General features: G+C 41.7%; 1 protein-coding gene across 2 annotated transcripts; it reads left to right on the top strand.

Annotated features, from left to right (window-relative positions):
• Positions 1–24,171: 24,171 nt before the first annotated feature.
• Positions 24,172–81,356, top strand: Slain1 (SLAIN motif family member 1). Of its 2 annotated transcripts, XM_052732533.1 has the most exons (8): positions 24,172–24,841; positions 31,166–31,305; positions 58,522–58,671; positions 59,691–59,840; positions 61,255–61,596; positions 70,644–70,799; positions 78,936–79,218; positions 80,278–81,356. In XM_052732533.1, the coding sequence occupies exons 1-8, from the start codon at positions 24,288–24,290 to the stop codon at positions 80,351–80,353; spliced, it is 1,851 nt and encodes a 616-aa protein (XP_052588493.1). In that variant the 5' UTR covers positions 24,172–24,287; the 3' UTR covers positions 80,354–81,356. The 2 variants fall into 2 exon arrangements, with proteins under 2 accessions (XP_052588493.1, XP_052588494.1); XM_052732534.1 differs by lacking the exon at positions 58,522–58,671.
• The last annotated feature ends 43,591 nt before the right edge of the window (positions 81,357–124,947 follow it).

Raw genomic sequence — 124,947 nt, 5'->3', positions numbered from 1 at the left:
TAGGAGAAAACCCAAATACTTTTAAGCTTGACGAAGTTTTATATAGAACACTAGGAACCATTTATTTACAGAACAAAAATTAATGATCTGGGACAAATTAAAATAAAAAAAAAAACTTGCTGTGTAAAAGAAACTGCTAAGAGAATGAAAAGATAAGCCACAGACAGTGAGAAAATATTTTCAAAACACTTGTCTGTTAAGGAACTTGTGCCCAATATGTCCAAATAATTCTTAAAACACAATAAAAATTTAAAAAAAATCTTCATTAAAAATAGACAAAAGATCTGCACAGATTTTTCATAAAAGGAAAAGGTATAGGAAAGGTGCTTGGCAACGTTTGTTGTTAGGGAAGTGAACTCAAACAGCAGTGAGCTACCACCACACCCAAGAGGAGGGCTGAAGTGTGCTTGCTGTTATGGGCACATCAGCGTGATGCACTTGCAGTAACTGGTCAATCTGTGGTGAACTCAGGTCTGTATCCTTTGGATTCCTTCTGTCTTCTTTCTTCCATAGGGTCCCAACCGTGGACTACATCACTTCTCCTCATCAAGCCTCCTTTGATTCTTCTTGCTTGTGGCTTGTAATGGTTTCTTTGGCTCTTCTGGTTTTGATGACCTTGCTACTCAAAGATTTTTTTTTTCTGATCCTTTTTTTTCATGAGGTTGTGGGTACTGAAGGGGAAGACTACATAATCCCATTATGAGAATATCATATAGAGAGTAACCTTAATTATCTGGCTAAGGTGGTTTTTGTTTGCTTCTTTCTTTTCTCTCTCTCTCTCTCTCTCTCTCTCTCTCTCTCTCTCTCTCCCTCTCCCTCTCCCTCTCCCTCTCCCTCTCCCTCCTCCCTCTCCCTCCCTCTCTACAAAATTCATTTTTATTTTTAAATTTTTATTACACTTTTATTTGTGCATATGAGTGCATATACATGCGTGTACATGCGTATATTCCATGGTGCACTCGGGAAAGTCTGGAGATAACTTGCAGTACTTCGTTTTCTTCTTACACCATGTACCTCTGTGTACATCATTGTCTGTGCACACACTCCATGTGTTTGAGTATTTTTCTATTTTATGGCACTGTAAGATGCTTCCAGCTCATGTAACATACAGTTTATCACATTCTGAAAGACAAAAATAAAACATGTCTTTAAATGTTGACTTTCTGGTATATTATATTAGACTTCTAGCCTTTAATTTTTACTTCCTCATTCTGTACAAAGCACTGACTTCTAGCATCCATTTTTATATAAATTTATATAAATATAAATCTTTATTTTTATGGCATGACTAAGTGTCTCTAGCAAAGAACACCTAAATAAATGCAGTACCTCAAGCAAGGGGGTTTTTCTCACTGTTTTTCACAGTAAAACAAAAGTTGACTTTGTACACAAAACTGTCCAGAGCATACTGTTACTCTGCCATGCTCTAATGCCTTGTGATCAAAGTTGGCTTAACTGCTTCACACTGGTGTGTGACTGAGAAAGAGAAAGGATGTGAGGAGTCATCTTCCTAGCTGTCACTCACATTGACCACACCTAGCTATAAGGGAGGCTGTGAAATGTGCTTCCTACCCATTCTCCTGCTAGAACAATGGCTTTTGTTACGGTTCTACTGCTGTGAGGAACCACCATGACCAAGGCAACACTTAAAATGAAGCATTTAATTGGGACTTGCTAATTGTTCCAGAGGGTTGGTCTATGGAATATCATAGTGGGGAACAGAACATAGCAGCAGGTGGGTAGATGTGGCACTGGAGCAGTATCCGAGAGCTCACATCTGGTCTCTAAGTTGTAAGCAGTGGGAGAGGGGGAAAGAGAGGGGACCTGGGGGCAAGGAAAGGGAGAGGGGCTGGTGCTGACATGGGGTTTTGAAACCTCAAAGCATAACCCCCCAGTGACACACTTCCTCCAACAAGGCCACACTTCCTAAACCTTCCTAAACAGTCCATCAACTGGGAAGCAAGCATTCAAACAGATTAGTCTATGGGGGATGGGGGGAATTCTTATTAAAAAAAAAACTCTACCACAAATGTGTGGAGTCTTTACTGAAAGAAAGTAGGGAACAGGTTCTGGGAGCCACAGATCCCTGTTCTGTTCTGTGACTCGCCAGTGGCTGTCAGCTCATGGTCTAGCTATAGACAAACCTTGTGGTTACATTTTCCCCAGATTATCAACCGATTTTCCAGTGTTAAAGAAAATGTTTTAGATCCATGTGGTTGTTTATGATTTTGACCTGATGTCTCCAATTTTTGCCAGATTTAAAGATAAAGGGAGTTGGGGGGTCTCCGATCATGACCAATTCCTTGATACAGCTCATTTTTCACTGGTAAAGCTAAGATTGGCACTCAACAGGTTAACATCTCCTATGCTATATATGGAATTTTAATTATAACAACCCAAAAATTACCTCACTAGCATAGTGTGACAGATTAAGCCTTCCCTGCCATTCTTACATTTGGATGCTGCAGTATTTTATTAACTTTTAGAATTAGAGTAACACTCTGCTAACTCCTACTTAACTTGTGGTTTGGCTAGATGAGATTTTTTTTGTCATATATTAACAAAAAAAAAAATTAAAAGTTCTATCTACTGTGGGGCATTTACCCACCAACCCCACAGTTCCCCAGAGTTTTCTTGAGCACAAGCAGCAGGAAATATTAGATAGAAGGATTTAGATTGTGGGGTAAACAGAGAAAATAAAAGATAGCCTGGAGAGGGCCTGGAACCTATTCCAACAAGCCCTCTGTCTCTGCCCTAAGGTATTTAGAGAAACACCAAGGGGTGGAGCGAAAGATCTCCCCCGCCCCCCAGCACAGCCAAGTGCAGACCATCTCAGACACCTGCACTCAGGCCCGTGGTCCAATCATCCTCTCTATGCAGACCTGCTGGATAAAGCCACGAGGAACCTGAAAATGGGCTCCCACAATCTATCTTGCATTTATGTAGATTTCTTCTTTCATGAGCTGCTTTTGTACCCTGCCACTATTTAGTTAGTTAAAACTGGAGTCGTTTTGAGCCCATTTACCATGAAATGCTTTATAGCATCAATCCTTGGACCTGAAGTTAATATGGATAATATGCATTCTAGGCCTCCAAAACATTATGTTTATGATTACTGTTAGACTCACATTGTTAGGTTTACTCTAGTAAAAATGATTTGAGTTTGTTACCTTTATTATGTATTCTAATATTTTCTCTGAAAATACAGCATATTTATTAATATGTAATTTCATGGAGCCCAGGCTGGCCCTAAACTTGTGATCCTCCTGCCTCAGGCATACAAGTAGTTGTATTACAGACCTTAGCCACCACACTCAACTGAATTATAATTCTGTTCAAAGTATAGCTCCCCCTTTCACTTGTAATTTTCACACTTAAATGGTGTGTAAAAATATAATTCATAATGCATTTCAGCAAAAATTTGTTGGTCTTTAAAGCCATCTTCACTTTTAATAGACCCACACTGGTTTGGAGTGCTTAAATCTACCATTTACTTTTTACATAACTACAAGTCACAAAGGACCCTCAAACTGTAGGAGAAAGTGCAGTCATGACCCGCAGCCAGCCTCCCTGGCACAGTGCACTTCTAAATAAGAAACATGGTACACCGTGCCCTGCTGTGGGATGGTCTGTATGGCAAATGTGTTGCTGATTGGTCAATAAATAAAACACTGATTGGCCATTGGCTAGGCAGGAAGTATAGGCGGGACAAGGAGGAGAATAAAGCTGGGAAGTGGAAGGCTGAGTCAGAGAGACACTGCCAGCCGCCAAGATGATAAACAGCATGTGAAGATGCCGGTAAGCCACAAGCCACGTGGCAAGGTATAGATTAATGGAAATAGATTAATTTAAGCTGTAAGAACAGTTAGCAAGAAGCCTGCCACGGCCATACAGTTTGTAACCAATATAAGTCTCTGTGTTTACTTGGTTGGGTCTGAGCAGCTGTGGGACTGGCGGGTGTCAGAGATTTGTCCTGACTGTGGGCCAGTCAGGAAAACTCAAGCTACAGTGCCCCAGAAGTCAGAACACTGAATTCTGAAGTAGCCCGAGTAGCCAATAGCTGGCATGTGGACAAGTTTGCACTCTCCATGTCCCCTTCAATGAGCTTCTTCCACATAGAGACCCTGGTGATGTGAGCACTCACTGTCCAGTCTGAGGTAATGTGCCAACCAATCACAGTCCATAGGCTTCCACTCTACAAGTGGTTGCTCATGTGTAATAAAGCAGACACTGCTCCCTGAAACCGACTCCGGAGTGGTTTATCTCCCTGCCCTTTGCTGACCCACAGGCATTGCTGTCCTGTAGGGGAACGCCCCATAATGATAATTATGGCACCAAACCACTGTTAATTATAACTCAGTAAAGAAATTCACAAAACGTGGGGAACCTTTTTATATTCATAGTTACAAAGAGAGGATGCAGTGGGCAGAAGCCAAGGGAATAAGAGCACAGGACAGTGTCGAGAGATGTTCAGTGTTGAATTTCAGTCATTCTCGTCAGTACTGTGTGCACTGTACCTGTTTCCTCTACAGTGATTCGTGGACATGCATCCTGAAGAAGGACAATCAGAGTTGCTCCCCTTAGCTTTGGTGTCTAGCATTTTTATTGAAATTTAATCACGGCAGCATACTGACTTTCTACATGCCTGACTTTGGTTTTCAGGCCATCTGGGGGTAGAGTGATTTGGAGTTGCCCCAAATCCCTCCCATAAACCACTTGGTTAGCGTATAATATCCATCTAGCATGACTTGTGACCCTAGGGAAACCTAGACACACAGAATGGTGGATAATCCAAAGGTTTAGAAGTTACTTCCCAGGAGCCTATGAAAAAACTCAAACCTCTCTCTGGGCAAGGTTAACCCTTTTCTACACAGCTATGATGCCAACAAGGAAGCCTTATAAATCCATATGTGCTTTCAGTCCCATAACAGCACACTAAGGAGGAGCTCAGCTCTTGACACATAATTCAACAGGATTCTGTCTTTGTCTAGTGCCCTTCAGAGGCCTATCAAGGGGACACAAACATAGACTACAGTCCACTTTGATTTGCTTCCCCTTTCTTCCTCTTCTCTTCTTTTTGTCCCCAACACAAACTATTCCCATAGAGGTCTTAAAATCCCAGCTTTCCTTAACTTGAGCTCGTGGGAGCTCACAGGCTCTGGACCAACAGCTAGGGAGCCTGCATGGGCCTGACCTAGGCCCTCTGCGTGCAGGTGACAGTTGTGTAGCTTGGTCTGTTTGTGGAACTCCTAGCAGTGGGGTCAGGACCTGCCCCTGGTGCTTGAGCTGCCTTTTGGGAAACTGTTCCCCATGCTGAGTTGCCTTGCCCAGTCTTGATGCAGGGCGAGGAGCTTGGTCCTGCCTTAACTTGATGGGCCATGCTTTGTTGACTCCCATAGGAGGGATGCCCCTTTCTGAATGGGGAGGGGATGGATGGGAGGTGGTGGTGGTGGGAACAAAAGGAGAGGAGGGAGGGGAAACTGAGGTCGGTATATAAAGTAAATGAAAAAAATCTAATTAATAAAAAAATATTTTTAAATCCCAGGTTTCCTAATGTTACTCCCTTTTCTTCTTGCTCTCCAAACTACTCAGTAGAATAGTTTAAAATGAAATTCAAGAGAAAGTTACCCTTGTCTTTTAGGAGGTGAGAGGTAGAAAACTGGTCATGTATATTTTCTTTAACAGTTGGAAATGGCAGAGAGAATCAAAACCTCTGTCCATATTAATATTTTGACACAATAACTCCCCTCACTGAACAACAGCTGTGTTCAGGCTCTTTAAGGGAGTGTGCTTTGGGATCTAATATCTTCCCTTTTCAGAAATGCCGTAGTCTGGGATGTTTTCAGCCATGGAGTGGAGGGAATATCATTTAAGAATCACCATAGGCATACACTGTTAATGTGCTCAATTCCATACTTTGACATGGCAACATGAGGGCACACAAACATGAAAATATCCAGTCTCAAAGGTGTCTATTTCTTCCTGTTTCTCTCTTCAAGAAGTCCTCCTCCTCTTCCTCCAACTCCTCTCCTCCCTCCTTTTCCCCCTCTCCTCCCCCCCTCCTCCTGCTCCTTCTCTTCTTCCTCTTCTCCTTTTCCTATGTTTACAACTCAATCTTCAATAGTTAATCCACAGGATAAAAGAAACTATCTTAAGATTCTACCACATTTTAACAAACACACATATAGGCACATGTATTTATATTTTTTTCTTTCTTGAGATAGGGCTGTACATGGAGGTGCAGGCTGAAATGATGGCACTCTTAAAGGGGAGGCAGGAAGATCATAAGTTCTAGGTTGCTTAGCCAAACTCTATTTCAAGGAGTTAAACAAAGCAACGCTGTCAATATCAGTGACTTCTGTCCATTGTGAAATGTCAATCAACTCTCGTTAGTAGAAAGAAGCGACGTAGAAAGAAGAATTCTCCTCCACTCAAGTCCTCTAACAGTTTACCAATTCATTAAATTGCTCAAACACACGATCCTGGGGAAATTACAACCAAATCTGCAAACACTTCATAGCTTACTCTTCCGGGAAAATGAATAAAGAAACCCTTCCCTTTGTACTCTATCACCCCTACTGCATCCCGACACTTTCCCACCTCGATTCTGTTTCAGAAGAGTAACGGAATGATAGTTAATATGATACATTTACAATATTATAATTGCTGTGTTTAGATTTTTGAATATAATGCATCTAATTATGTGTATCAAATCAGGTATGCAGTTCCCCAAATATTCCATAAATGTCATTCTACTTACATTTGAATTAAGATTCAAACGATCTCTAGGCACCTCCTTTTATTAACATGTTCTTGTCTCTTTGATGTACAGCAGTAAAGTTTGGATCTAAAATGTCCCCCAGAGGATCATGTATCCATAGCTTGGTGTTTCCAGCTTGGGCCTTTGGGACTTAGTGAAACTTTGAGAGGTGGAGCTTAATGTGGGGTCACCCAGTCACTGCAAGGCATCCCCTTGAAGGGGACAGTAGGATTGCCGCCCCTTTCTTGACTTCTTATTCTCTTCCTGGCAATGAGATGAGGGATGTCCCTCTGCCATGTGTTCTCACCATGATGAACCAACACAGATACAAAAAAGACAGAGGGATGCACTGATCATGAACTGAAACTTCTAAACTGTCAAGCCAAATAAGCCTGTTCTCTTCTAGGCTGGTTGTCTCAGGTATGTGTTGTCATGACGGGAAGTTGACTAACACGTATAGGTTCTTCCCCCCATCTCTTCTCTACCCCCTCCCCTTAGCAATTCTGTTGTTGGAGAAGACCACCACCACCAGCAGCTGGGTCTTTGTTCCTACAGTTGACAATTTTATTTTCCAAGGAGGACTGCATAGGAGAATCTACAAGAATCCTTTCTCTCCTTCTAGTGTGTGGGACTCTAGGATCACATTCAGCTTGTCAGGATTGGTGACAAGCACCTTTACACACTGAGACATCTTGCTGGCTTCTGTATTTTTGATTTATTTCTGTGATGGTGGTGGTAAAGGTGGTGATGAAGTGTGTGAAAGCTCTGTCTTTCTCTCTTCCTCTCCCTCTTTGTCTGCCCCTCCCTCTCCATCTCCCCACTCCGTCCTGCATGTACATATCTGTACACGTGCGTGTCGGAGGCAGAGAACAATGTTTGGTATTAGAATTCAACAAGTAGACGAGGCTGGCTGGATAGCCATCTCCAGGGATCCACCTGTCTATGCTTCCTTATCCCTGGAATTACAAGTGCATTTCACCATTGCTGGCTCTCTCTCCTTCTCTCCTCTCCCTCCCCCAACCCCGTTTTGGGTTTTAAGCAGAGAACTCAAGTCCTCAGGCTTGCAAAGGAAGCATTTATTGACAGCTCTCTCCCACTCCCCCACTCCCCCCCTCACAATTTTCTTAGTAACTGACATTAAGTACTTCCATCAGAGACACATAATGCTATACCTCTCATTTTATGAGGTTAGGAACTTATCAGGAATTTCAAAATGTGGTTTTCCCTTTTTTCCATTTATTAACCAGTGGATACCAATGAAAAGACCCTTTGTATCATCATCAATTTGGCTATTATAAATTTGAATAGAAATTCTGTAGAGTGAGTGCTTTATGCTTCTTATTAGTTTTCTGAATCATAAGTCAAATCTAATATTCCCCAGAGGTCAAAGGGTCATTTTTGCCTAATAGATGTAGACAGTTTTGATGTATTTCAGCTGAAGGTTGTTAATATTTTGGTTCATACTGAAATGGTTCCATCTTTGGATGATTTAAGCTAATACAAATTGTCTCTCAAGTCTTTTTTTACACAGTACAACTAGTTTTTGGTAAGAATTTCCAGGGTTGTCTAGTGCATTACTTAGGTATATAATCTATCATTTCTTTTTCCAAGAATCTTTTCTCTTTTGATGTACATGGTATTTAAAGACCTCAATAAATCTATAAAGTTACCCATTCTACCCAATTGGTCTACATCCCTAGCCCATTTCAGTCTAGTATGCTTAAGGTAAGTTTTCTTTTATAAAAAGGTGGAGCAAGTCCATCCTGATATTGTAATTGATTTCGCTGAGGATCCTAAAGTTAAAACCACACACCTCAGTGGCCATCTTTCTCCTGTGCTAGTCACGGCAGCTCTCAATGGTGTAAATGCATGTACTTGCCTTTCCTATGCGTACAGTTCACAACTTCAGAGTAACCAATCCACTGCCACCATCCACAGTGTGCTTTCTTCAACTCACAAGGATCTCTAGGTAAGGGACGGGGTCTGAAATCTAGCCATGGTCTGTCGTCTGTCTGTCTGTATTGTCCTAGTTCTGATTTGTTTTTTTTCATTTGTTTTTGAGACAGAGTCTAAGGGAGCTGGGGCTAGCTTCTAACTCACTCTGTAGCTAAGGGTCAGCCTTGTACCTCTGATCCTCCTGCCTCCACCCCCCACGCTGTGAGATTAAAGTCTGTGCTAACATGCCTCACAGCTGATCATTCTTTCTTAAAGACTAATCGCATGGTTTAAACATCTTTTCTTTGTGTTATTTAAGTTCTGGGTAAATTTGTTGGAATGTTGTTTCATGTTAGAAGTCCACATCAGGAGGAAGATCGGAGGATTTTCTTCTCGGAATTAACACCTTTTAATTCAAATCGCTTACACAAATGTCTATAGCCAATTCTTATCTCTGCCATGCAATAGCTGGAATTTGAATCCATATTTTCAGAGAAACACTCTCTAAATGTGACAAGACTCACAGTGAACTGGTCTCCCTCCATGACAAAGGCACAGGAGGGGTCAAGCCATACCGAGTTATGCCATGGTGCTGTCTGGTATCCCCCGACAGTTACCATAGCCACTTTGAAGTACTGGAGTAACAGATGGTAAATTTAAAAGAACAGCTTTTAAAAATTTAAAACAAGTCCAAATGTAAACCTCCCTCATCTTCTCCATTTCTTTCTGTGCCAAAAAGAGAAAACATCACAAGTACGATTCTGAGTTGCTTATTTTAAAAATATCATTTATCCTAAGTTTTAAAATCCATTACAACTCATATTAAACAGTTTTTTAAATCAAATATATATATATATATATATGTTTGTTCCTAGCTGACTACCAGGATATAGAGACAAGAGTCACAAATCTAGGACTCCTAGGAGGCAGGGACAAAGAAACAAGCCATAACCCCTTCCTTCCCACTTTGGTCTATCACATGTAAGTCACCACATCAACACAGGTGGAAATTTTTTTAGGAGAAAACTATGACATGCAATTTGTTCATTTGTTTTTTTTTTAAGCAGGGATCACAAAGCCTTGACTGAGTTATCTCCTCAGAGAGCAGCAGGCATGCTGGCGGAGTAGCGTGCACTGGAGGCTTATTTTCAGTCATGGCTGAGAGTGAAGGAAGCAGTCAGGTGTTGACTGTGCTGGGGGTTAGGGTCCACTGTTTTTTTAAGTAAACGATACAAGAATATAGACGTATCAATGACCTTCCAAGTTCATACTGTGAAGCACTCATAAACCTTATTATGTCCAAGCACAAAACTACAGGAGAACGAAGAAATAAAACAGTAAAATGACTAGAATGATCTTTCTGGACATGAGCACGTGCAGGCATCCTGACATTGGATGTTGCAGGATGACTTGTTCAGCAACAGAAGCAGCAGAGGCCATAAGAACACCAGCTTCAGGGCCAGAGAGAAGTGGAGAGTCACGGCTCCCCGTCACTCTCCCTCCCCTTCTGTTTGCTCTGCTCCAGGAAGAAAAGCCAGAGACAGGGAGGGCTGCTGACACTTGCTGCCCAGAGTTACAGCCTAGGAGACGGAGTGTCAGAGAGAAAGACATGGGGCATAGTCACCATGACCAAGTCTGCCCAATACACCATCAAATCATCAGTGTTCCTGATGTCATAGCAGAGGGAAGTCTATCATTCTATCCGTTCTGTTCCTCTAGAGAACCCTACTAATACAGATTGGGGTACCAGGAATGGGGTTCAACCCACACAGAATGGGTCCATGGGAACAGTATTTTCTATAAATAAAGTTATTGTAACTGGAAAATAAATGACATTAAATAAAATTAAAATGTTATTTTAGAAGGCTTAAGAATAAGTCTATTCTTGATATTTAGAGATACCAAAGATACATACATATATGCATATACATATACATGTATATATAATTAGCATCATTCCAAAGAAATAGGAAATTTTGATAGAAAGCTTTTGATATTCAGCGAACTAGATAAATTCTAGCTGGTATAATTGAAGCAGTACAAATAGGTTAAATGGTCAATACTAATGAATTTATTCAGAATTAACCCAAAAGATAAAAGAAAAGGAAGTCAGAAAGATCAGTTAACAGATAAGGAAATAGAATAATATGTAGACATGTATAAGTGAATGAATGCCTACACACTCTACCGATAAGGTTTAAACCTCAAATATGTAAGTGTAAAGTACATAAAACACATATATACTATTGTAATGGATTTAGATTTTTAGCGATTGCTAAGATATTTTATGCAAGCATTTAATTTCAAACAAATATAGGTAAGTTACATATATATCTATAAATACTGAAAGCTTAGATAAATGTTCTGTATTTATGAACTGATTACATGTGCATGTACCATGTACTTAATATAGTATATACAATATTTAAGTAGACATGTGCTAAACCATAAAGGAAATCATATCAAATTTTACTGAACCAGATTTACATAGACAATGGTTTCTTATCACAGATTAAAAATTAGTAATATTAGCCAGTAAAATATATACAACTACATTTGTGAACAAAATTATATTCTGAAATGGCACATGAGTCAAGACACAAATATAAAGCATTTATAGTCAAACAATTACAAAGACAGAATGTATGGGAAGCAGTTAAAATAGTTAAGGTAAATTTTGGATGTAAGTTTACTCAGTAACGAGTGACATTCACGTACAAGACTGTTGTATAGGCAATGTTCTACACCAAATACGTCCAGCCTTCTGATCACACAGTGTGGTGGTACATCATGCCTGTTCCCCTGAGGTTGTGTACAGCTGTATGATGGTATGGCTTGTTTCAGTCAATGGACTTCATAGAGAATGAACTTTTGCTGTTTGAAGATGTGAGCTATATGGAGCCAGAATACAGTTGGCCAGGTCCTTGCGTCTTACTCTGGCAATTTTCAGTCTTAGCAGAGCAAACCTCCCTTGGCCTGCACACCTGATGTAACAGTCTGCTGTGGCCTGGATCCCTGTCATCCTCTGACTTCTGACCTGTCTCTCCGTTTGTGTTACAGTACCAAAAAACTTGATGTGACCTGAAGAGAGATGGCTCAGTGGTTAACAGCACTTGTTGCTCTTACGAAGAACCTGGGTTCGAGTCCCAGCACCCACATGGTGGCTCACAACTATCTGGAACTCCAGCTCCAGGGGATCTGATGTCCTCTTCTGGCTTCATGGGCTCAGAGGCAGGCACAGATAGACATGTAGACAAACACTCTTACACATAAGATAAAAATAAATAAATCTTAAAATCCTCCTCCCTGGTGACTTTGAAAAACAAATAATGCAAGAACTTATCACCACATCTTATTACCCAGTTAGGCTTACACAGTCATTGTCTAATTTCTGAGGAATTATTTTCAGGTTTTTGGTCATAGCTGCACTTGTCTTCTAGAAAAATCATTGAATGAGCTTTCTCTCTCTCTCTCTCTCTCTCTCTCTCTTTCTCTCTCAAGGTATCACTACAAATCTCTAGTTGGCCTTAGACTCTCAATATAGCCCAGGATGGACTTGAATTTCCAGAAATATACTGCTTATGTGTGCTTCCTAAGTTCTGGGATTAAAAGACTTGATATGAAAGGATCTTTTCTTTTTTATGTATGTATACGTACATACATACATACATACATACATACATGTCTATATATACATATACATACACATACATACATACATATGCATATATACATACATATATATATGTGTATATATATATATATATATATATATATCACTCGGTGGTCAGGCCAGAGTGGGCATTGGATTCCCTGGGACTGGAGTTAGGGATGATTGTGAGTCACAATATGGCTGAGAGGAATCAAACCCAAGTCCCCTAGAAGAGCAGCCAGTACTCTTAACTGTTGAGGTATCTCTCCAGCTCCATGCATTGATCTTTTAAAGGTATTGTACTGGTTAGTTTTATGTCAACTTGATATAAGCTAGGGTCATCAGAGAGGAGGGAGCCTAGATTAAGAAAATATTTCCATAAAATCATGCTGTGGGTAAGCCTGTAGAGCATTTTCTTAATTAGTGGTTCATGGGGGTGGGGCAGTCCATTGTGGGTGGGGCCAACCCTGGGCTGGTGGTCCTGGTTTCTATAAGAAAACAGACTGAGCAAGTTATGGGAAGCAAGCCAGTAAGCAGCACTCCTCTATGGCCTCTCCATCAGTTCCTGCCTCCAGGTTCCTGCCCTGTTTGAGTTCCTATAGTGACTTCCTTCTATTATGAACAGTGCTGTGGAAGCATTAAGCCAAACAAACCCTGTCCTCCCCAGCTTGCTTTTTGGTCATAGTGTTTCATCACAGCAATAGAAACCCCAACTAAAACGAGTTGGTATTAGGAGTAGGGTATTTCTGTGACAGACGTGACTATGTGTGGAGCAAAGATTGGGGGAGGATTTTGGAATTTTGGGTAAGAAAAGCCATTGAGTGTTGAGAGCTCAGTAGGATGATCTTGAGGAATTTGGAAGAGTGTTGAGAGCAGCACAGAAGATGGAGGCCTGACTTGTGAAGTTTCCGAGGGAAGTTTAAAGACGACCAGAGCGATTTGCTATTTTGAAATTAAATTCAGTCATTCTGGCCATCTGCGGCTGAAGTGTCCGTCATGGTTGATGAGAGACTGGCACCATTGAAGAGAAATCTTTGCATCAGTGGGACAATTGATGCTGGTTGGCAGGAGCTAAGAAACCAGCAGTGAGAAAGACCAGCATCACAGAGGCAAAACCTTCTGGGAAGTATTTCCTCAGGGTTAGCATGTAGAAGCTGTGTTCCAGAAATGGCTTTGGTTTATACCTCATGCTAGCAGCTGAACTTGATAGTATAAGAGTCAGTTACTCAGGTGGTACTGGTTTTGAAGGCATGGAAGGGTCAAGGAGAGCAGCTGAGTCCTGGCACTGGGTAGCAGGCTAGAGTCCCTGAAAAGAGCCCGAGAGAAGCTATTGGTGAAAGCTCACCCCAGTTGCAGCTAAGAGATCCCAGCAGCTTGGAGATGCCAGCACCACGGGATAACCACCAAAAACTTCAGTGTAGTTGGATTTTTCTTTGGGCTGTCAACTCACAAATAATGACACAGAGACCTCTTACTAATTATGAAACCTTGGTCTTTAGCTTAGGCTTGTCCCCCCAACTATCTCTTATAACTTAAATTAATCTGCTTTTTTAAAATCTACATTCTACCATGTGGCTTTTTTTTTTTTTTTTTTTTTTTTTTTTTTTACTTCTCATCCATTTCTGTATGTCTGACTTGTTCTGAGTCTCCTGGCATCTCCCTCATTCGAGAGCCTAGATTCCTCCTCCTCTTCCTCTCTCTCCCTGGAAATCCTGCCTATCCTCCCTGCCTAGCGATTGGCCCTTCAGCTCTTTATTACACTAATTACAGCAATACATCTTCACACAGTGTACAAATATCCCACAACACATCAGAGATGGAAGGGCGCCAGCCTAAGCCTAAGGGACATGCTTCATGGAGCTGGAGAGTGACCCAAGCCCCTTGGAGGAGCCTAGAGGTTGGTGATTGAATCCCAGATAATTGGACATTGAGTTACATGCACAGTTGTAGCTTTGTTTTGCTTTGTTCATATTGTGACTGTGTCTTGGTTCTTTCCTCTTGAAGAACGTATTTAACTTAATTTTGATTTTTACAGGAGCCCGCATCTGAAAGACTTTGGACTTTTAAAAAAGATTTTTTATTTTTTAAAAAGATTGAATGTTTTAAAGAGACTGAGCTTTTAATGTGTTTGACTTTGTAAAGAAGGTAGGACTTTCAAAGTTATTTATGTTTTATATTGTGATATTAATAGGTCACCTTGGGGATAATTGAGAAAGGAAAGATTTTGGTTGAAAAGTGATGTGTTCGTATGTCAAGTTGACAAGGGATCAGTTTTACTAGCTAAATTTATGTCAACTTGACACAAGCTAGGCTCATCAGAGAGGTGTAGCTGGAGTTTTCTCTAGTCCTGACTGGCCCATGGTCAGGACAAATCTCTCTCACCTGCCGGTCCCGCAGCCGCTCAGACCCACAAACACACAAAGACTTATATTGCTTACAAACAGTACGGCCATGGCAGCCTTCTTGTTATTTAATTCTTACATCTTAAATTAACCCATTTCTATAAATCTATACCTTGCCACATGGCTCGTGACTTACCAGTATCTTACATGTTGGTACTCATGGCGGTGGCTGGCAGCATCTCCTGACTCAGCCTTCCTGTTCCCAGAATTCTCTTCTCTGCTTATCCCGCCTATACTTCCTGCTTGGCTATTGGCCAATCAGCATTTTATTTATACAGAGCGATATCCACAGCAGAGAGGAGGGAGAATCAATTGAGAAAATATCTCCAAAAGATCACGGTGTGGGTAAGCTGGTAGGGCATTTTCTTAATTAGTGATTCATGGGGGAGGGCCCAGCCCATTGTGGATGGAGCTGATGGTCCTGGGTTCTATAAGAAAGCAGGCTGAGCAAGTCATGGAAAACAAGCCAGTAAGCAGCACCCCTCCATGGCCTCTGTGTCGTTCCCACCTCCAGATTCCTTCCCTATTTGAGTTCCTGTCCTCACTTCCTTCAGTGATGGACTACAATGTGGATGTGTAAGCCAATAAACCCTTTTCTCCCTAGCTTGCTTTTTGGTCATGATGTTTCATCATAGCAATAGAAATCCTAAGATCAGTATGTATTATTTTTGTTTGCTCTCTTTTCTGCTTTCAAGTAGCATCTGGGAACTTCCAGATATTGTTTTCCATGTGCTAGTAAAAATTCCTTTTACATTTCACCAAACTAAGTCCAGAGTCCAAAGACAGAAGCTTAAGGGTGTAAAGCTTTAAAACTCTCCTGTTATGAATTCTCTCCTATCACATCTGATTGGTTATTCTCTATTTCCCAGAGCCAATTATCTTCAAGCTTCAATTCTGTTTTGGGAAAGGCGATCATATTTTTCATAAAGCATCCTACAGCAATGAATACATATCATTCTTTCTGGTAACAAGCTATTTCCGAAGATAAAAACAAAACAAAACAAAACAAAAAAACAAGGACATACTGCCATATACTGCTTCATAATAGGGATTTGTCTTGGGAAATGTATTTTATGATGATTTCATCACTGGGAAAGTATCATATAAATGCATTTACAGAAACTAAGATGGCAGTGTCACGTAATGACATCATCTTATGGGACCACTATAGTAATACAGTTCACTGTTGAACAAAACGTCACTGTACAGTGATTGGCTGTCTGTGCTAGTTCTTTCTGTTGCTGTGATAAAACACTATGACCAAAGAAAGGCATAGAAAGAAGGGTTCATTTGGCTGTAGTTTCAGAGGGAAAGAGGCTGTCACAGTGGGGAATCATGAAAAGAAGCAGCAGACGTGGCAGTTCGAGTAGAAGGTGAAGGCTCACGAGCAGCATATGAAGACTGCCCTGAGAAGGGCGCAAGGCTTTGGAATCTCAGACCCCACCCTCAGTGACACACTTCCTCCAGCAAGGCCACACCTTCTAACCTATTCAAAGAGCACCACTAGCTGGGGACCAAGGACACAAACATCTGAGCCTATGAGGGACATTCTCACTCAAACGACATGTCCTTAGGCGTGATGGTGCAGACTTTCTGTGACAGGATTATAATACATCTCTGTGGACACCAAGGCCGCTCCCAGATGATAACTTCAATGCACATCATCTTATTATAATCTTATTATTATTGTTTTTTGAAAATAATTATGTGTACAGAGTGTGTACACTCCCTTGAACAAACACTGACTCCTGGAACACGATGACTGGGCAGCCTTTTGCTCTCTTGTCTTAAGTCATCTTTTCCTAAGATAGAGAACTAATTCTCTGAGTGAGTGAAAATTCCACTACATAGACTGTTGAGATGAGAGGAACATTTTGTGAAGACATGAAAACAGTTTGTGTTTAAGGTAATACCTTCCACACCTTAAACCCATCCCCTATGGTGGTGTAAATAGCATTTTTCTTCAGCAAGACTCAAATTATGCCAAAGTCATTCTGTCCTATATTGCTAAACTTTGAAAGAAATTAAGGTAATTTTTATTTATTTACCAGCTCACACTGATTGTAAAAACTTGGAGAGATGGCTCAGTGGTCGAGAGTACTTGCTGTTCCTGCAGAGGACCTAGGTTCAGGTCTCAGCACCTATTCCCAGCAGTTCACGACCACCAGTCACTCCAGCTCCAGGGAATCCAAAGCCCTCTTCTGGCCTACAAGGGCACCTGCATACATGTGGCACACACACACACACACACACACACACACACACAGACACACACACACACACACACACAGACACACACACACACAGACACACACACACACACACACACACACACAGACACACACACACACAGACACACACACACACACACACACACACACACACACACACACACAAAAAAAACAAAAAAAAACCCACACCCAAAACTCAACCCAGAACAACTCCCCCGAAGCTCACTAAGCTAATGAATTTCTCTGTGACGTCTTCGACTGGGCACAGTGTGCCTCTATTCCGTCGATGATGATCTCTCCCCTATCTTGTCCCCGCTCTCTCCTCCCCTCTCCACTCTCTTCTCTCTCCTCCGGGCTCCCTCCCTCTTTCACTTCCATGCTATATAGTTCTTACAGATGAGAGACAAATTCTGTGGTCCTCGTCCTTCTACGCCTATATTACTTTGCTGAACACTGTACTGGCCACTTCTATCTTTTTCCTTCAAAATTTGGGACTTTCTCTCCTTATGGATGAACAATTCCCCCTTGTGTACAAGGACCATACTTTACCCATTCCTCTGCTGACAGTGGCTGATTATGTAGCTTCGCTACTGGGAAGAGTGTTGCTTTATTTATCCTGAATCCGTTTTTAACTTAGGCTAAAGTGGTGCGTTTTATTGTGGCACTTTTATATACATCGTGTCTCATCTTACTGTGCTCTTATTCATGCCCCTCCACGCGCCCTTCCTGCCTTCCTTCCCGGCTTGCAGGTTTCCTTCTCCCCACCGAACAGTCCTCCCTTCAGCTCTCACGTGGGATGGGTTCCATTCCCTTTCTTTTACCCCTTATCCTAACATATCCTTTTCCCCCCATCCCCCCATCCCACTCCTCACTCACTCCTCAGAGAGGGTAAGGCCTCCCATGGGGAGTCAACAAAGTCTGACATCCCGAGGATAGGGAGAAACCTGGTGCCAGGGAAACTCCCAGAAATCCACAAGGATGACCCCAGCTTAGACTCCTAGCAAAGGGGAGGGTGCCTGAACCGGCCTTGCCCTGTAATCAGATTGATAACTACATTAACTGTCATCATAGAACCTTCATCCAGTGACTGATGGAAGCAGAGATCCACAGCCAAGCACCGGAGTCCAGTTGAAGAGAGGCAGGAGGGATTATATGAGCAGGGGGTCAAGATCATGACGGGGGAAACCACAAAGACCGCTGACCTGAGCTACTGGGAGCTCAAGGACTCTGGGCTGAGAAGCCTGCAGGGGACCTAACTAGGCCCTCTGAATGTGGGTGACAGTTGTGTGGCTTGGTCTATTTGTGGGGTCCCTGGCAGTGGGACCGGGACTTATCCCTGGTGCATGAACTGGATTTGGAGTCCATTCCCTATGGAGGGATACCTTGCTCAGCCTTGACGCAGCAGGGAGGGGCTGGGTCCTGCCTCAACTTGATCTGCCAGACTTTGTTGACTCCCCATGGGAGGCCTTACCCTCTCTGAGGAGTGAGTGAGAAGTGGGATGCGGGGGTGGGGGGGTGAGGAGGTGAGGGGCCGGGGGGTGGGAGGGGGGCCGGGGGAGTAGAAGAGGGGAAGGAGGGGGAACTGTGGCTGGTATGTAAAATGAAAAACAAAAAAAGACATCCTTCTCCCTCATGGCTCATGGTTCCCTATCAATTTTCGTCTCTATCTCTCTCCCTCCTTCTCTACCTCCCTCCCTCAACCCCCCACACATACAGCGGCACCCCTATTCTGCATACGAAATATGAGCACGCGGTATTTAGGTATGTGCATATTTTAAAGATGCTTTAAGTATATTGCTATTCTTCATGGTTTCTAGCAATCTTAGGTACTTATTTTCAAGAAGAGAAAACCCCAGTCCAAAAAAAAAAAAAAGCCTATTTGTTTTAGGCAAAAAACATTTCTGACTCTTTTTAAAAGTGTATGTACTTATATAGTTTTAATTTAAAACTATTTTATTATATATCTTATATATAATTATATAAATTATAAAATAATTTTAAGATAAAATATTTTAAAAATAATTTCAATAAAACATTTTCCCACCCAGTGTGACACCTCTTTGGGTGGATCATGTTTCTCTGGGGCATGTTTAAGAGAGGTATTAGCATGTAAAGAGCTCTAATGTCCAGACATGGGAAAGAGTGTAGAGATGACTTATACCATCCTTGTCATCTGCTCAGAATTGAGCACTGAGTGACAGTGAGGAGTCGTTGACTGTCTCAGCATTGTGTCTACACTGGCAACTTTGTAGATCTTAGAAGCTGGCTCTTCTCTAATCTATGCTGGTGACCTTCAAAGTTCCAGGAATACCTCCCCATCCCTTTGTTCAAGGCAGCCCTGGCCACTGAGTTTGCAGTAGTTGTTCTTTGCAGGTGATGGAGACTGTGCTGGCTAATTTTATGTCAACTTGACACTGGCTCAAGTCATCTGAGAGGAGGGAACCTCAATTAAGAAAATGCCTCCAGAAGACTGGGCTGTAGGCAAGCCTGCAGGACATTTTTCTTAATTAGTGATTGATGGGGGAGGGCTGAGCCGATTGTGGGTGGGGCCATCCCTGGGCCTGTGGTCCTGGGGTCTATTAGAAAACAGGTTGAGTAAGCCATGGGGAGCAAGCCAGTGAGTAGCACTGCTCTGTGGTCTCTGCATCAACTCCTTTCAGCTTGAGTGACTGTCCTGACTTCCTTCAGTGGTGGACTATGAATGCAGAAGCAGAAGCCAAATAACCCCCACCCCCAACTTACTTTTTGTCATGGTGTTTCATCATAGCAACAGTAACCCGAAATAAGACAGACACCAAATCAGAAAGCTCTGCCAGAGATTCCAAAGACCCAAGGAGAGATATCATGGTCTAGGAACTTGGGCTCTCAGGTAGAAGCTAGGTGAGGCTGCCTCACTATGACTCCTACTTATTCACCAAGTAAGCACTGGGCCAGTTCACCTCCCTGTGTCTCAAGTTCCTCATTTATGAGTAGAATAACGACCACTCTACGGGTTGTTTGATGATCAGATGAGTTCATACATACGTAGTTAGTAAGGACCAATACATGCTCTTAAGAAAAACTATATACAATTTCTTTCTCAGGACAATGGTAGAAATGAGAGTTTTTAAGAACAAAAGCAAAGTGAGCACCGAGGAAACAATACTGAGAATTTAGTACTGAGATCTGGGAGCTACAGCCTCACTGTTTTGTTGAATGGATGCATCCGGATCCTGACTAATGGATATCGTACTTGTCTTAACACTTTCCAGTTGGATGGAAGGGACAAGATGAAGTCATGTCTCTCACTGCATGCCACCTTACCCAAACTAAAATGGCTGTGTTTGGCCACCTCCTACACTGCTGACTTGTTTTCACTTATACTTGTCACACCGGGTCTTGAGCTATAGTTAGTCATCTGTGTCCTGATTTCCTCACTAGATAAGGTCTTAGTGGAGACACTGTCTTACTCACTTTTTAAAAATTATATACTACTGCGACTTAAACATAATAGACATATAATAAGTATTTATTGAAAGGGGCTTTTAAAAGTATAGCTTGCCAAAGAAACAGACAATTATTATCACTATTACTCTTACTGTAAGCACTACTGTATGGCTTTATAGGGTATAATTACATGACTTTTTGACATGAGTCTAAGCAGGAGTGTTGAGTGAGGTTAAGACATGCAACCCAAACACAGAGTATTATTGATGTACTCATTTCTCTCTGTATTACCCCCTTACTTTAAAACACAGCACATTCAATGTAGCAAGGGTTTTTCTAGTTCTGTCTGAGTCATATGTGATGTAATCAATTACCATGGGTCTACAAAAAGCCTTCTTATCTTCCCATGTTGCTACTACATGATAAATGGGGCATATGCAAATAACTAATTAGGTTCTGATCTCAATTCTAGATACAACTGGGGAATTTACTTATTCATCTTTTTTTTTTTTTTTTAAGTATTTCAGTGTTTCTTTGCCATGTGCTGGCCACCCCATGGCACACTGTGAGACCACATGGGCCTCGAGATGGACAGCATTCTACTCTTTCCTGTATGGATAGCAGGCATTTCCAGTACGAGGCAGACTCAATGAGGCATCGTCCTCTGTATTGTCAACTTGAAAAAAAAGGTGGAGATCCTTGATCTTCAGTTTACGCTTCAGGTGAATGTTCATTTCCATGGTCGTGAATTTATGCAGAACAAAGAGGAGAGTCACTGGGCCAGTAGGAACTGTTGAGGATGGCTGTTGTTTTCATGGCTAAACTTGGGCAAGTAACTGCACCTGGCTCTTTTGTAAAACTAGGATAACAACAGGCAGGGTGTCTCTAGATTTTTTTAAGGAATTCTACTCATATGTTCAAGAAGATACCATGCTGTATCTTATTGAGGATTACTATTGCTGTGATGAAATACCAGGACTAACAGCAACGTGGGGAGGAAAGGGTTTGTTTGGCTTGTACTTCTCCATCACTTACTGGCTTGTTCAGCCTGCTTTCTTATAGAACCCAGGACCACCAGTCCAGAGGTGGCACCCCCAACAATGAGATGGGCCCTACCGCATCAGTCACTCTACAGACTTGCCAACAGCACAGTCTTATGGAGGCATTTTCTCAACTGACCCTCCCTCTTCCTCAGTGACTCTAGCTTGTGTCAAATTGACATGAACTAGGCAGCACATGCTGTTGGTGCCAGTCTGTTGCTGGATAAGTGGCTGAACTGGTAATTGATAGTTGTAGATACCATCAGAGTTACAGGTGACTAAGTTAATTTTAGTTTTTAACTAACTTCAGGGACCTTGTGTGATCTTTAAAGCGTCATGAATAAGGACTATCGGAAAATATGCATTTCTTTATCCGGTTTTGAGTTTGTGATGTATGGATGTTTCCCATAAAGTTTTTAATGAGACATGCATTTTCATGTAGATGTCTTCTCTGTATACTCTGAAACCACCTTTTCATTTCATTTAAAATACTAAAAATAAGTTGAGCAGCTATGTATGCAATTTCTTTCAAAGGACACAGCTTGAAATTTGCATCAAAATAAAAAAAATCAAGACTGCTTAATTAAAACCTTGACACCATCAACCTCTCCAATTATGTGTTAAAGAGGTAGGCACCCTGGGGATCTCGACGTAAAATCAGTGCAGTGTGCATTTTGAGTGCCATTAGCATGTATACACGCACAGTTCTCTGATGGGGAGAAAAGAGCTTTAGCAGAAAAAAAATCTAACATTTCTCTTGAGCATGAATTATTTCACCTTTGAAAAGCAAGGAGAAACCAAGCCTGCAGAACCCCTAAGAAAATGTTCCCCCTCTTTTCCGCGCTTAAAATTTCAAGTATGCTTTCCTGCAAACAGCAAAACATTTTGACAATAATTGATACTTTAAAAAAAAAAAAAAAAAAAAAGAACAGTTCTATAGCCTGAGTTCTGTTTTCTGGGATGTGTTCTATAGACCATAAAGAGTCAGTGCAGGAGGGGAGGGCTGTTTATTTCCCTGCTTCTTTAGAGCATATGAATTTGGCAGTAAAAACGACTGCTCTTCTTTCCTTGGTAATTCTTGTTGTCTTCACTAGTATGTGCTGGCTCCCAGTTTCTTTCACGGATGTGGAAACCCAGCAGCTCTTTGTTCTCATTGTGTCTGTCCTCTCTCTTTCTTTGTGTTTCAGGGATACTGCTGCCCGCATCTGCCACTGAGCATGCGGGAAAAATCCTTCAATAGAGTCTTCACTTAGGAGTTTCGATAGTATTGCTCCACTTCTCCAGGTTTTAGTAATAACCATCACACTCAAAAAGATAGAAGGAAACTTGGAAAGGTGAGGGGAGATACAGGTGGTTCAGGGGTCTGATGGTCAGCTGGGATTCCAGGGAAGGAAACTTCAGGGTAGTTACCATACATATAACTTATGCAGCTCTTGCCAGCCAACTTAAATTCAGAACACCCACCTTGCACATACACACAAATTTAGAGATGAAGTTTGACAACTCAGAAGACACCCTGTTTCTGAGCAGTAAGGCACAGGGTCAAATTAAAAACCACTAGATGCAACATCCTAGCCATACCACAGAGATATGTGATATGTTTTCATCGACACTGTGTGTACAGTACCCGAGCGAGGCCCTTCACCAGAGAGGATACTGGCTGAGGATGAGAACCAGCGGTGTGGATTTTTCCCGAAACATAACGTCAGGCTTTCCTTTGTGTTAAACACGCAAAATGCTAAGTCAACATTAACTGAACAAAACGATTCAATTTGCCTGCTTAAAAGCATTTTTTTGTTGTTGAAAAATAAATAAAAAGCGTGGTTTCCAAGAAGTTTTTAAAAAAAAAAAAAGCAGGTGATATTAGAACCTTCCTCTTCCTGCTCAGGCACGCCTGACTTTGGTAGTGTAAATTATGTAACGGATGGAGCACTCTACAGTTTTGCTATTATTTGTCCCTGCACTGGCTTTTGTCTGTCCACTTTGCTCGAAAAGCCAGCTCTTAGAACAGAGTGGAGCACACAGGGGATGCTCAGATCTTTTGTCTAATGTGAAAGAATATGAAAACGGAACTCCCGTTTGATGGTGAAAGACTGGTCCAGGAGATAGTCCAAATATGGCTATTTTAGATAGGCTGAAGTGAACACCTGGCTTTTTTGCAGCTGCCCATTCTCCCTTTTAGTGACAGGAATGTCTTACTTTCCCTCCTCAGCCTCCCCTGTCCCACCATTTTGTTTCTGTGCTACCCAATACTGCCCCGAGCTGCATCTTTTCAAAGCCTTTCTACTCTGAGTCTGTTTAGGGAGTCTCAACGTCAGGCTCCCCAGACCTTCTGTTTTCTATAGGCTTTATATAGCTCGTGGAAGTACGGTGAAGTCTAACAGTGCTCTTGTAAGAGAGCAAGCCCTTGGCCCAGGGTACGTTTCTCTTAGCTGCAGGCACCTGCAGCGACTTCTTTAGATCCCGCCTTCAGCTGGGGGGCTCTCTGGCCTGAAGCGGGAGGAAGTGCGAGCGGCGGGAAGTTCAGGCCAGGTCCAATCAGGCACCTGGGGTTAGGTGGCGTGTGTGCATGCGGATGCCCAGGGCGGGTCCCTGCCGCAGGTCCCGCCCCCTCGACACAGCCATCCCCACAGGCTCCGCCCCTCGCGCCCCGCCCCGCCCCGGGGCCGCGGCTAAAACCCGGAGCCGCTAGAGCAGAGCCCGGTGCAGAGCTGCTCGGCTGCTGCTGCTGTTGCTGCCGCCGCCTCGGCCCGAGCCTGGGCCCTGCCTGGTGCTGATGCTGGTCGGCGGCGCGAGCTGGGCCCCCGTCGCCTCCTCGCCGCGGCGCTCGAGGCTCCCACGATGATGGCGGAGCAGGTGAAATGCGCCTCGCCCGGGGCGGGCTCCGGCGCGGGCTCCGGGCCGGTGGTGAACGCCGAGCTGGAGGTGAAGAAGCTGCAGGAGCTGGTGCGCAAGCTGGAGAAGCAGAACGAGCAGCTGCGCAGCCGGGCGGCCAGTGCGGCAGCCGCCCCGCACCTGCTGCTGCTGCCGCCGCCGCCGCCCTCCGCGCCGCCGCCAGCCGGGGCCTGCAGCCCGCTCACCCCGCACAGGGCCCCGGGCGGCACGACCTCCTCGGGCCCGGGGGCGCTGGGCCCCGCGTTCCCGGGTACCTATTGCCTGCCCAGCCCTGCGCCCTCCCTGCTCTGCAGCCTGCCGCCCGCAGACGCGCCCTTCGTCTACTCCAAGCCGGCGGCGGGCTTCTTCAGCGGGGGTGGCAGCCCGGAACCGGGGACCGCGGGGACCCCGCCGGGGGAAGCCCCCACGCCGCCGTTGCCGCCTCCAACGCTGCTGGATGAGGTGGAGCCGCTGGACCTGGAGAGCTTGGCCGCCTGGAGCGAGGAGGACGACTACACCTGGTATTGACGAGCTCCGCCGCGGTCCCCCAGACCCGGAGTTCTGAGGCCCAGGATGCGGGGCGGGGCGTGGGAGGAAGGGGACCCAGCGGCCTAGCAGGTGCCAAGCCCTGGGCTGAAGCTTTGCATGAAGGCAGAAACCTGTTTTCTGATAGCGTCAATTGGTCCAACTGGGGACTGGGGAGGAACTGATGATCCCCGCCATCTGCCTTGTGTTCTGCTCTTTGCTGATTACCGGGTCCCAAGCGCCTCGTTAGCCTTAACTGCACAACTCATGTCATCCTGTCGTTCGGTCCCGCTCTTTATCCCCGTGTGTGTGTGTGTGTGTGTGTGTGTGTGTGTGTGTGTGTGTGTGTGTGTGTGTGTGTGTGTGTGTGTGTGTGTTGTGGGAAGGTTTGGCTTCTGCCTTCCCCTGCTTACTGCTCTTTCCTTTCAAACGAATGTTGGACAGGATTGGTGTGCAGCCCTCCTTGGTAGCATCCAAAGACACCCAGTGAGGGGTCTCTTCTCAGACATCAGCTCTTGCAGTTGAGTTGTGCAGTTATGTGTGCCCTCTCTCTGTGATTTCACTGATAACCTCTCAGATACTGATTTGATTATTAAAGATGTGCTACCCTCCCATGTCAGGAATGGTGTCGGAAGCGAAGACTTGTTAGGGAATGGAGTGAGCAGATGGAGGCACTACTTACTTTAAAAAAAAAAAAAAAAATTTAACTTAGGAATTTCCTTTAATCTTAAAAATGAAACCAGATTGAAGAAAAGTACTTTTACTGGCCAGTTTTATGTCAACTTGACATAGGCTAGAGTCATTAGAGAGGAGGTACCATCAATTAATAAAATGCCTCCATAAAATCAGGCTATAGGCAAGCCTGTGGGGCATTTTCTTAGTGATTGATTGGGGGAGGGGAGCAGCCCATTGTGGGTGGTGTCATCCCTGGGCTGGTGGTCCTGGTTTCTATAAGAAAGCAGTTTGAGCAAGCCATGAGGAGCAAGCCAGTAAGCAGCACCCCTCCATGGCCTCTTCATCATCTCCTGCCTCCAGGCTCCTGCACTGTTTAAGTTCCTGTCCTGACTTCCTTTGATGATGAACAGTGATGTGGAAGTGTAAGCTAGGTAAATCCCTTTCTCCCGAAGTTGCTGTTGGTCAGTGTTTCATCACAGCAATAGCAACCCTAACTGTGTGCTGTTAGAGAAACTTTCTTACCTAATTTTAGAAACTTTCAAGGTTGATTATAAGGATGGTCTGGACCTGAAGCATTTATTCAGTGGGTATCTGGTTAGCTGTGTGTCTGTGCCCCACGAGTTGGTACTTTTTGGAGGGGACTGATCTCTAGACCCCTTGTTATGTTTTCCTGCTGCCCGGTCAAGGAACGCTTGTCCTTCGAGAGGACTTCTGCTATGGTTGCCTTGGTCGCTAGACGTGCAGCAGGAGTGGTTAGATAAAGTGGAACTTGGGTTCTGCAGGGAAACTGAGCAGTGTTCATTTCTGGATAACAGTGGCACGATGAAGAATTGCATCATTTTTTGTGTCTTTGGTGCTTTTATTTAAGAAAATCGGGTTTTCTCATTCTGTGCTCTTGTGACACAGTTGCATAGAGGGGAAATGGGAGATGGAGAATCTTACTGGTGTGGTATTAGGAACGACAATATTTCCTTTTCTTTTACACTCTACATGGCAGCTAAACTTTTTAAGTTTTAAACATGTAAACTTTAATCATCAACTACTTTGATTTGAGAATAAAAAGCCATAGATTTGTAATAAACCTTTTGTGGGTGCCTCTATCCTCTGCCTTGACTCTGCTTCTGGGAACTGTGTGGGTAGCCTGTGTCTGTCTGCTCTAACAGCTCAGCATTCCCTGGAACTTTAAGCCATTCTTTCTAAACTACTTTTTTGTTTGTATGTGTGTGTAAAGCCTAAATGTCTTTCAGCCTGAATATAGTATTGAAAAATGGTCTTGCAGTGGCTTTTATGTTTCACTGATGCCTGTAAATCCTTATGCCAATTTCAAATCATTTGAGCTTTGCTTTTTTAAAATGATGATGTACCTAACTAAACAGTGGGAAGAAATTTTACAATTTTGGTAGAAGTACAAAGGATCAATCCTTTTAAAATATGGCATAATTAAAAATCTACTATTGCCGGGCGATGGTGGCGCACGCCTTTAATCCCAGCACTCGGGAGGCAGAGGCAGGAGGATCTTTGTGAGTTCGAGGCCAGCCTGGTCTACAAAGTGAGTTCCAGGAAAGGCACAAAACTACAGAGAAACCCTGTCTCGAAAAACCAACCAAAAAAAAAAAAATCTACTATTATCATTAATATTATTTTGTCTTTCTTGAGATAAGGTCTCACACTGTAGCCCAGGCTAGCCCTGGAGTTCATACCTTGCTCCTTTTGCGTTCTAAGTGCTGGAATTATAGGCATGTGATACCATAATGGGCTCTCAAGTTTATTATAGTGTTGCTGTTTACCTGGTTACAGATAGTACCTATGTCAAATATAGTTTTTATATTTGTTTCTTTTGAATGGGCTTTTACCACAGTTATTCAATTATTAGCATATGGTTGACTAGCTTTTTACTCTGTTTTGTCAATTAAAAAATCCAAAGAGCATTGAAATAAGTTTTAAAAAGAACTATTTAGTGAGACCAGCATATTAGCCCTTACTGTGGTTTGAAGGAAATCTAAATTAAAGGAAATTTAACTTTATCCATCAAATATGTTGGCAAATAATAAGAATTAGTTCTTCATTGCTTTATAAGAGCTTCTGTGGACACTGTTTGTGGAGTCCCTTCCTTAAACATGGAAGGAGATCCCAGGTGGAAAAACAGAGAGGAATCATTAGTTGGATACACTTAAAGAGTTTGAGGTCACCTGACTTACTGAACTTTTTTTTTTTAACATTTTATACATTATTTTCGTGTTGAAACATTTTAAACATTTTTTTTTAATGAAAAAGTAGCCCATCAGGTTTACTTTAAAAATGTCAAGCCATCTGCTAATGTTCACAGGACACTGCAAATTCCTGTATCACTGTAAACTCATGTCCCCGCCCTGGAGTGCCACAGTAGTGTGCCTTTCCTTTGGATTCCGTGGTAGGTTTGCAGCATGCCTCATTTTTATTTCTTATGTACGTGAAGCAACAGCTGGAATGGGTATATATAGTCTACACCGAAGCTCTTTGTCAGGCACGTGGTTTGCAATATCTTCCCCAAACACATGGTTTGCTCCTTAGTCTTTTAGCAGTGTTTTCCAAGGGAAAAGATTTTATTTTTGGTAAGCCCCCCTGGTACCTCTCATTTTTCTGGATCATGCATGATGTCAGTCTTAGAAACTACAGGGAAGGGATGGGTGCCGACCGTGGGACGCAGACTTTCACCTACGGTTTCTAACAGAAGGTTTTTCTTTTTCCGTTTCTAGTTTCATATCTTTTTTAGTTAATTGTGGATATAGTATGAAGTCTAGAGCTCAGTTTTGCGTATGAATATCCTCATTCCTACATCATTTGTTCAGAAGACCATCCTCCATTGACCTCTTTGCATTGTTAAAATGTCCTGTTCTAGGGTTGGTTCCATTTGGGGACTTGATTTTTCCGTTGCTGTATTTACCTGTATGCCACACTAAGCTGTCTTCATTACTGTGGCTCTGTCTTGATTCACCAGGTATGACAGCAGGTGTGACAGCTCTCCAGCTTTGCTGCCTTTGAACAGTTGTTTGGCTGTCAAAGCATCTTCCCACTTCCATGTGAATTTTAGAATCATTTTCTACACACACACACACACACACACACACACACACACACACACACACCCTACTAGGATTTTTATTGGAATTTTTTTAATTATAAAGATAACTTTAAGGACCATCCACACCTTAACAGTATTTAGTCTCTGAACCAGATATATCCCTCTATTAATTTATGTCTTTAATTTCTCTCAGAATGGTTTTGTGGTCTCTGTTGTATGAATCTTGTACACATTTTTGTTAGATTTACATGTGTTTGGCAGTTTTCCAGATGCTCTTGTAGATGAAAAAGGGCAAATGTGAAAGTGTCAGTATTTTGTTGCTGGTATGTGCAGATGCACCACGAAGCCCGTTAAACCTACCATCCTACGAACATTGCTACTAGACGCCCTCGTTTTAAAGAGATGGTGTTTTCTGTGAATAAAGAGGTTTACTTCTGTTCAGTACACATATCCCTAGTTGTTCCATGATTGTAGTGGTAGAACCTCTGTGGAACGTTGACTGGACGTGATGAGCCCAGTGTCCTCATTTTGTTCTGGGGAAGTGCTCATCTTTTCCCATTAGAATGCTCGGCATCTTTAAATAGCTCTTCAGTTGGGTTGAGGGTGTTTCCTCGGCTTCCAGTTTTACTGTTTTTTGTTTTTTTTTTTCTTAATGGCTGTCAAATGCTTTTTCCTTTGTCTATTGAGATCATCACATGTTTTTTTTTTTTTTCCATTTTAGCTAAAGTAGTAAGTTACATTGATGTTTGAATGTTAAACTAAGCTTTCATTTCTGGAATAAACTTCATGTGGTGATGATGAAGTGTCTCTACGTTGAGACTCAGCTTGCTAAAATATTTAGACTCTGCATCTGTTCGTGAGTGATAGTGGTCATTAGAGACTTTCCCCCTTCTTGTAATATCTCTGTCTGGCTATAGAGTCAGGAAAGCTCTGTCCACACGAATGTATGAGGATGTCATCCATCCTGTGTGGAAGAGCTTATGAAGAATTGGTATTTTCTTTAGATATTTGGAAGAATCAAACAACCAGCCTTCCTTCCTAGCTTTAGTTTTTCTTTGTATGTAGTTTTTTTTTTTAATTTTTAAATTAAGATTTTTACTTTTTAGCTTTTCTCTACGTCTCCATTTAAGTTAATTTTCTATAAACAGCATGTACATGCCATTTGTATTCCTGGATTGGTTTAGATTGGCGTAGATTGTATCTGAGGCTTGGGTATGAACAAGGCTCTGGGCAGAGTGGGGCAGTGAAATTCCCTGATTGGTTTATCCCAGTGTCTCAAGTGTGTCCTTGACACCAGAGATACCGTCATTGCCTGGGAACTTGTTAGACCTTTAGATTCTCGGAACTTACCCTGAACCTACTGAGTCAGAAAACTGGAGCTGCTGTATGCTCCAGTAATTGTGTTTGAAAAACCAAAGAATAAGAACAAGTGACCAGACTAAACTTTATTTGGACCAGAGAGAAGTACCTGGTGCTGGACACAGCAGGAGTCTCTGGGCAAGGAATGGTAGAGGGGAATATTACCCACCTGTGTCAATGGAGGGCAGAGGTGGCGCCAGGGAATGTGATGGATGCTTAGTGGATACAGGACTGTGGGCCACACTCCAAGGAAAGTATGATGTATTGCAGTTACCGTGAAATTAATTAGATATTTTAGGTTTCGCATCTCTAACAGGAGTCACCAAAGAGAAAGTCAGCCTAGCTGCTTTCTTTGTATGACTAGAAAGATAGCTTTTTAGACTTTTAAATGATGCAATGAACTTATAAAAGAATGTGAAGATCACTGTATTAAATTTTTGTTTGCTTTTTTTCTTTTTTTTTTTGAGACAAGGTGTTACTATGTAGCTCTAGCATTCTAGAACTCACTGTAAAGATCACAGTGCCTTGAATGCACAGATCTGCCTGCCTCTGCTTCCCCAATGCTGGAATTAGAGTGTACAGGAATGAAGTCATGCTTTTTTAGTTAAATTCTGGCTGCGATGCTTGTGGGCCACAACAGCATAGTTGAGTTGTTGTAACAGAGGTTGTTACAACTCAAAACCAAGGATCATTACTAGCTAGTCCTTCAAAGGAATTGTTTGCTAGCCTCTAAACTATTAGAGTGAGTTGCCAAAGTAGAAGACAGCTTCCACCTTTGTGAGCCACTGATATCACTAACAGGTGGCCAGCTGTTAGGTGCCTGTCTAGGATAGCAGAATGGTAAATGATAAAGTTTGGTGTTTCAGGAATAGATGCTCGTTAGAATCACAGAAGCTTGGAAGGATTCTGTTGCAGACAAGAGAGATGGCATTTATTTCTAGACATGTCAAGTGAGATCATAAGATGCCAGTTGAGTAGCAGAAGCTTCTCTCAAACAGAGCTGGGAGGATTTTAGATGTGTTTTAAAGCAGTTCTCAGCAGGCTTTGGGAAAGTGACCTATTCTATTTGGGGATACTTGCCTGTTAAAAATGACTCTCGGGACTTTGAAGCAATCAAACTCGGTTCTGTCTCTATGGGAACTGTTCAGTACATGCTGTTTCCTCCAGAAGAGAGACGCTTTCTCTAATCTATATCATACCTATAATGTAGATTTCCTTTTTTAAGGTTATACATCGGCTCTTCAAAGACATTCACCTCACCAGAGAAGGCCCTGAGTCCTTTGCAGTGGTGCAGACATGTCCTGGATAACCCAACTCCTGAGATGGAAGCAGCCAGACGCTCCCTGCGCTTCAGGCTGGAGCAAGGTACTGTGAACGTGTTTGCTTTCTTTCTCCAATTCCCCTGCCCTCCTCTTGGCTTTGTTTCTGGTTTGGGAGTAGAATTCAGATGAAGAACCCTTACCCTGAAGTGTAGACTGTTGTGGCATGCAATTCCTCTGTCCTGTATTACACACAAGAATTCCTCAGTGTAGGCTCTATTGAGTTTTGGGACTACTTTTAGCCAGAGTTTTAGCTTATAATATGGAGCATGTTTTTTTTTTTTTTTTTTTTTCCCTGTTTCAGAAACATGTCAGTAAAGGAAACGGATCTGTCTTCACTCTTCTAATTGGTAATTAGGGTCTGTGGCTCAATTCTAAGTCAAAACTGGGAGTCTATTGAGACCTAAGGACTCACTCATTGAAGTCCACATCATGTTCTGCTTCCCTGTTTAGTTGGTTGTGTAACTGGAAGTCTGTCCTAACCCCCATAAACCAGGAACTAATCCTAGTAGTGTATGAAACATTAGTTAACTGGTTGATACCAGCAGATGTAGAAGTATTAGTACACACACACACACACACACACACACACACACACACACACACACACACACACAGATGGATGATGAAGACAGAGACAGCAGAGAGAGAGAGAGACAGAGTTATAGGAGAAACACTAAGGAAATGAGGTTTGTAGCCTCTTACCTTTCCTGGGTATTCAGTAACTCGAGGCTGGGATTGCTTGGATGTTTGCCCTGTTCTTTAACCTCTCATTGTCTGGTCATTCTCCAGGCATGCCCTTTCTGCCCATGCACCCACTCACCGCGTCTTAGAGCCTATTTGAACTTGAAATCCCAGGTCCTGCCCTCTCCAGGGTAAAGAATGTGCACATGTGAGGGATGGGCAGGGGTGATCTGCACTGGTAAGGTCTGGATCAGTCTTAGGTACACTGAAGTGTACACACTGCTTCTTAAGCTCATCAGGGATAATGGGTGGTTCTGAGACACTTGAATGGAAGACAAGCATAGGTAGAATGTCTTCACCTCTTAATTCTCGGTAGTCAGTACTTTATGTTGACCTGATGTAGGTCACTCACCTGGATTTTATTCACCTGTAGAGGTGAGAAGAGTGAAGCTGAGTGACTTATAGAATTGCCAGAAGGATATTAGGGGGCAGGGTCAGAGCTGGGGTCTCCCTGACATCAGAGATCCAGTCTTTAACAGTACATAGATTCTGGACTGCTGTATTGGCATGGCCATAAGTTAATATCAACAGAAGTCTAGCTTAAATGTTTGGGGAAGATAGAATCAAGGTGCATGTTTCATTACCATTTTAACTATTGATTTATTGATAACATGTTGAAGAGGGTCGTAGGAGCAAGGATATACTTGGGTAAACACTGGTCATTAGTGGTGTGGTACCCTGTGATATCCCAAGAATCTAGCATCAGTTCTGCTCCTGCTCAACAGCGTGACCCTCAAAAAAACCAGCAAGTCCCTCTGAGTCTCATCTTCTTACTCAAGTAGTCCTTGATTTATGGACATTTTGTTGTGTGAATGTGGTGGCTTAATAATTTGAAACAAAAGTCAACTGACATTCAAGAATTACAGTGCTTTAACTCAGAGGTCAATGAGGGTTTTTCTGCAAAGGGTCATGTAATGGATTTAAGTTTTTCAGACTACACACTCTGTTGTGACTATGCCATTTAATCATCACCCAGAAGCAACTGTAGATTTACAATTACGTGAACAGAGCTGTGTTCCAATGGCACATTATTTATGGATACAAGTCAGAATTTAGAGAGATTTTTTTTTAATGTCATGAGACATCCCCTTCCTCTTAAATGTAAAAACAGTTCTTAGCTGATGGATACCACAGAAACAGAAGGCAGCTGGATACCACAGAAACAGAAGGCAGTGGGATGTGGCCCACCATGGCCACAGTGTAGCAGTCCCAGCTTCAGCTGACTGTGGCGCAAGTTAGATTACAGGGTTGAGTTTTGAGAAAGAGAAGAAACATTTAGTAAATTTAATATAAATCACATTAATATTTTTGATCAGATGTCGGATTATCTAAAATTTTGCTTTTATTGGCAGATGTAAAGTCATTAGGACATGCAGTGAAATGATATTTTTTTTATTCATGCTTTGAATTTTATAGAACATTTTAGGGAGAGAGCTAATTTTTCAAAACCAAAATTGGTACCTGACTAAATTTGTCTATTAATCTGTAAACTTTTGCTGTGAGACTAAATGCTTTTGTTTCAAAGATCTGTAATTCCATTATAAGATAACTTGCTGATTTGTGCTGCAGATCTGGGGTGTGGTGGGGTGGAGGTATAAAGCTCCTTGGTAGCATTCTGCCTGGCATGCATTAGTACCTTGAATCCTACCTCTGCATTATGCAAAAGAGATAGGTTGTTTATTGGATGGTTATTTTAAAATGAGCATATTCCTTATAAAATAATCTCTTCAGCTTGAAAAATAGTAATCATATGAGTATTTTCAGAAAAATTAGCTTCAGAAAATTGCCTTATGCTTTTTCTGCTTATTTCCTAGATGCATTATTTAACAGAAGCTGTTTGTTTTTCTGTTTATGCCTTTTAAAACTCATTTGTTAGATGGCTGTTGAGTTACAGTATCATTTTAAAATTTTTAATTTTTTTGAGAATTTCACACATGAATACTCTATTTACATCATTTCCACTGTTTCCTTCCTTTCTCCCCAACTCCTTCTATGTCCCCTACTCTTTCTCAAATTCATGACCTCCTCTTCAATTATTGTTATATACACGTTCTCTCTCTCTCTCTCTCTCTCTCTCTCTCTCTCTCTCTCTCTCTCTCTCTCTCTCACACACACACACACACACACACGGGCTTTTGATTTTGAGTTGTGAGGTTTAATTTTTCAACCTCCCTCTTTGTTTTCTTAGCATAGCTTTCCAATTTGGCTTTTTATTAATTATAGGATGCATGAATATTTTTATGATAGGAATGCTTGTATCTAGGTATTGCAATATTTCATCATATTCGTATCCCACCTTGCTTTTTAGTTAGTGCTAAAGATGCTTAGCTAGTTTTCTTAGTCTCTGTCATTAGTTTGTTCCAGACTCGCTGGGTAGACCCTGAGCCCAAGGTTTTGGTTTCTTGTTCTTGGCTGTGCCCTCTTAGTACCAGGTCTCCATTGCCTTCAGCAGCCGTTGTGGTGGGGTCTCCTCTGCTTTATTCCGGACACTCTCCTGGCCTCTCCCCAGTGGCCTCGGATGTAAGGTCCCTCTTCCAGATTTCCCTCTTTTATTGGAATGCCCCTTGGAAGGAGAAAAGGCAAGAAAGTAGGCAGGAGGGACGAGAACTCACGCAAGCGACAATGGTATTGTCTGTTCACCCGCCCAGCTGCTGGGCTGCTCCTGGAGTCCGAAGTTGAGTGTTTCTTGGAGGACTTAGTAGGCTTTCCATCCAGTCCCCTTCAGGACTGCTGCTGGAGTCACTCTGACACTGGCCTGCTTTCTTTCTTTTTACTTATGTTCCTACTACTTAGAAGATCATGGGTACTTTACAGTATTATCCTGCATATGGGACATTTTGAGTTTATTCATTAATATCTTGGTTTTGCTCATTCAGTGTCACTTTAAACCTGGAAACTTTAGCTGCACAAACATTTCTTGCCTTATTTCTTTATAAGCTCCCTGTCTCACCCTCTGTTTGTTCTGGGTACTCCTGATGGCTGGGTATTCAATTCCTAGATTAGTGTCAAAAATTCCCGTGTTTCTATTTACTTTATAATATCCTTGGTTTTCTTTTTTTTTCCCTTGGGTATTTTAATAACTCATCTTGCAAACTGCTGTATGTGTTTAAGTACTTCCCATGTGTCAGGCCCCATAGTGATCGCTCCCTGTCCCGTTTGTAAGTTGTCCTCGTTTGTGTTTAGTACCTAACGAGTTTGTTTGAGTTTGCAGATGTTAAATCTGTTTTTGTTTAAATGGAGGGAGAAGGAGTTGCCTGTGCTGAGAGGGAGCCAGAGGACTTGAGGGTTTTCCTGTGTTTCAGCACAGAACTTACAAGCCACTGCGTAACTTGCACCAGCACCTACAGACCCTTCCAGGTTCTCAGTGCTCTCCCTCACTGTGGGCTCACAAAACAGAGTGCTGGTATCGAGTCTGCCAGCTAATGCTTCTCTGTCTTTAAGATGCTGGGGCCCTCCAGTCAGATGGCCTCACTCTCAGTCTTCCCTGTGGGTCCAAAGCTTTGCGTGCTGACGTGACATGGTTTTGTAAGAAAATTAGGGCTTTCTACGAAAATTAGGGTTTTCTACTTAATCTTTCCTCTTGAAAATTTACTGCCTTCCAAGGATTTTTTTTTTCTTTTTTTGTCAGTAATAGTAGAGATGAGAAATCAGGATATGGCTCTATGATCCTCACAGTGCAATCACTGGAATCATGGGAGCTCTCCATATTTGAGAAGTTTCAATAGCTTTAAAGCAGCCATTTTCTTTTTGCATGGGTTTTATTTTGAATGACAGGTATCACCGAGCACTTTCTTCAAGACTATTCTTCGAGACTAGTGTGGCTTGCAAAGGCAATTGTATCATGTCCATCACTAAACAGACAAAAGCTTGTGTTTACTTTCTTCTTCCTGTCACCCCGCACTTCCAACAAAGGGCTGCCTGTGAGAGAGCAATCATTTGAGAGCTCTGGCTTCTAGTCCTTGACCTTGATGCTCTGGAAAAGAAAAGTGCTTCAGACTTGAAGACTTAACTCCTCAGACCCTGTGGAGAGGGCATGGCCGTGAGGTGCCTGAGGGTATCCGGTATGCTTTCTCTTTTCCTCTGCAAGTCCTCCTTTGCCCTAGGCTCCTGGGCCTGACAGATTAACTGTGCTGACCAGGTAGCTCTCTTGCTAAGGAGGAAACTACCCCAGGGATGTCGCTCCAGAAGGCTTTGTCATGGTCTGTCCCCACTCACTTGGCATTTTTCTGTTTTGAGACATGTTCTTTCTGCGTGGCCCAGGTTGACCTGGAATTCACTACATACCCAAGCTGTCCTTGAACTGGCCTCCTGCTTCAGCCATCCATGCAGAGACTGCAGGCCCGGGCTGCACGCCTGTCTCCTTCCTGCATGGTTTCTGTAGGCACATTTGGCTGCTTTTTCTTTTTTTTTTCCCAGGATTCTCTTCAGGTTTACTGCTACTGTGCTCAGTCAGATTCTAGCCTCTTCGAGGGCCACTAGGCGTCTTCCTCCAGTACACCCTTGACACTGTGGCTAGAGATTACAAAACATGGCAAACTGTTTGAGAGTTTATGGAAAGTTTCCAGGCTGTGGCTCGAAGCTGTGAGAATAAACTAAAAATCTGGCACTTTTGAAGAAAATGAGAGAGAGGAAGGGTATTTCGTGAGGTATGTATTTAAGGAGATAGCAACTACACTATCACTGTCTTAAATATTTTGTTGAAATAATGTCGAAAGTAAAATAATTGCTATATTTTCCTAGTATCTCTAAATCTCTAGTCCATTAGTATAAAGCCTGGAGTGATGTTTGTTTATTTGTTCTGAGCACTAATCTCACTGTGGTCTCAGGGAAGTTCGTACTTGATTCCCTGGTTTGAAGATGGGCTGAGAAATGTTTGTTCTCTTTCCACAGGAACCCTGTTTTGTCCATTCTTAAATTTATGTCTTTTCTGAGTTGATAAAGGATTTGCACCTCAATTTTCTATTGAATTACTAATGCTTAATACAACTTTTAGCTTGTTAAAATGTTGACTCTTGGGTTTTCTAATTGACTGATTTGATGCATTTAGTTTTCTCGGACGCACAAAAGAACCAGTTTTCACTGAACATTTGGTATTGTCAGTGACATCCTACTAATGAAGACAAAAGCCCACAAGTCATATGGTGGTACTCATTAAATGTTAGCTCTGTGGATGGGGTTTAATTTAAATCTGGTTTCTTCCCTGCTGTAGCTGCCTCCCTTACTCGAGTAGCTGCAATTGCGGCGTAGGCGTTGACTGCTAATTACTGAATGGATGGCTATGGTGGAAGGAACTTTTAACTAGTGACGAGGCTCTGTCCTCAGTGCCTCAGCCTCATTCAACTCTGAGTGAGAGTTTCCAGTGTCTCACGTGGAAGGAAGGAACACTCGAAGACGTCGTGGGGCTAGTAGAAAGAGTTCAGGAATACGGAATGTGAATTAACTTTGAAAACTGTGAAGTGATAGAAACGCACAGACATTTCTCCTACGCAGGTCTTCATTTTTCAGGACCTGAACCTAGCACAGGACTCCTCTTTGTGTAGCTCCTTCTATGTCATAGATGATGTGTCATTTCCCTTCTGGGGGTGGGATCTGAATGTTTTACACATAAAGAAGCCTGTTTGAATTAGGGATCTTAACCTGAAGTGTTTTAGAAGGATAGTTTATTCAAACAAATAGAAAATTCAAAACCCTTCCTTAGTCTGTTCTTTCTCTTCTGATTCTTCTTAGAACTATAGGTACATAGGGCAACTATGGGGCATCTATAGGTACATAGGGCAACTATGGGGCATCTATAGGTACATAGGGCAACTATGGGGCATCTATAGGTACAGAGGGCAACTATGGGGCATCTATAGGTACAGAGGGCATCTATGGGGCATCTATAGGTACAGAGGGCATCTATGGGGCATCTATAGGTACAGAGGGCAACTATGGGGCATCTATAGGCACATAGGGCAACTATGGGGCATCTATAGGCACATAGGGCAACTATGGGGCATCTATAGGCACAGAAGACATCTATGGGGCATCTATAGGTACATAGGGAAACTATGGGGCATCTATAGGTACATAGGGAAACTATGGGGCATCTATAGGTACATAGGGCAACTATGGGGCATCTCTAAACTGAAAATGGTATAAAGTGCTCTGAAATTGGGGGAAGGGGAGATTTTTGAAAGCCAGCAAGATGTTACAAGCAGAAAATTTCATGCTATGAATTTTATTTCATGCACAAAATTCTTCAAAATACTGTATATGCCCACCTTTAGTCTTCTAGGCACCAAGTATTTATGAAACAAATGAATTTTGTGTTTAGACTTGGGTCCTTCCTATCACTAATATCTTCCATGAATTAAAAAAAAAAATCAGGTTCCATGCATTTCAGATAAGCCTTTCAGAAATGGCTTGAGTAGTCCTTATCTTTAGTCTCCTACCCTTTTGAAATGCAAATAGCAAATCCACATTGAACTACGTAGGGTCAACTCACTTGATAGCCTGAACTGGAATAATGATAATGTAGAGGTTTTGGTAAATTCATGTCATGAGGCTGGGATGTTGACCAAATAATGATCAAAAAGCTTATCTAGGTAATTTGAAGCACCCAATATGTGGCTCACTTAGTTTGCGTCCAGGCAATAAAAGCTTATCTGACTCAAGGTGCTCAGATGTCCAGCTGAATCAGGACAGGTCACATCTGAGGAGTGTGAGTGTCGCTTTCACAGATGGCACAGTCCTCACAGTTACTGTCCTTGGTTGTGTTTTGCTGTGGTGGCCACATCTCATTTCCTTTAGGGTCCTATGCTGAGAAATATGAATGGACACTGGCCTCTGTTGTTTTCTTCTTCTGTCTGTGGCTGATGCTTGCCTCCATCCTCTTCTCAGTTGTTATGATGCCCTGTTAATGCCCGAGTTTAGTCAGACAAGAAGAGCTGGTGATGTGACCCAGTGATCTGAAGGTGGCCTTTTCATTTGTAAAAACCACACAGATTGAACCAAGCCATTAGGAGCTTATCAAGTATCTGTCTGCTGGCACCCGCCCAGTGTCTCCTTGCATGGCCCAAGATGCTATCCTTGACAGCTCATGTTTCATCTCTTGAGGTGCTCTGTCACATTTGGAACACCAATTTAAAACTTAGCAAGTAGAGTTCATTTTAGGTAAGCTTCCCAAAAAGATTCTTTCTTGTTGGGAAAAAAAAAATAATTTGGAATCATGCTAAGTACTTTATGCAGAGAAGGGTCTCTTGGCATTTGCATATTCCTGTGTGCTGAAAATTAAAGACACATTGTCACAGCTGTGGGGTTCCATCATGTGCTTGATTTGCTGTTATGTTCAAAATAGCCTCCATGCTTGTGTGTCAGTTTGGGTGATGATTTAGGGTAGTAAGTTACAAATACCTCAGGACTGGGCCTCTATTCAATCCGCCATTATATCCAGCAACCTGGAGATGTTTGCCAAATATCCTTAGATAACCCTTTTTTCCTTTATTCTGCCAAGTATATGTGTGTTTATGTGGTATTTTGTTTTGCATTTCCATCAAGTTTAGAAAGGTATTTAGTAAAATAACCAGAAACTCATGACAGTGCAAAGTGGTTGTAGTGAATTTATTATTGATCTTCTATTTTATTACTCACAAAGAAAAAAATAGTTCCCCCAAAGCAGTGTGTGTGTGTGTGTGTGTGTGTGTGTGTGTGTGTGTGTGTGTGTGTGTATGTGTGTGTGTGTATGTGTGTGTATGTGTGTGTGTGTATGCATGTGCATGCGTGTGTGTGTGTGTGTGTGTGTGTGTGTGTGTGTGTGTGTGTGTGTATGTGTGTATTAGGGGTTGAACCTAGGCCTGGTGTGTGCTAGGCTTATGTTGCATGAATGGTTTCTGTGTCCAAGTCCCCCACATAACTTTTACTACTTTTATACTACTATGATGGTTGGTTAAATTTGATTATGTAAGGATGAAATTAATTGTGGTAGATAGTCTTGCCTGGTTCTTGGGGCTTCTGAAATGTATAGTTACCCTTAAGAATTTCTAGGTTCTCCTTTTAGGAAATGCTAGAGCTTGATTGGAGCTGGTTAGAATACTAGGTACTAGCTGTAGGCATGGTGCTGTGTGCTGATAGCCAGAGAAGCTCAGTGCCTGGCCTTTGGACTTGCCAAACTCACTCAAGGGACAGATGATGCAGGTAACAGCTCTTGCTCTAGTTCTTCTTCTTCCTTGAAACATTATGAATAGGGCCAATGGGATGGCACAGGTGGTAAGGGTACCTGATGACTGTAATCCAGTCCCTGGACTCAGGTGGTGGAAAGAGAGAACCAGTTCCTGTACATTTTCTCTTGACCTCCACATGTGCACTGTGGCCTGTGGCCTCCTCTCATACCCCGGTCAATGAAATGAATGGAATTAACCTTTAGTTTTACAAAACTAGCATGGTGAGGCTAACAGAAAATCTGAGCCTCAGGGATTGCCGAGGATGGCTTTCCTGGGGTGTGGGGGGGTGACCTGTCAGAAGAGATGTGAGAATCAGTGGGGTCTTCAGCAGCTGACTCTAGAGGCCCAGGTCAGGGTGGAAGACTGTCCTAAGTGTCTGGACAGATAGAGAAAGGTCTAGCAATGGGATCCAGATGTGCAGTGTGAGCTTAATTGGCAGGACATAGTGGTTGTGGTTAGCGTGGTGGTAGGAAATGAGAGGGAGAAATCCTGACTCAGTGGCTCTAAGTAAATTGGTGATTATCCTGGGCCTTCAGAGCAGGTAAGGATTCCTAAACCAGTTGAGAAGCCCTTTGGAGTCCAGAACAAAGGAGGGGCAGAGCTGACCAGGAAAGTACGGGGTGTTTTCTGGGTGATTTCTGGATTGTATTAGAAGGCAGACACTTTTTTCTTTTTTTTAAGGTGAACTAAAATCAAACAAGACATTGAGTGGCTGCCAGTCTGTGGATGTTCTTCATCTGGTGGTTAAGCCCCATACCCACCACTTAAACACATTCATAGGATAATTTCATCATAGCCTCCCAATTACACAAAACAGTTACGCAAAACAAAACTCATAGAAAGTGGTTGTAGGTGAGAAAGGAGAGACTTGTATTTTGACTCAGTGTATTTCACTAGTTTGCATGCAGATATTATGATAAAGCCATGAGTAGGATAGTTTAAACAGTCCTGTTAAAAGGTTTTCCCTTGATGGAAATTCTAAATTCATGTATTCACTTTCTGTCATCTCTTGGGATGAGGTTCATAGGTCACTGGGATAGAAGGCATGTATATCATATCCCTGAGTGGAAGAAGAGCACCTTGGCCCAGGAGACACTGGGAACAAAGGACTGTTAGAATTCTGATCTCTTTTTTGGGGGACCTTTCCAGTGCTTCTTATGGTTAGCTGGGCATGGCTTTCTCACTGCACCATAAACAATTATATGTGAGAGATGCTTTACAAGTGATACAAGCTGACCTTATTCTGGGGATGGAAGGACCTTCTTTTCGGTGATGAGATTATTTGCCTATTTTTCCTTGAGACAGTGGTGTACTGTCTTCATTCGTCTAGTCCTTGCTGTACGGAACTTGGAGGCTAGCTTTCTAGCTGGCTGGCATGGCTTACATTGTGGCTGTAACTAAGTGGAAAGCAGGTGTCTACTATCTGCGTGACCACATCAGATCAGTGACAAGATCCTTCTTTCCCCTTTGGTTTTGGATTAAATTGTTACTTTCACAGAGACCTAACTCATGCCCTCCCACTGTCCTTATTTTTAAACTATAGCAGACAGGTCTAAAAGATAATCAACTTCCATAAAGAGACATGCATTTGAAGAATGTTTTTAACACATGTATTTGAAGTATACTAAATTTAAGTCGGATTTCTCTCTCTCCTATCAATTTCAGAGAAGAAGGCTGATGATTTGTGAGATCATTAGGACCACTCCTGCCTTGGATAGAGCTGGATTTGTGCTGGATGTGTTTTAGTCTGGAGTCTCATCTTCAGTTTTGAACCATGATTAAGGAACAAGTTGATAATGCAGAGAAGTTCCTCTTTCTGACCCTGGTCTTAGCTTGAAGTTAGACCAGCATTCTGTCTAGTGAAGTCCTCCAGAAAGAGCCAGTAATCAACACACCAGTGAGCAAAAAGTATTGTGATGTAGCCATGAGGGATGCTTAGGGTCTGAGAAATAGAAAATACCTAGGAATTTCAATCATTCAGCTACATTAGCCATTAGGACCCAGAAAACATTTGACCTGTTAAACTTAATATTAAGAATAACTATAAAAATATGATGATCCCTGCAATGTTGAGTTTCACTATTAAACCATATACCTTAAATTTAATAAACTTGATGAAATTTTGTAGCTCACATTAAATATTTTTGAGCTCATTGTTAATTTATCCCAAATATGTGTAAAGCTTAATCTTAGATAATGAAAACAACTTTCTTTGATTAACTAGATATTCGCTGTATAGGCAAATGAGCTTTTAATTGTCTTTTTAAAAAGTGGTATGTAAATCATATTTTTGTAGAATGTCATGATACTAATGCAGAACATCTTGGGCTCATAAATTTTATAATGCATATCATATTTAGTGATTTTAAATAATTAAATGTATCATCATAGGTAAAATGAGTAAGAACTATAGGAAAAACTTAACCCCTGGTGTTTCTAGTGATACTGGGAAGGGTAAAAAGCTTGGGTAGAATGATTGACAGCCCTGTTTAAATAAGGCTGAGATGAGCTCTTTACCCCTTTACTAGTCCTTTAGGTCTGCCTCCTACACGGGATTGACAGACACATTACCCTTGGATCCTCTTTCATCTTGTGTATGTTAGGGAAAAAACCTCATGGACATCTGTCTCAAAGCAGCAGCGGGACTTTCTACACCTCCCTGGTCCCCATATGTTTGTTTATCAGGTCTTGGGTGCTATGAGGAGACTAAGGCTACTCAGGTTTACCCAGGGAAAAGCGTGAATCAGATAAACTGCAGAGCAGATGCTGCTCTTCCTGGGGCCTTGCTTAGAGAGGAACCAGCTCACTGGAGCCGACACACTGAAGATGTTTTTGTTTGTTTTTTTTCTTTAGTGTAGTCAGTTTACAAGAGTGAAGTGAGAAAATACAACCTTCCCCTGGGTTTTAAAATTCTTTTGTTGTCCAGATATTTGAGTGTGTCTGTGAGCATTTCTGAAGGTTTGTAAAGAAATAACATGACCACTAAGGGACTTTGTACTGGAGGAGATCCTGTATTAGATAAAAGACATCTCGTCTTAGTGGGTTTTGGGTATAGATCAAAATGCTATGGTCTGGATAAATGTTTTGGCAATTTGTGGCATAATAAAAAGTCTTAAAAGAGATAACATCTACAAGAATTAAAAGAGCTAATAATAATGCCTCTTGTCCTTCACTATTCTCAGATGAGGCTATCACTGATGGAGACCAACCACATGGCCTTTAGTATGTGGCTTGAGTGGAGGCCCAGCTTCTTGTGTATAACCCTGGCCTTGTTACAATGAACAACATGTTTGAGTCAAGATGTTTCAATCACGGTGGAACCCTGTGGTTTATGAGGAAATTACCTTTCATTATATATAGATCATTGGTTTCTGCCTTAGTTCTATTGTTGTGAAGAGATGCTATGACCATGGTAACTCATAAAAAGAAAGCATCTAATTGGTGTTGCTTACAGTCTCAGAGAGTTATTGTGGCCATGGTAGGGAATGTGGTAGCATACAGGCAGACATGCTGCTGGAGAAGGAGCTGAGAGTTCTTCATCTGGATCCAAAGTCAGCAGGGAGAGAGCTCCTGGGACTGGCTTGGCCTTTAGAAACCTCAAAGCCCACCCCCACTGACACACTTCCTCTAACAAACAAGGCCATACCCCCAATCCTTCTCGAGTAATGCCACTCCCTGATAACTAAGCATTAAATACATGAGCCTATGGTGGACATTCTTGTTCAAACCATCACCATTTCCTTGAGGTAGGTTTTGAGCCAATACATGTTGAGTGCACAAACTGCCGGAGGCTCACACACAGTTCAGTACTTTGTTTCTGAGGTGTGAACATCTGAGGAAACCAAAACATCTATGAAATGGTCTAGATAATGTCAAACATCTGCCTTTGCCTCAGAAGGTAGACTATGTTTGTTACAACTCTCTGGAACTTTTCATTTATGAAATGCATTATAATGTGATAATAATATGCATGGTTGGCTTTCGTACTGTACACCATGGTCCTATCACCATCCACAGACTTGCTTTTTTCCAAACAAGAACATACCAGCTTGAGGATACTGGTGAGATTTGCTCAAGTCTAACAACTAGCCCATGGCAAGATGGAGCTGGAACTCGGGTGTCTAGATCCTTATTCCTGTGTCCATTTAGTCTTGTTGACCTTTATTACAATGTTATGAAAAACTGTAGTAAAGAAGTATTAGCTGGGTGTGGTGCCGTATGTCTATAATTTCAGCACATGGAGGCTGGAGTGGGAGGATTTTGAATTCAAGGCCAGCCTGGGCTACATGAGTTTGAGAGGAGCTTGGGCTGTGTAGGAAAGCCCTGAATCAGATCAGAACACCTGTTTGTTTGATTTTTCTCTTTCCATCATCCCTCACTTTTTTCTTTTCTATTACATTTTTATTGTTTAAAACAATTTTTAGATTTAAATATGTTTTGATCATATCCTTTCCCTTCTCCGAGTCCTTCCAGATCCTCTATTCCTCCCAACCTACCCAACTTTAAGTTCTCAAACAAAAAAAGACCAAAACCCAATATAGCAGCAAAATTCCCCAAAACCAAGAAAACAAAATAAAACACCACCCAAAAAACAAACCACCAAACTGTAACCAAATAAAAACACACAAAAAGCTTTGGAGTCCATGCTATGTTGGTTAACTACTGACCATGAAGCCTGGCCTGGAGTGGTTGACATACCCAGTGTCTTTCTATTGGAGAAAATGATTTTCTCTTTTCCAGCAGATATGTGACAGGTCAGTTGTTAACCTTTACCCTAGTGGCTAGGTATTCATTCATTTTAAAAAATACAACAAAATAATAAAAACTATCACATTGACAAAAACAACAAAAGGAAAAGAACCCAAGAGAAGGCACAAGAATCAGAGACCCACTCATTCCCACATTCAGGAACCCCATAAAAACCCCATAAAAACTCTACACTGGAAGCCATAATGTAACTGCAGAGGACCTGGTGCAGACCCATGCAGGCCCTGTGTGTGCGCCTCCATCTCTTCAGCTTTGCTCATGTTGATTAGAGGGCCTTGTTGATGTCCTTCATCCTCAATGGCTGTTATACTCTTCCTACCTCCTCTTCTGCAGGGTTCCCTGAGCTCTGAGGGGAGGGATTTGATGGAGATATCCCAAATAGGGCTGAATGTTTTAAGGTCTTTGACTCTTTGCATTTTGTCTGGCTGTGGGTTTCTGTATTTGTTCCCATTTGCTTCAAGAGGAAGTTTTTCTGATGATGACTGAACATGGCATGGATCTATAACTATAGCAAGTATCATTAGGAGTCATTTTATTACTGCATTTTTCTTCTTGTTTTTATACTAGTATTTGGTTTACCCTAGGTCCCTGGGCTGTCTAGTCTCTGGCTCTTAGACACTCAAGCAGTGTTGGGTATGGATTCAGTCTTGTGGAGTGGGCTTTAAGTCAGATCAGTTGTTGGTTGGTTACTCCCACAAGCTCTGTGCCACCATTGCCCTAGCCTATTTTTCAGGTAGGACACCATTGTAGATTAAGGGTTTGTGGTTGCATTGGTGGTTACATTTCTCTTTTGATAGCTTGCAGAATACCTTCTTATACCAAAGACACTGGAGCCTAGCATAGACCTATGTAGGTACTGTAGGTACCAGCTCACATTGCTGTGTTCAATGTTGGATAGGTGTTGTCTTCAGCAATGGGGCCTTCCCATCAGTTGATGGAGAGCAACCTATAGACCCCAATCCCTGGTTGTTTGGGGGTTCCCATGGGACCTTTTTGGTCAATAACTCAGTTGTAATGCAATCACAGTGCTGGAAGCTTCATTTCGTGACGAGAGGTGGCCATTTAGGACTGTCTCCCCCATTAATAGGTGGTTTCATTTAGTTTGCCTTCATATATATATATATATATATATATATATATATATATATATATATGGAAGTGTCTTAGTTTGGGTTTCTGTTACTGTGATGAAACACTATGACCAAAAAGCAAGTTGGGGAGGAAAGGGTTTATTTGGCTTATATTTGCACGTTGTAGTCTGTCATTGAAGGAAGCCAGGACAGAAACTCAAACAAGGCAGGAACCTGGAGGCAGGAGCTGATGCAGAGACCATGGAGGAGTGCTGCTTACTGGCTTGCTCTTCATGGCTTGCTCGGCCTGCTTTCCTATATAGAACCCAGGACCACCAGCCCAGGGGCCACCCTACTCTCATTGGACTGGGCCCTCCCACATCAATCACTAAGAATATGCCCTGCAGGCTTGCTTGTAGCTTGATCTGATGGAGTTATTTTCTCAACTGAGGCTCTTTTCCCTCAGAAGCTTGTGTCAAGTTGACATCAAAGTAGCCAGCACAGGAAGCTTAGACTGTATTAGGTTTCCATACTATCCCTCAAATGCCCCTTAATTTTAGCTGTCTCCCCCCATCTTTCCTTCCATAACCCCCTCTCTCCTCCCTCTCCTCACTTGATCCTCCCATTTCAGCCCCCCATTCATATCTTTCTATTCTATTTCCCTTTCCTAAGGAGATCTATCTGTTCCCTGTAGTCCTTTACTATATACCTACCCTATGTAGTTCTTTGACTTGTAGCTTGGTTGTCATTGGCTTTGTATCTACATATAAGCAAATACATACTTATTTTTCTTTCTGGGTCTGGGGGAACTTCATTCAGGATGATTTTTTTCTATTTCCATTCACTTGCCCACAAATTTTATGTCACTTTTTTTTTGACAGCAGAGTAATACAACATTGTGTAATGTATCACATTTTCTTTATCCATTCTTCTGTTGAGGGACATTTAAGTCCTTTCCAATTTCTGACTATTAAGAATAGAGCAGGGGCTGGGGATTTAGCTCAGTGGTAGAGCGCTTGCCTAGCAAGCGCAAGGCCCTGGGTTCGGTCCTCAGCTCTGGGGCGGGGGAGAAGACAAAATAAGAATAGAACAGTAGTGAACATGGTTGAGTAAGTGTCTCTGTAGTAGGATGAACATCCTTTGGGTGTATGCCCAGGAGTGGGATAGCTGGATCTTGAGGTAGATTGATTTCCGTCTTCCTGAGGAACCACCACACTATTTACATGGTGGCTATACGAGTTTGTACTTTCACCAGCAGTGGAGGAGCGTTCATCTTACTTCACATCCTCTGACAAGTGTAAGTAGTTCTGATTTGCATTTCCTTGATGGCTAAGGATATTGAACATTTCTTTAAATGTTTCTCAGTCATTTGAGTTTCCTATATTGAGAATTCTCTGTTTAGATCTGTACCCAATTTTTAATTGGGTCTTTTGTTTTCTTGATGTCTAGTTTTGAGGTCTCTATATATTTGGGATATTAGCCCTCTATCACATGTGTAGTAGATCAATATATTTTCTTATTCTACAGGTGGCTGCGTTGTCTGGATGATGGTGTCCTTTGCCATGCAGAAGCTTCTCAGTTTCAGGAGGTTCCATTTAATTGTTGATTTTAGTGCCTGTGCTAATGGTGATCTGTTCAGAAAGTATTTCCTGTGTCAATGTGTTCAAAGCTATTCCCCACTTTCTCTTTTGTCGAGTTCAGTGTGTCTGGTTTTATGTTGAGGTCTTTGATCTGTTTGGAGTTGAGTTTTGTGCAGGGAGGTAAGTATGAATCCATTTGTATTCTTCTAGATGCAGACATCCAGTTTGATCAACACCATTTGTTGAAGATGCTCTCTTTTGTCCACTGTATATTTCTGACCTCATAAAAAAACTAGGCATCCATTGGTGTGTGGATTTATATCTGAGTCTTCAATTCCATAGATCAATGTGTCTATTTTGGTGCTAACAAATGCTGTTTTGTTATTGTAGCTTTGTAGTACAACTTGAGATCAGGGATGATGAAACCAGGGATGATGAAACCATCAGCAGTTTATTTTTCAAGATTGTTTTAGTTATCCTGGTTTTTTGTGTGTTTCCATATGAAGCTAAGAATTATCCTTTTAAGATCTGTGAGGAATTGTATTAGAATTTTGATGGGGATTGTGTTGAATCTGTAGATTGCTTTTGATAGGATGGCATTTTTTTTAAACTGCTAATCTTACTGATCCATGATCATGGGAGATCTTTCTATCTTCTGATATCTTCTTCAATTTCTTTCTTAAGTGACTTGATGTTTTTTATCATACAAGTGTCTCACTTGCTTGGTTAGAGTTACCCCAAGATATTTTATAATATTTGAGGCTGTTGTGGAAAGTGTTGTTTCCCTGATCTCATTCTTAGACCATTTGTCCTCTGTATATGGGAGGGCTACTGGTTTTTGTGAGTTAATTTTGTATCCAGCTACTTTGCTGAAAGTGTTTACAAGCTGTAGGAGTTTTCTGGTGGGATTTTTAAGGTCACTTATGCATACTATCATATCATCTTCAAACAAAGGTACTGTGACTTCTTCCTGTCCAATGTGTATCTTCTTGGTCTCCTTCAGTACTCTTATTGCTGTAGCTAAGACTTCAAGTACTATATTGAATATATATGGAAAGAGTGGACAGACAGCCTTGTCTTGTTCCTTATTTTAGTGGAATTGCTTTGAGTTTCTCTACATTTAAGTTGATGTTGGCTTGCTGTAAACTACCTTTATTACATTGAGGTATGTCCATTGTATCCCTAATCTCGCTAAGACTTTTATCGTGAAGGGGTGTTGAACTTTGCCAAAGGCCTTTTCTTCATCTGAGATGATCATGCATTTATTTGTCCTTCAATTTGTTTATATGGTGAATTACATTAACTGACTCACATATATTGAACCCTCCCTGCATCTATGGAATAAAACTTACTTGATCATGGTCTATGATCTTCTGATGTGTTCTTGGATTTGGTTTGTAGATATTTTTCTTCTATGTTCATGAGGGAAATTGGTCTGCAATTCTCTTTCTTTCCTGAGTCTGTGTGGTTTGAGTATCAGGGTAACTGTGGCCTCATAAAATGAATTGGGTAATGTTCCTTCTGTTTCTATTTTGTGGAATAATTTAAGGAATAGTGGAATTGACTCTTTTTTGAAAATCTGGTAGAATTCTGTGCTAAAAATCACCTGGCGCTAGGCTCTTTTGATTGGGAGACTTTTAATGACTGCATCTGTTTCACTTGGGGTTAGAGGTCTGTTTAAATTGATTATCTGATCTTGATTTGTTTGGTAAGTGATATGTATCAAGAAAATTATCCATTTCTTTTATGTTTTTCAATATGGTGGAGTACAGGGTTTTAAAGTATGTCCTTGGGATTCTGGATTTCTCTGGTGTCTGTTGTTATGGTCCCATTTTCATTTCTGATTTTGTCAATTTGGATGCTCTTTCTTTGCCTTTTGGTTAGTTTGGATAAGGGTTTGTCTATCCTGCTGATTTTCTCAAAGAACCAGCCCTTTATTTCATTGCTTCTCTGTATTTTCTCTTTTGTTTCTATTTTACCGTTGCAGCTGAGTGTGATTATTTCTTGCCATCTACTCTTTTTGGGTGTGATTTCTTCTTTTTGTTCTAGAGCTTTTAGGTGTGCTATCAAGTTGCTATTATGAGATCTCTCCAGTTTTTCACATAGACCCTTGGTGCCATGAACTTGCCTCTTAGAACTGCTTTCATTGTGTCCCATAAGTTTGAGTATGCTATGTTCATTTTCATTGAATTCTAGAAAGTCTTTAATTTCTCTTGACTCATTTTTTTATTCAGTAGAGAGCTATTCAGTTTCCATGAATTTGTAAGCTTTCTATTATTTCTTTTGTTATCTAGCTTTTATCTTTGGTGTTCTGATGGGATAGAGGGTGTTACTTCAGTTTTCTTGTATTTATTGAGACTTGCTTTGTGTCCAAGTATGTTGTCAATTTTGAAGAAAGTTCCATGAGATGCATGGAACTTTTGTGTTTTGTGTTTGCATGAATGTTCTGTAAATATCTATTAGGTCCATTTAGTTTATAACATCTGTTAGCTCCTGTATTTCTATTTAATTTTTGTCTGAATGACCTGTCCAATGAAGAGAGTATGGTATTGAAGTCTCCCACTATCATTGTGTGAGGGTCAATATGTGATTTAAGCTGTAGTAGTGTTTCTTTTTACAAACTTGGGTGCCCTTGTGTTTTGGGGTATAGACATTAAGAATTGAAATTGTCATGTTAGTGGATTTTTTTCTTTGAGTAAGTATATAGTGTCCTTTCCTATCTCTTCTGATCAATTTTGGTTTGAAATCTATTTCGTGAGATATTAAAATGACTAGACCAGCTTGTTTCTTAGTTCCATTTGCTTGGAATATCTTTTTCCAACCCATTTACCCTGAGGTGATTTCTATTCTTGATGTTAACGTATGTTTCTTGGGTGCAGCAGAATAATAGGTCCTGTTTTCTCACCCATTCTGCTAGTCTGTTCCTTTTCACTTGGAAATTGAGATCATAGCTTTTTGTTTCCTGTGGAAGCAAAGGGATAACCTCTCCCCCAGTGCAACATATTTCCTGATTTCCATCTGAACTTAAGACATTCTTAAAATATAAAGCTTTAATTTATTTCTATGACTGTTTATATCCATTTTCTTTTCTTCATCATCTAAGCACATTTTAAAGCATTCTGTACCTGTTTAGAGGTCTTTTTGTTCAGTGTGGACCTGACTTTTTGTGCATCTGCAGCCTTCTCTGACCAGCTAGACCCTCTGCCACATGGCTAGATTAGCACATGGTGCTGGTGGCTAGCTCTGATGCTTACACGTTGAGATTAATATCATTCCAGATATATGCTAGAGAGCATCTTCTAAACAATCTCTTTACTTCTCCCTGGTTAGCCCTTTTGCTTATTTTCCATGAAGGTCATTCCAGACCCTTGTTACAAAAGGTTAATAGTGTAGTCAGTGGTGGAGTACTTGCTTAGCATGTGCAAGGCCCTTGATTTAATTCCGAGCCCTGAAAAATAAATTCCAGACCATTACTACACGAGACTCTATGCCAGCCTCTCTCTGCCTTCTCACAGTATTTATTGCCCTGGAATTTATACATAGAAGGTTCCATATGACCCACATTCATCTTCTATGCTCTCCTTGTTTCCAAGGCTCCCTTTCCAAGGCTGTTCCTCCCTCTCCCTCTCTGCCCTGTCCCTCTGGTCAGCTGACTTGTGTAGCTAGAGTTTTCCTGCCTGGCCCACAGTCAGGACAAATCTTTGTCACCCGCCAGCCCCACAGCCGCTCAGACCCAACCAAGTAAACACAGAGACTTACATTGCTTACAAACTGTATGGCCGTGGCAGGCTTTTTGCTAACTGTTCTTACATCTTAAATTAATCCATTTCTATAAATCTATACCTTGCCACATGGTTCGTGGCTTACTGGCATCTTCACATGCTGCTTGTCATGGCGGCAGCTGGCAGTGTCTCCCTCTGCCTTCCTGTTCTTTCAATTCTCCTCTCTGTTAGTCCCGCCTATACTTCCTGCCTGGCCACTGGCCAATCAGTGTTTTATTTATTGACCAATCAGAGCAATTTGACATACAGACCATCCCACAGCAGACTTGCCTTCCCTTTTTTGCATGTTTCCTTTTCTCCACTGGTCCATTCTCTTCATTCTGTGAACACACAGATGTTTTTACTCCAAAACACCTTTCCCTTTATCCTCGAGCCCCTCGTAGCTCAAACCACAATTCTCCTGTTGTAGTCAAGCTTTCTTTAAAGTTTTTTCCTTCATCTCCTATCTATTTGATCTGTTAGCACTGGTTTCTCCATCTTCCTCTGTAATTTGTGTTCATAGGATCTGAGTTGCCCAGGCTGGTAGCCTTTTCTTAGTCCTCTTCTACAGGATTCCTCTGTGACAGCTTTTCCTTAAAAAAAGGCAACAGCTACCACATCAATCCTTCTCTACTAGTCTTTTGTTTTGTGTCTTTTTGTCTTACACCAATCTTTTCTTCGAGCCCCTTGCATCCTTAAAGGTGACATTTCTCAGGTTCCTTGGCTGGTTCTCCATATATCTACTCTTTACCTTTTACCCCTTTTCACTCTGTAGCCCAGGACGGACTGGAACTCAGGGCAATTCTTCTGCCTTAGCTCTCAAGTTCTTGGATTCTAGGCTGCCATCTTGGCTCCATATATCCATTCTGAATCATTCTCCCCTTGAAGCCCTTGTCTTCTCCTCGCCACTCTTCTCCGGGTGAGCTCTTTCTTGTCGACGACGGTTTCCCCTTGATCCCACACCTGCTTGTTGGACTTTCCTGCTTCTGTCTTGCTGTCCTTGCCTGAATTCTAGTTCTGTACTGGGCACCAGCACATGGGCCTGTCCAGTGACCACCTCAACTCGGTTTTGTCTTGGATTTCAGCACGTGTCTCTCATGTCCTTTGTTTCATGGATGGTGTGACTGTTTTCTTCCTTTCTCCACTCCCTTAGTCACTGGGTAGCAAAGTCTCCACTCCAGCTCAGACACACTGACTGTACCCATTCTGACCAGGTGTTCTGAGCATGCGTTAGTGAGGACCATGGCTCTCTGAATTTGCTGGGGAAGCCTCCTTGGTTGTCCTTCCAGTCATCAGTCTGTGTGGCTGTCATCACGAAATACACATCTAACTGGAGCTGTCTCCTTGTCAAAGTCCCATTCTAACTGTAAGGTGTGCAGAGTGCAGGAGCTGGTATCCCCTCTCCTACCAGTGTCTTTAGGCCCAGCTCTGCTCACATGCTCTCGGCCTTGGCCTAAACATTTGCCACTCTAGGCTGGGTACTTCTCTTTTGTGCTTTTGCCCATTCACTGGTGTCCTCTCATTCTAGAAGGGCATTCTGACACACAAAGGCTCTACCCCTGCCAGGGCCCCTTAAACTTCATGTCTTCTGTTGGAACACCTCCTCACTGTCCGAGCTTTGCTCCGAGTGTGCTACTCACTGTGCTTTCTTCCGTTTCCTGCATTGCTGTCTTTCCCTGGCTGCTCGCTCCTCTTCTGTAATAGCTGCTATTTAGAAGTTAGAGTGGGAGGGAGGGGTGGACATCCCCCGTATTTTATTCATTTCAGTGTGTGTGGCATCTGGTACTTTATAGTGTGATAGTGGTGCCTACACAAGTGAAGGGAGACGTGCATTTTAAAAAGCAGGTGGGAATGTAGGGCCAGGCATGCTTCCCAGCAAGAGTGGAGAGCAGGAGTCTGTGGTGTGCTTCTGTGAGAAAGAGCCAGCAGCCACTGGGAACTGACCTCTGTTGATTTCTGTAGCTCTTGGCAAATACTGAATGGCTCTGAATGTGTTTTGTAAATATCGATGGTCAGTATCATTTTATAGGCATGCTTCCTCCTTCCCTCCCTCCCTCCCTCCCTCCCTCCCTCCCTCCCTCCCTCCCTCCCTCTCTCCCTCCCTGTCAGAGTTGCACAAGACTTGGCTTACAAAGGATGACATGACAGTTGGCCGGCTCTGCAAGGCAAAACCATAGGAAATGACGGAGATTATACATATAGCTGTTTGAGAAGAGAGGCCAGGAGCGAGGAGAGAGAAGATCATGACTTAGAAGAAGAATCTGTGTAAAGTTTAAGAAAATTTACTGTTAAAGAGTTTTTAGAAGAATTTTAAAGTCTGAAGAGCTAACACTGGGCTACTCTGCAATTGCCTGTTAGTGCAGCATCACCCTACCCATCTGGAGCGACACTGACTCTAGGTCACCTGCTTTCCTTGAGGGGTGGACGGGAGACTGCTGCCTCAAGAGTTGGCATAGTGGCTGCATGCTGCAGCTTTGTCTGTACCTGTTAGTGTAGTAAGAAGCGGGAAAGGATAGAGACCAGGACTACCTCAGTAGAAATGTGAAGTACTGTGAGACGCCCTTGGAGAGATCAAAGCTCCGTCCTCCAGGGCTTCTTCACCTGATTAAACAGCACAGAGGCTTTGTAATTGACAACAGTGTGTGTGTGTGCGTGTGTGTGTGTGTGAACCCTTTCAACAGGACTGAAGCTCTGAGCTTGCTGGAGATTTTAGAGGATGTTGACTTTTCAGAATTGAGGAAGCCTTGTTGGCCTTTTGTGTGGTTTACTGCCGACTGGCTTGTGTTTTCATTTTCACTGTGCAACTCAGACTGGTTCATAGTTCCTGTAGACAGTGACTCCCATTTAGCTCATTTTTACAGGTTGGTTTCCCCAGTCACAGACCCTCACCATTAGTAATATAAAAATCATTAGCTGTGAGTCACAAGATTAATCCCGATTAAGTTCAGTGATTTAGATTTACTTATGAGTATGGGGGAGTGTGCTGCGGGCATTTTTTTTTCTCACTTAACCTATAGCTGGCTTGAAATGTTGTGTTAGACCACCTTTGTCTTCAAAGACATGCTGAGCACTGTTAGTTTAAGGAATTGGATAAAATAGTGTAGCTGTCAGACTAGGAGCGGTAAGATGGTTTTTAAAGTCGATAGATATGATCAGTTTTACCATGTTTAACATTATTAGTGTGTGCTAATGGTTCCCAAATGGCTTAGAAGTTTCTAGAGAGAAGCTCATCTCCACAGAGAAGAAGGTAGGAAAAGAGTTGTCTGGAGAACATTTGATAGTGCTAGTTGTTTTTTACTGTTATTTCTGTGTATGTGTGGGGGTCTGTGGTTATATGCCGTGTGTGTATTTGTAACTGTGGAGGCCAGAAGACTCCTGAAGCTGGAGTCAGGGGTGGCTGTGAGCCACCGGGCCTGGGTGCTGGCAGTCAAGCTCAGGTCCTCAGGAAGAGCAGCCCCTGTGCCTTCTCTCTAGCCCCGTATTTCTTGGTTTTTGAATTCTCAGTTTAGTGTAGAACTGACCTCTTGAGGGTCATCCCTGAGATTTTAGTTAGATCAGGTTTTTCTTTCACATGGATTAGGTCATATTGGTTCTTCAGTTTGATTTTCTTAATATGCACAGACATGTATTCAATGAAATCTGAATAGTCCCTGTGTTTTTTGTGTGTTTAGACAAAGCTGATTGAAGGAAGGTAGGACTGTCAATGTTCCTGGGAATTTCTCTCATCCACACAATATTTCTTTGGGGGTTGGGATGCGAAACCTGTAAGAGCTTTCTGAAAGCGACAGCTGTTTGCCACCCTCCTGGGACTGGCTTAATGTCGTCACTGGAGGACTTAACTGAGGATTTTTCCCTCGTAGTTATGTACAATAAGGTATAGCAACAATTTCATAAATATCCATTTATTTTAAGTTTGAAAAGTTTGAATATACACAGGAAATAAATGAGCAGATGACTAAGCACATTTGACCTTCTTTCCCCCAAAGGATTTAAATTTTATGAAAAAACACAACCCATGTCTTCTCCAGTTTTTCTCAGGCTAAGCCCTTTCTTAGAGTAGGAATAAAGGAAAATTGTTGTAGAGGGGTTTGTCACCATTTTCTGCCTTGGTAAGATTGTCTTCCTCCTCTTTGGGTCATTTTGGGCATCTTTGAGTATCCTACAAGTTACAATCTTCGTATTAAGACAGTCAGCTCTGCTAGCTGGGTGTAATAGCATACCTCTGTAATCCCAGCACTTTGGCCATAGAGACAGTACCGGAGTTCAAGGCCAGCCTCAGTTACATAGTAAGTTTGGGGCCAGTGTGTGCTATATGAGAAAGAACTTGTCTCAAAAGGACAAACAAAACACACCCCAAAAAACAAAATCAGAAAAAATAATTGAAGACATAAACTGCCCCTTTTTTGTTATTCATAAAAGTTGTTTCTTTTGCAGTTCTTTAGCTCCACAGGAATGAGGAGGAAACATCCCTTCCGCCTGCCTCTCACTCCCTTTCCCTCTCACAGCCTTGGGCACTAATAGAGCAGCATTGTTTCATGAGATTGCCTCTACAATAATTCTACTCCCTCTCCCTAAACACCAGTTGCTTGCTGAAGAACAATATAGAATGTTCTTTCTTGCAATAGATGCTATTTGTGTTCTTAGCTGGGACCTTGCTGTCATAGCCACAATAACTGTGCCATTGTGCAGGGAGGCTGGGTCACTGCAGTCATTGTGCAGAATAACGAGGGCTGTTTACTTGGGATTTGTTGTCCCCTACATCTGTGGGCGAGAACACGAAGTCATTGTAATTTGCCTGGCGAGCGATCAGACTCATATAAAATACCATTGTCTGTCAAGCAAGTTAGCAGTCACAAAGAACTATTGACTTTGTTTGTTCAATATAGAATTTGTAATGACAGACACCCAGTAGTAGAGATTGAAGACGTAAGAACAGCTACCTAGTGTGTGGGCTGCATACTCATTGCAGTTTTGCAGTATATTGGGGGGTCAAGTCAGAGCCAAGGTTCTTGGGGTCCGTGTCCGCTCTGAGTCAGAACGAGAGCTGCTGATGCACAGACACGCAGGTTGAAGAAGGGACACGCAGGACCCGTGTCCGTTAGGAACCAGATCTCATGGCACCGTCTCCCAGGCAACCTGAGGATTCTGAATGTTTTCATGAACATAGTTGCTTTGCTGGCTTTTTTTTAAATGTATATAGTAAATAAAACCATATTTACATAATTGAAGTAGTACGCATATCTAAAACTCTGTACTGAAGGAAGAAGACACAGTCTGCATTTCTAAATGACCTTGATAGGATTTTCAAGGACCTGCTTGACTGCCCACATCCACCATTTCTCCCCATGCCGCTGGCCATTTTTAGCGATTCTCCCGTGGGTGGGTACTCATCAGTGCTCACCTTAGAAAGGCCCTGGGAATGCTTTTCAGAGTTTCTTTACATTTTGTCAAATGTTTAGACTGACTCCATTTCTCCCTTCTGCTTGCCATGTCTAAGTGTTTGCCTTTGGGAAAAGTAAACTTTGACAACCTTAGTGGTTGTCCTGCTGTGAAGACTGAGGAAATGTTTGTGATTCACTAAAGGTTTTGTCATGTAGGGTCTTTTTCATGAACTTAAGATTTACAAGGATGTGGTTGATATATTGTGCACCACAATAAACTTATCTGGGAGTCAGAGACAGAACAGCCACTATATGAAACATAGGTTTAGGCAGTGGTACCACACGCCTTTAATCCTAGCATTCTGGAGGCAGAGATCTGTCTGGATCTCTGTGAGTTCAAAGCCACACTGAAAACAGCCAGGCATGGTGACCCATGCCTTAAATCTCAGGAAGTGATGGCATGAGGACCAGGAACTAAAGCCTTTTTAAGCTTTTAGCTTTTAGCAGCAGTTCAGCTGAGATCCATTCAGATGAGGACTCAGAGGCTTTCAATCTGAGGAAACAAGATCAGCTGAGGAATTGGCAAGGTGAGGTTGGATGTGGCTTGTTCTGTTTCTCTGATCTTTCAGCGTTCACCCCAATACCTGGCTCTGGGTTTATTTTCATTAATAAGACCTTTTAAGATTTGTGCTACACAAGGAAGAGGTAATTTTGAGGGAGAGAAACTAATTAGGATATGGGATATAACTGAAGAATTAGATTATGTGTTGATTGTAGGCACAATTCCTTTGTTTTTTAATTTCATATCAAAATAGTATTAAAATGCTAATCTGATAGTCTGCCTTTAAAAATTACACACACATTTGTTCCTTACAGAAAAATCTGCAGATTCTTATAAAAGAAAGGCAATCACTGGCAGTCTCTCCCACTGCCATTTAAATTAGCTGCGATGGTGTGTTGGTGGGGCTGGCTTCCTGTGGTTTGTATACCACTTCTCCCAAAGCTTGTCTTAAACCCAAGACAAACTATTTGGGAACATAATGGTCCTTATGAGTGTCTTGCAATCCAAATCCAAATTTCTATATAAAATTAAAAAAATAGATTGATGGAGTTCGTATGAGTACTTTTCCTGCATGTGTGTATGTGTTCCATGTGCATGCCTGGTGCTCATGGAGGTCTGAAACTCTTTCCCAAGACCTGGAGGTAGGAATGGTAGTTAGCCACCAGGGGGGTGCTGGAATCACAGGGTCTCTGCAAGAGCAACAAGTGCTCCTAACTGCTGAGCCATCTCTCTAGACATATCTACATAAAATTGTTTTGATCAATATGTTCTTAAATTAACTGCACTTGAAAGTAAATAAAACAATTTTTTAGGGCTCTAAATATTAAGAACAGGTTCTAGAAACCTCAAGTTTTTTATTCTTGTTTTTATCTTTCGGTATTGTTTGTTTGTCTTATGTGATCACAAAACACTTATTTTTTGTTCAGAAATGGAAAATATTTCTGATGTAGAAATTCCAAGTTTCCCTTTCATACAGGCATAGTCCTTTAATCAGAGTGAAGCAGATTGGCTATTTCTCAGTGGTTGTGCATATGAGGCCTCATGTTTTTGCACATTTTTCCTTAGGTAAATGGAAGTCTGTTAACGTGGGAAAAGTTGCTTTGTTTTCCTTCCTTAAAAAAATCTGCTTTGTCCCTCTGATGAACCGGCACGTGCCTGCGTAGCGCTAACTGCTGCTGTGTTTGCTTCTGTGACAGCGAGCCGATGGCGGAGCCTCTTCTCGTCACCTGCTTCCCTGGCTTTCCCCTATAGTCCTGTCGCGAGACTCAGCCCTTATAGCAATGGCATTAGTACTCCCAGCTCCTCTAAAACCTCCAACAAAGCAATACTAACACCCGAGAGAACAGGTAATCTTTCAACTTCCTGACCAGCTGCTTGCTTTGCTACTTAGTCATGAAACACGACTCACATCCATCTGCCATGGGGATCCGGAGGGTGACCTAGTGTCATGGAGGTCATGCCACACGCTTACTCTGGGTAGAAAGCACCCGAGTTCGTGTGCTGGGTGCTCGTCTACTGCTTGGTCTCAGCTGTGCTTGGTAGACCGTCTGCCCTCTTTAGCAAATGCCTGACCTAGATGGGGTGTGAGCACAGTTTAGGTAGCTCTCTACTGATACCAGAGTCACAAGACTTTATGTCATTTTCTAAGCAGTTCGTGTTTTCTGTTAGCTTTTAAAATCCAGGCTTCAGGGAAGGAAGGGCTGTATTGGCTTTTCACAAGACTAGTCTCCCCATTGCCTTTCTGGTCTCAGCATTGGCGCGAATCCGTCCCACAACACCCTTTCATCTGGCTCTTTCCTTCTTGGTTCATTTTCTTAACCTACTGATAAGTTTTCACTGGGTTTCAGCAAGATTTCCATGATTGCTCACTGCTCTAAATTATGACGTATATATGTCTTTACATTAATGTGTCTTTTATGCATGACATTTTCCATTTATGGCACTACTATGTCTGCCCACTAAAAATGGACTAGGCTAAATTTAATTGTGAAATATGTAATCAGTTATTGCCAGAGATGTATTCATCTGATTATTAGTTTGAAGTATACATGTGTACACACACACACATATACATATATATTTTTTCAAACACCACACCCTTAGTTTTGTGCATTAACTTTTTAGTAGACAGTACTGGGTGATTATGTTTTCATTCTACAAGTTGGATTAAAAAAAACAGTGAATAAATTACTTCACACTTAGCTATTGTGAACATGTAAAGATGTATTTATTGTTTGTTAAATGACAACATGTCAGTTTTTTTGTTACATCATGTAAACAAGAAAAATGCCACTTGCGTATGAATTTTTAACACATGTATACTTACCATTTCTCTAAATAATAATGTATTTCCTCTGTGTTTTAGGTTACACCTCCAGGGGCTCCCCTCTGAGCCCCCAGTCATCTATTGACAGTGAGCTGAGTACTTCAGAATTGGAAGATGACTCTATATCCATGGGATATAAGTTACAGGACCTCACTGATGTTCAGATCATGGCTCGTCTACAAGAAGAGAGTATGTTCTTTTAATCGAGGGACTATAAGCGATGGGTGGAGCCAGGCACTTTTCCCAGGGAGTGGATTCTTTGTTCTGTGTCACCTTCCTCTGTAGTTGGAAGAGTTACATGTCCTTCAAGTGCCGAAGAGCATTGTGGGTATTAGGCATACTCTCAGCGTCACATTGATCTGTGGAGATTGTAGCCATTCTCGAACATTTCTCTCACAGCGGTAGGAATGTGTGTTCACATAAAAATCTATACACACATACTCTCAGCGTCTGTATTTGCAATCGTCTTCTCTCTTGGGGTAAAACGCCGTGACCACAGGCAACTTAAGGAAAAGGGGATTTATTTTTGCCTGTGGTTCCAGAGGAGCGAGCGTCCATCATGGCATGGTGGAGGCATGGCAGTGAGCAGCAGACTCAGCGGCAGGAGAAGGAAGCTGGAGCTCACATCTGTAACAGCAGACCAGAGGCAGAGAGTGCAGCGGAAGCAAGGCAGGGCTATGAACACTCAAGGCCTGCCTCTGGTGAAGTACTTGCTCCCTCTGCGGCAGGGCTCACAGCTCCTACATGTCCCGAGACAGAGGACTGAGACTATGCCCAAGACTATGGAGGACATTTCTCATGTATTCCATCAGTCTCTAACTGGACTGTGTTGAGATGCCCTTCCACAATGAATGGTTAAGGAAGGGTGGTGTGTCCATACCATGGAATACTACTCATCAACAAACATGAGCAAGCTGTTGGTAGGATATCTTGGGTGGGCTCCAGGGAATCATAAAAATGAAAACAAGATGATACAAGAGATTGTATGCAGCGTGATTCCATTTGTGTAACATTTTGAAATGGTCGAACTTTAGAAATGTAGGTCGTTGGTGGATGGGGTTGGGTCTTGGAAAGGAGAGGGTGGTAGATATGCCTCTAAAAGCATAACACAAGGGATTTTCATGGTATAGAACTGTTTAGTATTTTGAATGGCATAAAAACATGTAGCTAGTAAAATTACAAGAAACTTAATATTAACCTGTACATGCATAAGTAAATGAAAAAATCTGAATAAAATGGGTGGATTATATCACTGTCAATACCTTAATTATTATGCTAGTCCACAAATTTGCAAAACTGTTAGAAGCTGGGTGAAGTGCTAGTATTATTTCCTAGGGCTTTGTGGGAGTCTATAGTAATCTTAAAAAATTCAATTAAAAATGCATAAATATACTCCAGGATAAGTAACTGTGGAGGACTAACATTAGATATATGTTTGGTAAATAAATGTATGCTTTTGTTTGTGTTGGGAGGGGATTTAATAACCTGAAACAAGGTGGTGTGTCCTTGTTTGAGTAATTCATTGTCATTTTAAAGTAAACATATGAGTTGTAGTTTAATGTTACTTACATGAACTTTCTCATGGTACTGTTTGCTTCCATAGGTCTCAGGCAAGACTATGCTTCCACTTCGGCATCCGTGTCCAGACACAGTTCCAGTGTGTCACTGAGTTCAGGAAAAAAAGGGACGTGTAGTGACCAGGAATATGACCGGTACAGCCTGGAGGACGAGGAAGAGTTCGATCATTTGCCGCCACCTCAGCCTCGTCTCCCGAGGTGTTCACCTTTCCAAAGAGGAATTCCCCACTCACAGACTTTCTCCAGCATTCGAGATTGCAGGAGGAGCCCCAGTTCCCAGTATTTTCCTTCAAATAATTTCCAGCAGCCACAGTATTATTCACCCCAAGCCCAAACTCCAGATCAGCAACCAAATAGGACCAATGGAGGTAGGTTATGTTTTCTAGCCACCAATTCTTGGCAGGTGTTTCTCAGATCTGAGTTCATCCTTATCAGTTTGGTCTAAATTTACATCTAAAATTGACTATTTTCTAGCTGTGTCTCGGGTTTATAGATATCTGATCTCAGGAAAACTACCATGATGATCCCCCCTCAGAATCACATTGAGGTGTGAAGATCTTTTTGTGTATTTGTGTGTGCACACTGTTCTCGAACACACACACACATATACGTGTGCGCGCTCACACACACTCACATACACACACACATATGCACGTATGTGTGCTGAGGTTAGAGGTCAACGGCTGTTGGCTTAATTTTTTCTTCACCTTATTTTTTGAGACTAGGTATCCCTCTGAATCTGGATATGATTATATCTGAATCCGATATGACTCTACTGGCTGGCTGACAAGCCAAGGGTGCATCTGTCTGCTTTCCCAGAGCTGAGATCATAGGAATTCTTTTTGAGTGCTGGGGGATCTGAACTCAGGTCCTTATGCTTGTACTGTGTGTCTTTTACTGACTGAGCCATCTCTCCGGCCTCTGAGTGTGGAGATCTTTGTGTTGCTGTTTGTCCACTGTAGGGAGGCCATACTGTGCAGCCTGAGGACTTCATGGCCGGGCTTCATGTCGTCGAAGGCCACGTGCTGCATTCATAATGTCACTAGCCTCTTACCATGGGTTTTGAACCTAGACAATGTTGAGAGGATGCTGCTCTTGCACACTCAGATTTAGGCGGAGTCTGGTAAAGCATGCTTCAGATACTAACTTTAATACCTGTGAAGCAGTAGGATTGGGGAAATGGCTATGTGGCATGTTTGTGAAAAGTTCATCTGTAATGTTGGTGTGATGGGGTATAATTCTCTTTCATAGTTTTTGACTGTTCTCTTCCTCATATTCCAAGGAGTTTGACTCTGTGACTACCAAGAACTACAGAGAGAACAATCATGTAATACCCCAAGGCTGGTGTATGTGTGCATTTATGATCAGCCAGACCTCCATGCACAGCCTAGAAAGCTGGAAAAAAACTACTTAACTGTTTTGGACCTATATAGTTACAGTCTTTAATTATTAAAACATACCATTTCTCAAAGTCTAGAAGTAAAATAATATTTTTAAGTGTCACCAGGGTGAATACAAATTGGATTACAGATCAAATGTTACACATTTTAGTTTTCATCATTTCTTCCACCATACTTGTATTATTCCACAAACTGAAAGTTCATCTGAAAGTATTTAAAGCATTATATTCTGAGTTTCTCTCGATACCTTCAGATTTTAAATGTAAGACTTGGCTAAAGAAAGTCATAGCAACTAATATCTTAAAGCTCCTAATGGTAGCCACATGGTGCTCCATTCTCCATGATTACTGGCTGTCATGACACTGTGTCACAGCTGGAGGATGGGCACCTGGCCTTGTTACCTGAAGCTGTTTTCAGGCACCACAGTTGAGTCTGTCATGCAGCCAGCTGCTGGCTCTACATCTCGGCCGCTGTCTTAGTTTAGGCCACTATTTCTGTGATGAAACTCCATGACTAAAAAGCAAGTTGAGAAGGGTTTATTCAGCTTACACTTGCACATTGCTGTTCATCACCAAAGGGAGTCAGGACAGGGAAACAAACAGGGCAGGGTTCTGGAGGCAGGAGCTGATGCAGAGGCTGTGGAGGGAAGCTGCTTACTGCCTTGCTTCCCATGGTTTGCTCAGCCTGCTTTCTTAAAGAACCCAGGACCACCAGCCCAAGGATGGTACCACCCACAGTGAGCTGGACCTTCCCCCAGTGATCACTAATTGAGAAAATGCCTTACAGCTGGATCTCATGGGGGGCATCTCCTCAACTGAGGCTCCTTCCTCTCTAATGACTCTAGCTTGTGTCAAGTTGACACACAAACACATCACTGTTAAGTCACAACCCATCCTTTTTTATTCATCCCCAAGATATCACATTAAAAACATAAATAACTTTGAAAGTCCCACAGTCTTTACAAACTCAGACATAATAAAATTCTAGTCCCTTTAAAATAACCAATTTCTTAAAATCTAAAGTCTTTTAAAATTCAGTCTCTCAACCATGGCCTCCAGTAAAATACTTTCTTACTTCAAGAGGGAAAAATAAGGGTACAGTCACAGTCAAATCAAAGCAAAACCAAATTCCAGCCATCCAATGTCTGGGATCCACTCACGATCTTCTGGACTCCTCCAAAGGGCTTGGATCACTTCTCTGCCTCCACCCTTTGCAACGCACACAGCTTGGCTCTGGCTGGGCTGGCTCCACTCACTGCTGCTGCTGCTGCTGCTGCTGCTGCCCTTGGTGGTCATCCCATGGTACTGGCATCTCCAAAACCCTGGGGTCTTCTGCTGAACCTGGATTGCACTTTCACCAATAGCCTCTCATAGACTCTCTTCTTGGTGCCAAGCCTCAACTTCTTTCCATGACCCCTGCAGTCCTGGGCCTTCAGCTGCCACTGAGACTACACCTTCACCACTGTTCTCTCCTGGCCTCTCACAGTGTCAAGCTTCAGTTGCTCTCCATGACCCCCTCATGCCTTCAAAACCAGTACTACCTGGGTGACTCTTACACGTTACCAAGTCTGGCTGCCAGCAGGAGGTACAACTTTGGCTGTCTCTGGAACACAGCTTTTCTGTGCTCTCAGAGAATTTTCCAGAAGATCTCACCTCCATGATGCTGGTCTCTTCTTGATCACTGCTAATTTCTTAGCTCCAGCTGACCAGCATCAAGTATCCCAGCAAAGCAAAGTTTCACTTTAGTAGTTCTGGTATCTTGTTAATCACAGCTGATTCTTCAGCCCCAGCTAACCAGAACCACAGAATCTTAAAATAACAAATGGCCCTGATAAAGTCAAGCTTCCCTCTGAAATTTCACAGGCCAGGCCTCCATGTTCTGCTCTGTTCTCAACATTCTTATCTCCCAAGTTTCCACAGAACACAAAGAACTCTTAACACTCAATGGCTCTTCTAGCCCAAAGTTCCAAAGTCCTTCCACAGTCCTCCCCAAAACATGGTCAGGTCTGTCGCAGCAATACCCCACTCCTGGTATCAATTCGTCTTGGTTAGGGTTTCTATTGCTGTAATGAAACACCATGACCAAAAGGAAGTTGGGGAGGGAAGGGTTTATTTTTATTTGGTTTATCCTTCCACATTGTAGTCCATCACTAAAGGAAGTCAGGACTGGAACTCCAGCAGTTCTGGAATCTGGAGGCAGAAACTGATGTAGAGGCCATGGAGGGCCAGCATGCCAGCCAGCATGCTTACTGGCTTGCTTCCCATGGCTTGCTCAGCCTGCTTTCTTGTAGAACTCAAGACCATCAGCTCAGGGATGGCATCGCCCACAGTGGGCTGGGCCTGCCCCTTGATCACTAATTGAGAAAATGCCCTACAGCTGGATCTCCTGGAGACATTTCCTCAACTGAGGCTCCTTCCTCAAAACACAAAACGAGCCAGTACACCTGGTATCATCAGTGGGCTTGTCCTCTTCTGTGCCACTGTTTGTTCTGCTTAGAAAAGCGTAAGACTGTCATCAAACACCACTGGGAGAGGACTAGGTTTCCCTAAGCCCACACTATGATGCTGCCCACAAGAAAACAGGCATGTACTCCAGTCCAGGTCCGGTTGTGGTAGTTTTATTTTTAAGTTTCTGCGTGTGAAGGGGCATGGAATACAAAGGTAATTTTTTCTGGATGTGCTTCCGATTAATCAGCTTCATGTCTGAGAGCACAGGCTCTGACGTCAGCAGGCCCTGAGTTCCAGTCCTGTCCCTTCCACGCTGAAGTTTCTCAGGTCACTGAGCTTTGGTTTTTCTAAGCTGCAAAACCAAGAAAAAAATAACATGTAACTTTCAGAAAACATCACTGTAATTTCACATCAAGCCATCTGGTATATTTTCTCCCAACTTAAATATGTTATAAGGAATAAATTAAATAATGAATACTACATTGCCTAGAGTAGATGTGCTGAATAAAATTCCTCTCCCACTCCACCTACACTTTTTGAACATTTTTAAACATATGGCTCAGATATCTGAGCCTCCGTTTGTTACCACAGAATGTTATTTGAACCAACTTATGAAAGAAAAATGGTAACTTTGAGACTATCCAATGTTCATCTCAATTACTAAAACTATATAAATGGGAGAAAATAATTATTAGCTCTTGGATCTATTTAAAAATAAAAAATTTAAAAGAGGACATGAAGTTGGGATCCTGGAATAAATTGGAGCAGGGAAGGGAGGAGTAGATTTGATAAAGAAACATTGTATACTGGTATAAAATTTTTAAAGACTAAATAAGATACTATTTTTAAAATGAACTGAATTTTGTATAATTCTTGTAACAAAATATGCCTCACTCAAACTAAACCCAACTGGCATGGTGGCACACACCTTTAATCCTAGCATTAGGGAGACAGAGGCCGGTGGATCTCTATGTTCAAGACCAGCTTGGTCTGCATGGTAAGTTCCGGGCCAGCCACACCTACGTAGTGAGACTCTGTGTTAAACAAACAAAACCTATGTAAAACAGTAGAAATAGATTTTTTTAAAACTTACTGGTTTGTGGCTCCTACCCTGTCTAGTTTCAGAAGAGATAGCTCGTACAGGTTCTTGACATGTTTTGGGGACTCACTGATTGTGACTTGTCAGACAGTACATGGTCTGTCAGAACACAGAAGTGACTAAGCTTCTTTCCCAATTCTCCTGTACTCGTTCAGGGTCTGTGTTGACTGGCAGGGGAAACTAGTGTCTCCCGATTCCTTGGTTGTCTGTGTTCCACAGACGGCCGGGATTTGCTGCCCCCTGACTGTGGGCATCTGAACTCTCTTCTGGGTCTCTGACTTTCCTCTAGTTTATTGGCCCTTGAAGATGAAATCTCTGATGTCTTAGGAAGATGGAATTAGGACATTGCTTTTTAGTCCTTGGACTTTAAGGTGTGTGAATGCATTCGGGATTGTTTGCCAGGAAGTGAACCATATTTCCTGATGGTCTGATTCAAGAGATCGCAGCTCACCCCTAAGTGTCCTACGGATTTATACTCAGGTAGTTTATTAGTACAGGCATATTTCAGGATTATGGAGTTAGCAAATTGGCTTGGTACCCAAATACGAGCAAAGACTGCTTTTAAAGATCAATGTGTCTGGATTAATGGAGATTAACCACACATGATGTATGTACCTTACCTAGATCGTGGTTTAGGGGGGAAAATGTAACAAATGGCATTCTTGAGATGTTTGGAAGATTTTTGCTTATGAGTTATGATGTTACAGTGCTTAAATGTGATAAAAAGTTTTGTGATTCTACAGACATTTCTTCCTCCTAGGAGATCCATGTGCATTTAGGGTTAAAATATCAAGAGTGTCTGAAGCTTTTATACTGTTGAAAGCAAACAAATGTATATGTTATGATGAACTAACTGTGGCAGAATGGAAAACAGCTGGTAGCTTGAGGACGAAAACACATGTGCTCAGGGTACAACTTTTAATTGCTATATTTAAAGCATTTATGGTAGATTTTTGAAAATAAATGCATTTTGGTTTGTATTAATTAATAGTGCTGGGGATGCAACCCAGAGACCAATCTGTGCTAGGCAAACTGTCCTACCACTGAGCCACACTATCAGCTCCTGGAATTAAAATTTCAAAATATAGCTCAATTTTCTAATTAATAGCATATGATTGTTTCCCTCTGCTTCTATGCTACTAAAACAATATATAGTGGAAATAGTCTCATGTTGACGTAGGCTCTTCACATCCGATTTGTGATGTTCAAGAGACCTAGCTATGGGTTCTTTAAATGTCATTTATCACATACTCTGCCTACACACACTATACACACACACACACACACACACACACACACACACACACACACACACACACACCCTTTGTAATATTAAGTGCCTGCTGTATGGAGCTAGGGCCTTTAATAGGCCCCAGGTAGGTGTGGCGGTGAAGCTCATTGATAAGCGTGCTTATAGCACTTGTGAAACCTTGGGTTTATTCTCAGCTCTGGGAGTCAAGGGAAGCCTCAAGACGATAAGAAGATAGTCTTCTCTTAATCTGAGCTTTTGTTTTCTGTACTTTGTTACCCTGCTCACTGAGTTCAGAAGATATTAAATGGAAAATGTCAGAAGTAATTGTGCTGGCTAGTTTTATGTCCACTTGGCATAAGGTAGAGTAACTGGAAAGGAGGGAGCCCAGATTGAAAAAATGCCTCCATGTGATTGGGCTGTAGGGCAGATGGTGATGCACACCTTTAATCCCAGCACTTGGGAGGCAGAAGCACTCGGATCTCTGAGTTTGAGGCCAGCCTGGTCTACAGAGCCAGTTCTAGGACAGAACAGCCCGGGCTACACAGAGAAATCCTGTCTTGAAAAGCCAAAAGGGGAAAAATCGGGCTATAGGCAAGCCTATAGAGCATTTTCTTAATTAGTGATTGATGTGAGAAGGCCCAGCCCATTGTAGGCGGGGCCACTCTTGGGCATGTGACCCCGGATTCTATAAGAAAGTGGCTAAGCAAGCCATGGGGAACAAGCCAGTAAGTATTGCTTCTCCATGGCCTCTGCATCAGTTCCAGCCTCCAGGTTCCTGCCCTGTTTGAGTTCCTTCCCTGACTTCCTTCAGTGATAAATATTGATGTGGAAGTTGTACGCAAAATAAACCCTTCCTCCCCAACTTACTTTTGGTCATGATGTTTCATCACAGCAATAGCAGCCCTAACTAAGACATAAACAATAGATTTTAAATAACTTTTATTATTGACTAGCTTATAAAGTTTTATTAATTTTTTATTGTAGGCATAAATATACAAGAAAAACAGTATGTACATTTTGGTACTATCTATGGTTTTAGATAGCTGGGATTTTGGAGGGAATCCTCTGAGAGTAAGAGGAAATGACTCTGATAAAAAAAAAAAAACAACCATGAAGATGAGTCTATGGCAGGATGCTGTAGCACTGTGCACAGGCAGGGAGTGTGGGAGGGGAGAGTCCTCAGCCAGCAGGTGTGTAGAAGAGCTAGCTCCTCTATGAAGCAGGAGTTGAGTACATTCTTAATGTATTAGTAAGGGTTTGAAGGTTGGCCAAACCCTTCTGGTCTTGTAACATTACACTTTCCAAAATCTCTTGTACTTCATCATACTTATATAATATGCTTATTACATTTGCATGATTTTCTGTCTGTCCCCTAGACTACACCAAAGAACAAAAAGTTGCTGGACAGGTACAGTTAATGAATATTAGCAATGAAGATGGCGTGGTGTGTAAGGGGAGATGAAAAAGGGTTCTGGTTTGATTTCAGTGCATCTTGAGGAGTCCAGTACATCACTGGTTTCTGATTTAGCTTGGGAAAAAAAAGTGACTGTGAGACTGTATGTCCTGATGTGCACACTCCAGAGTATTAGAGTATATTTCATAGGTGAGACTGTATGACCTGAAGTGCACACTCCAGAGTATTAGAGTATATTTCATAGGTATAATTCTTAATGGATTTGAGCAAAGAAAACAAATACAACAAATTTAGGCATTACCATATTTATGATCCAAAATTTCAGCCCTACTATACTTTTCAAAATATTATCCTTTAATATTTAATTTCTTTCATTTTGGAGAAACTGAATTTAAACCCATGTTAATTTTTCTCTCTAGGATTGATAACGGAACAAAAGATAAGAAATGCTGGTTTAAACCATACACTCAATGAGGTTGGAATCTGGTGGTCTCATTCACTTTGGCACCCCCAGCATATACAGAGGGCTTGGCATTTAGCATATGCGTCATAAATATTTCTCTGTTCATTCTTTCCTTCCATGAAATGGAGAAATGTGTCCAAGTAGAGGGACCATTGTGCCCAATGAGAGAGTACTCCCCTGTCGTTGGGATAGGATGAATCCAGGGATGGGGCGTCGGGGAGAAGTCTTGTGGCTGTTGAGCATGTAATCTGGAGGCTTACTCTGACCCGTGTTCAGAACTTTAGGCTTTGGGGTTGAGGTGAGAAGGGTGGAAGTAGAACTGAGCCTGGTGTCCCCAAGTTCTAGAAGAGCGTGGCAGGGCCCCTGGAAGCCAAGTAGGTGGATTTTGTGGAAAGTAGTGACTGAAAAGGAACTGTGAACTGTGTGGTAGAAAGTCTGCTGACTGTTCGGGCTGACAGGATCTGGAGTTGGGAGTCCAGAAGGCAGGGGCGTAGGAGAGACTGAAGGGGAGAGGAGTGAAGTCCAGTTCAGTGCTGGTTTGGGCTCAGTCGTCACATGCAGCCTTTGTTTTCTGAGTTGGCCTGAGCTGATGTGTGGTAATGGGGGCGGGGAGGGGCTAGCAAAGAACCAATTATCTTGAATAGATTCTTCATGCTTTCACATCTGAGCCAGGCTGTTCCTATGTAACTCTCTGCCACCTCCTGGTGGCAGAGGATGCACCTAGCAGGAAAGAAACAAAAAGACCCATTCAGTCTTCAGTCTTTACTGAGTATGCAAACAGCTCGCATACTGGGAGGGTTAACACTTTTAAGAAGTTAATGTACCTGGGGGCCATCCTAAGACAGTTAAAATTGGAATTTTTTTTTTGGGGGGGGGGTTAATTGTATTAATTTATTCCACTTTGACCTGTAGCAAAAGATTTAGTAAGTTTTGATTTTGAGTTTCATTACTTTTTAAATTTAGCACATACCTTTGTTTTTAGTGTTCTCATTTCTAAATGACTCCAGGGTCATTTTCTAACCTTATTTGATGCAGTGTTACTACTCAGTAAGTGGAGAAATGTACTTACTGGGTAGAACAAACAGCAAATTGATTAGGAAGGCCTTTTTTTCTTTATTATAGAATGTGTGTTTTTCTCTTGTCAACAACGTATCAGGATTTTCTAGAGTGTATTGCCCTTGCAAGAGGTTACTTCTCCCTTATAGTCTGTTTGCTATTTTCTGTGTGTTGTCACTGATCAAAATGGCTTTTTAATTTATTTACTTTCAAAAGCAAATGTTTTGATTGGTGTGGAATTTATTTGTGTTTTTTAACTTAAGAAAACTCCTTTCTTCTTTTAGATAAGCTACGAAGAAGTATGCCTAACCTGGCCCGCACGCCAAGCACCGCTGCCGTCAGCAGCAACCTCAGCTCTCCCGTGACCGTGAGGAGCAGCCAGAGTTTTGACTCAAGCTTGCACGGAGCTGGAAGTGGGGTTTCAAGGGTGCCGTCCTGCAGTAAGTGTAACAGAGTGATGGCGCTAACCACTCTGGGGTGCCGACCTGCAGTAAGTGTAACAGAGTGATAGCGCTAACCACTCTGGGGTGCCGACCTGCAGTAAGTGTAACAGTGGTGGTGCTAACCACTCTGGGGTGCCGACCTGCAGTAAGTGTAACAGAGTGATGGCGCTAACCACTCTGGGGTGCCGACCTGCAGTAAGTGTAACAGTGATGGCGCTAACCACTCTGGGGTGCCGACCTGCAGTAAGTGTAACAGTGATGGCGCTAACCACTCTGGGGTGCCGACCTGCAGTAAGTGTAACAGTGATGGCGCTAACCACTCTGGGGTGCCGACCTGCAGTAAGTGTAACAGTGGTGGTGCTAACCGTTCTAAGTAGTCATTACCCTGGCAGGAAAATAGCTTGTTCTCCACCGTTTCTTTTTCACTTAGTGCACCAGAGGAGGCATTTCTCTGTCTTGTAACTTCGTTTTCACTATCATCAAATAGTATTTCCTTCAGTGTCCATGTTACCAGCTGCTACTACTAATAAATTATAGGGGGCCTTTCCACCCAAGGATAACTAAATAATCACTAGTTTGCCCATTATACCAACCTCTCACCCATGCAGGTTCTCATCTTCTTTCTGTTAGTCTGTCAGTTTTCTATAGAGAGACACACTAGCTTTGTTCCGCTTTTACTTTGGTCTTGTTTTTCCCCATTCCAAGCATTTCACTCCAAAGATGAAGGTATGTTTTTGTGTGTCTAAGGGACTTTGTATCCCTCCATTCCAGCACACCACATAGTCGTTGCTCACTTCATCAATGAGCAATGTAATGTAATGCTAACCCTAGTGTGTGCTCTCAGCCCCTGTGGGGATGCGGTGGTTAGGAGGGGTTGGGTCTTCACTGTCACTAGGAGGAAGGCTGTAAGCCAGTGTTTACATGGCCGTAGAAGTCCACGGAGTGTGCAGAATGTGCTAGCTAAGGGTTTGCATCTCAAGTAGTTTTTAAACCCTCAAGCCCAGTTTTAAATACCAGTTTATTTCCCAACATGTGGTCATCTCGATGTCCTGTTTCAACACTGAAATGACTGCATTTATTCTGTGTAAGGAGCTGTACTAGCTGGGTATAGACATTATCTTACTTTGTCTACCAACAGCTCTGTGAGGTTGTTCCTGTTATCATTCCAATTTTGATGATGAGAAACAGTTTCAAATAGGTGAAGTAGCAATTTAGCCGAGGGTGGGCAGGTCGGAAGTGCAGAGTCAAACACGGGTCTGCCGGAGCTAATGCTTTCGGCTACCGTGACGCTGTGCTCCTATGGGCAGTCTCTTTTTTAGTTCTTCTGAGTTTCTTCATAGCAGAACCTAAAGACCTCATCCACTGGGAAGTCCTCATTGCTTTCCTGGCGACCCTAACACATGCTCCTGCATACTGTAGAGCTAGGATGGGTAGAGTTTTGGTCCAATCTCTCTTACTCAGTGTACAGGTTGAACTTCTGCAACCTAGAAATCAAGAATAAAGAATTCCAAGATCTGAAACTTTTGAAGGCTGTGTGACACCTCAAGTGGACAATTCTATCCTGTGAAACTGTTTCATATAAAAAATATTTACTATGTTGTATAAAATTACCATTAAGTTATGTGCATATAAATGAATTTTGTGTTTAGACTTTGGTTTATCAGCAACGTGTGAGTGTTTCTGTTGCTGTTCCTGAGGGAGGCGACTTAAAAGGAGGAAAGATGTATTTGGTTCACATTTTCCGAGGAAAGATGTATTTGGTTCACATTTTCCGAGGAAAGATGTATTTGGTTCGCATTTTCCGAGGAAAGATGTATTTGGTTCACATTTTCCGAGGAAAGATGTATTTGGTTCACATTTTCCGAGGAAAGATGTATTTGGTTCACATTTTCCGAGGAAAGATGTATTTGGTTCACATTTTCCGAGGAAAGATGTATTTGGTTCACATTTTCCGAGGAAAGATGTATTTGGTTCACATTTTCCGAGGGGCTTTTTGGTCCATGGATTGTGGCTCTATTGCTTTGGGCCTGAGACAAGGGAAACATTTTGGAATATGTGAAGGGATGTGGCTGCCGAGTTCATGGTGGCAGGGACACAGAAGATAACCAGGGAGAGGCCACACTCCTCCAGTGATTACCCCGTGACCTGCTGCTTCCATCCCCAAGTCCTGTCATCTTCAGAACAGTGACCAAGGCTTCGACACCCATGCCTGTGGGTGACCTTTCGTATTTGAACTATATAGCATTTTGTCCCTGGCCAGCTCTTGTTCATCTGGTAATGCAAAAGGTATTTAATCTATCTCCGTGAATTCCCATGATCTTGACAGTACCTGCAGTATGCCGCACTCCCAAGTTCAAAGTCCCTCTAATACCTAAGCCAAGTCTGAGCAGTAAAGCACTGTGAGATCAAGGGCATTACGTGATGCAGAGTAAACATCCCCATCACATCAGGGCACAGTAGGGTCAGAAAGGAGTAATGGACCAAAGCAAAGCTGAATCCACAAGTGAGCACCCGCTGCCACAGTGTCAAGCATTCTGATATGTGGTGCCGTAATATGAGCATCAGGGCCCTGGGGTGGCCCTGCACCTATGGTTTTGCCACTTGCAGGCCACGTGCCTTCTCCCTGCACTAGCTCTTCTCATTCCCTGCAGCTTTCCTTGGCAAATGTCCCATGTTTATGCATCTGTAGTTCCTGAAGTCTCAACCACAGGGCTTCTGGCCCTCCCACACACTACTGTCCAGTCTATCTCCTTCACTGTCCTTTGAGTGCTTTGACAGAGGCCCTGTGACCCTGTCACTCTTGCCTTCTGCTGCTTACCCGCAAAGCCGGCATCGCGTGAACGACTCCAGAGTCTCCTAGCCAGCTCAAGAAGAGGCCGAGCACTTTTGGACCATAGCTTTAGCAGTCTGATTCTCTCAGAAGAGTCCTCATTTCCATCTGTACCATCAAGAACACAGCCTTTTCTATCTTCATGTGTAGTTGGCATTCTGGTCTTCTGAGCTACTATAGGAATCAATAAGGGCAAAGTTTTGTTTTGTTTCTTGCCTGCTTCTTCAAACACCTTCCAAATTCACAAATTCCTCCTGCAAACCAATGCCAAAGGCTTAGGAACCACAAGGTCTTGGGGTCAGATCAACCACCTTGCTTTCAGTGTTGCTAGTTTTTTTTTTTTTTTTTTTATCACTGTGGCACATAACCAAGAGAAGGCATCTAAAGGGAAGAAAAGTTTATTTTGGTTCAGTTTTGGATGTGTTAGTCCATGACTGACTGGATGTGTTGCTCTGGGTCTGAGGCACAGCAAATGTCATCCTGAAGAGAGCAGGTAGAGGAGGGAGTTGTTGAAACAGCAAGGGCCTAGAGACAAGGTATGTCTTTCTAGGCTGTGACCAATGACCTGCTTCCTCCAGGCAGTCTCTATCTCCTAATGTTTCCAATATTTCTCAGAATAAGGCCACCAGCTAGGAACTAAGGCTTCAACACATGAGCCTGCCTGTATGGGACATTTTATGGTCAAATCACTAATACAAAAGATATGTCTATGGGTATGCAAATGTTCTTGAATTTGAGGCACTAGAGAGATTGCTAAGTGATTAGCTGACTGTTCTTTCAGAGAACCCAGACTTGTTCCCAGACGCTACATCACAGCTCACAACCTTCTGTGACTCTAGTTCTAGGGGATCTGATACCCTCTTTTGGACTCTTGGACACTAGGCAAGCACAGACATACATTGTTAAAACACCCATGTGAGAGATAGATGGTAGATATAGATAGATGGATGGATGGATTGGTGGATGGATGGATTGGTGGATGGATGGATTGGTGGATGGATGGATGGATGGATGGATGGATGGATGGATGGTTGGATGGATGGATAGATGGTTGGATGGATGGATAGATGGTTGGATGGATGGATAGATAGTTGGATGGATGGATGGATGGATGAATACATAGATAGATAGATAGATAGATAGATAGATAGATAGATAGATAGATAGATAGATAGATGATAGATAGATATTTCTCAAGTTTGAAAATATCCCAAATCTAAATCTAATGTCTGTTTCCAAGCATTTCAGCTAGAGAGTGCTCAACGTGTGTCATGCTTTATTGTTAATATATTTAACCAGATTGTGAGCTCTTCTGGGCTTGGACCTTAGTTTATTTGATTTTCTGTTCCCAGTAGCTGACATGTTGCCTGAACACAGTGAACTCATAGTGAATGACAGTGAAATAAAGATGAGCCGATGAATGAATGCATAGAGTTGCCTGTCAGGGCTTAGCCTGTTAAATAGTTAAATTAACGGAGGGTCTAGTAAAGGCCGAGACAGCGTATGAGTGTACTAATGACATGAACCAAGAGAGGACTGTTAACTAACTTTATGTCATTTTTTAGGTAGCAAGCTAAATATATCATGAAGAAATTTAGCTGAGAAAAAATATAAATTCTAGGTTTGAGTTATGAAGATCAACAGTGTAAGTGTAGGGTGAGAGAAAAATGTTTTGAAAATAGCAAATATGGGACCAATTAGGAATTTTATTGACTGTAACTCAGTGTGGACATTAGCATCTTTGAATGTCATAAAAATTAATATAACCCCAAATAGGATGGAGTATACATGACTCAGAATGTCTAGCTTTGAAATACTCAAAAACTGATGAGAATGTGTTGGAAGGATGCAAGGACTAATTTTAAGAAATGGCCTGTAGCCAGAGCAGAGGCCACTTGAACCACAGAATAAGTAATAAGTAATAATGATAATAGTAATAGGTAATTGATAGCACCATATAAATATTTCTGGACATTCTTAAACAAACAAATAATGGATGGATGGGGGAATTCTTTATAGTCGGATTCTATTTAGTATATGCAAAGAATTGAAGAAAATAGAGAAATCACTTACAGGGGACAGAACAGCAAACAAGAGGTGGTACTGTGCATTCGAAGGCCAGTCACTGAGGTGGTTTGAATGAGAATACCCCCAGAGGCTCATGTATTTGAATTCTCAGTCATCAAGGAGTAGGACTGTTTGATAAATTAGAGGGATTAGGAGGGTGGCCTTATTGGAGCAAGTCTGTTACTGGGGGTGGCCTTTGAGATTTCAAAAGCCCATTCTTAACCAAGGCTCACTCTTTCTGCTTGTGGATCAGTATGTAGTTCTCAGCTACTGTTCCAGTGCCTGCCTGCATGCCACCATGCTCCTGCCATGATGATAATGGACTAAACCTCCCAAGCTGTAAGCAAGCCCCCCACCCCCAATTAAATACTTGCTTTTATGAGTTGCTGTGGTCATGGTGTCCCTTCACAGCATTGGAAAAGTGACTAAGGCAGTCATATTTCAGGTTCAAGGCTTAGGATTCTGCAAAGGGTGGGTAGAGAAAATTGGAATGGCAGCATGGTGTCATCAGAGACTTTTCCTTGGGTTTTTAATCATGAAACTCAGGCATTTCTATTATTTTCTTACTTATAAAGCTGGAATTATGCCCATTTTTGCCAGTTTTTTTTCTATTATTTCTTTGTAATGCAGGGCCCTTACAGATATTGGCTATAGGGGACACGGTTGGGTGCCAAATGTAGACAAATTTCTAAACAGTCTTATTAAATAAAAAACACAGAGCCAAATAAAGGGGTAAAAGCCTAAGAGGTCAGGGAAATAGTGAGAGCCATCAACCAACCTTACCTCACCTGCTTTGCAGCTCCTAAAAGTGAGATATTGCCTTGCTGTTTTGCCCTCTCATTGGCTCTTAGCCCAGCTACCTCACTTCCTTGTCACTGCCTGTCTGTCAGACCTCCAGGTCTCTATGGTGTGTCACCATGCTTGGCTCTGTTCCCTAGTGTGACCTTGAACACACAGAGCCCCTGCCTGCCAAGTGATCAGATTAAGGGCATGTGCTACCACTGCCTGACTTTTGTGTTTACTTAAAAACGGCTTGCTATTTCCTCTGATCTCCAGGAAAACTTTATTTATTAACATACAAATAAAATATCACCACACAATCCATCATGGCAGGAAGGCATGGAGCAGGTGGCTGGTCACATGACATCTGCACAGCGAGGTGCTCAGTCAGCTGCCTTCTTTCTATGCAGTCCAGAACCCAGCCGATAGGATGGTGCTACCCACATTTAGGATAGGTCTTTCCTCCTCAATTAAACCTTTCCAGAAAAACCTTCCTTGACACACACAGACATGTGTTTCCATGGTGATTCTAGTCTGTTGAAGTTGACAGTATAGAGTAACTATCACAGATGACATTTAGAATATAATTGATCTTTGTGTTTCAGGACTGAATTCACTTACCCTAATAGTTGAGGGACTCTGTATATAACCAACCTAGTAGTTCACATTATCAACAAAACATAATGAAGAATGTTCATAAAACCCCAAAGGAAACAAACCAGTCTCCCATCATCAGGAAAAGAGATAGTTATGACATTCCATACCATAGCACGTGGAGCTCTCTCTCACATCATGTTGGGTAAAAGAAGCCAGACACCAAAGGGAACATAGGATGTGATTCCAATGTCAGACTGGCCAGAGTGTGATAACACAAGAGAGAATGTGTTCTTTGGAGATGTTTTCCCTGTGAGGTGGTGTGTGGGAGTCTATGATGAGGGAGTGAAGCTGTATGTCTTCAGATGGGGAGTACACAAACATGTTTCCTGTAGAAAGTCACAAACACATGTACTTAGGGTTTATTATATATAATGCTTCAAAGGAAGTTGAGCCAGATTCACATATTGAACTATGTTTTAACAGATTTTTTTTTCCGTTTGAAAACAATTAATTTAAAAAAACTTTTGCCTGAAGGCAAAACAGTGCCTCTTCATCCTTAGAGAAAAGGAGTACAAACTTAAGTATTTCTGCCTGTTTATTACTGTTGACCATAAAATGATGTTCAGTGTTGATAAACATTTAAGGCTCGTTACTCAGATTGCTTCCTTCATTTTACAGATTTTTGCTACTGTTATAAAGGTCAAAATAGTGCTTTTTAATTGAGTGGTTACTAAGGGCTTTAGGTACTAAGGCTTTAAGTAGATTAATGAACTTAATTATCAAGTAAACCCTGAGATAGTGTCCTAATGAATGCTACTTAAGGAATACGTTTGTGCCTACAAACATCACTCCTGGCTTCCTCTATAATTACAGCTATTAAATTGTCTCCATGTTTTGTTTTCATGAGGCTATCCTCAGAGCAGCTATCAAGAAATGCTAATGGGGTCTGGAGAGATGGCTCAATTGTTGAGAGCACTTCCTGCTCTTCTAGAAGACTGGAGCTCAGTCCCCAGTAACACATCAGGTCACTTATACAGCCGTGTGACGCACACGCATACACTCACACACAAACGCACACATACACACACAAATAAATAAATTAAAACTCAATCTTAAAAGAAATCCTAATAATTTCTAAGCAAACACAAATTTGTTTTGGAACAATTCAGAGTTTCTTAAAATTTTTAAGGGGAAAAACGTTGTGTAGAATTGCCTTCTGAATATTTGTTGACCTTTGAGCAGCACAGATTTGGTCTGAGCAGGTCCTCTTACACCTCTTTTTTTTTTTTTTTTTTCATGGGATTTGAAAAAAATTTTGAAAAACCTGCAGCTAAACCTTGCAATTTAGAAAATTTGAGAAAGTTGAAAAGAATATGTAATTAATGCATAAAATAAAGATAGATGGTATTCTGTTTTTATTATTTAATACCATAAATATTTTCAAATCTGTTATAGTTTAAGTCATAATTTATGAGCACACTTATAGACCATATACAATCCCATATGCCAGGGAAATGCAAACAAATATAAAAATACCTTGTAAATCCTAATTATTTTAAGTGTAATCTGACAATGTTAATTGATCAGGCTTTGGGTCAAGGGGGATACTGATATAAGTTTGGGGAAGTCACAAGTTACGATCTGATTTTTGCCCTTTATGTTGTTCATGGGTCAACTGTATTTAGGCCGTGTTGCTGACAGAATGGGAAACCATCGGGGGATTTTCCCTACTATATGTAGGTGCTTAGAACCTGTACGTCACTTACCTCTTCAGACAGTGTAGGCTCCTCTGAATGTAAAGCACATCTAACTGGGAGACAGTTGAGAGTTCTTCACACAGATATCATTTTCTCTTGCAGTCCCATCACCAGGACAGATTCAGCACAGAGTTCACAGCGTGGGGCATTTCCCGGTGTCTATCCGGCAGCCCCTGAAAGCTACAGCCTATGTGAGTCCAACTGTTCAAGGCAGCAGCAGCATGCCTGTGTCCAATGGCATGCAGCTATATTCCAATACAGGAATCCCTACTCCAAACAAAGCTGCGACTACTGGGATCATGGGCCGTAGTGCCCTGCCAAGACCTTCACTGGCAATAAATGGGAGTAACTTGCCTCGGAGCAAAATCGCACAACCTGTCAGAAGGTAAGAATAACTTTAGTTGTTAGTTTATTTAGCTCAGGTAGCTTTATCTGTACTTGGAAATTCCAAATGTATCCAGGTCAGCCTCACTTTTCTCTGGCTGAGTTTAGCCATAGGTCACTGTCCTTAATGGCTCACCCTTGGTCCCTCTTTCTCAGTTAGGTGTCTCTGTATACTCAGAATCCCTTCTCTTAATCCTTGTCCCGTGTCCCATCTATAGAGCTTTTCAAGTTCCTTGTGTGACTAGATTCCTCCCGTCTTCAGGTCTGTGCTCACAGTGACACCTCTGTCCAAGGTTTGAAACATCTTAATTTTACCCATCAGGAACTTGGCCAGTTTGTATGGGTGAGTTCCAGATGGCTCAGGCAACCTTTTTCTTAGCTTACAAAGGTCAAGTTCTTTGTAAGGATACAGTTTAGACAGGCGTAGTGATAGCAAATCATGACTTAGTTTCCTTAGTAAATGCAGAGATGTACCATGTTTATGGCTAACAGAATTATATGACTTAATATATGTTCATTATTGGGGACCTTCCATTTTTTTTCTTGAAAAAAATATATCTTGAAGGAGGAAGACTGCTACCATCAGACAATATGAGAGGGTCTGTTTTTTTCAAACCTGAGAAAACATTGGGTTTTTCAAAATTATTTTTGAAATATTTTTTCAATATTTTTCAAGTTCTTTTTACTATGCTAGAAAAATATTTAAAATGCTAAAAATTTGTGCATGAGTTTATATAGCTAATAAAGTTGCTGTATGTTTTTTTAAACTGTTTTTCCATTAAAGACTTTACCTTTTACTTTCTATCTCGATCTAGTTTTGGTATATTGAAAATTAACTTGTGCATGTGGGATACATGTGGCTCTGTGCTCTGGCCTCAGGCTTCAGCAGATGGGCATACACTATGAGAACCCAGAAGGATGTAACTTGACACACACTTGGGACAGTGCCAACAGCTTGTCATTACTGGATGGAGGAACACTCATGGGAGAGGGGATCAGAGAGAGCGATGTGACTCATGGGATTATTAACAGCCCGTTTGCTTTCTTCGTCTCTTCATAGTTTCCTGCAGCCCCCCAAGCCCCTGTCCTCACTCAGCACACTGAGGGATGGAAATTGGAGAGATGGTTGCTACTGATGCAGTTTATGGACCCTTGAAGAAGGAGACACGAGTGAAAATGAGGGTTGTGTTACCTAGCTGGCTGGGTAACAGTGGATGCTGGGATATTCTTTCCCGTTCCCATTTTAACCTACGTACTGCATTGTTTCCAGTGGACCAATCACCAGAGACCAATGATTGCACTTCCTCTCTGCCTGATACTGCAGCATTCTCAAACTCGTGGTTGCAGTATTGTTACACTTAGATCTAGGAAGTTTTTGTAGAACTGCTCTGTATCTGAATACTTTTTGAGAGAATTGAGACGTATTAATAATGCTTTGCCATATGAGGTTTTTAAAGTACCTTGTTCATTTTACTTACATGTTCTAAACATCTTTCCATTACATGTTCTGCATTTTAATACATTGCATATTTACAACTAGGTTCTATAACATGGTTTGAATTTTAATTTTTTATAGTTTACAGGAATTTTATTTTTTTGTGCCTATTTCTTTTTATGCCTATGTGAGCCACTATGGAACAACTTAAATTTTGTGCCATAAAAATATTTTTGTGGTAAGGTACTATTTTTTTAGCTCTAGGGATATATCAGCAAAAATACACCATACAATTTGAGACATAACTTTACGTTGAATGAGCACAATTTAATCTAAAGCATTGCGAGGAGACAGCCAGATGGCAGAGTTGAACGGTCTTGTCTTTTTCATTGTTAATTTATTGTCTTACATGAGTTTCATATTTATGATGGTTTCACAAGCACATTGCACTTAAGACCTGCAATGTTTGCTGCTCAACCACAATTGATTTTCAATACTTTATTACAAAGGATGAAACTGTAATGTTTTATTAACAATGCTTCTGGAAATGAATGCATTTTAAAGCAAATAAATCTTTTTGATAGACCTTTTACAAAACCCATTTGCACTAATGAATGCTTTCTTATGGTCTGTGACTTACTATTTGTTACTGTGTACACTGCTGTTTTGGAATGTTCAGAAATAAAGACTCTATTTCAGCAATATCAGGTCACGCATGAATGTGCAGCATCAAAAGTGAGGCTTCCTTCCATACTCATGGTTCATTACCGTTGTAAAAGGAGTATCTGTGGCCGTGTTCCTGGATAAGCGCATCGCAGAGACATTTAGAAAACGCACATTATAAAGATTACATGTTCTTTTTTCTACAATGCATTTGATAACAAGTACAAGGTTTTAGTTTTGTGACAAGATTTGGTCTCAGGCCACTAGAACTCAAGTAGCTTGCTGTCAGGACATACTTATGAATGAATAGTGTCATGGGGTGTAGCTAGAGTTTTCCTGCCTGGCCCACAGTCAGGACAAATCTCTCTCACCTGCCAGTCCCACAGCCATCAGACCCGACCAAGTAAACACAGAGACTTATATTGGTTACAAACTGTATGGCTGTGGCAGGCTTCTTGCTAACTGTTCTTACAGCTTAAATTAGTCCATTTCCATTAATCTATACCTTGCCACATGGCTCGTGGCTTACCAGCATCTTCACATGCTGTTTGTCATCGTGGTGGCTGGCAGTGTCTCTCTGACTCAGCCTTCCACTTCCCAGCTTTATTCTCCTCCCTGTCCCACTTACACTTCCTGCCTAGCCAATGGCCAATCAGTGTTTTATTTATTGACTGATCAGCAACACATTTGACATATAGACCATCCCACAGCACTTCCCCCATTTTTTTTTTTCAAAAAGGAAGGTTTTAACCTTAACAAAGTAAAATTACATATAATTTGGGAATTTGGGCGTAGCTTCTCTTACTACTTCCTGCTGGAGGGGGGCGCTGTATCTTATGGGGACACAAAGAAAATTTTAGGATCATGGAGTAGTCCGTGAGGCTGTATCGTCTGAGCCAGTTGCCTTGAAACCATTCTGGATGTTGAATCATCTGGGCCATGGTGTCATCGGAGACCTTTCAGGGGGTCTTGGCTGGTCAAACTTGATGTATCTTAATCTGGAACAAATCCATAGCCTTTGCCTTTCTGTGGGAACAAAAGCAGAGTCTCCTTTCCAAAGCAACACATCCTTACATCCAAATTTTGAAGTTAAGCTATCTTTAAAGTATACATATTGGTTTAACTCAGCTTCCTTTGCAATCAAATATCTCTCTGCAGTTAAGAATCCTAAAGACAACACAATCCAGATTCTCTGTGTAATATTCACCTTCACGTGGCTTATTTTTTATATTAATTTTACTGTCTCTTTAAAGACTTTATTTTTTAAAACTATGTATTTGTTTCTATAGCTGTATATATCACCTTTTTGTCTCTTTCAAGCCTACGTATATTTTACACACATTTTAAACTATTACATCTGAATCTGTCTTATTGTGAACCTATTGCTTTAAACTGCAGCAGCTGTGGCTGCTGGCTCCGCCCACCTCAGCTTCCCAACATGGCTACGTTTACCACCAGCTCTGGGAGCTATCGTGGGTCTATGCTTTTATCCAAGCAGCGTGTAGTCCAGAAACCTCTTTTTTTTGTTTTGTACTAGTAAAGGCTAAATCTACCATGCAGCTTAATGTGCCACTTGCAGAGGCCTCATTCCCACCATACTGCAGGTTGAGCGCGCACGCTAGGAACCCACCAGTAGCTCAAACGGGCAGCTGCCGCTCATTTGAGAGAGACAATTAGGAAGCTGTTTTTAGCTCCGTTTTAGAATCTTTTCTTAGGTTTTAGGTGGAAACTCTTGCCACCACGTTGGACGCCATTTGTAGCTAGAGTTTTCCTGCCTGGCCCACAGTCAGGATAAATCTCTCTCACCTGCCAGTCCCACAGCTGTTCAGATCCGACCAAGTAAAAACAGAGACTTATATTGGTTACAAACTGTATGGTCATGGCAGGCTTCTTGCTAACTGTTCTTCCAGCTTAAATTAATCCATTTCCATTAATCTATACCTTGCCACATGGCTCGTGGCTTACCAGCATCTTCACATGCTGTTTGTCATCATGGCGGCTGGGAGTGTCTCTCTGACTCAGCCTTCCACTTCCCAGCTTTATTCTCCTCCCTGTCCCGCCTACACTTCCTGCCTAGCCAATGGCCAATCGGTGATTTATTTATTGACCAATCAGCAACACATTAGCCATACAGAACATCCCACAGCAATGGGGATCTGAGTAGTCATTGGGTGTTGGATTTGAAGGCTTTCTTGGTATCAGTAAAATAGCAAATTGCTGTCGCTGTTCTGTATGACCTCATCTGAAGATACCATGAAAAGTTTCAGCAGAGGTTTAAAGAATGTCTACAGTTATTAATTTTCAATGTTCTTGTGTGCAGTTCTATATAGAGTTAAAAGGACTTTTAAAATGACAGTCACTGAAAATGAAGAGTGGGTACATGGAGATGGATATAAAAGAGGAAATAATAATTACCAAACATGTCTTCAGTGATAACAACCATGTTAAGCGGTTTTGTCTACATCCATTGAATTTTATATCTAGCAGTCACCCACTGTTATTCACCCTTTAAAGATGGAGACCCTGACAGGTGATTGGGAAAAAAAAGAGGACATAAAAAGGTCAGCCTTTGGAGAACATTTGGCTGGCAAATGGTGAAACTGCTCTTTTTTCCGGTCCTTCTGACTTAGAAGTCTTTTCTTCACTGGGATGTTCTCTCCTGTGAATGTGTGTAGTTAAATTAGCATATAGATGCATATATCATATGCATGATATAGATCAGATAAAATATTTCATTCAAGGTGTCTTCATCTTGGATTTTTATATTCTTGTTCTAGAGAGAGAATATAAAACATTAAGTTAGTAAACCACAGTCTTCTCCGTCCTGAGAGCCACAGAGGGAAAAGGAGCTGTGGTAAGGAAACTTGAGAGGACACTGGGCATCATATAAGTCATGTTCAAAGAGGCAGCTTGTCAGATGGCCTACTGGACAGGAACTGAGAGAGACTCACTCCTAAAGACTCTTCATGACTTTTTTAACCTGGAAATTTTTCGTAACACAAAATCATGGATGTTTTCATATTTCACTGTAGGATCCAGGTAAGTACAGTAGACTCACAGGAAACAACTTAAAATGTTACACAGTAGGTAAGTGGGTGGTAGTCATTAGACTGTGGTCCCCACACCAGGTGAAGTGTGTCTGGGGGATTTGGAGAATCAGGATGAAAGTCATGGGGATGAAGTCAGGAAGGTGACATGCAAGGCCAGGTAGGGCATGGTAGGCCACAATGCGGACTTTGATTTTACTCAGAAGAAGAAATCTCTTTCCTGATCTTAAGAAGCAGAGTCTATGACTTGACTGACCATGCCTGCACTTGTGGAGAATGGATGGTAGGAGCCCAGTTGTGGACGCCAGAAGGGCGAAAGGAGAGGAACTTCCACCTGGTCTTGAAAGGGGCATGCCATCACTTTTACAGTCAGTTCATGAAAAGCTTGTCACTAGGTCCAGTCTTCAAGAGGAAGAGGTTACACAAGAATGTAAGTACAAGGAGATAAGGACTGTGAAGGTCCTGTAGGAACTGTTGGTAAAACATTTCTATGACCTTCACCAGATCTGTGCCCATTAATTTACAAAAGTGGTACAATCCTGTGTGTTTTCCAGTAGCATGCAAGAATTCCAGTTGTCCCAAGGTGTTGGCATTGTTTGCCAGCCTTTAATGTTTAAATTGCAGCTGTGTTCATGCCTCTCTGGTTCCTGGGTTGCTAGTGAGATTAAGTATCCTTTCATTTTCATTCATATATTGAATGCTTATATAGAATCATTTATAGATTTTTGTTCAGCCCATTTTTCAATGAGAGTTTTTTTTATTGGTTTGTGATGTTATTTATATATTTTTCTCTCTTTTTTTCATTTACATATGTTGACTTTTAATTTTCTTAGTAGGGTGTTTTGATGAGTAGAATTATTCACCAGATTTGAATTTTATGCAGTTTGTCATACTGTTGGGGGTTTTGGTTTGTTTTGCTTTATACAAGTTTTAGAATTTTTTTTAAAGTATATATGTGAGAGAGAGGGAAGGGAGGAGGGAGAGAGATAGAAAAAAAATGTTCTCGAGAAATCTGGAGACATCGGAGCACCTGATGAGCGGCTGTAAGAAGTGTGCAGCCTAACATGGGTGCTGGGAACCCAGACTCTGCACGCTGCAGGAACAGCACATGCTTTAAACACTGAGCTGTCTCTGCAGCCCTTGCCATGTTGCTTTTAAAGATTAATCCTGTGTCTTTTAAAGGAATGTGCCCTAATCCTATGATCAATAAAAAATGTATTCTCCTATATTTTAGAAGTTTTATTTTGCTTTCATGCACAGGTTTATAGTCAGCCTTGGTTTTTAATGTGCTATATGAAGTAGAGGTACAGTTATATTTTATATCTTCCATGTGGCTATCTGGTCCTATTAGCACTTACTGAAAAATCCCATTCTTCTCTTTGCTACACATCAGTTGTCCTTCTGTGTCTGTCTGGGCCATCTGTGCTCTCAGAACTATACAGTTGAGATCACTGTAGCTTCATGTGCTTTTAAAGAGCAGAATGATCTTGCTACCTTGTTTTGTTTCAGGTGTCATGGCTAATCCCTTTTATTATAAACACACACACACACATTGATTCTAACTTGTCAGGTTCTTGCTAGCATCTGGCTAGAATTTTTACTGAGAGTGCATTCAATTTGGGATAAATTTAATTTTTACAATTTTAAGTCTTAAACTCCATGAACACAGGCTAACTTTTATTCAAGGCTTCTTTAATCTCTTATTAAAATTATACAAATTCCTCATGGAGGACTTCAAGTTTTACCAGATTAATTTATAGGAATTTGACCTTTATGCTGTTTTGTAATTGATATCTTAAAAGATTCTCCAAGGCTTCCTTTGAATATTTTATTCAATAATCTTAAATATATGCTGTCACTATATTTATCTTTGTAGACTTTACATAAGTCAAATGTCTTTCTGTTAGATTGATTTCTTTCTTTTCTATTTTCTTTTTGCCTGAATGACAATAGGAGGTATCTTTCTTTTTTTGTGTTTTGCTAATTTTAAAAGGAAAGGAATTTTAATAAAAGTTGTACTTTGATAATTTCTCATATTATATAATATATTCTGGTCATTCTTTCCCACCCTTTCTTATTTTCCTCCCACCCTTCCCAGCATCTCCTTCTCTTTCCTTACAAATCTTTTCCCAAAATTCATTGTGTTTTGTTTCCTATAGAGTATAGTTAGGGCTCTCTGTGCGACCCTGGGTTTGGAACTATCTATTAAAGCCTGGTGATCTCCTTAGTGGGTATTCACCTGTCTGTCATGCCTTCCTCTCAGAGTCTGTCAGTTGCTAGTACATCAGAAGTGATGGCAGGGCTGGCCCCTTAGAGCCCCTTTCCCACCCATGGCTGGTTCTTAGGAGCACCTGACTTGTGTGGGCCAAGTCAGTAATTGCCGCTGCTGTGGCTATGATCATCATGGCTGGGTCGTGTTTGAAGATGGCATTTGGCAGTTCTTTCTATCTTCTGGCTCTAACATTCTCTCTGCCCCTCTCCAGCAATGTTCCCTGAACCTTAAGTGAATGATAGAAATGTCGTCTTTAGTTTACTAATAAATACTATCCTTTTAAGAAAAGAATGTGAATATTAACAAACATGTCCTGCATACGTCAAAATTAGTGTAGTCCGTCTTTTTATTTGCTGACTTACATAGTTTTCTTTTTTTCTGTTGAATCTTGAGAAGTTGAGGTTATGATAGTCTATCATGGTTATGATGTGTGTATTAAACCATTCTATACGGTTGTGGTGTGTGTGTCAGTTACTTTTCTATTGCTTTCATAAAATGCCGTGACCAAAAGCAGCTTAAGGAAGGAAGAGTTTGTGTCCTTTGTTCCAGAGGGAGAGAGTCCGTAGTGGTTGCAGATGGCAAGAGCCGGAATCTTAGAGATCCTGAATCTTAGAGATCCCATCTTCAGCTGCAAACGATGTAGAGACAGTGAACTGGAAGTGGGACGAGGCTCTAAACTCTGAAAACCTGCTCTCAGGAACACACCTAAAGGTTCCCTGACTGCCCTAAACAGTGCCACCAACTGGGGAGAGAGGTGTTCAAATCCATGAGGCTATGGGAAACATTTCTCATTTAAACCACCACAGTGAGCTATTGTGAAAGCCAGGAGGGGCTTGGGTGATGGCTGTTGTGAAGGCTTGAGTTTGGATTCCCAGCATGCACAAGAAAGCTGGGCATAGCAGCACATGTCTGTGGTGATATTATGTGCCCCAAAATATTGTGCACCCTAATAAACTTATCTGGAGTCAGAACAGAACAGCCACTAGACATAGAGGCCAGAAAATGGTGGCACACACACCTTTAATCCTAGCATTCCAAAGGCAGAGATCCATCTGGATCTCTGTGAGTCCAAAGCCCCACTGGAAACAGCCAGGCATGGTGACTCACACCTTTAATCCCAGGAAGTGATGGCAGGAAGCAGAAAGGTATATAAGGCATGAGGACTGGGAACTAGAGCTGGTTAAGCTTTTAGGCTTTTAGCAGCAGTTCAGCTGAGATCAATCTGGATGAGGACTCAGAGGCTTCCAGTCTGAGGAAACAGGATCGGCTGAGGAATTGGCGAGGTGAGGTGGCTGTGGCTTGTTCTGCTTCTCTGATCTTCCAGCATTTACCCCAATACCTGGCTCCAGGTTTGTTTTTATTAATAAAACCTAACAATTCGTGCTACACATGTCTGTGACCCCGGTGCTAAGGGAGACATCAAGTGAGCCTCTGAAACTTGCTGGCCAGCCTAGCCTATCAGCTCCAGGTTCGGTGAGAGATCTGACTCAGAAAAACAAAATGGAGAGTGATTGAAAAAGATTGCCGACCTTTACCCTCCACATACATGCATACACCCTCATGAGCATGTACACGCAACACACAGAGATACACAAGTGCTCAAAAATTAGATGGATTTGACTTACTAATGTTTCAAATTTTATCCAATTTTATGGAATCACATTGTATTACAAAAGTCTGTATAAGAAGAAAGTACTCCAAACTTACTTTTGAGATTAACATTATTGGGGAGAAATTGTCTTATATTTGAGCTTTTTTCCCCCTTAAATATCTGATAAATGTTGACTTTGCAGCCATCAGGCTTACAGTGCTGTTCAAGTTGGAGTTTCATGATATTGGGTGGATATTTATTCTGCATCTAAGAGCCTTGTGATATGGCCTCCAACAATGATATCTCTGTTTATGTATATGGTTGTGTCAACACTTGCCTTATGCATTCTGAAGTCGTGTGACTTTGGTGAATCCATATGTAATATACTTTATCTCCCTGACAGAGTGAACTTGTCATCAATGGAGCTTCCTGGTGTCTAATATTTTTAAACCTACTTTTCTGATATTAGATAGATAACTTGTGTTTCTTAGCTTCTGTAGAGTGGATATTTTAAAACCTTATGCTTTCAAAGGTTTAGCTGTTTCTGAAATATTTGCTTTTTTTTTTTTTTTGAGGCAAGGTCTCATGGTCTCCTGGGCTGGGCTCAAAGTAATGATTCTCATACCTTAGCCTCCCCCAAGTGCTGGGTTTCAGGATGAGCTACCATTCCCGTCAAATCATTAGCATTGCTGTGTGCAAGCCACATAGTTCAGTTTTTGTTTTGTGAATGACAGCTATGGAAATCATTGCCCTCAATGGGAACCTGTAAGCCATCACTTCATGAGATCATCACTGACACGTTTGAATTTAAATCTTCCTTAGCTGCTTCCTTTTCTTCCACTCCCCTTTGTCTCCATTTTATACTCTCATGGGCTGTTTAATCTTAAGATTTTTCTTCCCCATTATCTAGAGAGTATATTCTAATTCTCTTTTGTTACTGTTCTAGTAGTCACCCAAGAAACTGCAGTTTGTACCCTCAATGTACGTATACACACACACACACACACACACACACACACACACACACACACACACACATATATATATATATATAAATTAACCTTTATTCAGCTTTACCATCCCTTTAGGCAATATGAGATTCCTTAGTTTCTTCCATCTAATCTTCGTATTTGCAATTCAAGTTTCAGGTAGAAACTGGGGAAAGCGATCATATGTAGATGGTGGGCATCTTGGAAACTCAGAGAAATAACATCGAAATGATTCAACCTTTAAGATAAAAGATCTAGAGAAAAGTCCTCGGTGTTGTGATGGGGCTGAGAGGACAAACAGCCTCTGAGAGGCTCGGCAGGTTTCTCAGGCTGCTTCATTTCAATTCCTTCATTTCTGTTATTCCTTTATGAGATCTATGGTGAACTTGTCATTGCCCCGCCTGAACCTCCCCAGTACCTAGCATTACAGGCATGCACCTTCATATGTAGCTCGATATTTAACTTTAAATGAGGTCCCGAGTTCATTCACTGAACAAGTATTTATTCAGAATCTGGGTTTTGTGTTAGATGCTGAGGATGTGCCAGACATGGCTCAGGAGAGGAAGCTGAGCACCTGTGGGCATTACAGGAGGGAATGATTATCCAGGGAGAGATGGAGAAGAATCTGAGGTGTTGGGAGGGCCAAAAGACAATTGGTATGTCTGGACCTGAGTGCTTGTGCAAGACTGACAATATGATTTATGGGCTAGTGCAAGGTGAAATGCAGGCCCATCATTGAAAACATTCAGGATTTAAAAAAGGAGATAGAAAACTATCAATCCAGGCACAGGACCATTTTGTGCGTGTCCACGAGTGAGCTCCTGTTCTCCTGTGTGTGTCCATGAGTGAGCTCCTGTTCTCCTGTGCGTGTCCACGAGTGAGTTCCTGTTCTCCTGTGTGTGTCCATGAGTGAGCTCCTGTTCTCCTGTGCGTGTCCACGAGTGAGTTCCTGTTCTCCTGTGTGTGTCCACGAGTGAGCTCCAAGCACTAGAAAAGATGTAAGAACTAAGTTTCAGGAAGATGCAGGGCAAGGTCCTTTAATTGTCAGGTTTAGTTTAGGCTTGTTCCACTAGCTCTTTTAACTTAATTTAACCTGTTTCTATTCATCTATGCTTTGCCGTGGTTTTTTTTTTATTTTTTACCTTTCTTTCATTCTGTATGTCCTGCTTTTCTTGCTTCCTCTGTGTCTGGTTGTCTGGACCCTGGCATCTCCCTGGCATCTCACTTTCTGGGTTAGTGCAAGGTGAAATGCAGGCCCATCATTGAAAAATTGATTAAATTTCTCCTCCTATTTACTCTCTCTGCCCAAAGTTCCGCCTATACCTCCTCCCTTGCTATTGGCTGTTCAGATTTATATTAGACCAATCAGGTACCTTAGGCAGGCAAGGTAAAACAGCAACAGATCTTTACATAGTTAAACAAATATTCTACAACAGGATGGGAAGCTCGTATTGTGCAAGCACATGAGCAGGGTGCTTCTCAGGTCTTTGCAAGCATCACTGATGAAATCCACTTACAGCCTTAGAGAGTGAAGTATTAGTGTCCTGCCTTTAAAATGAGAAAATTCAGGGAAAGAAAGGTTAAATAGTTTGTCTGAGGTCATGGAGTTGTTTAGAGACAGAGCCTGAATTCAAAGTCAGGCTTTTTAACAAAAAAGGACTGACTTGAGCAAATAAGAATTCAGTCACCCACTTTACCTTTCTGAAAGGATGGATTGAAGAGGCCTCAGGGTGGAATCAAGGACAAAGTATTCGTGGCCATTTGGTTTTGAGGGGATAACATATACAAAAGAACAGTGTGTGTGAAGAATAAAAGCTCAACTCTGAATGAACTAAATTACTTCTCTGCATTGCAGAGTGGGGAAGTACTACAGAGGGAAGCGGAGGGTAGGCAGGGGGTCTGCTTGGCAGAACTGTGCCCATGCAAGATAAGATTGGTAAGCTGGCTTTAAAGGAAGGCATAAAGACACACTTAATTTTAAAGCAATTTTCCCCACCATGTCAACTGTTTATTATTCTTCCTGGTCAAACATTTAAGACGATCTCTTTTAACTACTCTTAAATACACATTGCCAGTCACTAGAATGAACCACACAATCTAACGGCAGAACTTACCTGTCCATCTAACCGTAACTAAGCTTGTGTGCCAGCATCTCTATTCTAGTCTATGTCCCACACCCATAAAAACTATTCTACTGTCTATTTCTGTCAGTTCATTATTCCATATGTAAATGAGATCATATGGAATCTGTCTCTTCGGACCAGCAATTTCAATGGCGGTACATACCCCCAAAACTGAAATAAATACACCCCAAAGATACCTGCCCTTCCCATGGTCATTGCAGAATTATTTACTATGCCAGGTTATAGAAATGGCACAAATGGGAGAAAGCTTTCACACACACACACACACACACACACACACACACACACACACACACACACTGGAATCCTATTCAGCTTTAGAAAAAAATTGTGACACTGTGGATGAACTTGAAGGAAATTACGTTAAGTGAAGTAAGGCAGATTTTGATAAGAGGTATTTAGTGCCTCCAGATCATTGGACAGGCCATGAGCCAGGTTAGGTGTGCCTCTGAGGATGGCTGTCCATGTAGCATCAGAGACCCAGCCTGTCAGGGTGGAGGAATGACAAGTCTTAAGTTGCTACTGAAAACGATCTCCACTCACATACTGCACTTGCTGTGGACCAGGGATCATAGCTGCGTCGATCTCAGCCAATCTGCGTCAACCAGACTGGATGAGTCATGTGTCAACCATCTTAAAACTGTGACCAGAAGTGGGACTTCCAACAGCACTGTCACAGAATGAAGGGAATGCCCCCACAGCTGTGCTTGCTAACAGAAATGTCATGCTCGGTTGAACAGTCCTGTTTCACTGCAGGGATGCTTACTGGTGAGCACTAATTCCTTCTAAAAGGGAGATAGATAGAAATATCATATTCAGAAGATGATTGTATTCACATAGACATGGATAAATGAGAAGGGAGGTATAGAAGAAGCATGAGCATCAGGTAGACAGGCTTGGCAGAAGATTTGGTTTCAACAGGTAAGTCACTACGGTGATTGGTGTCTGACAGTTTTTCACCCAAAGAGATGAGGAAGAGCAGCCGGCTGTCCCCCCACAATCTGATGTAATCACAGGCAACAGCTTTAACACATACCTTACCGTGGTGTACTGTGGTCAGCCTTTCCCCACCTCTGAGAGCCAATTTCCTAGTCTCATTGCTTGACTGCTGAATGGGTGACCCCCCTATCACATTAAGGTGGAGAGGCACCCCACTGCCTGCACTAGTTCTTTTATTAAAGACCAATACAGTGTCAGATCCTGAGACAGGCCCAGTAGTTTAGCTGGGAAGTGCAGGAAATACCGCAGGTGAGAAAGGACAAGGGAAGTATTAAGAGGCTGGTTAAGCAACATGCCACTGTGGACAACTAGCTTAAGGCCCCAAGGACCTTCCTAAGGTAGTATAAACACGTACCCCACACACTCCAGAGCTGAGCGGTTTGTATAACAGGTCTGTGTTAGCTGGATTTTTTTGTCAGCTTGATACAATCTAGGGTCACCTTGGAAGAGGAAACCTCAACTGAGAAAATGCCTCCATCACATTGGCATGGAGATAGTCTGTGGGGGCAGTTTCTTGATTAATTATTGATAGGGGAGGGCCGGCGGGGGATCCTGCAGGTGGTCACAACAGGCAGGGAAACAAACTGATTTCAAGGAGTCTGGTGTCAGGTGGTTTATTCACAACAAATTTAAACACAGTATAATTTTGGAAAAAGTTTCCTGGCGTAATAGAATCCGAGGTGCACAAGGGAGCGTAATTACATGAAAACTCAACTCAGGGTATGTGTCGTTCAAGAAGATGGGTTCTGGAGATAGGCTACCTTTACTAGCTTAAGGGCCTAGGGACAGTTCTGGCCTGGTCTCAGTCACACAGATAGCACAGAGGTCATTTGGGCTATTAGCCACCTCTGGTCCTGGTTATAGGAGCTTGTTGTGACCTGACCCAACAGATAACACAGATCACCAGGCTATTAATCACTTCCAATTCCAAACATTCTGGATGGAAGAGCAGGTTTTGTGTCCATTCCTCTGAAAGGACAATCCTATGTGCTTAACATTCCTGGTTTCTCTGGAGATTGGGGGGGGGGGGGGGCGGGTACAAGGACCTTCACACTGGGCTCCCAACATCAGCCTACTATGGGTGGTACTAACCCTGCACAGATTGTCCTGGTAGGTGTAAGAAAAGTAAATGAGACTGAACAGCAAGTCAGTGAGCAGGATTCTGTCATGGCTTCTGCTAACTGACTCCAGGGTCCGCCTTGAGTTCTTACCCTGACTTCTCTCCATGATGTTCAAGGATAGACTGTGATGGGAACATATAAGCCGCTTAACCTCCCCCACCCCAAGTTGCTCATGGTTTTATATCACAGTGCTAGCAAACCAACGAGGACCATATCCCACCAGCTGGCAGTTGAAGTCCACCTCTGGGAATGTTAGCAGGTTCATCCAGCGCCCTCATGTTGGAGTGCGAAGCTGTCTGTCTTCTCCAGCTTTGGAGGAAGCTGTCCGTCATCAGAAGAGCCATCCACGGTGCTCTAAATCAGGGCTGTCAAGCTATGGCTCATAGTCTAAATCCTGCCTCCAGCCTTCTTTCATCGTTTGTAGGTGAAGAATGAGTTTTAGATTTTTATAGGTGTGAAAACTATATGGCTTCCATAGGCTGTAAACATAGGCTGACAACAGGGGGCGCTAGAGTCGAAGCCAGAAGAGACAATTAAATTAAGCGTGCTAACTTTGTGAGCCTTCACGTCATCTTCCGCTGCCTGTTGCAGGGCCTCTCTCCACTGCAGAAGGAGCACGTGACACAGCATTCTATGTCCAGGAAAGCGAGAAACCTGGGATCCTGCCGTCCACACCCTTTATGACGCTTCACATCGTCCCTCCATTTCCCCAGCATAATTAAGTTTTGATCCAAACATCCATTGATTTAATGTATTTTCCTACACTAGAATATATGGCATGTAAATTTATTGAAAAAAATTCTAAACATTTCTTCAAGGTTATCACTTTTTAAAAAACAAAAACATTCTACGTGGTTCTATAAAATACCCCTTCCAAAGTCAGAGATCAGATAAATTCTCTACGCCATTTTAACGAGCATTTTGTTCAGTTGTACAATGGTCAACAATAGTTACAATAACTTAATTTTTAAATGGCACTCAGACTGATAAGAACATTTTGGAATGATGGTTCAGCAGTTAAAAATGAGTACTGCTTTTGCAAAGGACCTGAGTTTGGTCCCCAGCATCCATGTGGAATGGCTCATAACCACCCGTAAGTCCGAGCCAGGCTGAACTGAATTAACCTGTTACAAAGCCGACACCTGAATGTCTGGATGGCTGCTTTCCTTTTTAGTGATCAGGGTCTTCAAATTTCAAGCTATGAGCTCTGGGGACCAGGCACTTGTTTTGTTGGCTCTGTTTCGCCCCAGGGCCCAGCAGCGTCTTGTCCAGGAGTCCTTTCGTAATTGTCTCTGGCTCCAAGGAGTCTTTCTGGAGGGATCCAGGCTCCTTTAAGACCCAACTTGTTTAACTCAAATCAGATAAACCTGAACCCAGGAGTCATGAATTCTATCGGAGGCACATTTTAGCGGGAGCTTGAGAAATTGCACAAACTGCTCACTAGGGGGCAGTAGTCGTGCGGCACCGCCTTCGAGTCGCGCCTACCACACTTCGTTTGTTAAAGGTCAAATTAACAGAAAGGACCAAAGGATTAAAAGCTTCATATTATCCAGCCAGTCTTACACCATCTGTAGTTCAAAAGGATCATTTTTTTATTCACTCGGGCCTTCAAAACATCCGAATATTTCCGTCTAATATTTCCTACTTAATATTTTCTATTTTGTGTCATTTCTGTTAAAAGCGGGTCACAAGCCAAGATTTGGAAAATAGTTTTAAGGGACACTTTTTTCCCTTAATAAGTAGTATGGGTAAATTTATTCATAGACAATCATAAAATTATATTTATGCGAAATAACTGTTTCAGAATGGATTTAGCAGGAACTTCACCGTGGGTACAAGTGGATAAAGAGCTGTGCAATAATCCAGAAGTTTATTTACCATTAGCACGAGACAAACAGCAATACCAGTTCAGTCCTCAGGAGGGCAGCATCTACCCAAGCTATAGACAGACCTCAGTAGCAGGCTTCCTTTTCTAGGAGTAGAAACTCTCGTAAGTGAATTAATCTACAGCGAACAAGGAGCAACAAAAAGTGGCAGTTAAGAATCAGTCTTTCAAAACCAAAGAGCTCTGATTTTGTTTGTTTAATCCAAGACATTTCGTTAGTACTTTGCCCCTGGCTTCTGTCTTTCCTTTTACGTTTCCCCGCCGATCCTCTCCGGCTAGGTAATCCAGGCAAGCCTTAGTGACGGTGGGTCCTGAAGATGCGGCAGTCATAAACGTACTGTGCTGATTCAGAGTCACTGCAAACAGTCTGCGTCCCCCCCCAACACACACACTCTGACTCCCACCAGCCGCCTCCCATGTGTGCTGACTGGGGGCTTGTCTGACTGTGGCACCTCTGTGAGAAACGATGAATCTTTTGACCGGTGTTCAAGAGGAAGCAGCCCAGGGAAGATGCTGTTATCTGCACACTTGGACCTCAGGGTGCTTGGGAGAGGTTCTTTCTAACGCACAAATAAACAAAATCAAGCTGTTTAATAGGGCGTCCTTACAATATTCAGCCATTTCAGCTTAAATCTGTGATGACTCCAGGAATGAAACATGCCATTTTCATTGACTTTCTTTTGTGCTACTGTGGACTCAGAACCAACTCACCTTGAAAATCACTGGCTGAGTTAATACTGCCCTGTCCTCAGTTCGCAGGAAATAGACAGTGGTTCCGCTCAGTCTTGTCAGATGTGGAACAAATTTCCTGCCCTTTGTTTTACTTGGGTGTCTGTATCCACAGGTTGTAGCACTGGCCCTAGGTAGGTATTTGTAGTATGAATCTTAAATGGTCTTAATAAAAAAAAAAAAAAAAACAAAAAAAACCCAGAGCCAGGTATTAGGGTGAATGCTGGAAGATCACAGAAGCAGAACAAGCCACAGCTTCCTCACCTCTCCAGTTCTTCAGCTGATCCTGTTTCCTCAGACTGGAAGCTTCTGAGTCCTCATCCAGATGGATCTCAGCCGAACTGCTGCTCAAAAGCCTAAAAGCTTAGCCAGCCTAGTTCCTGGTTTTCACACCTTATATACCTTTCTGCTTCCTGCCATCACTTCCCAGGATTAAAGACATGAGTCACCGTGCCTGGCTGTTTCCAGTGTGGCTTTGGACTTATAGAGATCTAAATGGATCTCTGCCTCCAGAATGCTAAGATTAAAGGTGTGTGCTACCATTGCCTAACTTTCTATGTTCAATAGTGTGGCTATTCTGTTCTCTGACCCCTAGACAAGTTTATTAGGGTGCACTGTATTGGGGAACACAATATCACCACAGTATTTGTTGCAAGTAATTCTTTTTTGAGTGATGTTTAGTTAAAAAGATCGTGTTTTTCTAGTTTTGAAGACCCAAATTGTGTTTGCTCTATTACTTATGAGGATATCGTATTATTTCCTTTGACTAATATGCACATAGTCTTCTGACACTTGACCTGCCTTCTCTTGCTCTCCATTCTCTGCACGTGTTGCTTGCTCTGCTCACAACGCTCTGCCCATGACTCTCTCTGAAGCTCCTTTCTATATGTTGGTGGTCATGGAGACCTGTTTAGGAAGCTTATCCTGTCTGCACAGTAGTACAGTGCTGTACGTCACCTCAGCACTGGAGGCTCCTGCTAAGACTGGGACTGTGTTCTCCTCTTAGGATCTGCTGTGCTGTCTGGTTGCGGGGGACACACAGCATCAGCTCCTGTGTGAACTGAACCACAGGTAGCTAATGATGCTGTGGATGATCTTGAACTGACAGACACGATGCTTGCTGAATAAGCTGTTGGAGGATACATTCTTTAGGGACAAAGAAGACAGCATGGTAGTGGAGTGGTTGGATGTGACTTCAAGAAACTTGACAAAGGGAATTCTCAGGTGATAGTGGGCACTATTAGAGTTAGAAGAGGTCGGGAGACACAGCCGAATACTTTGCCTGAGGGAGGGATTGGTGGCAGATTTTCAGCATGACATCTTTCTTGCTGGTCGGTAGGACTTGCAGACAGGCCAGTCTGCCTGCAGGCTGCTTTGTAGAAGAGGGTGTAAATGCACAATGACTGGGGTGGTGGTTTGGTGGGTTATGGTGGGGCCAGGCCTTTGAGGGGGTAGATGAAAGGGGGGAGGTTGGAGCTCCAGAGAATGAGAGCAGCACCCCATGTGAGGGAAGTGAGAGCAGCACCCCTCGTGAGGGGAGAGCCGCATCCCATGTGAGGGAAGTGAGAGCAGCACCCCTCGTGAGGGGAGAGCCGCATCCCATGTGAGGGAAGTGAGAGCAGGACCCCTCGTGAGAAAACCCAAAGGATATCTTAGAGCCCCGAGTCCTGCTTCTGATTTTACTTCAAAATACAGGCCTATTTTCTCCTGAAAAAAAAAAATTGTAAAAACCCTTTATCTTGTTTTAAAACACTGTTTCATCCCTCTTCTTACTCACAGGCTTCCAGATCTCTCCTCTTTCATTAAAGGCAATCCCAGGCAGTGATCTCTCCCAGCTGCTCAGAAACTGGCTTCTAGCAACAAGCCAGGACCCACCGTCATCCTCACCTTTCCCAGAAGTGACCAGGGTCACTGGGGTTGCTGTGGCCCAGTGTCTGCTCAACCCCAGGGACCAGACTGTTATTCTGGGGCTTATACAGGAAACACATTGTATATGTGGAGGGAAGTATCTCCCAGGCTAGGAACAGAGAAGGCAACACATGGCTCAGCCTCTCAGCAGCTGCAACTGTTTGAAACCACGGTTTAAAGACGACATGGGGGAAAACGCATTTCTAAAACTCAGGGACAAGCCACATTCTAGAACTTGGCTAATGCGTTTGATATGCGTGCAAATATTTCAGTGTGGATCATGGAAGGACAAACCCTTAGGAAAACCAGAATCCTCAGTGAGTCTGTGAAAGCTGGGCTGCTTGGCTTTGTCGTAGCAGATACTTCGGTTGATGGTCACACCTTGTTGTTTCTCCAACTTAGGAAAGCACAGGCCATGTTCACTGCTGACACACAGATGAATATTAGAAGGGGGAATGAACTGAACATCTTTTGTTTGATTCTACCTTTAAATTTTTATTAGCATTTCTAAAAACACAATATGTGAATGATGTTTGAGAAAGAAGTACAAGAATACTCAGTGAGAAGAGGATTTCTGTTTGAGTATGTTGATTTTAATCTTTTGAGACGGAGTCTAGGTGGTCTAGGATGGCCTTGAACTTATAATCCTCCTGCCTCAACCTTTCAAATGCTGAAATGATAAGTGTGTATATCATTGGTGTGTGTCTGTACATGCTCAGGTGAGATAAGGTGCCTAAGGAAACTAGAATTGGGTGTCAGAGTCACTGGAACTGGAGTTACAGGTGGATTGTTGGACATGGGTGCAGAGAACCAAACTCTAGCCCTCTACAAGAGCAGCAGGTGCTCTTAACAACCGAGTCACCTCTCCAGGCTCCCCCTCATCATTATCAGACATATAGGAAGCAATCTGATTGAGCCACAAATAGAAATATGGATAAAGAAACTATCATTTGGTAGTTACACTGAGTAAGTAAAAAGCACACAGAACAACATGAAAAACATCTTGGAAACATGATGTTAAATCAGGAAAGCTAGCGACAAAGCAAATTTTCCAAATGACAGAGTTTGGGTAAATTTTACTATGGAAGCAAAATTATAAATGGCATACAATCACATAAGACTATAATAAAACTTACAAGTATCTGTAAGAGGAACAATTCAGGAGAATGATCTTCCCAGCAAGGGGAGGGTTAAAACATGAGGAAGTGGGAGGGATGGTTGTTATAATTAAAATATCATTTTTTAAAAAATTAAAATTCTGCGGCTCATATAGTAAAATGCTAAAACTTATTCTGTTTTTACAGCGGACACATAGATGACTGCATTGTCTTCTTTGGGTCTTTATGGGACATAAAGATGAAATTGTGCCTCAAAGGAAAATGGCTGTCTAAAGACTTGGCTCGTCTGTCACTAGCCCCTTTAAATGGATCCCTTCTGTGACATCACTGGAGGGGGAGGCTGCAAGAAGAAACACATACATTTGGATACCAAGAGGTTTCTATTTTCTTACACACTGGAAGCTGCCAAAAGGAAAAAAATAAAATGTCCATGACCTCTGTGTGCCAGTCTAGTGCCTCCAGCCCAATGCTAGAAACAAAAAGGGAGATAAGAGGCATCTTAACAAGACATTCACTTGTTCTCCTGAATAGCTCCAAGTGCGTTCCCAGGACCCCGCACGCAGCGTCACTGGGGTCCCGAGATTCCCATCCAGGTCACATTACCAGCGCTATTGGCCAGTCTCTGCAGTCTTGTCCTTTTCAGGATGGAACTGGAGGGGCTTTGTTCTAGGAATGTGGCCTGGGGAATCCTGGGTAGACAGGTTTAGCCCGCTTGCATCTGGCTCATTGGAATACATCTGGCTCGTTACTGGGTTGGCAAACATGGAAAGTGAGAACAGTGCAAATTTGAGAGGAGTTTTTATTTAGCACTAACTGATGAAGCTTTAACATATTTTCTCTATGTGCCTGCCACATTTCTGAAGGTTTTCATGATTTCTATGCCTACATCAGAGTTTTTGCTGTTTTCTGAGCAAAAGGTGTAGTGAGAATTACGTCAATATGATACAGAGAACTGGAAGTTGGTCTCACATTCTTTTCTATGTGAAGTCCTGGATTCAAAGTTGCATTTTCTCCAGGCAAAAAGAGGACAAGCACGCGTGTTTGGTGCTGTGAGGACTGGTGACTGACAGCCCTGTTTAGCTGTCACAGTGGCGAGCCAGGTGCACTGTGCACACCCATCATTGTACTTCCTTTCCAGAGGCCCCTCTGTCACTAACGTCTTGATTTCCGCTACCTATCATTTGTTTCAAGCAGTTCATCTGATTGCTTCCAAAGGGAAAGAAAAATCCCTGGGCATTCTAATGCAGACATCAGAGCTTACTGAGTAGTGCTTGGGTAGATGTGGGCTCTACTGTAAGTTTAGAAATTTAATCTCACCATGAGAGCTCTTAAAGAATATAGAGACACTAAAAACCATTAGGGTTGGATCTCCCACACCTACACCTTCAGGGCCAGCTCTACTGTGTTGCTCAAGCATGATGTAGGGGTCACTCTCCCAAGTGCTGCAGCAGATGAGGGGCAGCTTTAGCTCTTCCGTTCTTATGACCTCAGGACCTGCCTCAGGCATTGATGGGGGCAGGGCATTTCTCTCTCATCCACGCTGCCAAATGGCAGGTGAGTAATGGGGACAGCTCTTCCATGCTCACAGTATTGGGGCTGGCTCACCCACATCTCTGCCAGTGGGGTTGGCTCTATTTGTGTTGCCCATGTGAAGTGTAGGGCCTGAAGCTGGGGGCAAGGGAGACAGGGGCAGCTCTCCTGCCCTTCTGACATTAGGGCCAGCTCTCCCACCTACCTTGGGCATTGATGGGGGTGGGAGGTAAGTCAACTTTTAAATTAGTACTCTGTATATCATTACCTAAAACAATATCTCATATCAACATTTTCTGCATCAAATTGGTGATTTGGCTAAAGAGTTAATGGAAAATATAAAGGGAAATACAAAAATAAACTCAAAAGGGCACTTTCTACAAAAAACCAGTCTTCACCTACCCTTCTGAAATATGACCTTCAGAGATACCACCTCTCATTGTACTCAACAGGAAGAGCTGCACAGCTCAGTAGCCAGGTCCCGTGTGCCTGGTTCTTTAGATAAGCTGGAACAAGTTGGACCTAGCCATACAGCAATAGCTGGTTGGTTTCTGAAGCAGCTCTAGGACGGGCCATGCCCCCGGGCCAGGTTTGTTTTCTTCCCTTTGGGAAGAATACCTCAACAGACCTCCAGAGCTAGAGTTGTGACCACCTTTGGTCTTGACCAGCCTTTAACGCCTTCTAAAACCCTACTCCAATGTATGTTCTTCCTCTTCCCCAAAGGTCTCCAAAGCCACGGTCCTGTCACAGTGGAATCTGAATGGCTCAGATCTCTTAGCTGTTATTATAGCCTAGATCACTATGTTTCTGCTTGCTCTCAGGCAAACTCACCTGCTCTGCCCTCTGATAAGCTCAAACAGCCTGAGCCTAAAGCATTGCTTGCTTTCAGATACTGTGATTCGAGCTGTTGGCTGTTCCAATGAGACTGAACCCTACGTACATTTGGGTTAGCCTCTTTAGTTCATTCTCTGAAGATTCGTACTCATTTGCTTTTCTTCCATAGCCCAATTTTAAAGGTTCATCATGCTTTGTAAGCACGTTGAATGTAGCCTCTAACTTATTAAAGTTTAGCTTCAGCTATTTGAAGTCAACAGCTAACAGAAACAGCCTTTTATGAGATAATTCAGTTATAACTAGGATATTTATCTAATGAGGGAACATCTTGCCTGCTAACCCTCTCCTCATGTGAGTCCTTGACAGCTTTTCAACCTCCTTCAGACAGAGGAGTTGATAGAAAGTTTGGATTCTCCTGACATGGAATGTTTTTTAAAAGTGAGTCACTCTCTTTGCCGCATGACTTCACAACTTGCTTGAGACCATGATCTTACAGTTCTCCTGCAGAGCACACAAGTTCTCACCATGATTCTTGGTCACTAAGCAAGGGATGTCCACTGTCCAGTCAATTCACTGAAGGAGCATTCACATCCTTCTGCCCCATGTTCCATGAAGTTGGAGCTGAACTCACAGTACTGCTTAGTCACAGACTTGCAGATTATTGCTTCATTTCTACTTGGAAAATCCCAAGAGAAAACTAACCATTCTCAAACTGTTGGAAACTTGGTGTTCCATACTTGGAAAGAGTCAAGTATATATTGGGTGGATGCCTTCAAGAAAATGGCTGATTTTTTTTTAACCTAGTCTTAAGCTTCCTACTCAGTCTTCCAGCCAGACTGACATTAGTTGTTTTATATTACTTTCCCCATAAAATGTCTTGTAAATAAAGTGTTATTGTTTGGGTTGAAATTCTTTCTTTCTTCTCCCATGTTCACTGGCCATTTGTTCCCGGCAATGCCTGCCTGGACTTGTATCTATGAGGCCCTGTACTGAGCCAGATGCATGCTTTTAGAGTTTTGTGATCTCTCTTGACTTGGGTAAACGCTCCAATGGGTAGGATTATTGTTTTAGCTTAACTGGATGGATCACTCAGTGGTTATTACCATCAATAGCATCAGGAACACTGTAGAACAGTGCACTTAACATGTCTTTGAAAGCAGGCTGTTGTGGGATATTTGATCGCACTCTGATACTCCGAGACTGTTAGTAAAGTTAACCTTGAAGCAGGGGACAGCGTCAGAGAACCAGGAATAAGGATAGAGAAGATTGACAGGGGAAAAAAGGGAGGGACTTGGAATTCGAGCTCTCTCTTTGATCTGGGAAGTGTGGAGAAGGGCAGTTGGTTGCTACTCCTCTGCTTCTTTGATCCATCAGGTGTTTACCCCAGTATTGGACTCCTGAGTTTTTACTAATAATAGAAAAACTTGGATAAATGCTTCAGGCAGCCCTAACCCTGCCTTCCAGAAGGTTACAGTGCCCAACCCTGTTTTAACAACACGGACAACTCCTCAGCTTCCAGTTATGCTGCTACCAGGTCCAACCAAAGGGGGTTTTCTTTTTCTCAATGAGTCAGCGATTCCTTCTGGTCACTTCCCAAGTCCTATGCAAATCAAACTCGGAGGAGTAAAAAGCTTCCAGCTTTGCCAGACACAGCCTAATGTGGACAGAAAAGACTAGGAAAAGGAGGAGCTGGTGCGCTAGTGGATGCCTTGGGAAGTTTTATAGGCCCAACGGACTGCAGGCCCCACCTCCTACCTTTACCTACACCCACAAAGTTCCCAGAACATGTGCATCTACTGTTATACTCCTCAGGCATTGGGACCTGGTGCCAATTTGCAAATCTGCATTTTGAATTGTGTACTTTGCAATCTCTGCTTTGATTTGGACAGCTGTCTTAGTTATAAAGAGAGTGGTTTGGACTTAGGAATCAAGGCCAAATGCTTAAGTGAAGAAAATCCCCCAGTTCTGTGAATCTGTTCGCGCCTGTTTACAGAAGGAGAGCATCTGATGGTAATTCTCACTGTTTACCTTCTTTTCCTTTGTCCCCGCCTCCTCTGCTACTTCTCTCCAACTGCTGTTAACTAACATGCAATGGATTCTTGATATTAGAAAGTATAAAAGTCGGTCAGGCTTGGTAGCCAAAGCTTTCACCGACTCAGCCATCTCACCTGCCCAAACAACTTTTTTTTCTTCTTCTTCTTCTTCTTAAATGGCTAAGACATTTTCCTTTCTCCAAGGTGATTACTGTCACTGCAGAGACAGGTTATCGTTATCATTCAGTTAAGAAGAGGAGGAAATATGGGAAACCAAAAACGGAAAAACAACCAGGTTTCCTTTTCCTCTCTCTTTTCTGCTAGGCTCTCATTTGTTTCCGAGAAGAAATCGGTCATCATCAAGTTCATCATTTTTTTCAGCTCATATGCCACCCACATTTGCTCAATTTTCTTTTTCTGTTTTTTCTCCCATAGGGATGTGTCATCTTTGGAATGGGTTAATTAGCCTAAATTGGGCAGTCTTCCTCAAACCCACCCATCCTTTCTCCTGAAATCCGACTGACAACCAATAAACTCATCTGTTTTACATTTTCATATGCATGACTCATGAGGCTGGAGTTGGTTTCTTCCATTATCTTAATTGAATCCTTCCTCTCCATGTAAACATTTCAAAAAGAAATGTCAACTGGACTAGCACAGATGAGGACCTTGAGTTTGAGGACTCTGTTTTATCGATTTTTAAAATATCCTATGATATTCAAACATACTTTTGCCTCAGTTTCCCTTGAAATTAACTCTAGTGCCTCTACTTCATAGATATTGTAAGTAAGAAAAGGAGATTACATAAGAGACACAGACTTTTTTGATTGTTGCTTAAAAGACTTTAATTACACATTAAAATAGTAGGATATCAAAAATGGAGTTCCCTATGCACAATCCAGAGCAAGATTTGTAACGTTTTGTACTTCTCCAGTGTCCCCTGATGTCTGTTTTAACTAATTAACTAATTAACTGAATTAACTAATCACTTACATGATTTCATTTTTTTTTTTTTTTTCTGGAAAGAGGGATGTTGCATTGTCTGATAAAGTAGACTAAGAATAAGGTAGACTGACTCCAGCTTGGACCGACGGCATCTTTTGGCTCCTTCTTTTGGCCTGATCACATAAAGCTCATTCCCACAGACATATGTACCTGCTTAAAGTGACAATGACTTTTAAAAATCTGAAAATGAGTTAAGCCTTTCTGTTTGTTCAAAGAAAGTGTGCATAAAAATGTCCACATCCTTAAGTTTACAGTGGATGGAAGTAAGAAACACATGCTGTTGTTGTTTTCTGCTTTTTTTTTAAATACATAAAAGATTTCTGGGTAAGGTGTGGTGGTGCATGCCTGTAGTCCCAGGTCTCAGGAGGCACAGGCAGGTTGATCTCTATGACACCGAGGCCAGCCTGAGCTATGTAGTGAGAATCTGTTCATAAACAAATAAGTAAAAAATTTATTCTTTTAAATTTACTTAGCTCATAGAATTATTTCAGCTATTATCCCACTTGAAAAAGAAAATCTGTTCCAATAAAATAGATGGAAATTCGATGGCTTATGGATTCTTATCTTTGTAAAATTAAGGATCACTGTCATGCCTCAAAATTTAAGATACCAAAATTTGATTTCAGTACTGGTTTTCAAAAAATCAGCTGAACTTATACATATACTCCTCAAAACAAAAACAGCTGTTTTTTAAATTAAAAAGTAAATTTTTCAATTAAAAAATTATGTGTATGGATATTTTGCTTGTATGTTTATCTGTGTATCATGTGTGTACAGTGCCCATGGAGGCCTGAAGAGGGCATCAGAACTGGAGTTACGGGCAGTTGTTAGCTGCCTTGTGGGTGTTAGGGATAGAATCAGGGTCCTCTGGGAGAACCACCAGTGCTTTTAACCTCTGAGCCATCTCTCCACCTTCAGCATCTAATCTGATCATAGATTGTGTCCGCAAGATTCCTAAGAGGTAGCCCACTGTATTTGGAGTAGACGGCTAAACACTTACTCTAACATATAGGGCCCAGTGTCGTTCACCTTGGTCACTTAAGTAATATTATCCCCACTGACATCCTTTGTATAATTACTTTCTCCTACACTTATCTCACTTATTTGTCTACTCACTTGACAAATATTTTGGGAGGATTTAGTATGTACTGACTATTATTTTTTTTCAATATCATTGAGATTAAAGCGAGCAAAGTGCCTGTCTATAAATGGTGTGAATCCTAGGGGCGGCTAAGCAATAAATGAAATAAGATGTAATACTTTAATGACGGAACCAGTGAAGCCGAATGTGGGCTACACTGCCAGCAAAGATGAAGCAAACTCCCTTTGAAAGGCAGGAGCCAATGAGAGGATGGATTGTGATGTGGAGGAAGAGCAGTCTACACAGATAGAATTAGAGAGTGCAAACACCTTGAGGGAGAAATGGTTTTATAAATCTGAGAGACAACAAGAAGACATTGTATTGCTAGAAAGGAACAAGAGCGGAACTTGGGGGGCAGGGGTGTGAAATGAAGTGAGAGGAATGGTGAGATCACGTAAATACTTGTGATGGATTTTAGAGATAAAGTACTCAGGCCCACAGAGCATGAGATAAACACACAGCACCCAGTCTCCAGGACTATGAATCCCAAGTTCAACTCTGTTTCCATGTATCCTTCATTCTCTAAATCAAATCTCTTGAGTTATGTTTCTTTGTGTAGAATGTGGGAATATTAATGACTGTATCAAGAAATTGGTTCCAAATTGTTCTGTGGAAAAGGACTAGTAAGTAGCTCCACTACTGAGCTTGGCTCTCTACATTGTTCCTGACAAGTTAAATGGATACCCAGTCTGGGTCACCGAACACTCTGATGCCAAAGAGAGTAACTTCTATTTTCTTGTATTATACACAAAAGTAGCTCAGTTTCAGAATTGAACTGGGAACCTGGCATGCTCTGCTTCTTAAAAGCACAGCTTTATTTCAGCTCACAGTTTTGGAGGTTTCCGCTGATTGCCCAGTAGAGTCTGGGTTCTGTACATCGTGTCAGAAAGCTGTTCACCTCAAGGCTTGAAGGCAAAGGAGATAGGAGAAGAACAGACAGGATCCTATGATCCCTTTTGAAGTCACACTGGATCTGAAACCTCCACTGGACCCCTGCTAAGGCGATAACCGAGTGATCTCCTCTAGGAAGCCCAGTGAAAGAGAGTAGAGCTAGAGACCAGGTTTTTAACAGGTAGGACTCTGGGAGATGCTTCAAGCCACACAGTAGCAGTGGCTGAAGTCCATACTAAGTGTGTTTCGACTCGGTTCCTGGAACGAGCTCTTTGATTTTTTATCCCCTGACCCCGTCCCAATCCCTTTTTTCATTCTTCCTTCTGATTGCCATTACTTTTTCCTTCTCCAGATTTGCAAATTACACTTGCTTATTTTAGGGGGAAAAGGAACATTTTTAATTAAGAGAAGGCTTAATGAAACCAGTTAGAGCCACCACAGATGATTTGTTGATATGGATTTCCTACCAGGCAATTTCCTGGCTCTCCTCTGAGTAGTCCACCTTCCTGTTGAGGGCAGGAACTTCCTGTTCTCTTTCAGCAGACTGTGAAGAAATGCAAAACAAACAAGCAAACAAAAACCTCTTGGGAACTACTAACTTTGTAATCTCCTTCCAGTTCCTCATTTTCTCTTCTACTTTCTTTCTGCATTAGCATCTTCTTTCCTGGAGCATTTGCACCTTTGACATATTTCTTTTTCTTTCCCTATTTTCCAGATGTGACTGAACCCTGATCATTCTTTATGCTAGCTCTGTGATGCTTTCCAACAGTTGGCTGTGTTGCATAGCACTGCTGAGGACTTCTGTGCCCAGTGACAAACGATGGTATTTTAGGAAGCAGGCTCCCAGAAGGAAGCATTGTGGGCGAGGCTGCCTCTTTTGTTTATTGTTTCCTGGAGGTACAGGAGTCTAGAGAGACAAAATGTGCTCCAAGGGATCCACCCTACCTCCTCACCCCACAACAGGATCTCTCCATAGTTCTGGCAGAGTGGCCTGGAACTCATTACGTGAACCAGGCTGGTCTTGAACTCTTCTTTGCCTCCCAAATGCTGGGATTAAAGGTGTGTGCTACCTACCACACCTAAAAGGTCTGTTTGGTCTTTCTTTCTGTGTGTATCTCTGTTACTGTCTTTCTCTTAGTAACTATTACACTGGGAAGCCCTGGAACTCACTTTGTAGCCTGGGCTGGCCTTGAACTCAGAGGCTCTAATAAAATGCATGGACAATCACACCCCACTTGAGGCACCCTTTGAAGAAAGCTACAACCTCTATTTCTGCTTCAGTCGTGTTTGTCACACTCTGTTGCTGCTCTGTGGAAAGGAAGGGGGCAGGCCTGAGTACTACAGAAGGAAGCAGGACCCACACAGACTTCAATTTAGCTATTGTTTCATGGCTGGAACCAGACAGCTTTTCTGTGCATAAGTTCTCGAGAAGTCTTCAAGCACTTACAAGACCTCCTCAAGCACCTGTGATTTATGCTTTGAATGTTGCCAGAGTTTGTATGGCACAGTTTTGGTTTAGTTGAAAAGGGATACTTTGAACTTAATCCCTGAAGACTGCTGGGAAACAGAATGATGTGAATTGAAATGCAAATGCTCTGAGTTCTGTTCAATGAAGGAAGTGTGAAGCCTGAGAAGCCTTATCTTGGATAAGGGGCAGAATGGATTGGAGAAATTCAGAACTATGAGAAACCTTGTCTATTTGCCTTTTAGTTTTTATTTGTCCTTGGAAAAGAAGGAGTTGTAGGAAAAACCGTGGAAGCCCATCAATGTCACTCAATCCTGAAACTCTTAAGGCTGAGTTGCAGGGGAAATTCAAGTGGTAAATGTTGAATCTAGATCCCAGTGCAGTTCTAGTAGAAAAATTTATCTGGCTGGGCACAGTGACACTCACTTCTAATCCCAGCATTGGGGAGGCAGAAGCAGGAGCGTCAAGAGTTCAAAGCCAGCCTGAATTCCACTGTGAGTTAAAGCAGCCAAGGACAGATACATAGTGAGATCCTGTCTCAAAAATAAAAGGTTCATCATTATAAAGCATATAATGTTTGCAGAACTCTTAAGCACAAGTTAAGAATAATGATATGTTTTGAATTTTTAAAAGGTTTCAGTCATTCACAAATATGATCCACATATATGCCTTGTTCTAGGTGAAAATTGTATGAAGGGGTGTTTTTGGGGTTTATTTTGGTAGTATTAATAATTTGAAATAATCAAAGCAAATAAGTAAATTCAATCCAACTCATTCACTACAGAATGCTAATCAATAAGGTTTTGTTTGCTGAATCCTTAATAAATCAGTCTTCTAATCTCCATAAAGGTTTTAAGGTTTTAGAGAATATTAAAAGTGAGATATCAAGGGTGACTGCTACTTTTCTACCTAAAATGAACAGATTAACAACAGAGACACAAGCCCCAAATCCCAAAACAAATGGCCAACAGCTGCCAGATAGTTCTCTTGGAATTCCCACACAGATATCAAGGTGTCACACAGCAGAAACCTGTGATGTTTTACATCTGGTCCCACCACTTATTATCTGCTCTATAAATTTCCACTAGAGTGGGAAATAAATAAGTCCCTCCCCTTGACCACTGTATCTATTCTAGGAATTATGGGCAATGCTGCCCTCTTCTGTGGTAGCTACTGAGAAGAAACCAGTTGTAGAACACTATATTCTATCTACTGAACACAATCAGCAAATGTTTCCCAGGTCCCTGAGATACCATAAAAGGAACTCTGTTAGACCTTTACTCTCCTGTGAACTTCCTGGGAAATTCAGGGATGTGCAAAATTTTGTAGGCTGAAGTACAATCATACATGTCACAGACAAATTGTTTGCTTTGTCTACTCACAATACCAAAGACATAGAATCAAATTGCAGTGGTTTGAATAAGAATGAACCCCATATATTTGAATACTTGGTCCCCAGTTGGTGGAATTGATTGGAAAGGGTTAGGGAATGTGGCCTTGTTGGAGGAAGTTTGTCACTGGGGGCAGTATTTGAGGTTTTAAATGTCCACACCATTCCCAGTTAGCTCTCTTAGCTTCTGCTTGTGGGTCAGATGTAGCAGTAGCTCTCGGCTACTGCTCTAGTGCCATGCCTGCCCACAAGACCATGCTCCCTGCCATGACTGACATGGATTCCCTGGAACCATGAACCCCAAATTAAATGCTTTATTTTATAAGTTGCCTTGGGCATGGAATTTTGTCACAGCAATAGAAAAGTAACTAAGACACAACCTAAGCATGCAGCAATGAATGAAGGAAATGCATACGATGGTGTACTGTTGTTCAGTCTATAGGAAGAATGAAACCCTGTCATTTGTGCCAACATGGATGACCATGAGGAAACTATGTTAAGTGTAATAAGCCCAGCACAGAAAGACAAGAAGCAGTTGCCCTCACTCAACATGCATAATCTAAAGAAGCTGGTCTTGTGAAAGTACAGAGTTCAAGAGTGGCTATCAGAAATGTGTGAGGCTAAGGGATAGTTGGGTACAGAGAGATCACTAAGAACAGCCAGCACTACAGACAGGAGGAATAAATCCCAGCGTTCCTCAGAGAGGAGGTTTAGAATATTGTCACTACAAATAAATGATAAATGCATGAAGCAATGAATATACAGAATACTCCGATTTGATTATTATATAACATATGCGAATACCTAAAACCTGTACCCAATCATATGCACATGATTATATGTCAATTAGAAACAAAATAATTAGAATTTTTGCTTTTTTTTTCCTGGTAAGATCAGAAGCCTTTTGACACAGAGTATATGTACGTGGGACCAGGCTACCCTATGGATGATGACCTACTTCTGGGTGTTTCTGGCAGTCAGCTACAGAGGTTTGGTTGGTTCTCACTTAACATTACTTGGATGTTTGAAGTTGTTTAGGATGGTGTTATTTGGCCGATTAAAACTGTTCAAAAGTCTATGTACTTTTCAGTACTTCCTTACAGTTGATTGATTAAAGTTCAAAATAGGCATTATCTTTCAGAACAGTTATTTCATCCAGTGATTTCCAGATTATTTTCCTGAACACACCCAGGTCAGGCTGATAGGGATTCACTTGCAACCTTTGGCACCTGCTGGAAATGTAGAGTGTGATACTGTCTAGATGTGTATCCGAAGCCTTGGCAGCCAGCAAAGCTTAAAACAAGCTAGTAAATGTGGCATGAAGTGTTGGATCTGGAGTAGTAAATCTAGTTTTGGTTGAATTTCAGTAGTCATTAACCTGTATAGTAGTGCATTTTAGTATGCCACTTAAAAATCATATTCTTTTCTACCACTTCGCAGCATGAGCACTTGGACCCTGATTGACATTCTACTTATGAATGGATGCTTATTCTTCCTATAGTTTACAGAAAGTAGAACATTTTATTGTGAGCCTAAACTGACACTTTATCCAATCTTATTTGAATAATGATTTAATTTTGCCTAAATTTATTGAATCACCTGGATGGGTCCAAGTTTTAAATAGCTCTAATAATATTTTCTTACACCAGCAAGTCATTTTCAGCAGTAGATTGATTATACAAGATGGGAAACCTTTAGCGCATCAACCACGAGCCCAGTTCCTAGGAAATAAGTCAACGGAACACTAATCAGTTCATTTAGGAACTAATAACATCAGCCCCAAGGCTACAAGGGCCATTCAGAAGAGGCTCCTCTGTGAGGGGCACACGGTCTCTCTGAACTGGTAGTGAAGCGGATTTCATCAGATAAGCTGTCAAATGCTTCATAGAACATGCCTTGGAGAATTAAGTTTCCACTGTTCATACAATTTTATCAGACACTAGCAAAGTAGATTTTCCAGTAAAACAGGAAATTGCCCTTGGGTCATGCTTTTGAACATTTATTCAAGATGTACTTTAAATGCTGTTTCAGCTGTCATTTTATTGCTATCGGCAGAAATGGTTTGCTTTTGTTGTAGATGAGCAGCTCTCTTTAATCACCAAAATCAACTAAAGTGCAGGGAACACAAGAGCTGTGAAATTAGGGCATTTTCGAGAAGGGGTGAGGAGGGGTAGGTTTTGAAGAAATGTAAGTTAAGCGGGTTTGGAACCAGGACCTGGTTTGTCAACAAAGAGCCTCTTGTTTCTTTTAACAGATGTAATAAGATGTACTATATAGTACAATGTAGAAATAGGCAATGTTTTAGTGAGTTAAAGTGTAGACTGTGAGATCAGACTGGTACCCAATGTTATTTCTAATGGTTCTAATTTGTTGGCTCTGGACAAATTACTAAATGACTTGGATTTAGTTTCCTCAGAAATAATTACATAGCACATCAGCAAAACTAGACTATAGAAAACAGGTGTAACAATTAGAAAGCATTAATAGTAGCATAATTGTAAAATATAGAATAAGTAAAAGATCATATGAGAAATAGAATGTAAGCATACTATACGGTAATTCAAGTATAACAACGACTTCTGAAAAGTATAGGATTTTAGGAAGCACTATAAAACTGAGAACTTCCTTTAGGAAGTACAGGATCAGACGTAAGGAATGAATGAGTGCATGGCCAGTTGAACACTTGCTTTTCCGAAAGTAGGGCTTGGGGCCTCATACCTCATAGCAAGAAGAGACCTGTTGGTAGATGGTAGACCCATTCAAATTATTACATTTTACAAATATCTTTATCACAGCTAGTAAATGAAAAGCAGAAAATTCTCACTTTATTATTTGTGAATCCCAACCAGAGACTCGGGAAATGAGTTCTTGGTCTCACGTGGTATTCACGTGGCCTCTCTCCTTCCTTCCCTCTGAGAATAGAAGAGCCATTAATGCCTTTTGCCTCCAGTCATTTCTGAGGAACATCAATTCATTTCCTCAGTATAGTAAAAGAAAATGATGTTACCTCCCTGATACTTGTCTTAAAACTATAACTTAATGTTAAATTATAGTTCAGCTCTTCAAACATTCTCCTAATTACCGAAGAGGTAAATTGCTTCAGGGCTCTTTGGCTGCTATGGGCAAAACAAGCAATAGTGTCCACTAAGTGACCACTAAGTTGAATTAAGAAGAAATTTATAATACTCTTTCTAAAGATATATATTGTTTTAAGCATCACCATCTCAGAAAACACTTTCTGCTGTGTTAGTTACAAATAAATTGAAGGTAGTCATTAGTGTAACTAATTGAAGATAATTATTAAATCAGAATAATTTAAATTTTTAAATGCTTCATATGAAAGGCATTATAGTGATTTTTACTACTTATTGTCAATTGTCATGAAATTATATGAGTAAAGAGGGAACTAATGCATAACTGATATTTGTTGAGCTTGAACTCTTGATCCCTGAAGCCTGAGTGGCTCCATGAATTTTATACAACAGACCTTATAAGATGAGAAGCCAGAAAGTGCTGTGATGATTCTGTACTGTAGAGGGGCGAGTGAAATGGCTGAAGATATGTATGCTAGAAGTTTCCCAGTTCCCACTCATTTACTCCTTTCCTAGACTCCCGAGAAGATTATATTTCCCCGCCTCTGTTGTCTGTGTTGTGGTCACGTCATGACCACAAGTGACACATATTCCTCCCTCCATCATCACGTTCTTCTTACTGTTTGTTTTGTGGTGACTATGGAAAACCATGTGTAATGATTAATATTGATTACCAATTGATTGGCCTGAGAAACACATGAGAAATCAGTAAAATCCACTACTAGGGCATCTCTGTGAAAGGATTTATGAGAGAATTAGCCAGAATGGGGAGACCCTCCATGAATGTGGGAGGGTCTTGAAGGCTGGGGCCCTCGGTGGGATGAATGTGAAGAAACCCACAACCATAGGCTATCTTTCTCTGTTTGCTGGCCACCACTGCTCCCCACACGTCCTTTGCTACGATGAACTGAAGCGTGTGAAACCTTGAACCAAACACACCTTTTCTCCTTGTGGTTGTGTCAGACACTCTGTCATTTTGAAGACAATAACAAATAACACAACATGCGTTAAAAACATAAGGATCCTCAAGTCATAGTTTGATTTGTGTTGTGCTGTGTATTATCTAAGAATTCAAGGTAGTTTTTCATTACTTCAGCACATCTTGACTGATCCTGAACAAAATACAAGGATAAGGTGATAGAGGTTTAAACCTCACTGATACAGTACACATGAAGAAGATTTTTCTCTGCATGTTGTGAAAACTTTCAAGAGGAAGAGAAACAAGCTTGGGTACTTTCCAGAATATCTGTTTTCAAGAGAATATTTTACAAAACATTAGACTGTAACTCACCAAATACGTTAACATGTGATATTTCTTTGAAAATCAGAAATATTTTTATCAATTGGGCTTCCAAAATTACTTGGCAAAGTTCAATGCATTACATACATTTGCCACATGAATCCTCTGTGACTCAAATGATGGGGATAATTTCTATTTGCAGGCTTTTGGGTCATTTTTCTTTTTATATTTTCTCAAATAAAAGCATGTTTAATATTTAAGTTTTAAAAAATAATCTCTGTGATTAGAGCAGAGATAAACTTATATGTGATTCTGCCTGGAATCTAGGAAGGGATGGATGGGAGTGTATTTATGTTAGGGGTTATTTTATGGAGAAGAAGAGCTCTGTATGGAGCCTTGATCGGTAAAAGAAGCAGCTTGGTGAAGAAGAGGGCAGAGAATATTCCGGACCAAATAATCAGCATGAGTATGGAGGCTGTGAAGAGTGTGATGACTTTATCAATCTTTAGGAGGCTCATTCTGACTGAACTGTTGTTTATTTGTAGGGGTAGCAAAGAAAAAATTTATATTGGAAAGTGAAAATGATAGAATATTTTTATTTGCATGCTAACTGGAAGAGAGAAGAAATGATTTGAGATGTGAAGGCAACACACACACACATACACACACACACACACACACACATCTCTCTCTTAGTGTATGGATCAGTGTGAGAGGATCACTAGAGGCCTGGATTCCACATTGGAGACTGGGGTGAGCAGTTAGTTGTAACAGTCACTGCAACAGAAAACGAGGAAGCAGGATCAGATCTGTGGGTGTCTGGCACACGGTACATGTAAAGCCATATATATGCCAAGAGGAGAAAAAAAAATGAGTCGGGAACAAGATGAATTAAAACGTCTTGTGAAAGTTCTGTGTGGAATTGTTCAGAAGACAGTGGCGTATTCCTATGCAGACTGTAGAAAAGCAAAGATGAAACAAGGAAATTTGGATCGGGGAGTCATTGAATCAACTAGATAAGGTCTCCCAATCCAAAAAGATGAAGGCGCAAGTGATGGTTAATCTTTGTGCCAACTCTATTGACTTTGAAATCACTCAGGAAACACACCTCTGGGCGTGACAGTGAAAGCAGTTCTACAGAGGTTAATAGAAATGAGGAGAGAGAGAGAGAGAGAGAGAGAGAGAGAGAGAGAGAGAGAGAGAGAGAGAGAGAGAGAGAGAGAAAGCAAAAGTGGCATCAGCAATTGTCTCTCTTATCGTCTTGACGAGGTGCAGCATGGCTAGTTGTCTCGAGCCTTACACTCTCTCTGTCATGTTTTCCCAGCCACGGTGGACCATGACCTCAAACTGTGAGCCACAACAGATCCTTCTGCCTTAAGCTGTATCTGTATTTTTGGTTACAGCAACAAGAAAAGTGACTAACACAGTGGATTCCAAAGCCGGGGCAACAGGCATGTTTAAGGAAAGAAGAAGGGAAAGCCGTGGGGAATTCTCAGAGTGGTCACAGAGCCAGGAAGTAAGAGTGATGCCATGGAATGAGGGAGGATTTCAGAACAAGACGGCCAACAGCATCACATGTCATAAACACACTGACACAGAAAGAATTTCAATTAGATTTTAAAATGTGAGACGACTTGGTGGACTTGACAGGGCAGTGGTGGGAGTGGAAATCAGATTCTGGGTAAGTGAGAAGTGAACTTGAATTATAAAGTAGAGGCAAGGAATACATAGTGTGTTTTAAAGGTCTTGGATTCTAAGTGAGAGTGAGGTATAGTTACATGAAGTGGGAGACAGCGTCAAGGGGGATGAAGAAAAGAGACTATGTTTTTAGATTAGGGGAAAAGGACACTCAGGATTAGCTGGAGCTGTGAGAATACAGACAATCAATAGATGGAGATTTTCTGAAAAGTTAGAGAGGGGTGGGCCCGGCTACTTACTTACTGTAGGATTGCAGGACATAGATGAGAAAGAGGAAACTCTAATATAGACACAAATATATTCCAGAGTCTATTTGAGGTATTTTGTTTGTGTTTGTAGTGCTGGGCATCGAGACCAGACACATGGTAGACAAACACTCTGTCAATGAGCTGTATCTCCAAATCAGGAGACATTCAAAAAAGGAGTTGACTAAACATAGAAAAGTCTTGTACAATATTTAGATTTCAGTTGAAGTTAGGATAATAATATTTGATACAAGAACTTGCTATGTTGCATGGTTTTTTGTCTAGGAGGTAAAATGAAATGGTTTTGTACCTAAAACTGGAGTTTTGGGGTAGGTAAAGAGAAGAAAATAAAAAGGAAGGGTCCTGGTAATTATAAGAAATAAAAGTCTGGTTTATTCTGAAGTAGTGTGAAGGGCTCAGGACAGAGATGATGGAGAATGAGAAAATAGAATGCATTGATGTTGGTGATGTAGTCTTAGATTGTAGTAGATAGAAGGTAGTGGTCAGAATTTGGAATAAAAAAGCTTGTGGTCAGTTGAAATGGTCCCTAAAACATGCTTTGACTACTTATCCCAGGAGCCTGTGGATGGTAGTTCAGGTAGAAACAAAGCCATTGCAGAATCTTAATATGGGGGCCTTATCCTGACTTACTTAGGCAGCTTTAATGTAGTCACACGTGTCCTTTTAAGAGAGAGGCAGAGCAAAGTTTGATACAGATGAATGAGAGGCCAACTGAAAGGGATTCGAACACTGTGAAAGTGGCCATAAACCAAGGAGAGTGGGCTCACTGAGGTCATACAGAACAGTCCATTTGAGGATTTCATAACTGGGTGGGGTTAGACATTCAGTTGAGTTGCAGTGAAATCTAGACCCAGTTGGGGTTCTCAGACAGTGGCATGAATGGACTGTCTCTACCCATGTGTACAAAGTTCCTTGCACAACAGAGAAGCTGAAAATGGAGGACATTTGTTTGTGTTGAGGCAGGCCCTCACTATGTAGCCTTGGTTAGCCTTGAACTTACAGAGAATCACCTACCTCTGTCTCCAAGGCTTAAAAGACTGTGCCATTGTGCCTGGCAGAGGAGGATGTTTGAATTTAAAGTGGAATTAATGTTAGGAGGCTGAGTGGAAATAGGGATGATGTGTGGGAAAGGCTGTTATCTCTCAGTTTCATTACTCTGAAAAGAGCAGGGAGGCACACATGAAGTACAGGGAGTACCAGCCAGATAGGGGTGGAACCACCTCTCTGATGCCCAGTTCCTGCCATGTGGGGCACCAGGAGAAAATCTGTCTTGTGCCCAAAGACTCAGAGGAAAGTGAACTTAGAGAAAGTGAGTCAGGTTTCATTTCAGAGTGGGTAAAAATACTTACCTGAGGTACATTCAGATCATTTGCTTATTAGTGTTCCTAAAGATAGATGTGTTCATATTGGATTTTAGGTGTCTCCTCAAATCTTTTTTTTTATGTATCCCCTTTAAAACATCTTTGTTATGTCTGCTTTTCTGTCAAGCATTTTAGCTTTTAATATCCTTTAAAAATGAAGCTAAAAGTAACAGAAACTGAAGACAGCAGAAGCTGTTTCATGAACATATTGCCAGAAACAGGCTATTACATAAACATATTGCCAGCAACATGCAATGCCATTTTCTCTCTTATTTCTTCCGTTAGGGCCATAGGGGCAAGCTGGGGATTATACTGCATGAGCAGCTGGCCATTGCTGGCCATGAACATATTAACTAGGAGCAGTTGGTGTTTACACAATGCACCCTGGGCCTGCGTATTTTACAAAGAAATGTTGACTTTCATTCGAGATTATGATTTTTAGCATATTACAAACAGATATGTTGACATGGCTCAGACTTTGATATGTAAGCAACACAACTTTGTCATGCACTTTATAAAGATTCATTCCTTAAAGCTAATTATAGACTTTGTCTCGGTAGTCTGTGGAATACTGTCTGTTCTTTGCACTGTTCCAGTCTCATGAGGAGAACACATTCCTCCTCATTTAGAGAATGTAAAAGGTAAATGGAGTAAGCCTAAGTGATTTGCCCATGTCAATTATATTCTAAAAGGAGATAACAGTCCCTGCTTTTGGCTTGCAACCCTGTGCTATGTGTTTACTTTAGCTCCTTTTAGAAACATTAAAAACAAGAGTGTATTTTGATGACAATTTGGTATTTTAAAATATGGATCAAGAATATTTCATACCACACACACAGCATGGTAAGTCAGTTCTGCTATGACACTGACTTTGAAAATATGAGTGTGTTCCAGCACAGTCGATAAACAATTTGAGCCCTGATGTAAAGTGCACATTTGTTTACATGAAATTTCATCCTGAAAAACACTAGGTAAACATGGCCGACTACACCCAGCTGGCTCCAGCAGCATAGAAATATACAAACATCACCCCACATACCTCACATGTCCACCAGCTCTTCGATCATTGGCTGTGTTGTGAGCCAGTACACTCCACATCTGTCAAGGCAACTTTCTTTCCCATGCAGAAAACCTACACAATGACCCTTAGACACTCACTTCTACAGGCAAACGCCAGGATGTTTTCCAGTAATGTGCCTTGTTTGCTGCAGTATTTATTTCTTAACTACTTAATGTGTACGTGACTCTGCTGCTGTTTTTACTACGTTCATTCCTATCTTGTTTTTCTGTGCCAATAATGAATATTTTCTGTGTCCTATGATTCATGTTTTACATTGTACACAAACTTGATAAGAATGCACATGTCATATTATGGATGTAAAATGCAGAGTCTCTAACTCCATAGTAGTTTTATAGAACTTCTATGAATATTTGTAACGTAAGTCATACTGTTATTGTAAGTAAAGGGTTACAATAGTGAGATAGAAGAATACAATTCTACTCCCAAAGACCTAAGAAGATTTATTGGAAGGTGTAGATGGTAAGTGTACAGGCAGGTAAGAAAATAATAAACTAGCACTACTTTGAAAGAATTCGCCTTTCTTGGGATTGTTTTTTGCCTTGGTATTATTTACTACTGTAGGTAAAATCTATGAAGAATGTTCCTTACTTTAGGGACTTTCAAACCTCAGGGACATTTTTAGAGAGGGATCTGGAAGGACATGGACCACAGGAAAACATTCACCGAACATCCATCACATCCTGGGGACTATGCAAGTCGGTGGCCAGGCCACCATGAATTCTTATATTCTTACAGTTTTCCATGCCCACAGCAGAAGGGTGGAGATTCTTCTTAAAGGAACAGTAATTATTAACCCTGAGTGCACATTAGAATCTGCTGGAGGGATGAAAGGAACTTTAAAAAATCTATTTGTCTAGAATATAAACCATACTAGCAATTAGGACCTAGGGGGTTATATAAGACTCAGATTTTTTTTTTTAATTAATGGGTTGTGGCAATGGTCAAGCTAAATTGAAAGCTCCTGCCCCAGTGAAATGCCTGAGGTCCCCATATACCTACCTCAGAGGGAAGTTTGAAAACAACTCTATAAGCAAAGTCAGTTTCAATTAAATGGTAACTGTGTCGACTGTCTCTTGACACAATAATACCAGAAAAAAGACATTCATAAAGCCTTCTCTTAAGCTTACCTTAAATTAGAATGTGTGTTTGTGGGACCTATAGAAGAATAAACTTCAGTGAAGGCCTTTGTCAGTTTCTTAGCCAGCCTAGGATTTAAGAATCACAAAGCAGGGTAGTTCTTGCCACCAGGATGCTAGACAAAGACTATTCCAGAAAGCGGGTGAAGATGATGCTCTCAACCCCCAAATAGATGTTAGAGAAACAGTGCACGAGCTGAAGAATGCAACATGGGTCATGAGACCCAGAAATCGCACAGGCAATGTTATAGAAAGAAGAATGAAAATTCTTCAGTGGGGTAAGTGAAGCACAGTGATTCATGATAGATATTGGTGGGGAATCAGGAAAAACTGGTTCTGGAAATTACCAGCCTCCAGGTATCGATGGAATCAATGGTACAGTAAGAGCTGGCCATGTGGCACAGGCGTGCAACACCAGCATTTAGGAGACTTAGGCAGGACACTCTTCATTTCAAGACTAGCCTAGACTACATAGTGAGATCTTGTCTCAGAAAAAAAAAAATAAATAAAAACAAAACAAAAGACAGTGCTTTAACAATGCATCTCTTAGATGTTAGCATTGTAATACCAAAGTAGAAATAAGGAAGACAGAAAGAAAAATATAATTTTGGCTGGTGGTGGGTATATAAGTTTGAGGGTGGAATGGTCTAGGCAAAGAGAGACGTGTTGAATTTGCTTTTGGTGCATGTTATTTTAAATGCGGAAAGCTCAATCCATTTGGTGTTCAGAAGCAAGCAAAAGGCACGAAGTTGTTGCTCTGGTTTCAGTAGGCCACTAAGTTACACCTGCATCTGGGTCTGCTCTTGAGGATTCTGAGCTCCATGTTTGCTCACTCTCTGTTCCTGTCGGTCCTGAGCAAACCCTTTGAGTCATTTCTGTCCCCAGTGGATGGCTGTTTTCTCCCAGACAGCACAGAGCAGAACAATTTGGAATAGCAAACCCAAAGACTTGTAGAGAATTAAAGGAAATATAAAATTCTCTTGATAATTTACTAGATGATTTCTGGGAACATCAACAGCGTCTACCTTCTCTGGGGTTTTGTTGGGCTCTTCTGTCTTTCTTTCCTGTCTGTTGTATATTTTTTCTTGTTTTGGGCCCAGGAGGCCGATTCTGGCCTGAAATGGGCTCCTGATTCGATTTAACCAATGAGAGACCCTGGCAAGAAATCAAAGGGTAGGAGGAGATACAATCAAGAGTTCAGTTCCACTCCGCCCTGCTTTGGTACTTCAGTAGTAGCTAAAACACAACCCCGGCCTGAAAGGCTCTCATCAGTGTCCTCAGTATTCATTGTATTCTGATAACGCTGTTTCCTTCCTTTCTTCTTTAACCACAGTAATAGTAATGACTTCCTTTGGCTGCTAATCAGTGCCTCACCCGCTCCCTTAGTCCTGCTCATGGCTCGGTAATTATTCCCATTATCAAGGTCTTTTCATCACCACTCTAGGGATCCTGACTCTTAGAGGTGTCTTGAGAATGTATACTGGTCTTAGTAACCCTTACCCCAAGTAAGGACTTTTAACCTACTATGAGATTATAAGACAGACCAGGATCTAAAATTTTAAAATGTAGGTCATTTATCATATCCAGATGTACCAATATACTTGGGAGCTAAGAAGACCGCTGAGCATCCTTTGTGTTTCAAGACCACTAACTATCGACATTATTTACAACAGAATGAGGTTTAATGGACAAAGAAAGCCACTGTACATACATCACACAGGATAGTGAAGTATCTGAAATACCATTCTCCTGACATACTTTATAGTGAATTAACATAGAAATGGTTAATATATTTACTTTTAATGATGTTCTAACATGTTTGAACTCAAGCTTTAGGTTCCCAACTAAGCAAAGACTTTCAGTATTTTTCCATTATGGTGGTTGGACACAACACATTTATCTTATCCAAAAAAAAAAAAAAAATAGTCTCCAAAAGTTATAGAATCATAGACAGGAGCTCAATTGGTGAATGTGCTATCATTTACACATAGGTGACTAAACTCAGGGAGTGTGTCCATCAACAATTAAATTTGATACACAAGGGCTGTGACTTTATTTCTATGCTGTCTTGTTCTTATTTAGAGCTGTGGGGAAGATACACAGAGTTTATAAGAGATACGTAAAACTGGCCAGAACATTAGAAAGAAAACACTTTCTGGAGTCTTTATGTCAATTTAGGACAGTGGTAAGTGAAAAAAGATTGAAGTTAACAAAAACCTTATGATGAGTTTTACTCGTTTCTTTGGAATAAGATGATATTGAAAACATTTGCTATCTCAGCTACTTTCTGATCTTGACTGGAGTTTTTCCTGTCTAAAGCACCTTTAATTAATTTATTTATTTGTCTCAACAACTCCCCTGGGCCAGGATGCTACAGGGTGGGGCAGGAAATATCCTGAGTGACAGCCTGAGAGATAAGCCAATAGAAATGTCAATCAATAGCAGCTGGGCAAAGGAGCTTACTCTAGCAACCTGGCCTCTGGACAGGATGGGCTACATCAGAAGCGCAGAACAGAGAGTAACAGGTTCTCTTTGCAACTAGTCATGCCTAACTTTCTGTGTTTACCCTGTCTGTCATCCTATGGTAGATTTCCTGAGGCCAGGGATATGTATTCACTTAATTTCCCAGAACTCCCCATAGGGAGCTTGGTGGTTAGATCATTTGTAATTGACTTATGATCCAGTCGAAATTAAATCCCAGATGCTAATGCTGAAGTAGATACATAGAATCCCTTCTTTGTTGAACATTAATCACCTTCCATATTATGTGATCAGAAATGACTGCATTTGCCTTGAACTAAAGTTTAAATTAGATTATTTAGTAAGATCTTTTCTGGTCTTCATGTTCTAGAACTAAGTGGCAGTTACCAACACTCCATAATGCTGATTGCCAAACGAATTAATGACTTTGATTGAAGCCACCTGTATGGAGAAGATTGCCTGTTGGAAAGGGAATCCAGCTGTAGACAAACTCTCTCCCCAGAAGGATCTTGAGAGGATTACACATAGACTGGGTGAGATGGGGCTTTCTAATAGGCACAAGAGGCAAAAAGTAAAGTCTGCCTTCCTCCTATTCATGTAATTGTTACCAATCTTCAAGGCTCACAGCATTAAGCAAGATGCGGGGCTGATGAGAGGGCTGGTGGAAGATCCCTATTAGAGGTGAATGAGGTCTTCTCCCTCTTATCAATCGCTCTGCCGCTAGAGTTAATGTTTTGAGTCTGAAGGACACTATGACTGTTATCAGTTTTATTGGACAAGTGACTATAAAGGTAATTAAAGAGACCATGCCTAATAACCCAACTCTTACAATTTAAAAGTAAGAAAGAGGCCTGATAGGGTACCAGGGATAGACCTATCATCCTAATTAAGTGCTAACAAGACAGTTGTCCTCAGTTTGGGAACTCGAGTGTATTCCCTGTGTTAACCATCTCCATCCAGTGGGCTCATCTACATTTCTTAATTCTTCGCCACAGTTACCCTTCCTCATTCTCCACACGAGCAACGTTTCCGTAAGTTTCAGTGTTTAGCAGGTGGTGTCCCCAAAGCACTCACCCCAAATTGTTCACCCAGTCTGTTCATTTGTCTACCTTTCACATTTCCTCCTGTAGTTTAGATCTGATCAAACTGTCATGCCGTTTGGACTAGCCATGTCTCCCAGAGCCCCTGCTTTATTAAGGTAGCATGTCTCAAAAGTGAAAACAAGAAGAGATGTGAGGCAAACCCTATCTCTTTTGAGTGAAATTTTAAAAAATCACCTAGCTAACTTGGCCTAGTGCCATGAAGTGAGTAGAAATAAATCAAATGTTTAAAGGAATCGGAAGAGGGTAAACAGTGAACATACATAACCAAGAGGCAATTTTCCAAGTCACAGAAGCATCTGGCTCTAGCTCTGTCCCAATATCTGAGTGTTTTGATTAAATATGCCAAAAGCAGACATGGTACTTATTTTAGAAATGTAGAACAATGGATTCTAATATACATGTCAAGTATCGTTAATTACCCCAACTTCCCAATTTCCTTTGTGAATTTGTATAGCATCTTTTAAATTTCCTTTCAATTTTAGAATGGATGTGTATTGCCATTTTCTGTGAATGACATCTGTTAAACTCCTTTAGCACAAGTAAAAAATATTTTGTGCTCTGTTACACTTATTAACAATCCTTATATGCTTTAGTCACCTTGATCCCATACAAGAACTTTCTCACTCTGTTTCTCTGTGACTATGGTCGGTCATTTAATGCAGGAAGGTAGACTCTTGGCCTGCATTTGCCTCAAGAAGAGAAAATACAATTCACTGAAGAGGGAATGTTAGAAGAATTTTCACCTGACTTTATAGTGTTGCAGCCTGGGTGTGTTTTGATTTTATTTTTATTATCTCTATGCTTTTTGTAGATGACTATAGTGTCTATCTCAAAGCATATTTGCTAGAAACCAAGGAGTTGGCTGTTGTCATTCTTTGTACCCAGAAACAATGAAGGAAGCATTTATTAAAGTGCTTTTAAACATTAAATATATAATTATTATATGTATTACCCAGAAATTTCAGCTACAATTTGAAATGCTCATGGTTGCTTGAGCAGAGAATCTTGGGAAATTTGATTGACAGTAATCCAGGAGGATAACAGAATATATTCAACATCAGATGGCGTTTTAATGAATTAACTCTAACCAATCTCATAGACTGTATACTAGTCAGAATATCAACTTCATAATAGAAACATACATTTTCTTTTTCTTCCTCCTTTCTTGTTTTCTAAACCTATTTTTATTCAATCTTTTACATAGTTTCTCTTCTTTATGAACGTTCCCATTTTATTGATGAAAAACAGACATTAACAAATGTTGAATAAATCATGAAGGTTCACACAGCTCATATATAGAGGAGCCTAGATATGAATCGAGGTCTGTGTAGCTTCAAAACTACTGCTGTTTGATTCATTTATCCTCACTGCATTGGACTACAGGCTTCTGGCCCACTAACTGCCTTGTTTCCCTACAGGAAAATCACCACTGAAAGTTGTATTTTTAACTGGGATCTTCAAATCAGAGAGAAGTGAGCTGAGTGATTTATCACCAGGCTACTATAATTGAGCAGTTTATCCAGATTATTTTATTTCTCTCAGAGGCCCAGATCTACCAAGGGAATTCAGTATTTAATTGTACAAGGTAGAACACCCTTTCCTTGCAGAATATATATCTATTTACTTGAAAAGACTTCTTTCTTTTTGGCCTCTCCTATTTCATAAGTTTGTTGTCCTTCAAATAGGATATAGAACTAGATAAAAATAAATATTGATGACACCCTGAAAATGGCAGAGCAAAGAGGATAAGGGGATACTTTAAAAGCATATCATTGAGCCAATGATCCACATGTTGACACTGTTTATCCCCTAAGTATCCCCTAAATACAGAGAATTATATATGGTTTATGCAATTGTTTGTCAAGTTTTCTATAACTAATAACTGTAAGTATTCCCAATAGAGATATTTAGAAATATAGAAGGCCTTGCAGAAATAAAGAGAAATGCCAAAAAGTCAGATTTTATGATGACTTTACACTGTTTATTAATTTTGGCAGAAAAGAGATAAGTTTCAAGTAGTGGAGCTGTTTCTAGCACCTGGTACTGCCTTTAGATTAGAGATAGCCATGTGAGTTCCGAGGA

The sequence above is a fragment of the Peromyscus californicus genome, unplaced genomic scaffold (genome assembly GCF_007827085.1).
Source record: "Peromyscus californicus insignis strain IS unplaced genomic scaffold, ASM782708v3 Scaffold_12__1_contigs__length_115047231, whole genome shotgun sequence".
NCBI lineage: Eukaryota > Metazoa > Chordata > Mammalia > Rodentia > Cricetidae > Peromyscus > Peromyscus californicus.
This window is presented reverse-complemented; position numbering and strand designations above follow the sequence as displayed.

What these genes read in the sequence shown, in the direction of transcription:
- Slain1 (XM_052732533.1), top strand. Translation starts at nt 24,288, where the DNA reads ATGATGGCGGAGCAGGTGAAATGCGCCTCGCCCGGGGCGGGCTCCGGC. An exon ending in ACTAACACCCGAGAGAACAG is followed by an intron (nt 58,672 to 59,690) that starts GTAATCTTTCAA and finishes TCTGTGTTTTAG; the next exon opens with GTTACACCTCCAGGGGCTCC. An exon ending in GGCTCGTCTACAAGAAGAGA is followed by an intron (nt 59,841 to 61,254) that starts GTATGTTCTTTT and finishes TTGCTTCCATAG; the next exon opens with GTCTCAGGCAAGACTATGCT.